The 144179-nt window shown below is 30.8% G+C and overlaps 5 protein-coding genes and 9 pseudogenes across 7 annotated transcripts in view; 4 read left to right on the top strand and 10 right to left on the bottom strand.

Annotated features, from left to right (window-relative positions):
- Positions 1-11185: 11185 nt before the first annotated feature.
- LOC114179829 (gamma-glutamyl peptidase 5-like) lies at positions 11186-13341 on the bottom strand. Its single transcript, XM_028066295.2, has 4 exons — positions 12903-13341; positions 11851-12006; positions 11619-11786; positions 11186-11534 (listed from the first exon to the last, which is right to left on the bottom strand). Exons 1-4 carry the CDS (start codon positions 13209-13211, stop codon positions 11436-11438), a joined length of 732 nt encoding a protein of 243 aa, XP_027922096.1. The 5' UTR covers positions 13212-13341; the 3' UTR covers positions 11186-11435.
- Positions 13342-26900: 13559 nt separating this feature from the next.
- LOC114176045 (anthocyanidin 3-O-glucosyltransferase 7 pseudogene) lies at positions 26901-28537 on the bottom strand (annotated as a pseudogene).
- A 10945-nt stretch (positions 28538-39482) lies between these two features.
- On the top strand, positions 39483-41129 carry LOC114179836 (anthocyanidin 3-O-glucosyltransferase 7 pseudogene; annotated as a pseudogene).
- A 4224-nt stretch (positions 41130-45353) lies between these two features.
- LOC114176990 (uncharacterized) lies at positions 45354-48019 on the top strand (annotated as a pseudogene). The gene is made up of 6 exons (XR_014993599.1): positions 45354-45548; positions 45769-45795; positions 45937-46059; positions 46928-47171; positions 47258-47344; positions 47437-48019. The product of XR_014993599.1 is annotated as an uncharacterized LOC114176990 (transcript).
- A 9011-nt stretch (positions 48020-57030) lies between these two features.
- On the bottom strand, positions 57031-64464 carry ALDH6B2 (aldehyde dehydrogenase 6B2). The gene is made up of 18 exons (XM_028063639.2): positions 64253-64464; positions 64029-64126; positions 63415-63486; positions 63147-63308; positions 62978-63056; positions 62720-62874; positions 62446-62509; positions 60007-60086; positions 59657-59722; positions 59360-59410; positions 59115-59266; positions 58567-58657; positions 58335-58415; positions 58172-58249; positions 58038-58073; positions 57689-57811; positions 57331-57421; positions 57031-57220 (listed from the first exon to the last, which is right to left on the bottom strand). The coding sequence occupies exons 1-18, from the start codon at positions 64275-64277 to the stop codon at positions 57111-57113; spliced, it is 1614 nt and encodes a 537-aa protein (XP_027919440.1). The 5' UTR covers positions 64278-64464; the 3' UTR covers positions 57031-57110.
- Positions 64465-70028: 5564 nt separating this feature from the next.
- On the bottom strand, positions 70029-71343 carry LOC114176741 (uncharacterized). The gene has a single exon (XM_028061874.2). The coding sequence runs from the start codon at positions 70997-70999 to the stop codon at positions 70157-70159; it is 843 nt and encodes a 280-aa protein (XP_027917675.1). The 5' UTR covers positions 71000-71343; the 3' UTR covers positions 70029-70156.
- Positions 71344-78750: 7407 nt separating this feature from the next.
- LOC146887470 (uncharacterized) lies at positions 78751-80278 on the top strand. The gene has a single exon (XM_085670241.1). The coding sequence runs from the start codon at positions 78879-78881 to the stop codon at positions 80043-80045; it is 1167 nt and encodes a 388-aa protein (XP_085526367.1). The 5' UTR covers positions 78751-78878; the 3' UTR covers positions 80046-80278.
- A 90-nt stretch (positions 80279-80368) lies between these two features.
- LOC114179803 (L-type lectin-domain containing receptor kinase IX.1 pseudogene) lies at positions 80369-82885 on the bottom strand (annotated as a pseudogene).
- A 6904-nt stretch (positions 82886-89789) lies between these two features.
- LOC114179422 (L-type lectin-domain containing receptor kinase IX.1 pseudogene) lies at positions 89790-92054 on the bottom strand (annotated as a pseudogene).
- Positions 92055-97895: 5841 nt separating this feature from the next.
- LOC114179134 (L-type lectin-domain containing receptor kinase IX.1 pseudogene) lies at positions 97896-99999 on the bottom strand (annotated as a pseudogene).
- Positions 100000-106520: 6521 nt separating this feature from the next.
- LOC114179130 (L-type lectin-domain containing receptor kinase IX.1 pseudogene) lies at positions 106521-108440 on the bottom strand (annotated as a pseudogene).
- Positions 108441-113717: 5277 nt separating this feature from the next.
- Positions 113718-115528, bottom strand: LOC114179120 (L-type lectin-domain containing receptor kinase IX.1-like; annotated as a pseudogene).
- A 6407-nt stretch (positions 115529-121935) lies between these two features.
- Positions 121936-123936, bottom strand: LOC114175692 (L-type lectin-domain containing receptor kinase IX.1 pseudogene; annotated as a pseudogene).
- A 20206-nt stretch (positions 123937-144142) lies between these two features.
- LOC114179317 (MADS-box transcription factor 23-like) overlaps positions 144143-144179 on the top strand; it is a 10589-nt gene continuing 10552 nt past the window's right edge. Inside the window, exon 1 of one of the 2 annotated variants that reach the window (XM_028065616.2) lies at positions 144143-144179. This exon is cut by the window's right edge and continues 118 nt beyond it. The gene's annotated coding sequence lies outside the window, so the exon portion shown is untranslated. The other variant, XM_028065613.2, reaches the window with a different exon arrangement.

Raw genomic sequence — 144179 nt, 5'->3', positions numbered from 1 at the left:
TTCAAAGAATAATAGGTAAAATGAAATTAATATACGTTAGTAAAATTATTTAATAAGATAAATTAAAAATTAAATAACTAAATTAAAGTTAATATACATTTCTTAAGTTACTTAATAAATTAAAACTATTTTAATGATTTAAAATAAAAATAAGTATACGATAATCTTTATATTTAATTTTAAAAAGTGAGTATTATTTATACATATATCAAGTTAATATAAAGACCTCTCATCAGACTAGAATGGTTCAGTAATATCAATATTCATTTAATATCCTTATTTTTTAATTCTAAAAAGAGAAAGATTATCTGCATATATTTTAAAGTTTTTTTTGTCAACTAAGATTTTTTTTTTTTAACATTTTCGTTGCCTAACTTTGACCTATTTATGGTTTTCTTTTAATCGATCTATCTTAGTTTATTTTGATATTTTTAGGATTACAAATTAATATTAATGAAATAATTACAAACATCTTTTACATAAAATAAAAAATGTATATATCTGTTACTAATATTTTATAATAATAAATATTATTATAGTTAAATAAAATTAAAAAAAATTGGTAAATTATATTAAATTAAAAGTGATTTCTTGAGCACTGTAAATAATATGTGAAATTTAAAATGCAATAATATTGGAGCATTTTAGTTTTGTAGTGATGTTTTGCAAGTTAAACTTTTATTGAAATAAAAGTGAAAGATTTAGCAGTTTCTCAAACAAATTAGTAGAGTTACTAAATCATATCGTAATGTGACACATGCAATATGTTTCGAAAATTTATTTTTTATTTCACTAACTAGGGATACATTATTATTATTATTATTATTATTATTATTATTATTATTATTATTATTATTTGCATTTGTTACAACTAATTTATTATAATTTTAGTTTCAGAAGTGAAATTACTTTTTATTTTACAAAAACATTTTTTATTTACTTCTAACAGATACACTATCTTTTATTTTAATTTTTCATGACATCGATAATATTGAGTTGATAATATATTAGTGAGTTATGTGAGAAGACTATTATAGCATGCTGTTATCATTAGGATTAACGAGAAGAACTAATTATAGGTTAAGAAGGAAAACAAAAAGTATAAAATAAAATAAAGCGGGAACATAAATAAAACATATATATATATATATATATATATATATATATATATATATATATATATATATAATCAATTGTAACATAAGTACAAATATCAATTAAGAAATATAAATATAAATTACAAAGATAATACGTGATAGGGATTACAGATACATATCATATGTTTAGATTTTATAAATAATGGATAATAAATAAAATAAAATAAAAGCAAACATAATAAATAAGTTATCCCAAAATGGTTCAAACATTTTATATGCTGAAAGAGATGTAATGAAACTAATGTTATTGATAAATTTACATCTCATGAAAATCATAATGATATAAAGTGTAAATCTCAAACTCCCACTAACTCAATACATCAAAAGACTTAACCACACTCATATGAGTTACATGATTTTGAAAAACTCCATTAACTAAGTCTTTAGTTAGTACATCTGCTAACATATTTACTATAGTAGTATACTCAATCTAAGTCTGAAAAACCAAAACTTTCTCTCTAACAAACAAAAAAATTATATCAAAAATACTTTGAGCAAGTAGAACTTATGTTGTTTTGAGAAAAATGTACAACATAGTATTGTCATAATATATTACAAGTGACTTAGAAATACTTTCAACAATTTGAAAGTTCGAAATCAAATTTTAAGCCACATAGCTTGACAAGTGCTTCATAACAAGCAACTTCCTCCATGGCAGGAGTACCAGTAAGAGTTTGTTTAACACTCTTCTAAGAAATAGCTTCTTCTGCCATCATAAAACCAAAGTTGGAAGTAGATTTGTGGTCGTCGGGATAACCAGCAAAATCAAAATCAAAATAACCAACGACATGAAATTAATCAGACTTCTTATAGGTCAACATGTGATCCTTAGTTCCCTGCAATTATCTAAATACTTTTTTAATGACTTTTCAATCACCCAAAATTGGCCGCTCAACTATCTCCCTACAACTTACAACAAAAACAATTAGGACGTCTACAAACTTAAACATACATTAAACTATCAATAGTGGAAGCATATGAAACTTTTTCCATTTCAATTATATCATTATCTATCATTTTGAGGAGATTGAGATTTAGAGATTTTGTCACCTTTTGAACAGGTGCAACACCCACGAGGAGCAAAGAGATGAGGTTAAATTTGTTTTTGGTCCCTTAACTTTGAGTGAAAATTGGAATTAGTTCATTTTTAAAACTTTGACCCAATTTAGTCCCCCAATTTTAGAACTGTATAGATTTAATCCTTTTAACTAAATTTTGCTAATTTAATTTAACGTTTTAAACGCGTTTTTCAATTAACATTTAACTGAAAATGTATCAAACATGGTAAACAACTCAAATGTTACCATGAAATGCATTTGAAACATCAAATAAACTTGAATATTGTTAAAAGGACCAAGTTTCTTTCTCATTCTCAAAATTTGTTCCATTCAAAGTTTTGACCTAAGTTAATAGCATAGGCAAAGAAACCGACATCAAAATTATAAAGAAACATTTAATATGCATAATTATTGTGCAATGCAATTTAATGTTTCTGAATACACATGACATAGTCAAACATGCATATCTATAATACTAAATTTCTGATCTACTGTGAACCCACCTAATGGTCCCGAATCATAATAAACAAGAAATGTAATTAAGAAATAAAATATAATGCACAACTCATGTCATGAAGAAATCAAATATCGATAGGGTACAAGACAAATAATTGACATAAGATAAAATTCAAAGTACATTATATCATTATATCAAGAAATAAAATACAAGCATGATTGACATTAATGTAATTTAAAATTAATTATTAAGATAATTAAATTATCTCATCCACACAGGATTTCATACAATTGTACCCACTATAGGTGAGTTCACAATCATATAAAATTAATGGGTCAAAAAATATAATAAAGTTATATTATGTATAAACAACCCCTTAAAGAAACATCTTCGTGGAACAAAATGCCCTCAAAAGGCAGCCTCTCTACCTAATAGTGAACACATCACCCTTATAGGACAAACTCCTCAACTATAGTGAAACCAATAGTAAACATACATTCACAAATAACAAAAACATGCTCACCTTCACAAAACTACATTTTGAACCATGCACCCAAATAATCATGGAATTTCATAACATCTCAATTTTTTAACTTTAAACAATTAATTGAAAATATCTATTAAACCCCAACTTTGAAATGCATACAGACAAATACTTTTCTCTTACCTGGATTTAGTAAATAAATCTTTAAAGTGTCTTCTTATATCACATACTTTCTTACTAAAGGTAACACTTACTCATTTAGTATGTATATTTATAGGTTTCACTTCCAACCCTACATACACTCATTTTACAATAATTCTATATTTTCTTAATTATTATAATTTATAGGATCTCACATATGCTAATATTAATATTTATTTAATAGAAAAGTTTAAAAATAATTTACGTTTTTTATATATATGATTAAGGATCAACATAGGATCCAACATTTTCAGCATGCTTCATTATCAAGTTACAAACACATTATAGTGGTTCATTCATGCTATGATGTTGATGTCATTCATCGAAATTAGACATTTCAAGTCTTTTTATTTTTAGTGGAAGACTATTAAAGTTGCACAATTGGCAGTATTATGAGAAAGAGAAAATGCACAACTAATGCTGAAGTATCATGGTTTTGATCAGTTTTAAATGATTATTTTGGTTATTAATGCTTTTGATAGTTAATAAAATTGCGTATAATATTTTGAAAAATCAATTAAAGATTTTGTTTAAATATGATATAATTATTTCAAGTTTTAAAATAGCTATTTAAAGAGATTAAACAGTTCGGTGATAATATAACATTAATAGTAATACGGGTGCACAATTTCGAAAGATCAAATTAAAGATTTTGTTTTCAAATAAAAGAAATTCGAAAACGGTGTTGTTCAAGTTCATTATAATCGTCGAGTGTTTTGTTAATTAAAATTACCAAGTTGTGGCATCATATATATGACTCTTAGTAGCATATATGTACGCTATTGTTTAAACATATGTTTTATAAAATTATTAGAAATTAATAAAATAGATATTATTTAATCCACCTTATATTGAATATTAAAAACTAAAATTAAAATTCATACATTTTGTAAGAGTTAAAACGAGTGATTTCAAGTTTTTTAGGAATAATTTTATTTTTCTAAACATAACCATAGACATACCTAATTTTCTAAAATACATAACAAAATCAATTACACCACGATCATTTAATTAAATACGTAATATTTGATAATTTGTTAACAGATCGTTTTTTAATTTAAATATAAGATAATTTAGTAATTCACTTTAAATATATAATTGATTATTTCAAAAAACAAATTAACTTTAGTGAAATTAAAAACAAAAAACTATAGAGTGAAATTCTAAAAAAAATTAGTACTACCTATTTATGAACATTAATTAAAACATTTCTAAAACGTTAAATAGCATTTCTAATTTATAAAATCTTAATGTAATATATTGATGTTGATAATATTATGTAAGTTAGATCCTATAATATTCATTGGTGTTAAGGAATCTATTCCATATTTTTCATATAATTGACCAAAAGTTGGTCAAGATGGATTACCTAGTTTGAATAGGTGGTCTTGTTCCTTACTTATCTTAGGCATTGATTTGGTAGGCAACAAATAATGTATGTTCAATTTGAAGGAAAGAGGTGGCAACTTTTGCCCTAAATTATTGACACCACCACTTTAGACATTTGCACTATTTAGAAGTAAGCCAATAACTTTTATTTGGGGATTCATTTTGGTGTTTAATTGTCTCATAAAAATTACGTGCAATTTATTGAGTGCTTGTTTAGTGGAAAGCACCCATAAAATTGAATCCTCACACCATTGTAGTCCATATACACGTCAATGATATGAAGTGAATAGGTTAATAAAGGTCCCAAAAAGATGTTATCATGCGTACTGATTTGGAACTCTTTCTTTTGTTTCCCTTTCAATTATTTTTTGTCCACTTCTTCTCCTCCTCAGTGACGTCTTCGTGCTTCTTAGGGCATTTTAATACAACCACTCAACATCTTTACTTTCACGTTAACGTTCTCATTCTCATCTCTACACGCATAAACGGTTAATCACTTTTTTCTTATTCTATCTTCATTGCCTTTTTTCTAATACTCTTAAGGTAAGGTTTGCATCCACTCATACTATAAATTTATTTTAACCTTAGTCGATATAGAATCTTTAACATACTTTTATGTCGAAACATATACATAATTAAAATATTAATAAGTGGTCTAATAATGGATGGTACGATAAGTTCAACAAATAATAAGTTTCTCAATAATAGATGACACAATAAATTCAATAAACAACAAATTTAAATAGCTCAACCATAAATTTAATATCATAGTAAAAAAGTGAATTTTATAATATAATTCAACCTTATAAAACAGATTTATTAAAATAAAATTTGTGCATATATATATATATATTATCGTAAATTAATTGCATTCACAGTATGATGTATTTGCAATATGATATAATGAGAGTCTCTTCACTTCACAAAGGTGGTTTAATACCATGAGCAATAAATAATTTGACTGCAATTTTAGTTCCTGGATTCTGATTAATGCTTATTAGATGGAGAACTGCGTGTGTGTGCACCATTTAAACTTTATCACAGAACAACTTCAATTATCAATGATTTTCTCACATTTAAAAGAATAAAAGAACGAGAACATAGAGTAAAACAGTTTAATGCAAAATCTAGTAGCAAACATGTCATTATGTACAATGGATATATTGACTTTTATAATAACTGTTTTCAAAAAATATGATTAAATAACATTTTGGTCTCTTGTAAACTTTGGAAAATTTTTAATGTGGTTCTCGGTATTTGTTTTTCTTTGTTCCTCCGTAAAGTTATCTTGGTTTTGCTTTCTACTGTCTGGTTACATCTGTTCAATAAAGTTGTTCATCAAGTAATAACTATCGCTAACACGTGTATTTTGGTTTTCTAATAAAACTTTTATGTTTTTGTCCTTTATCTTAATAATTTTTTTTATTTTTATTTTAATATTTGTTATTTACGTTTAATAGTCTCATATTGTTTAAAAATTAAGGTTAAACATAGTGTAAATATTCTTTTCTTTCTTTAAAGATAAAACTGTGATAGAGTCTCGGTCTTCAAAGTAAAAATACTTCGAATACGCGATAATATATATTTTTTAAATTTATTTCAAAAAATAATCAATTTTCATTTAGGATTTGTATTCCTACTTATTTAAGTCTTTTTTATATTTAATGTTAAAGTTTCTAAAAGATGGATATAGATCACTTTATGCAGTGGCGGATCTTAACCAAAAAAGTTGGAGGGGTCAAAGTAATATGATTTTGAAATCATTAGATTCAATCATTAGTATAATGCTTCAAAAAATGATTTCTCTAACTGAACATTTTTTATCATTAGTATAATGCTTCAAAATATGTGTGAAGATGTAGAATCTATCTTGTTTTAGTCAATAATTTCTTTTTCATCACTCTTAAATGATTAATTTATTCTTCCATCCTTTATCAATATATATCTTCTTTGTAAATAATACTAAAAAATAATTGATCATAATCTAATAAAAAATTAAGACACGTAATTATTAAAAGAAAAATATATTCAGTATTATTAATACATAATACATTATTATTTTTTCTATATTTATAAAGAAAATAAATATACTAAGACAAGAGAATGGAAAGGAAGAGGATAAATGAGAAATATAATGAGTTTATGCCTAACTTTTTTTTTCTTTAAAAACAAAAAGAAAACATATGAGAGTGAGAGATTATTACAATTTGTGAAAAACTAAAAAGACAATGAAAAGGAAAATAAAATTATGTTAATAAATATTTGGTTTAATTACTCCTTTGATTCATGCTTTCGTTTAAAAATGTTAAGTTGGTCCTCCAATTTTTTTTTAATCTCAATTTGGTCACGATTTTTGAAAAATTGATGTAATTTGGTCTTTTACGATAAATTTCGTTAAATTTCTCAAAACAGATCAATGATCTTTTCATTAAAATTGAGACTCTTAATATGGATGATTTGTTTTGTTAGTATAATTAATCTGATTCTAATGTCAATTTTTAAATAAAAGTAGGGATCAAAAGAAAAATTAAACCTGAATATTTTTATTTTTTATTATATTTAATTTTATATTTTATTATGTATTTACATTAAATGTTATGTTTAAATAAAAGAAATAAAAAATTTAATTTTTATTAATTTCTAATATATATTGTCTATAATTTAAAAAATTTTAAAACTTTAATAAATTTCAAATATATTTTTATAATATATATATATATATATATATATATATATATATATATATATATATATATATATATATATATATATATATATATATATATATATATATTTGGGGGCTAGGGCCCTCCCTGCCCCAAAGAGATCCGCCTCTGACTTTATGGTATTTGTGTAACATTTTATTTGGTTTCGCCTTCAAATGAGAAATATTGAAAGTTTATCGTATGGGCCGCTCTGTTGAGTTGATTATCGGTCGTGTAAGATTACTTCAAAGATTTTCAGAGAGGTGATCAAGAGCTCAGCCACCGATTATGTGAGATTACTTAAAAGACGTTCTTTAGATATGTGATCAAATGCTTAGCTACCAGTCGTGTTAGATTACTTCGAAAAAGATTTTAATATATGTGATCAAACTCTTAGTCACCGGTCATTTGAGATTACTTCGAAAAAAATTTCCAGAGATGTGATCAGGCGTCGCTCGAACATGCCGAGCGGTCTCGCCTAGTGTCCTCAGTTGGACTGCCCACAAAATTTCATCCTAGTTCTTTATACAAATAATGTGTCAAGTCGTCCGACATGCCTAGTTTATCGGCATTCGCGTTAATCACCTGATCATCTCATTAACGTAAATAGGTTAATAATTAGGAATGAAAGCAATTGGGCCATAATTAGGGTGACCCTAATCACAAGTCCATGGAAAAAATTATGAATACAAGTAAAAAGTATGATTGTTGAAACTTTTGTCTTGCATTAATTACAACATTTATTACTTTGACCGATTGATCCTTCGCTAATTTAGCATCAAAGTACCTTTAACAAGTACCACCCGATCGATTGACGAACATTTATACCAAACAAACAACATGAGAGAAGACGTGAAAAGCTTGGAAATTATTAAGTAAACGTTTCACCTCTATACCCTAAAAAAAATAAACAAAAGTTTCAAACCTTAACTAAAAGGAAATAGTATGATTTGTATAAAGTTGATTAAAATTTTCCTTCCAACAAAACAACTTAAAAGAAAAAAAAAATGTGTGAGCTCTACACACATCCTATCTTAATTTTAATGTTGAGAAATGAAAGTTGAAAGTAATAAAAGATGCAAACTCTAACATTTACGCCAGATTGATTAATCTTTTTTTTTTCCTTTCAATACCGTTTTTAAATGATGTTAATAAATGACATGAACAAAATAAAACAAAAATTTATGAAAGTTCAAAATGAAAAAATAAATCATTAAATACAAAAATGGAATGTAAATTTTTGAAAAAGTATTAGCCATTATTGGTAATGTGAAGTTTTTTTATGTATCAATTAAATTATATTATACTTTTATTTTACTTTTCCTACAATTAAAGTAGTACCATTTCATACTAAATTAATTATATTTTGTTTTTTCTACTAAAGTCGTCTTCAACATACGATTTCATCAATTTAATTATTTTCATTAAAATGTTAAATCATACAATTTCGATTTATATGAATTATTTAATATAATAACAATGTTGTTGGTAGCACTGATAATAAAATAAAATAATAATAAAATGAGATAATACTCATATTGAGACGCAATTTCTACTATTACTATTATTAACTATTAATTAAGTGCGATGTTAGTCTGAGAAGCAATAATTACAATGTTAATAAGTATTTTTTTTATAATAATAATTATAATATATCTTTAATGTCGTAAATAGTATTAATAATAATTTATATATTGAAAGTCTTAAACAAATTTTTGAGTCAATTGAGATAAGACTCTTGAACATTAATTAACTAATAAAAAAAGTTGGTACATAGTAACTGAAAGTCTTAAACATTTAAACATCTGACCCTAAGAGTATTGAACATTAACTAATAAAAAAAAGATGGCGAATTATAATGAGCTAAATGACAGATAAGTTTGGTGGGATATGAATACTATTTTCCAAAGCATCTCTCCTTCTCATTATAAAAGCACAAGCTGGCAAGATAATGTTTTTAATTTTTCATTTGTTTAGACAAGCTCTATTTATCATTTATCTACATTTTATTAATTTTTAAATTAACACGATGAATTTTCCAGAAACTTATTTGTTAGATTTAATAAGAAGCAAAATCTACTCATATAAATAATAATTAAGGTTAAATATATTTTTTATCCTTTATCTTATAGTAAAAATTAGGATTAGTTTCTCTTGAAAATTTTGGACCAATCTAATCACTCATCTTATCCTTCTAAATATGTGGATTTAGTCTTTTAAACTAATATTTTTAAAGTTTATTTAAAGTTTCAAACATGTTTCTCAACTATTGATGGAAGAATATGTCAAACAATGTAAACAAACTACAATACTATAATGAAATATATTTGAAACATCAAATAAACTTAATAAAATTTGATTAAAAGAACTAAATTCACGTATTTACATTGAGAGACTAAATTAATTTAAGATTTTCAAAAAAAACTAATTTTAATTTTCACTAAAAATTAAATGACAAAAAACATATTTAACCCTAATAATTATGGATATGATTGATTATAATTTTTGTATATTATGCGAATATAATTTTTTTTTTGTATAAAACTTCTTTTAACATAAATAATATATGTTCACAAATTTATGTTAATCTAAAAGGATTTATTTATATACAAATTGATATAATAACATGTAATATGTACAAAATAGTATGCGTAATAAATCAATAATAACATATAATACTCACATAACACACTCAAGTAACATCGCTCTCAACTAGAATATGTTTCGTCACTTGAGAGATAATATAATTTGAAGCTCCAATGTCATTAAATTTGCGTAAGTTTTAAAAAATAAAAATATTATTTTTCTCAACTAGATTATACTCAGATCAATATAAAGTTAATACTGGCGAAATATTAATAACAAAATGAAAAAAAAATAGAATAATAAAATGTTTCCCTAAAAAATATATCATTACATTCCTAATTAAAAATATATGAAAAATAAATTATTACTTAAAAAAAACAAAAAAAACAAAAACCATTACTTTTCTAAAAAAATTTAAATATTTATCTTATCAAATATATGTTAAAATTAAAATTAAAAACAAGAGTGAGTGGGACCAAGAATTCAAGAGACAGTATTTCAGTCCCAGCAGATATTGCATGTGACATGTGCACCTTTCCGTCCATGATTAGCCCGCAGATTAGACGTTAATATGCATTTTCACGGAAAAATGTTTTATAAAAGAAAAACATAATTTTTTTTTTCGTTTAGTTTTTAAACTAAGATCTGGGCAAAATTTACACAGTAAAATATTCCAATTATTTCACACACTTAAATCATGAAATGAAAAATACAGAAATGATTTAGATGCATTTGAGATTACGTACTATAAAAGCAGTTTAATATACCTTAACAAAAATGCGTGATTGCGACGGAAAAAAAGTTTATCTTAATAAGCAGTTAGGTGTTTGCAAGGGAGAAAACAATAAACGTGAAAGTTGCGTCTTTTAGAGTGCACCTAAAAGCCGATATTCGCAAATTAAAGTTATTTAACAAACGAAAATTGATCCTTTTAAAAGAAGCTTGCTCATCAAAAGCTTTCGGCCAAAAACCAAAACCCCCACATTCCATGCCACTATGAGAACAGCATGAATTGCGTTTAAAGCATTTTTCCATATGCTCACGCAAACTAAAACTTGGATTTAAACTTTAATTTAATCTCATAAAGTTTTTATTCAATAAATTTCAAACATATATTTTTAGAAAAGTCCAATTCAATAGAAAGGAGATAAAATTAGAACTTGAGTGAGTTTATTGCTATAATTTAAGACTTGAGTGATAGTCGAGTTAAATACAGAACACTAATGGCTGGAACCCATCAAAGCCAACTAAAATACACAACTCATTGCACCGACCCAGTGGTGCCAACAACTACTTAACTTGTTTTAATCTATAGGGACCATCTTCCATATAATGTCACTATTTTCAGTGTGCTCATAAAACCTCTGTTTTTTTTTTTTTATTTCAGTTCCAGCTACGTCACAATCGACCCTTCAAAAAGTTCACACACATTCTCTTCCAAGCCTCCTTATCTGGGTCCAGTGCAGCCCTCTCCCTTGCTTGAATACCATCACCATCCTATCATTCAAACCTTATGTATTAATTCATGATTATTAGCTCATACACAAAATTCATCTAACTTAAAAGGGAAAATCAACATACTGTGATGAAGTTTCCTCGAATGAGACGGTCGATCAGGTGCAAAAGAATGTCTTTTGAATACTCAGGGTGCCCTTGGATTCCCATTACGTGGTCTCCACACTTGAACATTTCAATTCCTGTCTTTTCCGACCAAGCAATCACCTCTGCCTTCTCAGGTAGCTCTCGGACCTAAACACAAATCATGGGTTAGTTCTGAGATTTTGATGATGTTCTGTTACTAAAATTTACACACCTCATCCCTGTGACATTTGATGATGGAAAGCCCCGGTGGAAGATCAAGGGAAGACAACGAGAATGCCCACGATGGTGAAAATGTTACGGTTCTCACACCAATGTCCCAACCAGTGGGAGAACGAGTCACCTTCCCTCCCAGTGCACGCCCAAGAATCTGATCAAATCAAACAAACAACTTTCTTATTTCATTCCTATGTTATCACACAGTCACATTTTTATACATACACAAACTACTTAATTAATTTATTATGTGATGCATTACACTTTTCAGAGACTTTGATGTGGCGTAAGGTGGTAAAACATTCTTCAAGAGAAGAAAATAATATTTATTTGGGGTTACAGGACAACGGTGATAAGAATGAAGATAAATAGAACCGACAACAATAGTAGAATCTTTATTTTTTATTGAACTTATTATTATTATTATTATCATTATCTCTTTCTTATTTGGGTCAAGTAAAAATCATTTTTTTATCAACTGGGTCAGCGTTATTCTACAAATCACACAGACATATCGCCGGGTGAGGACATGAAACGCTAGACGAAAGTGTAGTCAAGATCAGATCTTTTGACACTGTTTCAAGGCATCAAGTACACCCTACAAGAAAGACGCATGAAGAAAATCAAAATGTGAAGAAGATGATCAAACAGACAAAGCTACTGTAGCCGATTTAAAGGGACGATTTATTACGGAAAGTTTATTAAACGAATCTTTGAATCTGGGGCGTAGTAGGATATATCCAAGGATAAAGGCCAAAGGGTGAGGGAGACAGAGAACTGTGCAAAACCCACATGTTTAAACTCCTGTGTTTTAATGCTCCCATTAATTTTCGAAAGTGGACCACTTGCCCCAGCGCAATGTTCGCACATTTCGAAAAATCAAGATAAGGTTTTTTAAAATATCCACGAATTGCTTCCGATCAGTGATCACACGTTCATCCCAGTCATGATTCATGCACCGATCTTCGAAATCATTAATCTTTTTTCCAAAAAAAGCAGAAAAAAATAGTTGATATTTTTGGGTGTTAGATTGGATGAAGAAGAATGTACCTGATGGCCGAAACAAATGCCGAGGAGCTTTTTGTTCATGGAGTGGAGTTTGTTAAGCAAGTCGAGAAGGTCACGAACCCATTTGTCGTTTCCATGTGCGTCGCTACAGCTGCCGGTGATGACAAAGCCGTCGTAGAGAACCAAGTCATCATCCTCCGGAAACTCTCCACGCGCCACCTTGTACACGTCCCAAGTCTCTCCTTCCTCCGCCAGCATTTTCACGAACACCCCAGAATACCCTCCGTACACTTGCTTCACGTACTCCGAATCCTCCGCACACATCAACACCGCAAACCTCATCTTCTCCATTCTCCGAACCTCCCAAAGATTGCTTCTTGATCTTTCTCTCTCTAAAACGCTAGAGAGAGAAAGTGCTGGTGAGGGAGAGTGGCTCACAGGCAGGGGAGTCTGGTGTGGTAGTAGTGAGTTTCAGAGAACCACACCTTGGGGGATTTTATAAAGGTGAGAGAGGTTACCACAGTGGTCACGTTTTGTGTTATTACGAGGTTGTCCTCACTCTAATTTTCTAAATAATTACACTTTTGTTTCGGTCCAGAAAAGTGTTTTTGTTTTTTTATTTGTATTTTGTTACTCGTAATTAATTTGATCTATCAATTATTTTTTATTTTAATTTGATTTTTATTTTGGAAAATTTGATGTAATTAAGTTATTTTCGTTAATGATATAGTAATGACGTTAAATGAGGTGTCACGTGTCAGTTTCTGGATTTTAAAATTTTTCTTAAATTTTTTGAATTTTTTTTTGAATTTTTAAAAAAATTAAAAATTTGCAACGTGTCAAACTGAAATCGTGCCACATGGCAGCGATAGTGACACATGTCACTATTATGTCATGTGTCATTTCCTTATTATCAATTTAGTCCCAATTTTTGTAAAAATTGTGCAATTTTGTCGCTCTCCAAATTGAAACCAAATTTAATTTCTATATAAATGTGCATAAATATTTCTATCAAAATTGATATTTTAAGTAAATATTTTTAACAAGATTAAGTTTATTTTAATTTATATTTTACATTAAACTTTATTTAAAATTGTTTTAAAGTTATTAATAGAAAATAATGCTAATAACAAAAAAAAAATTCATAAATTATATTGATATTTTATTACATCATACTTTAATATTATTTTTTATTTGAATTTATATTTTAAATAATTGCATATTTTTAAAATGTGAAATTCAATAGTTTCTATACAAATATTTTAGTTGGTGTAAAAATAACAATTATATAATTTAAGAAAAATTAACTAGTTTATGTAACAATAAAAAATAAATAAATTTAAAATTTTAAAACAATTTTAAGTAAAATTGAATATGAAACAAATTTAAATAAACTTAGTTTTGTTGAAAATATATAATAAAAATATCAATTTGAATAAAAAATCAAATTTAATAAAGATATCTGTATAAAATTTATATAAAATTTAATTTTTGTTTCAATTTGGAGGAGGACGAAATTGCACAATTTTTACAAAATTTGGGATTAAATTGAGACAAAAATTAAAATACCGAGACCAAATTGAGAATGAAAAAATATACTTGGCATAATAGTGACACGTGACACTATCACTGCCACATGGCACACGATGTCAGCTTGATATATGACAATTTTTTTTTAAATTTTAAAAAGATAAAAAATAATAAAAAAAAAATCTAAAAGCTGACATGTGTCACCCCATTTAACACCATTACTACACCACTAACAAAAAACACTTGACTTAATTACATCAAATTTCCAAAAATAGAGAACAAATTAAGATAAAAAATAAATAAAAGGATCAAATTAATATTTTATTACGAAAATGAGGACCAAAGGTATAATTTAAACTTTTCTCTTTTCACCTTCTTTGCAAAATTAAGTTGGATTTGCTGAAATTAGGGGAAATTTTTTTTGCTTGCATGATTAACTGAAAACGTGAATGTGGCCGGAATGTTGGGTATGGGGTAAAATCTGCAGTGTATCTGTTCACGAAAGTGATATAAATTAATATAATGGCATCTTATTCCATAGTGTTCATATTTCATAATGTGAAAAGTTGTGTTAACAAGATACCCATCCATTTCAACTTCCTTTCAGTAGATTAAATCGTGTTATTTTTTTTTTTGTGAAATAATATTTTATTATTGAACTGAATCAAGTTAGCCTATCACTATGGTGGATAAATAACAAAGTTAATAAAAGAAATCAGTGGGTCATTCAATGGATGCATAACGAAGACTCACATGAATGGATGAGTCTTATATAAAAACATTTACAAGAAATTATAGAGCATTATCTCTGACCAAAACCTTTAAAAGAAGACTTATGAGTTTATTTAGTTGAATGTTATTCAACTTTATTTCTAACCAAAACCTTAAAAAAAAAAAAAACTCATGTCTTGAATGTTTCTAGTGGATAAATATTATTCAAGTGAAGAATTCAAACTCACTTATTATAGTGTAGAAAATATTTTCTAGAAATTATCAATATGTTTTGTTAATATCCCTTAAGTTGAAACATAGAGATTTGCCTAACTTTCAAAGAAATAAAGAAAATTGTGATATACCACGAGAGTTTTGATCAAAATATCTACCAAGTTCTACTCTAAAGACAAGACGTATAAATTGTTTTACTTTACAAGAAGTTACAAATAAAATATAATCCATTAGCTCTTTTGGTGGTTCAAATATATTTAGCTTTTATGAAGTTTTGTGAAATAATACTTTATTAGTAAATTCGGTGAAAACTATTATAGACAAAAAAAAGATCTTACTCACCATAAATAACAAAATTAATCTAAGAAAAAAAATAACTTACTACCTTTTTTTTATATGATTTATTCTAGAATTATATTCTCTTCGGGCATGTTGTGCATGGTATCAAAAGGAAGAATTTAGGCAACCTTGGCATAAAAGATAGTAGTATATTCACCTGTGAATATGCTTTTTTTTTTAATAAGCTTTATTAAACAAAGATTATGCTTTTCTTATTTTTTCAATTTTTGTATTAAAATAATTTTATTTATTAATTTATCATTACAAATAATTTTAATTATAGAAAAAAATTATTTTAATTGTTCTTTTTATATAATATAAGATTTTTATCATTATAAATTATTGATATTTTTTTTTAATTTTGTATTAATTAATTAAAATCTTTCGTAATTGACTCAATCAAATTAAAAAAAAACTAAGATGAATAATAAAAGACATAATCTCAAAAATATTATAACATTTATAGAAATACTATATTATAAAAACATTTATTTCAGATTTTCTTTATTTTTATAATATAAAAATTTTATCATTATTAATTATTAATATTTTATTATTATTTTGAATTTTTGTATTAATTCATTCATTCATTAAAATTTTATCCTTAAAAATAATTTTAGTTATAAGAAAATATTTATTTAATTTTTTTTTATTTAAATTCAATCTATACATAATAAAACACTAATGATTAAAATCTTAATTCAAACGTTACCCCAATTTAGCTGGCCCAAATCAAATTTATAAGAGCATAAAAATCCTTAATCCATCACACAGCAAACCCTAATGCAATGCACAATAGTTGCGTTTCTCTATGGCAGAGTTTTGGACGTGGCACTAATAATGTCACGTGTCACACTAGGGACCTAACATGTGATAACATATTTTTATAAAAAAAAATATAAAAAAAAAATCACAGATTGACACGTAACACGCCATTAATGCTGTAAAAAAGACCCAATCGAGACATCTTTTCAAAAGTTGAAACGTAATTTAAACTTTTTTAAAGGTGGTGACCAAATTGATCAACCCATACCTGTAAGGCCCACTAATTATTCTGCCTTAATTTTTAAGGGCTTGTCTTAAATCAGTTGGGCCTAGGCTGGCTCGTAAAGTGCCATGGCCCCTAAACCAGCCTAACCCTCTCACTCTCTACTCACTTTCAAAAAATCAGGTTCTCAAACACTCTCCTTTTCCCCTCAACAGTGCTCTACTAGGGTTTTGAGACCCATTCGCCTTCAAGTGAGTTCAACTCATTCTTCCACTCACGTAAGTTATTTTCAGTTCATACTCTTCTCCTTTGTTTTTTTTTGTGATTCTAGCTAGGGTTCACCATGGTAACCTATTTGGAATCTGTTTCTGCTATTTTCCAGCTCCCAAATTCGTTCTCCAAGCCGTGGTGCTTGTAGCTTAAGTGTTGGGGTTTTTCTACTAGCTTTTGCAAGATAAGGGAAGCTAGGGTTTTTGAGTTTTAAAGTACATTGCTGGTTTTATTCAACTCTATTTCGTGCCTATGATGATCAAATGATGTTTAACATGATATGAATGTGTGTTGTGCATTGCTATAGACGAAACTGTATGTTGGCTTGCGTGAACAGTGGAGGAAATATGATAATCTCACCCAAGCGAGTGGGTCTCGCCTAACCGAGAGTATCAAAAAACCCTTTCAGGTGTTGCGCAAGCTGTTGCTCAAGCAACAAGCTTCAGTCTTGAGCGAGCTGTCGCCTAAGCGAGAGAACGCGATAGCACCACTGTTCCCTTTTTTGAGTTCTCGCCTAGGCGAAGGGAACTCGCCTGAGCGAGAGACCCCTCTCGCCTGAGCGAGGCCTTTCAGCCTGAGCGAGGTCTGGGCGAGAATGTGCCAGGACCTGTTTTCTTCTCTGTTCTTGAATGTTTGCCACTGGTTTTGATTATATTGCTCTGTTAAAACATGAATTGGGTGGATATGTATGAGTGAAATGACTTATGGTCTATGATGGATAAGTTTAACATGATCTTGGCATGTGACAAGTATGGAATGGTTGGTTATGAAAGTGGCATGGAATTGGCATGAGAAATGATTCTATATTAATTGATGAAATATGATGTTAGTATGGTTAGGACGTAATTTCACAATAGTTTCGTGGTGTTGCCTCATTGGTCAGGGCGTAATTCTATGAATCTCTAGGTGAGATCTCATGGTGGTGCCTCATTTGGTCAGGACGTAATTCCATGACCCCTTTTAGTGGGAGTTCATGGTGGTGCTTCATTTATATAATTTAGTAAGGATTCAAGGTAAGGATTGCATCCTGACACTCTAAAGAGTCAGTTAATCTAACGTAGAGCGTACTGACTCAAGTGGTTAGAGTAGTAGGAGCCCTGAAACACTTTAAGGCTAACCTTGTGCGTGAGGGATGAAATACGGTAACAATTAGCTCGGTAGAGTAGTAAAGGCCACCACAAGTGCAATCATCCGCTGAATCCGACTAATTATATGTATCCGGATAAGTCGTGTCATGAGTCTTAGTGTATTGTGTGCGAGTCATCACATGCTTGGTTGATGTATGTATCTTGGACTATGAAAATGTATGCAATTGTATGATAAAATCATTTTCTACTCTAGCTTACCCTTTCTACTTGTTTGTGTTCCTGTGTGTGGTTTTCTCCTTTTACGATGATCATCAATTTATTGATGTGAGCAGATGCAAGAACTCCCCGTGGTCATCAAGATGATGGAGGTTCCACTGCATAGCCTATCTGGGCTGGATTCCGCTCATCTGAGTTTTCTTTTAGGGCTATGGCCCATGTATTATCTTTTCATTGGGCTTTATTTTGAAATATTGTTGATCCCTTATTATACTTTGTCACTGGCATCGTGGTGTACCCTAGTTCATTCTGGGATAACTATAGAGAGTAGCGTTTATACTCCAGGTCCTTGCTTACTATATTATTCTGTGTAATGTTTAATTTAATTATATTATTATTTAAATGGGACGTTACACTACCAAATTTTAAAACATTGATATCATTCCAGAGGTCCCCATTTTTGTAGCGAAATCTCAAGTAGGTCCCCCCATTTTTATTTGACTCAATTGAGTCCCTATTTTTGAAAATTCATTACAATCAGTTCTTTTCCGTTAGTTGTACAGTAACGGTGTTAATTATGTGTCATGTGTCAGCACGTGATTTTTTGATTTTTTTATTAATTTTTTTTAATTTTTTTTAAAAAGTTAAAATTGTCACATGTCAATTTGACATTGTGCTACGTGGCAAAGACACTGTGATGTGGTAGTGGCAGTGTCACGTGTCACTATTGGATATGAAAAATCTCAATGTAGTCCTTGTATTTGTTATTTTGTCTCAATTTGGTCCCAATTTTTTTAAAATTGAATCAATTTCATCCCTATATCAAATTTAATTTTTATATAAATTTTACAATGGTATTTTGATTGTAATCGATATTTTTAACAAAATTAAGTTTATTTAAATGCATATTTTGCATTGAACTTTATTTAAATATTGTTTCAAATATTTATATATCAATAATTTATAGACAAATGTTAGAGTTGCTTTAAAAATAAAAACTTTATAAATTCAAATATAAAATTAAAAAAAAACATTTATGTATAAATTATAGATATATAAATATTTCAAACAAAATATAAATAAATATCAGTGCAAAATATACATTTAAATAAACTTAAATTTGTTAAAAATATCAAATATAATAAAAGTACCATTGTAAAATTTATATAAAAATTAAATTTGATACAGGGATGAAATTGATTCAATTTAAAAAAAATTGGGACCAAATTGAGACAAAATAACAAATACATGGACTACATTGAGATTTTTCACATCCAATAGTGACACATGGCACTGTCACTGCCACATCACATTGTGTCTGCCATGTGGCATAATATCAGATTGACACGTGGCAGTTTTAAATTTTTTTAAAAAAATTATAAAAATAAATTAAAAATTAAATTAAAATTATTTTTTTTTAAAAAAAATTAAAAAAAAAATTAAAAAAACTACAGTATTTAATTTTTTTTAAAAAATTATAAAAATAAATTAAAATTAAATTAAAATTAATTTTTTAAAAAAAAAATTAAAAAAAAAATTAAAAAAACTACGTGTTGACATGTGACACATAATTAACACCGTTAATATACAAAATAAATAGTATTTCTATACATATTATGTATTAAATAACAAATTAAGAGAGAGAAAACAGAATAGTACAAAATCAGCACCAATGAATCCCAATTTTTCCATATACACAGATTAAACTTATCACTATCCTTGCAGAACGTTTATTAATTGCTCGGTAGGTCCAATAATTGCCAAAATTTATATGTATATTCACTAAAGAGAAATAGGAAAAAAGAAGGGAGAAGAAGTACATAACATGCAAACATGAGAGTCATTTTTTAGATTGTAAACTTAACTTTTTTGGTAGAAAATAGTTAATAAAATGACAAACAAAACTCTAGAATCTAATAAACGACAGATAGATCCGGTTGCAGCAAGTGGAAGTTCAGTATCTATGAAGCCATTTTTGACCCTCCATATAGCAAGGTAATCTACACAGAAATTCCCTTCACATAATAATGAGGGAATAAAGTTATGTATGGACCTCACCATTGTTTCTTTATCATGCTCTTCATGTCATAATGATAGCTGCATATCGGTGCATCACTGAAAAAAACACCTTCATATAAAAGTTTCATGTAATAGACCAATTTGAAGATTGATTCAATAAAGTTTTATAACACTCTAGATGCTCCAAATTGTCGACTAGAACGTTTGTGTCTTCTTGCATTGTCTCTTATTGTTTACAAAGATTAGTTTTTTGAATGACGTGTTAGGCCAATCGTGGAAATAATTGTTCATGTGTGTCCTCTCTCGTTTAAGCGTATTTTATGAAAGTTAACTAAAATAGTTATGTCATATAAATAAGAATATGCATTGACAAATTTTGTTGTTAATTAAGAGTTGTTCAACTGTAATAATAAGAATCTGAGAGTTGAACAAAAAAAAAATTATTGAGGGAAAAACTTCAAGTTATAATATTGGTTTTTTTATTTTTTTATTTCGGGGTCCATTTGAATTTAAATTTGTAAAAATAGGTTTGTTGATTTTTTTTTTTTTGTAAAATAGGGTCAAGTCGTTAGGGTGGAGAACGACATTAAAGGTGAAGTTGTCCTCCATCCTACCGGTTTCTTTTTCTTTTTTTTTTTTCAAAAAATGAAATCATACTCTAGAAAGTCGATTTCTGTCAAAAAGTAAAGTTGTCCTTTTACATGACGACTTCACTTTTCAATTTTTTTAATATATATTACTAAAACTTTCATCTGACATCAATAATGTATTTCGCTTGTGGAGACATCATCAGCGCAGGTGCACCCATAGGAAACCTGTCCCCTGCATTTAATTTTCACCAACATGCATCTTCCCGCATGCAATTATGTTAACTTTCTCAAACCACTGCTACTCCTGTCAAAATCCCCCACTCCAAAAGCAACTAGGTCAATCATAAATTGAATTGAATCAGTTTATTTAAATTTAAAATAAATGTATATTACTCGTTTATTAAAACACATTAAACCATAAAGATATCAAAAGCTTGTATTTTGGTAATATATAAACAAAGTGAAAAGTGAAGTTGTCGTATGCGAGGATTACTTCACTTTTTTGACAATAAACAGAAACCGGTCTTCTCCATCATGATTTTACTTTTGAAAAAAAAAAAAAACCAGTAGGGTAGAGGACGACTTCACTTATAATGTTGTCCTCCACCCTGACAAGTTAACCCTATTTTGCAAAAAAAAAAAATTAGCGAACCTATTTTTACAAATTTAAATTCAAATAAACCCCAAAATACAAAAATGCCTATAATATTTGATCATAGTAAATTTTTGTCTTGGACTTAGATTGAATTTCAATGACACCTCATTTGAGCCTCATTAATTTTATGTGTGATTCTTTGATTTTTCTTTTGTTTACCTTCTTCCTGTTTCAATTATGGATTCTCACTATTTTTGTCATTTGGTAGTGTTAGCATGATTTATTCATCGGCAAGTGCACCAATTGTACAATATCAACTAATAAATATTTATTATTTTCTTATTTTTATAAAGGACTTGTTCAATACACGATAATATTTGTAACAAATAACTAATTTAGACAAAGAATGGTGTCATAATTTGTACTGATGTTTAAGTAATTAAAACTATGAAAAAAAAACACTTTTGAAAGTTTATTAAACACTTAGGATGTGAAAAAGATTAGAAATGATATGAAAGATGAATAATGGAAGAAGATGAATATCCAAGGAGGATAAAAGTGATGTTACTAAAATCCCTAGCAACCACCCAAACTCTCCAAAATGTGTTTTTTGAAGAAAGAAGAAGACTGAACAAAAAATTGAACGATGGTGAACGAGTAAATGTGAAAGACGCTCTTCTCTATGAGTGTGAGCAAGTCTCATTTGAGGGAGGGAACACGAGAGTGTCATGAGCAGGAGAGAATGTAAACATATTTTGGGTTTTAATTTTTAATAATTAATTGTTTTTAGATCTGTATGTAAAATCAGTAAGTAAAACTTTTTATTTACCTACTAATTTTCTATCATTACCTACGAATAATATCTTTCACAAAAGCCCCCGACCTAACATGCCAAAATTACATACGAATGTTACATACGAAAAATCGATAAGAAATTTATTTCTCATTACCTACGGACAAATCCGTATGTAACTAGATTTTCCAGATTCGTAATGTAACAACTGAGTTATATAGGATCAAAATCCGTATGTAATTATTTGTATGTTGTTTGCATTTTTCTTGTACCAAAAACCACCAAAAGCTCCTTCTCTCTCGAAGAAGCAAGGGGAAATAACCCAAAATTGGCACATCAACAAAAACACCACCAAACACAATCCTTCTCATGTTGGGTATAGGTCCATAAAGGTAAGGGTTGAAGACTTGTCCTAGTGGCGCTCAACGCCAATCCAGGCCTGCCCAACGCAAGTGAGCACTAGAAGATGACGCTGAACATCGTATGAGTGGCGCCTAACGTTGGTTGCCATTAGGAGTTGGTGCTTAGCCTTATATAAATGGTGCTCAACCACAATGTAGAATTTCCAGCTTTGACCTTCTACACTTCCTTGAATTCCAATCTTATTTCGCCTAACCTAAGTACTTCCTATTCAATTATTAAACAAAAGATAATGGGGATTAATGGAATAATTAAATTAGAGTAACCAAATATCTAGCTACTTACAAAACAATATCAAAGTGAGGACTAATGTAAAATGACTAATAAAAATGGTGAAAATTAACATTATCAAATAGATGCTTTGTAGTGAGTTTACTAAGAGCTATTTCACAATAAATTGACGTAGTGAGCCTGGATTTAATCCTCATGACTTTTGTAAAGTATGAGGCTAAGAAATTCACTAGTTTGAATGATTTTGGATTCTAACAATCGAAGATTCATGCTATTTTGGTTCCACAAGGCCTCCTTGAAGCTTTGGAAGGTGAATATAGGCTTGATGTAAGTATGACAGAAAAAGACAATAAAATGTTATTGGAAAAAGTTCACAAAGTGGTTGTTCTTAGTCTCAATAACAAGGTGTTAAGACAAGTCTCGAAGAAAAAGACTACAACAATTAGTGACAAGGTGTAAGAGCTTATGCATCGCAAAGTCTCTAGTTAGTTTTCTATATATGAAGATACTATTGAACTGATACAAGATGAATAATGAAAATATAAAGTTGGATAGCATTAGCAAACTGATTCAATTGATGGGGTGAACTGATGTTGAGATTTTGTATCCATAGGGCTTAAGCCCTTAAAGTCCCAACATCACACGATATCAAGTTTTAAGAGAGTTATCAAGTTGTATGACCTATTGGCAAGTGCACCAAGTTAGTAGTAATATAGCTGAATGGGGGTTATTGTATCCACGTGTATTTAGCAATTATATTGGTAGTTAGTTTTTGGGTTTTTGTATTTAGAAATTGTTTACTTGTGAGACTATACCGCTCTCTTTCTGGTAGAGCGTATCTTATAAATGTATTTTTACGTCGTCTCTTAAAACTGACTAATGGGATATCAGTTTTATATCCTTACCAGAGACTAGGGACCTCTCAACAAGTTTTTGAATACTTAAGTCTATCATAGACCGTTCATTGAATAATCCAACTCATCATAGACGGTTCATCAGAAACCTAATATGTATTATCCATAGATTAATAACAATTGTGTAATATAATTGATATTTACAAATAATATAATTTATTAATTAATGTATAATCCACAACAATAATAAAATAGAGAATAATAATTTTATATAATAAAAATATATAAAATATAACATTACAAACATAGAATATGGTAATTTGGTACAATTCAAAATTTAGTACTAAAATAATCCGACCAACTTTACTCAAGAGATTGTATAAATTGTATTAATGATGAATTGAATATCAATCCTTGTCAATTTGTCTTTTAGTATCATGCTAAAAAGCTAAGTCTCCTTTGATCTAGGAACTGCAACAAAGAAGAACAATTTGTGTTTACTTTTACTAACCTTTAACCTACATGCTTTCACGAATAAGTTCAGAAGATTGGAGATGAGTTTCACTTGAGAGCTCTCAACAATAGCAAAAAGGAGAACATTATTAGAAGTAATAAACATGAGATATGAAAATGATCATTTTTGCGTGGTTTTGATGGTTAACTAACCCCTGACAAAGCTTAACCAATTCATTAATTGCAAGAGATAGGGTGGGCAAAAAATTTAAATTTCCATATCTAATTCATAATTATTCAAATCCATATTACTATAAATATATTTTAATGACCCAAATTTATATTTTTAGATTTTAAATTCAATCTACTTAGTTGAATTTTTATTGAATATTTTTTTAATTTTATAAATCCAAAATCAAAGTCTCAATTAGTTAAGTTATGAAACTTTAGGTCCAGTTAGGTTTAGAACTAGTCTAAGCCCAGCTCATACAGAATTGAAGAGGATTGGATTGAATAAATTATTTTTGTTCTCACGATAGAATGTGCTCATTTATTTTCATTTGGAGTTCATGAAGTAAAATTCTTGAAGTAATTAAACATTTTCGACACTTATCGTTTTCATTAAATATTTCAAAAATGTTTAATAGAAATATTAATTTTAATAAGAATATCATCATAAAATTTATAAAAAAGTAAATCGAGTGTCAATTTAAGGAGGGACAATATTGTTTCATTTTTACAAAATTTGAAACTAAATTGAAAGTAAAAAAAAAATATAGGGACTAAATTGAATCATTTTGACACGTGACACAACTGTAAAGTGATACAGGTAAAAAGTAAAATAAAAAATTCAAAAATTGACATGTGGCGTTGACTTTAACACCGTCTGGTCAAACTAACAGTAAAAACTAAATTGAATCATTTTTAAAAAAATAAGATCAAATTGAGATAAAAAAAACTTGAGGACCAAACTGATGTTAGTTGATAAATAGAAAAAAAAAAATCTAACCCAATTATAACTATATGCTAAAAACCCATATCAATTGATTCAAGGAAAGTTTACAGGATAATTTAATTTTCACCTATAAAAAGTGGAAAGTCTATTTCTAAAGAAAAAGTCACTGCCAAGGAGTTATTAAAAATGTCTTTTCAAATTTGATTTTTCTTTGAATCACTTACAACAAGCTTTCAAGAAACAAAAAGTAATAATCTTTTAGAAACAAGAAAGAATATGACAATCAACTGTTAATAACTGATTTTCCTCTACAACTATTATTCATATATTTTGGAGTATCTGAATGCTTCAAAATAATTTTAGTTTGCACAATGTTTCTTTGAATATTTCACATTATTAGGATTAAAGTTGATACCGCTTTACTTAGATCCTTGTTTTTGTGTATTATAATAACTTCAGAATTCTAAAATTCTTTAATATTGATGGTCATTATGATAAAACACAAAAAATTGTAAACGTTCTTCTTGTTAGTGTTTGGCATTTTTAGAGATTTTAGTGGGACTTTATTGGTGTCTTTACTTTTGGGATTTTATTTGATATGTACTGTTACCATGATTGTTATTCAGATTAAGCTTCTTTACAGGGTCAAAACTTTTTGATTGGAATGAGGCTCACAAAATGTGGTTCAAGTTTTTTATATGCTAAATCAATGTTCCCTTGGAGCATTAGAAGCACATGGAATAAATTTGATCTTTAAGTGGGTTCTTCATAGACACGATTGATTTTTATTTTTTTTTTGGAGTATTTGTTTGCTTAATTTGGTGGTATGGATTTTCCTTAGTCCACTCATGTTTGTATTTTTTTTTCTTTTCTTTTTAATAAAGTTACATATGGTAGATGATTGAACAATTTAGTTAGATATTAATGTGATTTTATCACAAATTATGTTTTTTAGGACAACAATCTTGGTATATTGGTTTACCCGCGGACTCCTAAGAAAAAGTTTGGAATATATTGATTATTTTTTAATTCTTGTTGACAACTTTAATTACTTGAAATTTATATCTTTTTCTTGTTTTAGTTATATATATTTGCTATGAAATTTCTAACACTTAAAAATTAAAAATTAAAAATTATAATATTGTAAATATTATTTATTTAAAAAATAGATTTATGAAATTTATAGTTTTACTAATTTAATTAAATAAAAAAAATTATTAAAATTCTACTATTTAACGTATTATCCTCGATACAAATGGGAAAATAATATTAAATAAATATAATTATTCTCATAAAAATTTTCAGTATATACATAATATAAGTATAATATGCTACGAATTTAATTAAAAATAATAATTAACACATATATGAAAATAATAAAAGCAATAAATCAAAACGTAGATATTTTATAAATTAACTTTATTTCACAATCAATTACTTACTTTTTATTAATAATACAATGCATTCTCAGGAAGTAGTAAATCGATGTCAAATACTCTTTTGTACTTAAAACTTAAATTATTGTGATCTTATTTACTTGAATGTGAGAAAATCATAGATCTTTGTCTCTGTATATTTTCTCGAAAGACCCACGATCTTTCGAACACAAGTTATAATTAATAAAAGATTATAAAATACACATTGTATACCATATGGACGGTAAACACGGGGGAACCAGAACCATCTTTGTTACTGTTATTATGTTGCCTTGGTTACGAGTACGAGACAGGGTGCACAAGATTCATGCCTAATAATCGATCAAAAGTGTAGTTTTTTGTTGTGGTTTGAAAAATCACAAATATGTTATATGGTAAACATTAGGCTAAGAAAGGTTGTGACATCTCAAACTTACAGGAACATAAACTAAGAGTCTACCAATCTTAACTGCAAGTACACATTAAAACTTTAGAAAAATAAAACAACAAAAACAGTGAATATGGGTACCTAGCTCCATTGGAGCATCCTTCACATTGCTCCAGTTTAAGATGTAGAAATTATTTCCACCAAAGTCTTGAAATCCTTTGCTGCTTGCCCTTCAGGCCTAACTGCATCTTCCACAATCTTCTTTGCCTTCAGAGCATTTTCCCTAATCTTCTTCCCCTCTTCCTGCACCAAAATTAGATTCAAGCTTTTCACCAGTGCATTTTTTGTGAACACCCTACCTTCTATTATCATCCCACTCTCCCAAATATCCTCTATAACTCTTCCAGCTATATCTTGATCTCCGAAGAATGGCCTACAAATCATAGGAACACCACTTGAAACACACTCCATCACAGAGTTAGCCCCACAGTGAGTCAGGAAAACTCCTATCGAATCGTGTGCCAAAACTTGCGTTTGTGGGGCCAAAGGCACCACTTTCCCACGCATCTTGGTCCTCTCAACAAACCCACTTGGCAAACCACCCATTAGAGCTTCCTTTAGAGACCACAGAAATGGAAACCCACTTTCTACCAATGCCTCTGCCACCGCTACAAGCTCATCGGGTGGCGGTGCCACCACGGTCCCAAAACAAACATAAACCACCGATCTGGCACTCTTGGTATCCAACCACGACAAGCACCCGCTTGAATCTTTGTCGGATAGTGGCAACAGCGGAGAGGGAAATGGAACAACATAGAGCAAAGACTGCAACTTGGATCTCATGTCCTGAACAAACAATGGTGGATCCAATTCCTCAAAGCAATTCATAACCACTGCCTTAGCTTGAGGTAGCACCTTACCCAATGAAACAAGCGTCCTTGTAAACACACTCTCTTTCTCTCCAACGACGACCAGATCCTGTGGTATATCTTCAACACGGATCTTAGACAACCCCGGAAGGAAATCCAAGGTTGTCTTTGCAGCATGGTTTGCACAGTGGTGGCGTATGAGGTCAGTGTAAAAATAGAGAGAAAGCGAGCATGAATTTGGAAGCCAAAGTGCAATCCAAGGAACATCGAGTGTCTGAGCCACAAGGAGAGAAGAGGTGACAAAAGCATCGGCAATGATGCATGTGACTCTCTTCTCTGTGTCGGCTTCAGCAAGTTGTATTCCCTTGTGCAAGTTGTGAGGACCAGTTTTGAGAAAAAGATCAATTTTTTCAGTTGGATTATTGCTTAGGACGTGACCCTCTGGGATTCCATCACTGATGGTATAAGGTTTGATGTTATTGGGGATGTGGGATCCTGGGAAAAGGATTGCGTTGGATTTGTGTGTGCCAATGAATGAAAATGAAGAGTGTGGAGCAGCCTGAGCTAGTTTGAGAACAAGGTTTAAAAGAGGCTTAAGGTGGCTGCCAAAAGGAAAGGCAATAACTGCTATGTGTTTGTTTTCCATTGAGTTAGATGAATGGAAACGGTGGAACACAAATGGTGATGGAATTCAGCCCACGGCTTTTTATTATTGTTTAACATTTATGAAGTCATTAAGTAAGTACTGTCTCGAGTTTCGATTTTACATCACTAACTAACTACCAACTTACTTTGCGTGATGGAACAGAGAAAGAAAGAAACGACAAGTTGCATACTTACCGTTACGTTTGAGATGAAACCAACCACCATTATTACGAGGAAAAGTCTTTAACAAAAATTAATTTTTAGAGTGATGTGGTGTCATTCTTACAAAATCCAAATTCTGCACCTACCTCTCTAAGATTCTCTAAACATTTTTCTATTATTTATTTGTGGATTAATATTTATAGATAATTTAAAATAAATTACATGTAATAACTAAAATTTTATTCCCCAACCAAGACCTATATCAATTATTATTATTATTATTATTCAATATAATAATATCAATTTGAATAGGAGATGGAAAATATGAAGGAGGTAACCACCATTCCAAGAGATGAATTGAAAACATAGATAGAGAGATACTTATGGCGATGTACGTACACTAATTAACCAACAACCATTCTCACATAAATCACGTTTGATTCCTAACTCCACCATACTTCCCATTTCCAACCACAGATTAGATAGAGAAAAAGAAAAACACTTTTTAATTTGTCATAAGTGTTTCCTTAAAACTGTCCACTATTGATACTTTAATTTTATATTAATTTAATGGATAACTTTTTGTAATGCAGAAATTAAATTATTAATAGGTAATTTTTTCATCATTTTGGTTAAAATTTTCAATTTGATCCTATTTTAGGATTTTTTTTCAATTTGATCCTAAATTTTAAAAATATCATTCAATTAAATTTTTTTACTTAACTTCGTTAAAATCGTTAAAAAAATAATGTATACGTGTAACTCTTCCACTGGTGTGGTGCATTGTAGAGTGACGTAATCATTTATTTACTACGACAGAATGACATGGTGTTTAATTGAAAGAGGAATTAGGTTAACGAAGTAGAGAAAATTGAGATTAGGGTTATAACGAAGTAGAGAAAATTGAGATTAGGGTTATGGTTCTCCAGAGAAAATTTGGATTGAAAGGCATTTGTATCACTGATGGGGACGAAGTTTGTGTGCATTAAACTTTCTTCAATCATGTTTATGGAAATATGTAGTATGCATAATCTTCTTTAGCGTTTAATAGATCTCCTAAAATTTCTTGTAATCCTTTTGCAATGTCTCCTGCACATGTTTGTCTGCTCAGATGCGTAGCTTTTCCATATACCTTTTGTAATGAAGAAGTTAAATTATAAATATTAGTACAATATTGTTTGAAATTTGACCTTAATTTGAAAATAGTCTCTAGTCGAAATTTGATCACTGTGTTTGATACTTGCACTTTCAAAATTATTATTTTTGGTCTCTATTTTTGGACGATATTAAAAATAATCTTTCATAACAAACAACATGACACATGTTATTTAATCTTTTGTATAAAACAAAATACTGGCGCCTAACCCACACTTTTAATGATTAAATAAAAAATAAAAAGTTAAAATATTAGCATCGCCTTAACCCACACTTTCTTTTAATTTAAGTTATAATATCTGATAATTTTAAAATAGATTTATAACATTTTAAAATGGTATAAAATGTTAAATAAACTTTTAAATAAATATATTTATTCCAAACTTTTATAAAACTGTTTTATAATTTTACATTTGAAGTTATAAAGTTTTTTCTATTTTTAATTTAAAGTAAAATAAGTATATTAATCACTATTAAGAAAATTCATATTTTCTGCCAATTTTGTTTGAATTTTTTCGTAGGAAATATTTACAAATTTTGTTATGAAAAAAGTTTGTAAGAAATGGTTACCAATTTTTTAGCAAAAGATTTTGTATAAGACACTTTTCGCAAAAGAAAAAGTTGTAGGAAATACTTGCGAATTTTAAAATTTTATAGGAAATAATTGTCCAAGAAGAAAATATTTGTCAATTGAAATTCTTAAAAAAAATAAGAAAAAAAAATTCTTGCTAAAATATTTTAACAAATTTGCTAGAAAAATTTCATGTAATATGTAAAATTCTAGACGTTAATGAAGAATAAAATAATACATTCATTTTTTTAAAGTGATTAAAGGGAAACTACCGTGAAGGTGAAAACAAGACAAATTCAACTCCCTTATATATTTCAAAGCAGATACTAATGAAATAACTGTTCAATTAGAGGAGTCTTTTCTAAAGTTTAAGGAAGTACATGTGATGGGTTTGTAATTCTTTGTAATGTGATTAGAAAAACATCCTCAAATATGAGAATATTCAATGAGTGGAAGAGATGAAATTAAAGGAGCTTATCTAAAATGAGACCCATATAAAATATAATTTCAAAACTATATATTTTTTGAATGTATTATTTTAGCTTCTCAACAAATATATATATATATATATATATATATATATATATATTTATATTTCACTTTTTACTTATAATTTCATTCATATATGTTAAACTCTTATGGCTAATTAATATTTATTAAAAATGCTTAATTATTTTGTTGTATTCAATTTTTGTATAGTTGTAATGATTTTTTTTTTTGTAAATTATGATTAAATAATTAAGGGTTAAATATGTTTTTGGTTACTTAACTTTTAGTGAAATTGGAATTAGTCTCCCTTTAAATTTTACTCTAATTTAGTTTCCCAACTTTAGAAATATGTAGATTTAGTCATTTTAATCAAAATTTGTGAAGTTTATCAGACGTTTCAAACGTATTTCATAATAGCATTTGAGTTGTTTACACAATTTGACGCATTTTGGTTTCAATGTTAGCTGAGAAACATGTTTGAAACATCAAATAAACTTCACAAAATTTTGTTAACAAAAGTAAATCCACGCATTTTTAACTATAGAGGACTAAATTGGTCTAAAGTTTCAAAGAAGAATTAATTCCAATTTTCACTAAAAATTAAAGGATAAAAAACATTTGAAATTCGTATGTAATGTATAAAATACATAGATAATTGGATATTACCTACAAATTACATATAGAAAAAAAATATCTTTCTATAAGCCAGGTGTAGGTAAATTTACTTACGAAAAAAAAAATTGTAGGTAATATTACATACGAAATAATGCATAAATAATGAAATTCATAGAAAATTACATACAAATTATTTCATATGCAATGTTAGATAAATTGCATACAAAATAATTCATAAATAAGTTACATATGGAATAATAATGATTTGTATATAATTTTGGATGAATTCATACATATAAATTACATACAGAATGGTTTATAGTAATACAAGGTGAATTACATATGGATTATTTTGTATGTAAATCTACGTGTAATGTATTTTTCAAATTAAAAAGTATATTTTTTTTTATTTCCATTTTTTCTTTATATTGATTATTATTTGTAAGTTCCATACATAATAATAATAATAATTTGTATGTAATTTTGGATGAATACATATATGTAAATTACATATGGAATGATTTATAGGTAATGTTGTGTGAGTTACATACAGAATAATTCGTAAATAATACTTGGTGAGTTACATATGGATTGTTTTGTATGTAAATCTATGTGTAATGTATATTTCAAATTAAAAAGTATATTTTTTTGTTTCCATTATTTCTTTATATTCATTGTCATTTGCAATGAAATTATTTTAAACAAAATAAAATTTTATCAACACATCATAGACACTAAAATTTGATACCAAATTTCACTGAATCCAAATTCAAGTTATCAACAGCATAAAATCCACATCAAAAAGTAAAAAAATCTAATCTAAAACAAACAAGTGCCAATCTCATAATCCAAATTGAATCTTTAAAAAGATATAATTTAAATCAAGTTCTAACAAAACATAATCTAAAAGTGCTAACATAATATAGAAGTGCAAAATTCTAAATACCTAATATCTAGAGTAGTAATGTCAATGGGTGTTGGTCTTGGTCTTGGTGACTTTGTTCTTGGTTATTTTGTTGTGGTTGCTCTTGGTCTTGTTGAGGTTGGCGTTGCTCAAATTAATGTTGTTGCTCTTTTTGTTGTTGTTGTTGTAATGTGGTTTGTGCATTTGGTAGAAGGAAAGGGAGGACAATAGTAACAAATGATTGTAATTTTCATTGTTGTTGTAGTTGTTGACTTAACCTCTCATTCTCCTCTCTATAATTCAAAACTTGTTGCTTTAGTTGGACAATCTCTTGTGAATCATAAGAGTGATTTGAACATCCATGATATGTGAGTTTCTCCCCATGTTTAGTATGAGTGACCTCTCTAATCCTATAGATCCAACCTTTATTCTTTTCACATATAGCAGGAATCCAATCATTAGTCCTTATTCTCTCTTCTTATGTAGGGCATATAGGGGATGATTCAGATTGTCCAACAGAGAATGGAGCCTTTGATATATGCTCTTAAATTCCTCCTATTATTCAAAAATATAAATGATATCATATATATAATACACAATATAATAAAATAAATAACATTAAAAAAATTAGACTTACATGAGTTTTTCTATATCTTCATCCACAAATTTACCACTGGTCGTTCGTATATGAATTTGCTTAAAAACTTCATCAATATGTCCTGGACGACTCAATTCCTTCTCCTATAAACAACATGTGTTACAAAGAAATAAAAACAAACTCTCTTTGATATACTTACCATGCGAATTGCATGCTTATATACTAATGGATTCACCTGTGTGTAAAATACCACCTATTTAAGATGCTTAGTTTTATTAGGCTTGTAAGCACTTTGCATGATATGAAAGAGAATTCCAAATCGTTAGTATTGAGTTCCAATTATCATTAAACATCTACTCTATTTTTTTTTTCGTTTTTTGGGCTATCATAAACATCTCAAATAGCCTTTGTGAGGCTTTTTGAGTGCAAATTCTTTTTTATGATTTCTTCATCTTCAAGTCTTCAACTAACCTTACTCTATGTAAATACATTTGCAAAGACAATTTCAAAATACAACAACAATGCAACAATTGCATGCTAGAGTATTAAATATGAGAAAATTTACTTTAAAATGTTGGAAAAATCTCTTCCTTGTCATCAATTAGTGACCTCATGTAGGCTATGACTTAGTATATTGTTTCCTAATGGTCATTATGATAACATTTGATGCAATCCTACATTGATGAAACATTAACAAAAGAAATTTATGAAAAAAAAATAGTACACAATAAATTCAACGAATAATGCAAATGACTTCTTATATTAATTGTTACCCATAACTATAAGGTGAAATCATAGGAAGATCAACTCGAATCATAGTAATGAGGTTAAAAAGGAATGAATGTAAAATGTGTAAGATTAATAAGTCTCATTTTTTGGTGGAATTTTTCCAGATCACTTAAATCTTTTTGGGTTTGTTTTAGTGCTTAATTTTTATTTTTTAATTCAAATTTAGTTTAGTGTAGTATAACTCTAGTTTACAAAATTGTTTTAATTTGCTTTTGTTAGATTATTTTTAGTTTAGTTTCTTAGTAAAATAGATTTTAGTAGATTATAATAGGTGTTAATCTAGTATGTTTAGTTTTATTTTAGTTTTGGTTTGTATATTAACCTTTAGGATAATGACTAATTGCACCTTAGGAGTTTCACCTTTTATTTTGGTAGCATTATTTTGAGATTACTCTTAGTTAGATTTTGTAAATAAATTCTGATGTGCAAGTTAATGGTTCTAATTTGATGCTTTTGTTAAGCTGTGTAGTTCACATGAAGGAGAATTTGGCTTAGACAAAGGTGAACATGAGCTAATCGAAAGGATTGGAAAAACTGGAAGTGAAATACAACTGTTGTGAAGTGTTTGTGCAGTTAACAAGAGGGAATGTTGTCAAGCCAATACTGAATATTAAAGTTGGTAGAATAATTTTAACGTAACCAGTCTTGCAAGTCATGTTCATAGCATTTTCATTGCACAATTACCATTAACAGTTCATTGAGGTATTTCATCAAACACATTCTACATTTTATGTTTTCTTGTAGGCATTTTCACAAACACGCTCGTATTTTGCATTTGTACGTTGTTTTACGTCATTCCAACACTCACAACACACCGTATATCATCCATTCATCCATAATATACTTTCATATCACATTTCTAAACACTTAAAATTCATTTTAACATATAAGACCTTAGTGTTTGTACTTTTACATTTCATTTTTGCATTTAGACTTAGGATTAGTTTCACTCATCATCTTAGTTGCATTTTAGGAGTATTTCCAAGTAGTTTAAAAGTAGTATTTTATTTTATTTTTCCCATCAAAGTCAGTTTACACATTTTCAATCATTCAAAATATTGTACTATTCTTGAATTGAAACCTTGGTTCATTTCTTATTCCATTAGGGAAAACTTGAGTTTTTGTTAAATTTCTAAGTGACAAGAGGTTTATCAAATATGTATTCTTTTGAGTCTCCTATGTGTATTAACCAAAGGTTGAGCCTAATGTTACTATTATTGCCATGAGTAAAAGGATCGAGTGTCTTCAACCTATTCAACACCATTATTATGAATCCTTAAGAAGGACTACAAGTGAATGACTAAAATCATGATTTTTATGTTGACATATATAAATGGGTGTTGCGCAGCTAGGAAGCCTCCTTTTATAGAATTGTTGTCTCATTTCAGGTTTCAAACCAAATAACTTGTTTGACTCCTTTTTTCCTCATCAATCTATTTAGAAGTACAAGGTAAATTCCCTTTATATGTTTCTTCCGCTAGCTATTTAATGTTTTTAAGGAAGTTCAAAAATAAACAATGAATAAGGTTAAATGAAATACATTTCATCATCTATGAAGTCCTACGAATACGAACACAATATAAAAATACAGTTAAATTGTAAACATATAGGACACATGACACGGTTATATATATAAAATATTAAAATGTGAAGAAGTGTAATATGAAATTAAAGTAGAATAAACTAGTCTAATAAAAAAGTGGTGGTGTAGGTTAGTAAAAGACGTATGTACAAACAGCAAGAAAAAACAAAATAAAAAATAAAGAAGGGCCTGCAATATAGTAAACAATACGGTGCATAAAGCAAAATGCCCAAAAGAATATCGTCTTACTGCATATTTGGTATCATATAACGTCTTGCGAATCAAACCTTCAACTTTCGTTCCAGACTTTGTAGTAGCAATTTGCTACTTTTTCTCGATTAATTGCTTCAAGAATGCTCTCCTAGTTAACATCCATGGTGAAGTTAAGGAAGAATTTAATTCTTTTTTATTGTTCCTCTGTTATACTTTATGCATATGTGGTAGATGATAGTATAAGTAGAATCTCTATTTTCTTAACATTTCAACAAATATAGTCTTAGACTATATTCCAATGTCTAAAGTACCCCCACATAAGTTACTCATAATAAATATAAATTATATATTAAAACTTGTAAGGGCACTTACTGAAAACTCAATTGATGTGAAATTATTTTCACATTAAAGTATGAGTTGAACGAAAGTTCATTGTCTGCAGTGGGGGACCTTAGAAGGTCAGGGGCATGGTCCCTCAAAGATTTTTTTTATTTTTTTAAATATTTTTTTTTTCAAATTAATTTTTTATTTTTTTATAAAATATAATATTTAATATTAATAAAATAAAAAATAAAAAAAATTAAACATAATAAAGTTTATTGAGATATTTTTTTCATTTTAAGTTTCTCACGTATTGTATTCAATAATTTCTTTTGCATCTCTTCTTTTGTTTTTTGTTTTAAAAAAAATAGAAAGTTAGATATAAATTCATTGTCTCGTTCTTAGTTCTCATCCGTTCTCTTTTAAGATAAAAAATATATATATAACTATCTCCCTTCTCTTGATAGAAAAATATTAGTTTGATATTTTTTTTTTCATCTTATGAGTTTTTTGTATATTTATTTTTTTATGAATATAAAAAGAAAAGTTATGTAGTATATGTTTTTTCATAACCATTTCTTAAATGTGACTTAATTATCATATTTTTATAGTAATTACGTCTCTCAATCTTTGAATAGATTTTGATAAATTATTTTTTAGTCTTATTTTTTTTAAATAGGTATGTTGATGAAAATAAAATAATTGATTCATTTTTTGTAAAGTGATAAAAGGAAAGATACAATTGAAGATAAAAATAATATAAATTTACTTCACCTCTTTTCAAGCATGATACTAGGAATTCAATTGTTGAATTAGAAAACTATTTTTTAAAATTTAAAATATCATAAGTGAAAATTTTCATATTAACTTTTGTGAATTATAGACATAATGTTTCATATTAATTCTTTAAAACTTATTATAAGAGAACGTGCTCAAATATTAGAATATTCAAGAAAAAAAATGAAACTAGAAAAACTAATTTAAAATGTCAAATACATTTTCAAAACTAAAATTTTTAAAAAAACATACAAAAATTTTAATATTAAATTATATAGACTTTCATTATATTAATAATAGGTTTAAATAGTCATTTGGTTTTAGTTTTGGTCGACTCTTTTCACTTTGGTCCTACTTTTGAAAATGTTTTCAATTTGGTCCTACCTTTCGTAATTTTTTTTCAATCAACTCCTTTTCGTTAATTCCGTCTAAATCGTTAATGGAACAGTGGCCAGCGTGGTGATTTTGTGTGACGTGGACACTGTTAAGTGACGTGTGTGTTATGTTACTGTGCTGACCATTTAATTGTAATTGCAGATTCATTTTAGGGTTTAAGTTGAATTAAATTGGGTTCAGGGTTGTTTATGTCGAATTGGGGATTTAGGGGTCGAATTGGGGATTTTTTCGTCGCTCTGTGAAATTTTGGAATTGCGCCTTTGAGATCAATTTCTAGCATCCAAGGTTTACGCTCATCTTTGTAGAATCGTTGCGGAGGGAAAAACGTGTTCATCGCGGAGATATGTCCTGCTTTAGGGTTTTATTTTTGCTCAGTATTGATTGGGTTTAATGTTAATGACTAGGGTTTAGTGTTAGTGATTAGGGTTTTGTTTATGCACTCCACCTGTAGCACCAATCACACCAGCAGCAGGACCACCACCCAACATTGCAGTACAACAGCCTAGCCAACCAACTTATGGAATTAGAAAGATGAGGCCAAAAATGCAAATAAGAAGGCCAACACGTCCATCATGAGATTACTGAATGTATTTTGGGGGAGGGGAATATTTTGTTATGTATTATGAATGTGATAATTGGGAAATCAGGATGTACTTTAAGAATTTCTGGAGTTTGATCACTGATATTTTGATGGAAGGCTTAAAAGCCTTAATTAGTAATGCATCAACTTTGCACTTTTCAGAATTTTATCTGCCTTCTTCATTTTCAAATTGTTCATTCTTCATTTCATTAAAATTACACAAAAATAACAAACAATTTTAAACAGTTGAGAATATGTAATTAACGATAAAGGAATATCATTCATTCATTCATTCATGTAATTATTCAAGATAGCCAATGACAATTACAACCCATAAAAATCACTACATTCATTACAATAAGAACACCTATCACAGCTTACATCCGATTCTTCCAAACACTCAATGAATTTTCAATATAAGCGATCTTCTACCTTTGCCTAGCGATAATGGCATCTCGCTCATCAGCACCCTCTTCGTAACACCACTTGAAAAAGTTGCATCCCAACACATCTTCACCACATCTCTGCAACATAAAAAAACCATGAAGATGAAAGTGAAACACTGAAAGTGAAAGAAACACTGGGAAACAAACCTTAAAGTTCGCACAACCCCAAAATTGTTTATCCAAGTTCTTTGTAGTTTTAGCTGTGTGCACCACTGCAATGTCTCCGCAATCACAAATTGGGGGTGAGCCTGAAACCCTAGAACCACCATGGCAAGAATTGCAAGTTCGGTGAACCCAGCTATTGCAAGAAGATGAAGATGCCCCACGAGACATTCCTTTTCAGCTGAACTTTAATGGAAGACAACCACAATGAACACAAACTCTAAATTTCAATTTAAAATCTGGGCTATGACAGTGCAAACGGACATGTCACTGAAGAATATCCATATCACACAAAATCACCATGCTGACCACTGTTCCGTTAACGATTTAGACGGAGTTAACGAAAATGAGTTGATTGAAAAAAAATTACGAAAGGTATGACCAAATTGAAAACATTTTCAAAAGTAGGACCAAAGTGAAAAAAATCGACTAAAACTAGGACTAAATGACTATTTAAGCCTTAATAATAATAATTAAATATATAAAATTTAAATACATTATTTTGATTCATTTAAAAATTTTAACCAAAACCTGACGTTCCAAATCGAATATGGATCCTTCTCCAAGTTCGTGGACTCCTTTCACCACCGAGAACGCCGATCGAACACTTTCGATTTTTGTGACAGGATAGAAAAAAGATGAATAAAAGATGGAAATTTTGATTGAGAGGTTAATAAGTTTACCATGCCTAGTTTTTATAATTGGATTACATTATAAAAATCATTTGTGTTATCAAAAAAAAAAAAATATATATATATATATATATATTATTTTCTCTTAAATTAATTTGTTATCAAAATCAAACTTAATCCATAATAATACCTCGTAAAATTTTCATAATTTTGCCTTATTACAATTGAAAATTAAAATATAATGTTGGTCCTAATCTAAATTTTAGTTCAATTTAACTCTATATTTCATGATTTACTTTGACATTTTTTAAACTGTCTTAACTAAATTGTTTTTATATTTTCAATTTATCTAATTTTTTTTTCAATTTAAAATAAATTTATTCCCTTGATTAGGCCATCTACGCCAAAGTTTTAAGTGCAAGTTAATGAGAAAAATATTTAAAATAATTAAAAATATAAAAACTTTACCACAACAAAAATTAATATTCTTACTTATATTGAAAATTAAATGAAAATATGATCATACACAATTTATCGTAGATCTATTTAATCTAAGTTAAAACTTTTAACAAGAAAAGAACATAGAATTCTTAACATCTACAAAAGAATACGATCCGAGTTGTTCGAAGAACGGTTACAGCGATTGAATGTGTGGTTGGCCACAATTCTCCCAATCCATTCCAAGTTCATAGTTCCCTTTGTTCATCTTTCCGAGCTTCTCCTTGCGGCTTCCAAATCATGTCATCAGACTCAACAAAAGACAAACATGTTGCAGTCTTTCCTTTCCCCTTCGGCACACACGTTGTACCTATCTTGAACCTCGTCCTCAGACTCTCTCAGGCCACTCCAAGCTGTACATTCTCGTTCATCAGCACACACAAATGCAATGCGTTGCATTTCGCAAAACCCCACAACCCCTCCAACATCAAGCCCTATAGCATAAACGATGGAATCCCTTACGAGGGTCACCCATTAGCCAACCACCCAATCGAAAAGCTCAATTTTTTTCTCAGCACCGGACCTGAGAATTTGCGCAAGGGTATACAGATGGCTGAAGAAGACACCAAGAAAAAGGTCACATGCATCATTTCCGATGCTTTTGTATCCTCTTCTCTCCTTGTGGCTCAGAGCCTCAATGTTCCTTGGATTGCATTTTGGCCACCCATGTCATGCACGCTTTCTCTATATTTCTACATTGACTTTATACGCCAGAAGTTTGAAGACTGCGATGAAGATGCTCGCTTTGATATATCCCCGGGGTTGCCCAAGATGTGTGTTAAAGATATTCCGCAGGATCTTCTTTTCACCGGAGAAAAGGAGATGGTGTTTTCAAGGACGCTGGTTTCACTGGGTGAGGTGCTACCTCAAGCCAAGGCAGTGGTTATGAATTTCTTTGAGGAATTAGACCCACCTTTGTTCGTCGAAGACATGAGATCCAAATTGCAGTGTATGCTTTATGTTGTGCCGGTTCGGTTCCCGATATTATTATCTGGGGCAGATCCGAGTGGATGCTTGTCGTGGTTGGATTCGAATCCTTCTATGTCAGTGGTGTATGTTTCGTTTGGGACGGTGGTGACGCCACCTCCACATGAGATTGTGGCGGTGGCGGAGGCATTGGAAGAAAGTGGATTTCCATTTGTGTGGTCTCTGAAGGAAAGTGTGAGGGGTCTTTTGCCAGATGGGTTTGAGAAGAGAACCTTGATGCGTGGGAAAGTGGTGCCTTGGGTTCCACAAACCCAACTCTTGGGACATGATTCGGTAGGAGTTTTTGTGACTCATTGTGGATCTAACTCAGTGACTGAGAGTGTTTCGAGTGGGGTTCCTATGATCTGCAGGCCATTCTATGGAGATCAAATGGTGGGTGCAAGAGTGATAGAGGATGTTTGGAAGGTTGGGGTGACGATAGAAGGTAGGGTGTTCAACAAAAACGGATTGATTAGAAGCTTAAATCTTATTCTGGTGCAGGAAGATGGGAAGAAGATTAGAGACAACGTTCTTGAGATGAAGAAAACTGTGGAAGATGCATCTACGCCTGAAGGGTTATCAGCAAGCAATTTTAAGACTTTGGTAGAAGTGATTTCTAGCTCTTCAAAGGGTGGGGAAAGTTTGTAGTAGCAAGCTTCGTAACAATTTGAGTTGCAGCCAAATGAAAAAAGAAAAGAATTAGTAGGAGGTTAGCACAGTGCAACATCATTTCTGTAATACAAGCTGTTTTTTAGTTTGTTTATAATTTTGTTGTTAATTATTATCAATAATGGAGAGGTCTTCTTAAAACCTGGATTTTATAACTTCTTTTCTAATTATAAGCATCTCATAGTTTACAAGGATCCCATAGTTTTATTCAGCTTTCTTACATAGGAGTAACTAACTTACTATAACACACTACAAAGGTTATATTACAAACCAATTTCCATATCAACTTCCATTTATTTTCACTGACTAAATATTTTCTCCTATGTGAACAAGAATATTTAGTAGAGTTTGGATAATCTCCTATTAATCCCTATTCAATACACCTAACCTAATAGTGAAATGTTTTCTCCCTTGAATGTCATTCCACATTCATCCCATCACAATCATATATTATCATCTCTCATTCGTAATTAAACCATCACACAAATACATATATCTCATATCATTTCAAATTCCATACAATTGATATATCATTTTAGTTAAATCTCCCTTTCTCGTTGGTGACATTATGGCTCACCCAGCTAGGGAATACTAGAAGAAAATCCTCCAATGTTCGCTACGATGCTCCTGCCCCTCTCGCTTTAACAAAAATGCACTCTCCCTTAGCAAAGGTGTTACTCGCCCAACGAAGGAACCTCCTCCCCTACTTTTTTGACTTTGCAAACTATGCTCTTGCTCATTGAGTAGAGTACTCACCTAGCAAGTCTGTAAATTCAAAAGTCATATTAGATTGATGAATTTGTTTCTTTGATTCCAAAGGGTATTTTTCTTCCTTCTCACAAGTCAAAACCAATGTTTCCTGTTAAAACAGATCTATCTAATATAACCCAACCAAGAAAGGGATCTGAACTGGTTATTGAGTCTTTCACTTAGTTAAATTGAATCTTGGAAGTATCTTTAACCCTTATGACCCAATTAACCAATTTTACAGTTCTGTGTTAATGGACTATGTAAACCAATCAAGAAAGGTGTAAGAGAAGAGAGAAACCAAGAACACAACAGTTTATACTGGTTTGATTCAAGATGAATCTACGTCCAGTCTTCTCCTAAGTAAACCCACTTAGGAGGATTCCACTAACTTAATAGAGATCCAAGAATTACAAGAGCATCTATATAATTCAAGACCCTAAAGACTAAGGAGCTTGATCTACAAATCAAGAACTCCCCCTAGAAGCAATGCATCCACACAATTGCACCTAGACCTTCACTTTACTCAGTGAATCAACTATGAACAGAAATACAATAAGAAAGAATCAAGAAACGAATACACCTATTATTGTGCAGATTTGTCAATTTGTTCTTAGATCCAAGCTTGACCCATCAAGGTTGAATCCACCATCAATCTCCTTGAATCTTTACTTGAATGATCTCTCAAGAATGCTTAGGAACTCTGTAAATCTCAGAGGACAATTTCTCATAATGTTTCTTAGGAATTCTGTAATTTTTCACACACCCAAAACTGATTTCAGAAACTGGTTTTATACAGAGTTCTATGCAGTCATTAATGGATTAGGAATTTACCTAATAGATTATCGTGAGTGTGTTTTCACTGCCTTAGTGCAGTACCCTCAGCTAATCTATTAGTTAAATAGCTAATCGATTTACGAATGCACAAGCAAGAGTTTGATGGCTAATACAACTCAATGCAAGCTTGTTTTACATATGATATTTTTGCTCTAACACCCTAATGTACAATCTAACAATACATGACTAATTCTAAACTAGTAATACACATGATGTATGGACATGGACATCATCAGAACCATCGAGTTGAAGTAGCTCCCCCTTTCAACATTTCCAAGTAAAATGTACCTTCTGAAACCAATTTAACCTGACTTATCGATCTTTGAAGCAAGCACATCATTAAACTACAATTTCACATATCCAAATTTACCACAAACTTCAATTCAATCTAAACACCAAATCACATCCTCAAACCAACCAATTCATATCATACAACAAAATTCAACCAGTTCAATTCAAAATTGAACTACAATTGCATACCAAAACACAATCAATTTTAAATAACTAACTTCTCTTATCTGAATAAGAGCACAACACAGTCTTCTCAGTTTTTAAACACCCCTACTCATAGAGAGAAGAAGTATTTGAATAAGAAAGACTCAGATCAATTACCTGATCATACCCTAACAACCGTAACTAAATTGATATTCATCAAGAGCTCTTAAACTAGGCATGCAAACCAAAGACCAACCACTCTAAAAAGAGGAAAAAGGAACTTACTTTATTCAGCAAAGTGATCAAAATAGAAAAGTAGGCTTCATCGTCATGAGTCCTATAGTATGCTTTGATCTTCAAATATACGGAAAAAAGTTTAAAAACTTTAGAGAGAAGGTAGAGAAATGAAAAGTTCTATGTTTTAGAAAGATAATAATTTTTTTTATAAAATGAACTTACTTTAATAGATTTCTATTTATACTAAAGTTTTTTAAAATTAAATAGTCGTGTGTACATTATAAAAGCTATATGTCACTTTAACTTAAAGTATTTGTTATTGTTTAGGAGAAGGGTAAGCGCTCTTCAAAATCTCATTTTACTACATGTGACCCAATGGATTGACAGGATGAACCAATTGAGCTATTGTGGATTGACGAGTTCAAAAGTATCTCTCAATCAATCTTTATTTAGTGGGATTGGTAAGCTGACATGTCAGACCCAACCCACTTTATTATCCTACTAATGATTAATTAATCTCTTTGAGAAATTAAGACATAAAATATCAAATACATATATAAAAAATATAAATTATGAAATCACACAATTTTTTCTCAAGTGATATCATAATAACTATTTCACTATTTCACTCTTTCACTATTTACTTTTTAAAAAATACACTAACCATTGGACCCATGCTCATATTCTAAGCAAGAGACATGAGGATACACCACCCAATATTTTTTTTTTTATGTCTTGGTTTTACTAGTCCTATTTATGGATAAATATTTTCTTAAGCTTAAAAATTATTTTCTCAAATTAAGAATTATTTTCTCAAAACTAAGGTTGGTATCCTTGATTTCTATTTTGAATTATAAAATTTGTTTAAGGTTGTTCAAAATCTTACTTATCAGTGCAATAATATTAGAAAAAAATTATATATAATTGTTTTATAAATTAAAATTAACTTATATAATTCTTTTAAAAAATTAAATAAGATAATTTCTACAAATTAAATTATGTTATGGACAATGAGAATTTTAACTTTTTCTTTCAATTCATTATTTTAAAAATTTGTTGTTCTTATTAATTGTTACATTTTTAATTCTCCATCAAGAGTTATAATTAAAGTTTTCTTTTGAATTTTTGTCAAAATCATTTTTTAATTCATTTAAAGTCTCTTAGTTGTATTTTTAGTTATAATGTAAACAATATTCTACTAAGTATAAAACATGTAGAATAAATGTATATAACCAAAAAGGGATGATAGAAAAAGTTTTACTAAAAATAAAAAGGGATGACAAAAGTTTTACTAAACCCAGAGTGACTCTAATATTTAATCAAGAGATATGATAATTCCTCTTATTAGAGCATTCAATATCTCTCTCTTGTTTTTACTAATCTTATCTATAAATAAATAATTTCGTAGACTTATATTTTTTTTTTCAAAAGTAAAGTTGTTGTGCCTGATTCTCTAGTTCATTTTATTAATTTATTATCTTAATTTAAAAATTATTTAATCTTGATAAAATCATAGAATATAAATATATTATAATTTATTATATGTATATCTTATTATTTTTTATTAGTTTTAAACGGTAAAATTTGTTTAAGGTAGATCAAAAATCTACTTATCACTACAATAATATTAACCAAAATTATATATAAATTTTTATAAATTAAAACTAACTTAAATATAAATTAGATTTTTAAAAAATTAAATAAGATAATCACTACAAATTAAATTATGTTAGGTATTCGGAGAATTTTAATTCATTTGTTTTATTACAGAAATGTGTTTGTGAGTTCTCAGTTTATTTTGGCATCATTTTAAAAAATGTGCAATAAATTAAAGAGAAGGATTGCTTTTATAAATTATTATTATTTTCAATTTTTTTTAATATCTAGGACTATTTTAATGTACCGGCTATACAAATTTTAACATACTCTTTTAATATATTTTCTTATTATTTTTTAAAAAAAATATTAAAAGCTAAAATATCATATTAAATCCTTAATGCTGATTAAATAACGTAAATGATTTTTAATCAAAAAAAAATCATATCATAACATTTTTTTAGGTGAGTTATTGTCCTTCTGTTTCCCACTTGAATACCACCAATAAAACTTAGACTTCTTCTGTAAGACTTCCTTCTCTCTTACTATTTCATGTTCTTTGAGCCAAACTTTCTCTTTCCTTTATCTTCCTCTTCCTTTTTTCTCTGCATTCAAACAACCTCACAATACCAATAATTTAGTCCCACAAGAGATGTCTTATTTCTGGTTTCTTAAACTCATCGTCAAGTGCCTTGATCATTGCGCATGGTATGCAATGCAAGTTCAAGTTTTCTCTTTGTTGCTTCGTATTCCTTACCTTGATCATCGCATGAAAAAATTAACTTACACTCTTATCTTAATATTACTTCTCCAATGTTGTACATGTTCTCTCTATGTGAAGTAAAGGGTTTTTTCTTTATCCCCTTGGACTCCATTAACGCTGCCTGATCAACAGTCTTTTTTTTTTTTTTCCTGGTTTCTTTTACAGGCCTGTTCTTGCTCTGGGGTACCCTTTGTAAGTTTCTAAAGCACCATTTATTTAATATTCATTGTGCTTCACTGGGTGCATGGCGTGTTAACAAAGGTTGACACTTTTTGCTTTGTCCACTCATTTTGATGTTTGGGATTACAGTTTTTTCTTTATTGTTTTTAACAGATGTGCTTCTGTACAAGCAATTGAGACCAATTCCTATAGAGAAACCAAGGATTTGATATCGTATTGGATACTCCTCTCGCTGATATACATACTTGAGTATGTTTTTTCTGGGCCTCTTGAATGGTAAGAACATTTTTTTTCTCCAATAACAGTACCGATTGTTTTTGTCTGTGACTGAGATCGGGATTGGATATCTTATTGGACTCTAAGATCAATGTGATAGCATCAAACTCTGCACTTTGCATGTGTGATTCCGGTTTCTGATTTTAAATTTAGAGATAGGACATGGAAGTCCTTCTAGGAGTCTCTGTGTTTTTTGTTTTTCTTTTGTTCATTCTTCAGCGTGTTCTAAGGATATTCCCAAATTGACAGCTAAAGATTTATTGCATTCAAGGCATAGTGACTACTAGAACCTTGATTCAGCAAATAGAAAACAATTTGAGATCTAAGTTGGTTGATCCTCAAGTGTAATCTATTTAACACTATTTTTTCTTTATTGCAATTAGCCATAACAAAACCAAGAAATATGCAGTTGATATGATTACAAAGAATACGCATGCTGCATGATTTAAGGTTTTTTCTCAACAAAAATGAACTGTACTGTAAAATCTAGCTTATTTTGTTGTGTACGACATATACATAACACATGCAGTTCATTCTATCAATATGATTAGCTTTGTTTTGAATGTTAAGAACTATTCTCGTTTCCAACAAATCCTTCGGATTAAAAATATTCTTCTGTTCTGAAGTTGGTATTTTTTTTTATTATTCAGTCATCTAGTGTTTGTTTGCATTTGGTTAAGCTTGATGGCCGTACAGATATCTAGTTAATCTGTCTTTTAAATTTTGTTGAAACTTAGAAAAGTAACAGAAATAAAATTGTAGACATAATTATTGTTATTAATTGAAGTTATGTTGGAGCAAATGGATTCTCTTCTTTAATCAACTCATAAACTTGTTTAACTTTTCATTCCCATGTCTAAAACATCAGGAACCCGTTCTGGCCTTACACGAAGCTAATGATCATCTTCTGGCTCGTTGTGCCAGACTTTGGACGGGCTTCTTATGCCTACAATAATATTATTCGAACATGCCTCTCAAATCCAGAAGCAATCATACGTAGTTTCAATAACTGGAGGAAGTCTTTTGTCAAGAAAGATAACTTTTTAGTGCATGCAGAGAGATATTTGGAAGAGTATGGAACAGAAGCCTTAATGAAACTCATTGCTAGCAAGGTAAACATCTACATTGCCGTAAGTTTGTGTACTCATCAAAAATGTGTTTCTATTGTAAGTTCTTAATGAAATAACATCTTGTGCAGACAAATGGAGAAGAGATCCAAACAGAGCACAAAGCCACTAAAGATTCGGAGGTGATCGTGAAAAAAGAAATTCCTACAGACATCCAAGTAAAGGTTTCGATAACGTTGTGATCATCTTGATAGTAATGTATAAAGTATTGTGACAATGTTATATATTATGGTAATCTTGAACATTGCAGTATGTTCCTGTGGTGCGTGAACTTGAGCAAAGTGAGAATGGTTCAGCAAGCATGTTGGAAACTGTAGGAACTGCTGCCATGAAAGAGGTTGGTGAGAGTTCTACACAGAAGGAAGTTAAAGTTCAGAAGGAGTGGACTTGCGCTCTATGCCATGTAACAACATCGAGCGAGAAAACCTTGAATTCACACCTGCAAGGAAGCAAACACTTGGCCATGTTGATTGGTCTGAAGACAAAGAATCAACCTGTTTCACAGAAGAATCTGCAAAAGAAACCTGCTGGGGTGAATATTAAAGAAGTAATATGTGAAATCTGTAATGTGAAATGCCCTTGCGAGATTACCTTCGCCTCTCACAGAAATGGGAAGAAGCATTTGGCTAAAGTTCAAAGTTTATTCTGAAGTGTCTGAATAACAGGTAAACAATAAGTTTCTTTTCAGTTGAAAGTCACAATGGTTGTTATTATTCCTAGTTGGAGACTTTGTTTTAGTATTATGTTTCGTCAACTTCAGAACATTCGATGTTTTTCTTTGTACTAGATGTACAACGTTTTATCTACTTAATAACGTATGAACCTTTAAACCACTTGTGGTAAAAAACATGAATTCATTTCATGTTTTTTTTTTTCCTAAGAATATTGAAGTATATTTATGAATTATTAATGCAGCCCATGTGGGCTTCTTTCAAAACCTGCTGCATTCGAGGTGCATGTCAAATACGACAATTTAGAATTAATATCACAACAAAAGAGGGGTGCATGTCAAAGAGCAGTGATAGGTTGACACCGCCGGAAAAGGACAAATCTCACCGTTTGACACTCTGAGTGATATTTTAATTATATTTATATTTTTTCTAATTTAAAATTATAATATACATTATTTTATTATTAAAAATAGACAATTTAGATTTAATATCACAGAAAGGATGCATGTCAAATACGACAATTTACTTTTTATACCACACACCTACCTTCTAACAAAATTTTTATTACCATCAATCTTCAATAGTTTTTAGTTAAACATAAAGTATTTTAAAAAATTGTTATACCAACATTTTTTCATACCATAGGCAACGGAGTTTTGTTAATTTTCATTTCTGGTAACCAAAATAGGCCAGGATTTCTCAAATAAACTATCAACTTTAAGTGGAGGACAATATGATTATGTATATGATAGAATTTTGGGTAAAATGCTTTTTTTAACGTTTGGTTCACCGATGAAACAAATGAAACGTTAAGTTGGAGAGTTAAAAATCAGTGTTGTTTTGGAAATGGGAGAGTAACATTCAACTAAGCTCATATTTTCTTAAAGTTAATTTTTCCATCATTACTAAAAGTATGTGAATATTTTCGAAGATGGAGATATAGATTAAAACCAATCTAGAAAGATATTTGGAATAGTCTTTATAGGAAATTATTGTTATTATTATTATAATTTATTATTGTTATTATAGTCCATTTATAGGAAATCATTATTATTCTCCTATCTAAGTGACATCATAATAAGTTAACCAATAAATAAATAAATAAATAAATATATATATATATATATATATATATTCTTTTCGATTTTTGTCTGTGTCTTTGGTGGAAAGAGTAAACATCAAAAACATTATCTCTCAAGTTAAATAAGATTTGGGTCAAATGAAGAAAATATAATATTGATGAAGTAAAGAGTCACACAAGTCAATGCTTTCTTTATATTAATATGGTGATGTTGGCTAAGTACAGTAAATAAAATATTTTTATAAATTCAAAATGTTTCAGTAATTTAAAATTGTATGAAAATGAGAATTAAATAAATACATACATACTTATCAAGACTTACAATTTAAAAGTGAAGTATTACAATTCTGGTACCCAATTAATTTAAGTGTTTTTCTTTTTGTAAAACATAAAATACCCATAAATGCAAATTTATGATGAAAAGAATACTAGGCATGCAAACCCAGCAGCACTTGGGTGATGAGCAGGACAAGACAGTGTGAAAGTCCACCAATGGAGAAAGTTGAAGTTGAAAAGTAGTATAATAGAAAGAGAGAAAGTGTGATCTTTTCAACAATATTTGCAGGTGCATGTGAAAAATAGAGAAATTTTGGTGGTGCAAATTCAAAATTCCTGTCTAATACCAGTACCTTTGCATGCCCAGTCATAGGGAACTGTTTATCTATTCAATTTACCGTTTCATGCCATTTTCGATGCAATCGATGTTTTTAATTTTTTTTAATATATTAGTGTCACATTACTAAAACTGTGTATTAATACAAAACAAGTGATTTTGGAAAAAGAAAAAAAGAAAGTATAAAAAAACGAAATTATTTTTGGGGCCATCGGATAGGTGAAAAAAAAAAAAGAATGAGGGTTTTTTTGTTCTTTTTTTCTTTGAGATGGAATGTACAATGACACATATGAAATGTAAAAGTGATGTATATGTATATCATCTTCCAAATATTTTAATAAATTGCCTTTTTTCTAAATTAAATATTTATTTATTTTTTAAATTAAATATATATATATATATATATATATATATATATATATATATATATTCATGTAAAAATTATAATATAATATTTAGGTTAAGTTTTTTGAAAGGATGTTTTATATAATTTTATAAAATATAATGACAAAATCATTATAGAATTTAATTTAAAAATGAAATACAATTTTTGAAAATAATTTGAAAATATTTAATCCTGATTATATTTTCATACAAACATTTTAGAAAAAAAAAAGTTTTTCTTGACAAAATCTGTCAGTGTAAATAAATAAATAAAAAATATAGAATGAAATATAATGAACATGTTAGAAAAAATTATTTTTCTATATTAATATTTATCATACAGAATAAGTATGATAAAATAAAAAATCATTTAAAAAATAACATTTAAAATTATAAGCCAATAGTAAAATAATATTGTAAGTTTAAAAACACAATATTATAAGAATATTAAGCAGCCTCCCTTATTTCAGTCCGCATAAGTTAATTATTTGTTATTATTTTTATCTGTAAAAGTCTTCATATTTATTATTAAGTCATAATGTTTCTTAATGTAAACTAATATGATTAATAAGTGGCACTTTTAGCACTTGTTTAAATATTTATAAACTTCCATAACTAATACGGCAGTCTACGATATTTAAATTAATATTTTTTTATTTAAATCCTTGAATGTCAATTTAATTAAATCCTTATACAATCAATATTTCTAAGCTTCGATCCCTCTTTCGGTATCTGCAATTTTTACAGACTTTACTATTTTGGTTCTTAAAAAAATGTTATTACTATTATATAAAATAAGTTATTATTTAATAAAACAAAAGAATTAATTTTTTTTCAATAATATTTTCGTTGTGAGAACTTTAATAATAACGTAATTATATATATATATATATATATATATATATTACAACAACTTAAATTTTGTACAATAAGTTGTACATAATACATAGAATAGAAGATTATCTGTATATCTAATATCTCTTAAGGATATTAATATAAATTATCTACGAGTCAATTTTTAAATAAATCTTTCAACAATTTTTTTTAAACAGTTCTTATTAAGCAAGTTTTTCTTCCACTTGTACAATAGGTGTATATGAAAGAAAAATACATTGAGGTCTTTATAACTGTTCTACCAAAAAGGTTCAGAGTCCAATCAGCTAGATCACTCAAACTGTCTTGTCCTCCTCTTCCTTCGATGTCCTTCTTTATGTTTATTCCCTAACCTCTTGGATTCTCCTCCTATTGAATGTTCATCAAATTTCTCCATTTAATTCACGTCTCTTGCCATGTCTTGAACAGTTACTTAGTTATGAGTTTTAATTTCCTAATTTACTATCTTACATTCTTGACCTAGTGATCTCCTAACATTGGATCTAATAGATAGATCAACCTCATATATAATACCTAAGCTAGTCTTGGGTCCCATTACTCGATCGGCCTTGTGCCTAACCACATATCAGCATTGGTTCTGCAACTAGATCGACCTTATGCTTAACCATTAGATTATCCTTGAGCCTTGTAACTAGATCGGCCGGCCTACATACAGTTGAAAACTAGATCGGCTTCTGGAAAGATTAGATCGACCATGAGCCTAACACTACAATAACCATAAAGTATCAATCTTAATAAGCTTAACCAACATTACACATACTCATATGCCTATAATTGGACCTACAACCACAAGATTCAATCTCATTTTATCAAGACAATGATTAGGTAGTTACATATTTCTCATAAAACATTTGTACAATTATAATCATTTGTTACTCAAAACTATTAGTCATTTATCAGCCCCAAAAGAAATACATACTCACTACCTAACCTTGGCAATGCTGAGCAAGTATTTGATAGTCTCAAATTTGGTCTATATGAATATCCTAGTTCAGGACGCTATTATGAACTATGAAGATATTCACCTACTTGGTAAAACTTTCTCAAACCTCACCATGATCCTTGTCTTTCATCTCACAGTGTACCAAATAGTGACTTCCCAAAAATAAACACTTTTACATGAATTTCATCTCAATTCATTGGAACCAACCTAAGACTCTTTTTGAATAGACATACCCTTGAACACTTTTACAAAACATGATGGCTATCAAAATATGTCACTCTTAATCAATAATATATAATCATCCAAACAAACACAAAATGTAAATAATAATAAAAAAAAAAAAAAAAACACACACACACACACACACACATATATATATATATATATATATATATATATATATATATATATATAATAGTAATGTTTAAAATAATACAAAATAAAATAAGAATAACAAAAATCAAATAAATAACTGTATATGAATTAAAATGTTACAAACAAATATAATAACACAAATATGAATTAATATAAACTAATGCATAACATAAATGGATATAATTGAAATGAAATAAATAAGAAAGATAAGTGTGTAAGTCGAGATAAATAAGTATGATCAGTGCTTAATTGAAGATAAATAAAACAAATAAATAAGATCAGTACGTAACTGGAGATAAATTAAATAAAATAGATAATCAGTATGTAAGTGGAGATAAATTATATAAAATAAATAAATAAATAAAAATAATAACAATTGAAAATAAGTTAAATGGAAGTAAATAAAATAATATATAATTTAAAATAAATAAAATATTAATATAACACACATGAGTTTATCAAGATTAACATAAAATTGAATTTCTTTTAACCAAAATTCACACTTTGACCATTTTCCATACAATTACTCTCTCTACCAGAATTTGTGATAGAATCCTCAAATATCTTTCATGCTCTTCATGATTTTTGAAATTAAAATGTCATTAATAAAAACAACAATTGAAGGTAATCCACACACAACCTGGTAGTGCCATCCTTTTTGTTGACTAACAACATTGGAGCACCTCAAGGAGAAACATTAGATCTAATGAATTGTTTGTCCAACAATTCCTCTATTTGTTTTTCATCTCTACTAATTGTCCCTCCTCTTGTGTTTTTGCACCAAAGATCTTACCATTTTTGAAGTAACTAGAGTTCTATATATTTTTCCATTTTAATTCATGAGTTCTTATGTGTTTCCATGCCCTTCGAGACCCTACAAAGACGGACAAAATGTTTTTTTTAGGAACTTACATATAAGTGACATGCTATAGGGGGTTACAAACACAAGTATTGATCCTAGTACCAAGTCTATGGTGAATTTTATTTATTTTTGTAGAGGTAACCCAAGAATTTCTTAGCAAAAACATCAAGATACTCACAAACAAAAAGAAACTTACTAATGTTTATAAATTCCTTGACTTTTTTTAAATAAGTTAGGATCATTCATACTTGAGATCTTTTTAGGATTTCATTCTGGTTGGTAGGAGAATATGGTTGGAAGATAACCAATTCATTCCAAGAACAATATCCAAATGAGACAAGGGTAAACATATACGATTTACATAAAAAGTTTCTATTGCCTATAGAAATATGACAATTTGTGCATGCAAGTGAAGTGATGACTGAGACATTGGTAGGAGTAGACACAGTTAAATCATATGGTAATAAAGAGATAAATAACTTTAAATGTTTGACACAATCATGTGATATGAAAGAATGAGTAGCACCTGAAACATACAATACATTAAGGAGACGACCATTTATGATGCATTTACCTTGGATTAGATCTTAAGATTGAAAAACTTCAATACCATTTACCGTGAAGACTCTTCCAGTTGTCTTTAGTCTCCCAACCTGATTCTTTCTTCTACTGCTACTTCCCCTATTACCTTGTTTCTTATTTAACTATTTGCATTCATTATGATAATGACTTAACTTCCCACACATGGAGCAAGTTATAGTCCTTGTGGTGTAGTTCCTTGATAGATGAGGTCCTCCATAGTGAAAGCGTTTGATAGGGTTGGTTATGCCTAAAGTATTGCCAAAAGAGGAGTGTTTTTGTCTTGAAGAATTCTAAGAAACATGAGATGGAAGTTGATAGGTTTTCTTATTATTGAACTCATTTCTTTTGTGCCTCAAAGGCCCTCCTTGCCTCCATTGAGTTTATTTTGCCTTAGTATCAAATTCATACACCATGTAACAATTTACAAAAGTTAAGAATGAGGAGATCTCTAAATAACCAATTGGTTGTTTAATATCAGGTCTCAGTCCACTTTCAAATTTAGAACAATGAGAATGTTCATTAACTTTATCGTTAAAGTAAGGACAAAATTTGTATAAGTCAACAAATTTTGTTGTATATTTTCCTACATACATTGTTCTTTGACGAAGATTAATGAATTCAACTCCCTTTATCCTTCGAAGATCCTTTTGAAAATATTTTTCCAAAAAGTTGTGTTTAAAGACTTCTCAAGTAATTTGTCTCCCTTCATCTTTCAATTGTTGTTTTGTAAATCTCCACCAGTTTTCAACTTCTTCAGCAAGCACAAGGGCAACATATGTGACTTTATTTGCATCAGCATACGTCATTCCAATAAAAAAAAATTCAATTTCTGGTATCGATGATTAAACACCATCAACATTAAATCCTTAAATTTTTTTGTGAATTGTTCCTTGGAAAGGTTTCTAATCCTTCATTTTCCATGGGTTCAACATTTTGTTTTCGATTCATATTTTCCAAGACAAATTATCATTCTTTTCAACAATTCATTTGTAATGTTTGGTCTGTTATCCATCTTTTACTAGAAGAATGAACAATTACCTTAGTTTTTTCTATAATAATTTATTTTTTAAGTTTGAAAGTAATGCTTAAAACTTCTCCTTACTACAAGAACTAATTGTTCTGACTTATTCTTACTAGTCTACTTATCGTACACTTCTATTATTTAAGAAAAATGTAAGAACAAAGAACTTGTACCTCTACTTATTAGTAGAGACTACAAACATGGAAAAGACCATACCCAAGGTTTTGATAGGAAGAGAGGCTCTGATACCATTAAATGTAATACCCCAGTTATTATACAAAAAATAAAGTTATTATTTGATAAAAAAATAGAATTAATTCTTTTTATACAATAAGATTTTCCTAGAGAGAACATTAATATTGGTACAATTATAATAATTTATTTCTTGAGAATATCAACCATTTATCGATCCATAAAAGAGATATATACTGACTATCTAACCTTAGTGATTTTAAACAAGTATCAAATAGTCCCAAGTTTGGCCTATGAATATCCTAGTTTAGGATATTATTCTAAACTATGCAAATATTCACCTACTTGATAAAACTTCCTTAAACCTCATTATGATCCTTGTCTTTCATCTTGTGTACCAAACTGTAACTTCTAAAAAATAAACACTCTTACATGGGTTTGATCTCAATTCATTAGAATGAAAACTAAGACTCTTTTTGAACAGACATAACCTTAGACATTTTTACAATATGTGATGACTCTCAAGATATGTCACTCTTAGCCAATAATATATAACCATCCAAACAAACACAAAAGGTGTACAGTAACAATAAAACATATAAGTAAATTTCTTTTATCAAAGTTTATAAAATAATATTTATTTTTAATATTTATATATATATATATATATATATATATTCAAATTATAAATTAATAATGTTTTAAAAGATATAAAATGAAATAAAATATGAATCAAAGCAAAAACTTAAAATAAATAACTATATATGAAATAAAATATTACAAAATAAATATAATAACACAAATATAAATTAATATAAAGGATAGGTACATAATTGAAGATAAATGAAATAAAATAAATAAACACGATCACGATGTAAAATGAGATAAATTAAATGAAATAAAGATAGGAATAGTGTGTAATTGGAGATAAATAAAATAAAATAAATAATTAGATTTCATGTATAAGTGAAAATAAATTAAATCAAATAAATAACCAATACCATTTCATAATTAAAAATAAATGAAATGAAATAAATAGAACTAATGGGTAATAAAAATAAATAAAATAAAATAAATAAATACAATTAGTATAGTAGTAGAAATAAATTATATAAAATAAATAAATAAATAAAATAATAATTAAAAATAAGTTATGTGAAAGTAAATAAAATAATATATATATATATATATATATATATATATATATATATATATATGAGTTTGTCTATATTAACATCCAATATTTCTTTTCTTTTAATATCTTGTTCCAAATCTTCTCTTTCTCTCTCTCTTTCTCTCTTACTCTGTGTCTCCCTCTCTTTTTTTCTGTCTTTTTTTTCTCTTTCTCTCTTGCTCAGACCAACACACCTTTGCCTTCACTCCTTATCCAATTCATCTATTTATAAGCTAATTTTTCCAAGTAATCATCACATGTGTATTTATTTTAGTCTTATATAATCTTTTCTCATCTTATCTCCTTTCATTTTCTTAAGTTCTCTTCTTTCTTTTGCATCTTCTTATTACATTCATACATATTTATAAGTAAAAGTAAAAGTTTGATCTTCCTATTACATATATATATATATATATATATATATATATATATATATATATATATATATATATATATTTATAAATAAAAGTTTGACCTAAGTATTAAATGTGATCTTATGTCCTCTTATTCCCTTATCTTTTTTTGTTCTTATCTCTTTCTTTTTCTTTTTCTATTTTCTTTATTCTTTCTTCTTATCATTTCTTATCTTTTAGATTTAAAATTAAAAGGTTCATTTAATTATTTTTTTTTCAATAATACACATATTCTTTTTTCTATCACTTATTTTCACTATTATTTTAATTTAACTTAGTTGCAATATTCTTTAAAAACTATTTGACTTACTTTTTAATATTCAAATTATATATATAGATAATAACATTCAAAACATTAGTAAAATGTAAGATTTTTTAAATCTTATTTTTAAAGCAAGGATAAATTAAATGATATAGTTATTTAAAATGTAGGATGTTACCGTTGTACTGGACTAAGTTTCTCTATTTTTAAATTATGGAATGTTAATTCTTCTGTTTGTTATTCAATTAAGTTCCTTCGTTAACACCATTTCATGTGAATGCATAGGTACATATACAGCAGTATTAATGGATTCAGTTCCACGTAAACATTCATTTAATAAAATATGCAAAAGAAAAGAAACATAAAGATCAGAAAAGGGAAAGAACAAAGCATAACATTTTATTGAAGGGAACAAATGTTTCAGAAGCATTATATTGCACACTCAGGCTAATCAACATTATTTTTGAGAGGTTGGCATTGCCATGTTAATCTTGCTACCATCAGTTGAATCCTTCCATTGCTGTGTTATTGTCTTGATCTGTGTATAGAAGTTAACCCCAGCCTTGCCTGTAATTCAATAAAGCATAGCAAATTCAAAACAAACATTATTTGCCTAAGCAAATTCTCCAAAACAATGTATTTAATATAAATAACTTTGGGAGAAATCATTATCGTACCATAGAAGTTGAGATCACCGGCAAACGATGCCTTGTTGCCAGTGAATGAGAAGAAGGGCAAAGGAACTGGGATTGGAACATTGATGCCGACCTGGTTCAGATGCAGTAACAAGTCATTATCAATGAATAAAATAACACTGTCAAAATATATTTGTTTGTTTATTATATAATCAACAAATACTCAACTTGGAAACTTGAGCAAGATCTTACAAGATATTTTGTAGATGGAGAAAACATGATTGATACTAAGCTTAATATGAGCAATATGAAATTAAGCTTAATGAGCAAGGGTATTAGAAAGAAAGAGTTACAGAATGTGTTGTTATCTGCTAATACTCCTCACTTAGGTAAACATTACCTGGCCTGCCTCTATCTCAGTCTGAAATTTCCTTGCAGCAACACCAGAAGTGGTGAATATAGAAGCACCATTTCCGTATTTGTTACTGTTGATAATGCTTATGGCCTCTTCCAAGCTATCAGCCTGATGAAGTTCAAAGACCAAAAAAGAACACTTTATCAGCATGTGTCAATTGAGTCAATGAAAAATTCAATATAATTGGTCTAAGACATGGAAATGTTTTCTAGTTACAAATAATTTAACACTGGTTAGTTGTTCCTAAATGGGAAACCTTTTACCGAAAATTATACTTTTGTGATTCTTTTAATTGAAAATAATGCAATTCTAAGGATGAAACAAACAGACACACCTCCATGAAAAGGAGAACTGGGCCAAAAATTTCCTCCTGCATGTGCAATGTCAAAGACAGTCAAGTACAATAAACATCTAAACTTCAAGTTAAAGGGAATTCTTTTAGAATACACTTAAAAGTTATTCAGTAACCTTGTAGCACTCCATGTTGGTTGTGATATCTGATAAGATGGTTGGGCCAATAAAATTGCCAGATTCATATCCTGGAACCTACTTGTCATGCATGTATGAATTCGTTACTACAAGAGAAATTGGTTGTTACATTACTTTCAATCAGAATGTTTATAAAAGCTACCACAATATTTCTTCCGTCCAGCAGTAATTTGGCACCACTTTCAACCCCAGATTTAACTAGTTTGTGTATTCTCTCCTTTGCCTGTGCAGCCAATAAAATTATCCGAGAAACATAAATACAAATAGCTAAAATATGTTTCACAATTGGCAATGACAGTAATGCCTGAATGATACACAAGATCTTTGCTTTCAAATCCAATGTGGAAAAAGTAGATTTCCAATCATAAACAAACCTGCTTGCTGATCACTGGACCAAGGTCTGTATCAGGTTCAGTTCCCGCATTTACCTTGAGAGCTTTCGCACGCTCTACGAGTTTAGCTTTCCTGCACAAATATTGCAAATGTTGCAATTCTTAAAAATTGCCGAGTACAACATTGAAATAAATTTTCTAAGGACAAAAAATATTGAAGTAAACTTCCCTTCACATACGTTTCACAAGGAAATTCACCAACTCAGAATAGTATTTCCTTAGAACAATGTTCTCAGAATTATTAAAAATGATGAATATAATTAATTGGTCATACTAACATTGGCATTACAATAACCATATAAACAAGCTCTGATTATACGGTCATTGCACAGAACTTTCTCTATGGAGAAGTTAGATTGTATCTTTGTAGTGCAAGGGTGATGATTCCACTTGGCACATGATAAAATACATTGAGAATTCCAGATCATTTTGAACAACCAAATAAAGGAACTTAAACTTGCTCCAAGTGTAATATGTTACTATAAAAGTCGCAATAAATACGAATTAACTCAAAACAGAATAGATGATACCATGATTTTGCGTCCCCAACGAAAACAACTGTGCTGAGAGCCATACATCTTTGACCAGCAGCACCAAAACCAGCTGCAACTAAAGCATTTAGAGTAGCATCAACATTTGCATCTGGCATGACAATGGCATGATTTTTTGCTCCCATGTTAGACTGCAAACAATAGTGCAGTTGCCCAACTTCATATTATTGCGTTGCTAAACACCATCAATTTTACGAAAGGGAGAAATAAACTACCACACCTACCTGAACACGTTTCCCTTTAGCTGCTGCTCTTGAATATATGTGCATTCCAGCCTTTGACACAAAATTAGAACATCGTATAAGCACACACAGTAATAAAAAGTGGTCTATTATCTGAAAAATCTAAGCATTTAATCACGTGATTTTGCTCATCCATCTTTACATTTAAGACAGTCAAGCCTCAAAAAACATTAACTTTTCTGACAAATAAGGATTGCCTTTGGGTAGTTTAAGGTCACCGAAAGAAGAATGACATAAAATCATGAAATGGAGAAAACAAACAAGTATCAAATGACTTACAACATTTGAACCAACAAATGATATGGCTTTGATGTCATCATTGTCGCAAATAGCATTCACAATATCCTGCACCAGTTGAATGATTAAGAAGATCAATCAGTAAGAAAAACAAAGAACAACTACTGCTTGAGACATTGACACCTTCTCAACTTGGAACAACTGTTTTAAGAGTAAAATCAAATTTATGATGGTATCAACAGTATAAGTACAATGTTATAAGCAATTAGTAGATTTAATTTAAAACTTGAATACATGATGAAATCACCAAATGCCAACGATTCCTTCACTACCTTCATCTCAAGAAATAAGTGACAAACAAAAGTTCAATAAAAAAACCAGGTGATGCATACATGGGTTCCATGAACTATATTTAAGACACCCTCTGGCAAACCAGCCTCCAATGCTAATTCTGCAAGCATTACAGAAGCACCTGGAAAAATACACCATATTTCAGATAATAGCCAAGTGATATCTTATTAGGGGGTCTGAAGCAGAGATAACACATCTGACGTTACATTGAAATTTATTTCTTCCCATTTCATATGAGAGCAAGAAAGATGAACGATAAAAGTGGGCTGGTGAAGCAAATTTTGTGTCCTAGGACTTAAGAGTACCTGTTGACTTCAAGTATTGAAGACCTTCTCTTTATATTTTGGATTATCATTTTACATGCCAAACATAAAACGAATGTGGCATCTTGTTTTGTGTGTTTTATATTTAAGGATGCGTGTTTTAGTTTTAGCTAAGATCACGCTTAAGGTAATAATTTTCTTTATATAGCCATAGAATTAAAATAAATCATTTAAATTTAACTTGTTTGCTAAAAAACATAACATGGTAACAGATTTCACTTGGTTCAAGTTGTTTAGTTTTTCAAAAGACACATATTGGTTGATTGCAGCCAAATGATAATCGATTACAACATGTATTGTGGTTCTGTCTGAATCTGGGTGCTCTGTTTTAATAGATTACAAAAACTCAATCAACTACATAACAATGAGCAGCTCAAATAAAGCACAAAACTTCGATTTAATCAATTACCGTACCATCTGATCAATAACACAAACTCGGTAATCAACTTCTGGGACAATAAAAAATGATTTAATTGATGAACATCATTGGAAAAAAAATTGAATTAATTTCGGCTCAACTCCAGGCGCTTCTATAGTTGTTTTAATGGATTGCCAAGGCTTGTAACAAATTAAAACAAGTTTTGAAGTGAGAAAGCGACTTCTAACTTCATGTAACAGATTAAATTTTGAAATCTTATTTTTCTATATAATAGATTAATTTTCTTCTTTAGAACGCAAGAAGCTACATTTGCAAGAAAATTTTTCTTAAAGAAAAATTTTAGAAAGATTTGAATAGTGTAAATCAGTTTCCACGTGATTTCTTTCCTTAACCTTGTTAATTTTAGTAGGTTTCAGTTCTTGCGATATGTTTCTCGAGTTGTTTGAAGAAGGCTTCTGTGAGTGTTAAGACAGTCTTCTTGTAGGGCTCAATTGAGGGAGTCTTTTAAGATTCTTGTGTAAAGAGTGTTTTTATACTTTGAAACTTAATAGTTGAAGGATTTGACTAATGTTGTCAAAATCCAACTGGATGTAAGTCTGAAATAACTGAACTAGCATAAAACATTTGTGTCCAATCTTTCTTACTCTTCTCTTGTATTTGAGGAATTGTACTGTTGAGTTAATCTTCATTGAAAATAATCTCTATTCTTGTAAAAGCATAAGATTTTTCCTGTTTGTTTTTCATTTAAAGCACTAGGAACTTGGATTTCTAGGTTGATTTCATGAAGAGGGGATAAATTAGTTTCAAACAACTTAATATTTCCAAAAAGATTTCATAAAGATATGTTCAACCCCTCTAGAGCAATTACCTTGTAATACGACAGCTCATTAAGGGTAGGAAGGAAAAAAACTAACAGATGGTGATAATACTCACTGACTAGGTGGACAAGGGAGACCATAGCTATCATGAAAATTAATTAAGAATTTTCCAAAAAAACGTAACATCTGACAACGTTCTCTTAACCAGCACAATCACAAACAAATTACAGTAAGATGACCAACATTAAGCAAAATCCTTGCCTGTCAAAAGACACCAATGTTAAGTTAATTGGGTGTTGACTTATTTCCTTTTCATGCTAGATTAACATCGTCTTCCTCATTTACATAAATCATAGCCAAAAAATACGTTTATTTAAACGTAAAGGTTAATAAGAGAAAAGGGTGTTAAAAAATTGTCAATAATTCTATTTCCTGGAAATTGCAACTTGGTGTCTTAGTTATCATTTCAAAGATATGCAATTTTCAGACCTTAACATAAATCAGATAAATGGCCGAGTGACTAAGATAGGTACAAGTTCATTGTTACTAACCTTAGTTCGTTGCAAATTTGTAATTAGGGGGCTGGATGATAAGAAATAAGGCAATATGCCTTATTTCATAAGAGGGGGATATCTTTTACTTTGAGAGGATTGGGAGGCAACCGGAGGTGCAAATCCTCGAAAGTTCTGCAATCATAGTCTAATCAGGGGAATTTCCCCCATTTTCTCTATTAATTTGAACCAGTTTCTATCAGAGCGCAAAATCCTTTACACCTACTGAGGAGGTTACAAATTAGAGGCAATTATATTATTCAGAAAGTTTCCAACTCAAGGTGTACACAGAATAGTTCAGGCTGACACCATAAGCTTGCTTTGAACGACTAACATAATAAGACTATATTTTTCCAGTATTGATAGACAGGGGTATTCATAGATAACCAAAATTAATAAAAAAGGTCACCTGGGTCTTTCTCTGATGGTTTTAGAACAAAGGTGTTACCACAAGTAACAGCCACAGGGAACATCTGCAGATGATATACATTCAGAATCTGTTATGCTGTCCATATTATGTACATTTCATTACTTTGAGAACTAAAAACATATTCAGGCCAAAGATTTTGGTTCATTCTATAGAGACATTTTCTATCTCATGCATGCTGATATGCATAACATGCCAAGCAAAAAGTAAAGGTGAATATGAAATATATTCACCCAAAAGATAGAAGACTGCTTACCCACAAGGGAATCATTGCAGGAAAGTTGAAAGGACAAATACCAGCGCAAACACCAAGTGGTTCCCTAATACTGTAAGTATCAATTCCATGTGATACATTTGAAACATATTCCCCCATTTGTAGAGTTGCCATCCCACAAGCATGTTCCACCACCTCTAAATGACAAATATATATTCAGAAGTTGCATTATCAAAATCTATGAGCATAATTATTATCACACAACAAAATCTTCTCAAGCAGCATATTAGAAAAACCAACCTAAACCACGAAATACATCTCCTTGTGCATCCTTCAACGTCTTTCCTTGTTCAGTGGTCACATTCAGGGCAAGTTTGTCCTAAAACAATTACAAATATTGTGCTCCAGTATGGGTGTTTCTTTGATTTAGAATGAACGTGAGAGTCATAGAATGTTCTAAGATGCTTACCATATCTCTGCGTATAAGCTCCTGAAACTTCAACATAACACGTTGGCGTGTTGTAATTGGAGTGTTACGCCATAATGGATATGCCTTCTTTGCCGCAGATACAGCTGCCTTAAACTCTTCATCCGTAGACAAAGGAACTTGTGAAACAACTTCTTGGGTTGCCTGCGATAAGATTAAAGATATATAATAATTCTGCATTTTACAGAGCCACAAAAAAAAACACACAACTATAAATGCAGTATAAATCAAACGAAAGAAAAACACTTACTGGGTTTATAACATCAATGACAGATGATGATTTTGAGTCAACAAAACTGCCCCCAATAAGATTTGGAACCCTCTAATGGAATCCAACAAAAAAGAAGGGCAATCAGATGTTAAAAGAATTAATTAACAGAAAAGGTATGTAAGTCAACGAGGATACCATATATTGAATTATGTAAAAACCAATTTAACCATTTACGACCAAAGAACAAGAAGAGAATCCAATCCAACAGATTGGTCCATAAAGTGTGAGTCTCATGGCTTAAGCACTAGTAGTTTATTCTACTAAGGACTCTTAACAGACTTCTTTTCAAATCCTATTCTGAAATTTCTTATGACCTGGTAATGAAATTACATGCAGGACCTAAAGCTTGAAAATCACTTCAAGACTTCAATTTTGGACCACTGTAGAGTAATTAAGCCAAAAAGATAACCCTTTATGCTCCACTTGACCAGATAATCCTAAACTCCACAAACTTTAAGCAAATATTATATATGTATATAATTTTTTACACTTTTATAAAATGAAAAAATCAGCAGTAATGCTTCGATTCTTTTTCAAAAACTGGTGTACTTAAAAGATACCCATGAAAGCAAATATTCCAAGAAAAAACTTACCGGTGGATTGCTCTTACTCGAAGATGGTTCGACAGCAGTTGAGAAATGGGACCTTCCCGATGCAGAGATCTGAGGCCCCAGAAAGTTTAACATTCTCGCTGCAACAACAAAAAAAGGGGGGGGGGGGGGAAATTAATCATTTCTTCAATCAATTCCAATTCTAAAACTTCAACAGCGCCTGTGCATGTGGGCATCTCAACAAAAGAGTACGTGCAACCACTTACCTCGTCGAATCGAAAGTCGCAACATCCTCGTTTGGATGTTCTATGAAGCTTGTTTGAAGAGATTATGATTGATAATTAAGACCACAAACCTTATTTTTCACAACGACGCCTCAGCCTTGAAAGTGCAAACACTGACCTGTCAGTGATGGAGGTGGAGGCTGTGAAATATATAAAATAGAGGAAGAACTAAAGGACAATTCAACCGATAGAGATGCCAAATCAGATTCAGTTTTCTGCTATCAAACGTATCATTTAATTCCCTATTTTTTTAATAAAATTTATAAAACTCATACACTTAATTTATGAAAAGGTATAATTAGTCATTTGATATTTTAATTATTTAATTTAGTTTAATTTGGTCTCCTATATTAGTTGGTTGAATTTAATACTTAAATTATTTAAAATAATTTAATTTGTTCATTTTCATCATGTTGGAATTAATATTATTTATGTACATGTATCAAGTCATAAAATTTTTAAATTTGTATTTTTTTTTAATTTTTAATTTTTAAATTTTTTCTAAAAATTTGTAAATTGTCACGTATTATATTATTATCGTACCACGTAATAATTTACATTCATAACACGTGAAAATGGTAATAGTTTTTTTCAATTTAGTCTATTTATTTATTTTTTGTTTAATTTAGTGCCTAATATTCTTTAAAACGATCTAATTTTATTCATTCAAATGTGAGACCAAATTAGTAATTAAACTTAATTATAACTTTTATATATATATATATATATATATATATATATATATATATATATATATTAAAATATTTTTTTGAATTTATATATCAAATCACTACACCTAAGTATTCAAATTATCTTATTTTTTACAAGTGTAAAAAATTACAAAGATAAAAATGTAAAAAATAAATAATTTAAGTATTTAGGTGAAGTGATTTGATGTATATATTAAAAAAAATTATTGTAACATGTATATATAAATTGTAATTAAACTTATTTACTAATTTAGTCTCAAATTAGAGAGGACAAAATTGGATCGTTTTAAAAAAATAAGGTACTAAATTGAACCAAAAATTTAAATTGAAAACTAAATTGAAAACAAATATTACCACTACCACGTGTCATGACGGTAAACTGACACATGGCACGACAATAACCTGACACGTAACAGATTATAAATTTTTAGAATAAAAAAAAATTAAAAAAAATCAAAAAATTTCACGGCTTAACACGTGACATGTACGGACATTATGTTAACTTCAACTTAACGATAGAACCAAATTGAACCCTTTTAAACAATTTAGATACTAAATTGAAACCAACTAATAATTATGATACCAAATTGAATTAAACAAAAAAGTAAAGTACCAAATAAATAATTATACCTTTATGGAAACTAAAATACGGGCATGGTAAAATATTGATATTGAAATATGCTACTTTTACACAAATAAATAAGTTAAAAAATATTAAATAACACTTGATTAGAATAAAAAAAAAATAAATGTTAATAAAAATATTTATAAGATTATTGTATTAAACTAAATATTAAATAAATGCCTTAAAAGCGACCTGATATTATAGAATCCATAAAAAAATAAAATTCACCTTATAAAATAATTTATGTGATGAAGATGTTCTTAAAAAATTGGTTTTTTAAGTCTTAGAAAATTGATTTAAGAGTAAAAATAGTTTTAAAAATGATACTTCTATATTTTATTATTTAAAAGTTAACTTGTGAAAGTTTCTTTAAAAGAGTTTTATTTTATAACAAGATTCATTTATCTATAAATTTATTATCTAAAAATTACTCTATCCTTTCTCTAAAGTCTTTAACTCCTTTCTCATCTTTTTCTTTAAAGATATGAGCACATCATAGAACTTTTGGTGAAGAGAGTTTTAAGACTGTCTTATTAGAATTTCAATACAGTATTTTGTTCCTTTTTTTTACCTAAGTGGTATTTGGTTTGTATGTCCCATAGAACTGGGGTGCATGTGCTATTAAATGGCTCTCGGTATTTCTATATTTTCTAACGGTCAAAAAAAAAAAAAGCAAAACAAAGCATACATTGATTACAAGTGTTAACTATTTAACGTGTTAAAAAAAATCAAAATTGACTAAAATTAATAAAAATTAGGATCTAATTAAATATAAAAACTAAATAAAAACCAAATTAAACAAATATGACAGAAAAAAAAAAGAGTATTTAAACTTTTATTATATCAATAACAACTCTTCCAAAACTATATAATAACAATTACACTATAAAGAGACTTTTAGGCTGTGTTTGCTTTAGAAGATGAATTTGGAGAAGAGTGTGAAGATTGATTTGTGTAGATTTGAATGGATGAATATGTATGTTTTTTTGAGAGGATTTAGAAGGTAAAATGAGTGGATTTAGAGATGAATTTTGTGAAAGTTAGTGAATGATTTGAGTTATTGATAGATTAAATAAAAAATTATAATAAATCAATTTTGAAAATTACTAAACTACCCTTTATAATAAAATTATATAAAATAATTCTTAAAGTAATTAAAAATATTATATTTTAAAAACTATTATTTAATAAATTTTAATAAAAATAAATTATATTAAATTATTATTATTATTTTTTAATAATTACTATCACTTAAAATAATTATTAATATTATTACTATTAATTATTATTATTATATATATATATATATATATTATTTAATATATCAATTTTATATATATATATATATATATTATATATATATATATATATATTATATGAATATTATTATTAATTATTATTATTATTAATAATTGATAATAATTAAGAATTATATATATATATATATATATAGGTAAGAATTATATGTTTGACTTTGAATATAATAAGGTTATATGGGTAAATTTTTCATTAATCCTCTCAAATCTTCTTTGCAGTAGAGGAATGAATTTTTACCCTATTTCGTAAATCTATCTACAATCATCTTTCAAGACGAACATAAATTACTTTTGTAATCCATCTTACAATTCGGTGCATTGGAAGGATCCACTTATGCGAACACACCCTTAAGCTACTAGTTCTTATACTTTTTATGTTTTTGCATTATTTTTTTTATAGATTTGTGTAAAACAAAGAATAACTAAAACCATAATCAAGGGTGAATTAGTTGAAAAATTATCTTTACAAATTTTAAAGAAAATGTTGCTTAAACTATTGATTATTGGAGGAATTCAATGTAGTAGCAAATGAATACAAAGAACAACCAAAATTTACGATATCAAAACCGGAAAACTCAAAAACCACACAAGAAATTTTTTACCAGTTTAATTCTTCTTAAATTAACATCTAGTTAATAAAACCTGAACTAGATTTTTTTTAGTGAAAATTTTGAATCATCCAATTACAAAAAACACCTATGTAACTATAATCAAATATACAAATCACTCCAATTTTCAAGAAAATTTATAAAGATAATGAAAACACTCGATGACCGGTTACACATCAAACAACAATGCACAAATATACAAACTCAAATTTCAAAAAAATAAAATAATAAAGATATCACTTGATATGACAAATTATACAATAAGAATCCAATAGCGCCCATTTTTGATTAATCTTGAACACCTATTTTTTAAACAAGAAATAAAGTGTAATGCTCTAAGAAAATTCTTCTTTAAAAAGTCACTAAACTCTTAAGAATATTGAAAAGTGTTCTCATATAAAACTTGAAGACTTCTTTTCTTAGAACAGATCGAAAATATTTGAGCTTTGACTAATATAATCAATTATAATCGATTATTATATTCTTCATGTAATCCATAGACTATTTTATTTTAGTCCGATAAAGAAATTTGTTATAAGAAAGTTTAAGTGAAACGAATAAATCTCAAGGGATTGGACAAAAAACCAAGTTAGAAATTTAATTTTAACTTTAACTTTTTATATTAAAGTTAGATCGTAAACTCAATCAATAATATTCTCCTTCATTTGTCTCTTTAACACCACCACCTTAAGTTTAGTAGTGTAGTCATTTATATTTTCCTTTTTGTTATTTCTCGCCCATAGACATTTTTGCTTTCAATTTCATTAACAAATTATATTTTAAACATTCATTTAAGTTTGTATTTTAATCTTGAGAGTTTGATGCAAATTTAATTAGGATGCAGACTTATGAAATTTGAAGAGTCATATTAAGGCGTCATATAATTACACTATGAAATATTATGAGGGTTAAAAATTTATAAAATTTGTAAAAAATGAGAGATATAAGATATATGATAAATATAAGAAATATGTTGCAAGAAAAATTTATTATTTTATTTTATTCATATATTTTCTCTCTTTATATATATATATATATATATATATATATAAACAAACAAAATGTAACAGAATATAAAGTCAAATAATTTTACATGATTTGTTTTAAAATAAAATTACAAAATTATTAATTCGATTTTTTTTTCTTTTCAAATACGGATTCAAATGAGTGTGAACTCAAGTGAAATAAATAAAAAACATAATATACCCATCTCACGTTAAGATATTTCTCTACCAACTCTTTCAGGAGCTACCCATATTTTTTTTTTTCAGGAATTGATGATATTTTGTTATTGATAACTTCTTTCTAACAAAAAGTAAAACATGGGAGTTCCATTCTTATTTTCATAAGAGATGGAAATATAGACAAGATTCTCAATATCCTTCTCCATAAATTAGAAAGAATAGTTTATACATAAATTAATCTATAAAAAGTTTCTTATATAATCTCTTCAAATTCTACTTTTTAATTTATATATAAATTAATTTTGACTTGTAAAAAAAACCATTCCAATTTTTTCTTATTTTTCTCCCACGTCTATGTTAACTTGTACTTTGTTTTGTAGCTTTAAGAAGTGCTACCCCCTCTTCCCTGACCGAGAGACGGAGGGAATACGATACGTTTACACATGCAATTAATTCCATCTTAGGAAGTTATTTATGCTTGCAAGGAGGTGAGCTTCTTCCCCAAACCAACAGAGCAAAACACAAACGCCAGAAAAGGTATTTTGCATTGCACATACAATACTGGATATCATGTAATTGCAATCTTGAGTTGAGACTACAATGACCTTTGTTTTCTCAAACAACTAAAAGAATGAATATTATTTTAAACAAAACACCACCAGAAAACCACAAAGATGTGAACGTTTCAGTTAAGTTGTACCTCTTTCAAGAATTCTTAAACGCATATAATGATCAAGCTTATTGATATGAACCTCTCCACTATAAGCATAATTGTAATACAAATATACAGATATCACTTGTGCAGAAATATATTCGAAACACCAAAGAATATATAATGTGTAATCGTACTCACTACCAGTGAAGTGGCTAAAACTGTACCACAAAACATGATCACACCGACTCTGGCACCCAACCGCATGCACATAATCACCAACCATTAAGTGTTTCATTAAATTTATTCACACAGTCACAAGTAATTCTGAAAGTTGAGGCTAACTTAATACGTCCACTACAAAGAATCCTTGCAGTTTATGTAAGTAAAGCTAAACTTTCAGATTATGTGGCTTAGATACATTATTGTCAACAGCATCAGAACAAATTCTTGCACGCAAGTACTTCAATCCAATTCTCAACAAAGTTACAACAATAAACCCGAAAGTTAAGAGTGTAATCCATCATTTATACTCAAGTGCATTCAGGATACATAACTAGCATCCTACAAGGTTGACTCCTAGCAAACAATGTATGCTTTATTGAATTTATTCACACTTATAACATTGAACCTAAAATTTGAGTATAATTCACGAGCAAAAAATAAAAAATATATATAGGCCTTCGATATTATTAATAATTAAATTATGGTTAAATACAATTTACAATTGGAAACCAAAACAGGTCTATGTAAAGGCAATTGATTTGTATATAACAAACAAGCTTCAGAACTTACAAGGTCTGTGATTCGGTTTCGGGAGAGCTAACTACAGAATTATCATCACGATCCCCATCCTCCTCCTCATCATCATACATGAAATCTCTACTCACTTCAACTTCAAGTTGTTGTATATCCTCGTCCCTCATAAACTGCCTCAAATCGTCCCTACAAATCTCCATCTGATCCTCCAATTCACATTTCTGAACCTCGTGTTGCGTGATGGTCCACTGCAATGACTCAATAACCTCCTGGTCATAGTCTAGCTTTTGCTCCGCCATTCGCCGGAACTGCGTGGCTTGAATCTCTGCCGCGCTCTTCTCATTCTGCAGCCGCAGAATCATCGCCATTGCCTCCTCCGCCGACGAGGCAGCCGCTGTCCTCTCCTTCTCGAGGTCCGCACACGCCGCATTGGCCTTTAGTCTCTCCATCTTGACGAGACTTTTCAGCGTCATTAAGTCGAACACCTCATCCTCATTGCCACCCTCCTTCTGGTTTTCGCCCTTCCCCTCCGACCCATCTTCGGAACCCACATTGGCTCTGCCTCGGGGGCCATTGGTGCGCCTCCTCATGGAGGAACTGGACCTGGTCCGGCGCGTTTTTCTCAAAGGCGCGGTCTTTGGCTTAGAAACGCCCCACGCAACTCTGTCGAGGCAGAAACGGATTTGTGGTACGCCTCCGGAAGTGCAAAGGAATCGAATGGCGCTCTTGGAGTTCCAGCTGAAACGCCAAACCTTGAACCAAAAGGTGATCATCAAAAGGAGGCCTATAAAGTTGAAAACGCGGGAGAGGGAGCGGAGAAGGACGAAACCGCATCCGAATTGGGTGAGAAGATTGAGGGCAGGATGGAAATCCATGGGCAGCAGAAGGAACCTCTGATGCAAGAGAAGGGAGGGAGAGTCTGCATCTGAGGCGGGAGGAGGCGGAAGGAATCGATCAGAAGTGGCCCCAAATGGAAGAAAGAAGGTTGTGATGATGTGATCGAGGGCGTTGTTGCGGTGTTGGATGGAGGAGGAGGAGGAGGGAGGATGGTGGTGATGGAGGAAGTGGTGGCGGACAAATAGAGGTGTTTTGTGTGGTCATTTGGACCATTTCAGAGATTCTTTTCCATTACAATCCAACATTCGTGTCATTGTTCCTCTTCTTAAATTTCTTTCCAAAATCAACTTCCTCACAAAATATTGACCCTCCATGTTCAAATACAATCTTCCATTGTTGCTTGTTTTATATATAGTAAGTGGCATTAAATTATGCACAGTGCTTATTAGGATCAAAGGATTCGTGTCAATCACCCTAAAGCTACATTCAATATATATATATATATATATATATATATATATATATATATATATATATATATATATATATATATATTTATTTATTTATTTATTTTCATTTTATCTCAGTCTCCACACCAAACATGATTCATTTAAAATAAATTGATAATACTATGATATTAAATGTTATAGATAATTAATGTTTTTTAATATTTAATGTTGAAGATTTGTTTCTTGATGTTATTCACTTTCAATTATTGAAATGATAAGAAGAAGGGGTTTTATTGTATTATTAAAACAAAATTTGTTTTTATTTATATTTTTCATTAAAAGAGGTATTTTGCTTCCTATTTTTCTTTTTTATCCTTTTTATTTTATTTATCTCCTTTCTTCTAAGGTGTACTCCATTTATTAATTTTTCATAAAACAGTTGAAGTTTATTTTTGCATACTTTTTTAAAATTATGCAATAGGATTAAAAAGAAATTTTAGAAAGGAAAAATAATTCTACTATCATAGAAAAACAATATTAGATTTTAGATCTTCGTTTCAATATCAATTTTTATATCCACATCTTATTTCTGTGATCACTTTTAAATTTTTAAACGATGATGGAGAATGATCAATCGCGAGACTTATGCAACTATGAAAGGTTTTACTTTTATGTCTCTCTTGCTATTTATGATTTTGCTTTCTATTAATTTGTGTTATATTCATTTACATTGTTTGAGTAGAATTTTATTTGGGAAAAAAGAAATTATGAATAACATGCTCTATGTATGATTATTATGTTTTCGTCTTATATTTGTTCATATATTGTCACCATGAGAAAGCATGACAAAAATAATCACATAAAATGAAACATGGAATATGCAATTACTAACTTTTCACATGTATCTTATGTGTATTGTTGATTATTAAACAAAGACAAATTTCGATTGTAATTAAAATATCATTATTATTTATAGATTCTATATTAGTCTAATGAAATTATCCAAATTCATAAAAAAAAAATAAAGGATAAAATTTGGTATTTAGATTATCTAAGCAGTACATACAGTAGGATTGAGCATGGATTGGATTTTTAATGATCGAATCTACATCCGTTTTAGATCCAAATAATTGGATTAGATTTTCAACCCAAATACGTTTTTTTGCAAAACCAGTTTGGATTTTTTTAAAATCCAAATCCAAATATTTGGATCAAGATTTAAATCTAGTCCAAATATTTGGATTAAGTTCAAAATCCATAATCCATTTTTTATAAAATAAATTTAAATTGAATTTTCTAAAACTTATGTCCGTAAGGCCAACATGACTTAGTCTGTACAGGTCGTTGAGCACGACTCGTCTGAGTCGTCAGGCCAACCCATCTTAGTCCATTTGAGTCTTCGAGCCCGCCGTACCCATTTGGGTTATCGGGCCCGCCGTGCCCATGCGGGTCATCAGGCCCACCTAGCCTGTTTGGTTCTTGGACCCGCTTGGCCCATTCAGTTCTTTGGGCCCATTTGGCCCGTTCAGGTCTTTGGGCCCGCCTGACCTATTTTGGTCATCGGCCTGCCTGACCCGTTTGGGTCTTCGAGCTCGCTTGGCTTGTTCGGGTCTTCGGGTCTACGAGTTCGCTTGGCCCGTTCGGGTCTTCGGACCCGCCTGACCCATTCGGGTCTTCGGACCCACCTGGCCTGTTCGGGTCTTCAGGCTCGCCTGACCCCTTCGAGTCTTCGGGTCTTCGGGCCCGCCTGACCTATTCGCATCGTCGGGTACGCCTGACCGTTCGGGTCTTCGGACTTGCCTGGCCCGTTCGGGTCTTCGGGCTCGCCTGACCCGTTTGGATCTTTGGGCTCGTCTAGCCTGTTTGGATCTTCGGATCTGCTTGGCCCGTTCGGGTCATGAGGTCTGCTTGACCTGTTTGCATCATCGGGTCCACCTGGCCCGTTCGAGTCATCGGACTCTCCCGAATTTTTCGAGTCGTTGGGCCCGATTTACTCGTCCGGTTTGTCAGGCCCTCCTATCTCGTTCATATCTTTAGGCCCGCTTGGTCTGTACAGGTCATCGACCAAGGTCCATCCAAGTCTAAATTTAGTCTAGTCAATCTCAACCTTTAGTCTAACCCAACTAAAAATTTAAACTGAAAATTTAGATTGGACTTTTTGGATTATCCATATTTGAAAATCTTGATTTATAGAATGGATATCCAATCCATAAAATATATAAGATGTAGATTAGATTGAAATTCAGATCCATTAAATGGATTTTAAATTGATTGGATTTTTAATAAAATGGATTTTAAATGGATTGAATTTTTAATAAAATGGATTTTAAATGGATTGGATCAAAGCAAAAGTGGATTGAATCAAAAAAATTAGATTTTTTGTGCACCTCTAGAGCATAAAAAGAAATGGTGGAATGATGATTTACGTTGTACTCTTTGAAAAAAACATGTATGTGAGATTGGTCAATGGTTTGTTTTCACCAATTTGTGAAGAAAGATATACGAGTTTGTAGGCTAGACAATCCTTTCTCATCCATGCCAAGTTAGTGAGAAATGCTAAGCACACAGACATTGGAAAATTGGTTGCTTTGTTTTTTATTGGACTAACCATCACTATAAAAAATTATAATATTACTAACGATTAATATTTATCAATAACGAGTTAAATCCATTGATAACATGTATGTTTCGACATAATACCGACGATATAAATTTATCAGTAATTAGCTCATATATAAAAATTATCGACAAATTTAAAAAAATTATTGATAAATATTGATGACTAATGTGAGGGATATTCAAATTACTACGGATTAATATGTTAGTAACTCTATTATATACAAGTGTAGAATTATTTATTTTTGTTTCCAAACAAAACCTGTCAATATAATAAACACAACCCAACAAAAAATATATTAAAAATTATTAAACTAATAATATTATATAATGAAAACTCATAATAATGAAATTATTGATCATCTTAATATCTTAAACCCAATAAAAATGAAATTTTAAGTTCATAGTATATGTACTTGACTAAATATTTCCCCCTATTTCCAAATAAATGCAATTGGTTCTGGTTGAGCTCCAATAAGTTCAATAACACTATCTTCAAATGAAATATGAATATGTAACTTATAATTTAAATCCTTTAACTTTTGGTAGTTGATAATGTACTTAAACTATAAATTACTCATTAAATCAAGTTTGATTTTTCTCAATTAATAACAAATTATTCATTAACGAAATTGTGATTCCATACATAATAAAGACATATATGGGTGTATACAAACTCATGCATAGAATCTTGCAATACAAAAACTAGCAAACATAGTAAGAAAAAAAATATAAAAAATACTAAGGACAAGAAGAGAATAAATCTAATATAAAAATACTAAGAAAAAAGAAAAGAAAACTAATCTAACATGTTCACGGAAGAAAGAAGATAGATCACAACAACTAAAGAATAACAAGGAGTAGGTATAAAAAGGAAAAATAAAACAACAGAGAAAAAGACAGAAATGTGGGTGAGTGATATCAGTAATGTATTGAGAGAAGAAAAATAACATGAAAGTTAGGAAAAAGGGAATAAGGAAATTAAATTTAAAATGTTAAAACTATTGCAATTATGACCTCTCACTCAACAACACACTTGCTCACCAAAATCTAACCATATACATTCCCAACAGTTTTCACTAGGTGACCTTTATGTATCACTCAATGATAGTTCTCAAGGGTAGCGAGGTTAACAACTCCTCAAATACCCTCCGACACCAATATATTTTTTTAGAGAAATTGAAGTGACATTACGTCGGACACGTCAATTAGTGAGAAGGATTTTTGAACCATTTCAAGATTTTTTTTGTTTTTATGTTACAATCCAATATCTGTGTATTTTTAGTGTGTGTTTGGTTTCTGCGTTAAATTGTCGTAAAATTAATTTTCTAAAACAGAACCTATATATGTTTGGTTTTCAGAATTAATTAAAGGGTAAAAATTTATGTTGAATGAGAAGCAATTAATGCGTTGGAGAATTATTCAGCTAGAATCAATTCTTTAATATTGAACCAAACATACCCTTATTCTTTTCAGATTTATTTCTATAGTCAACCTTGAAATTTGAATCAAAATTGAAAATAATATCAAGAAAAATATAGCTTATATTCTGAGAAAATAGACCATGAACATATTTGATATGGTTATTTACACTTGTCTTACTTTCCTTTTATTCTTTGACTTTGTTTTGACTTCTATGCTCATTCGGCCAAGATGATATGATATCCATCATCGGTAATGGACAACCTTTCTGTAGTCAAACTTGTAAATATGTAATTAGTTAATAAAGAAAATAAGTGCTTTGAATTAATAAAGAACTTTACGTGCACAAAATGAGAACAATAAATATGTCTGATACAAATTAATCGATGTTGACTTTGCGTACTAGGTGGAAATGTATGAAGTGGAAATATCGTCAAATTCTGAACCGACAACAAACAAACTAGGATTACATTATATCGATTAGGAATCACATACCCCATGTCAGGTATAGTCATCCGCTTGTCCCGATTAGCTTGTTTGTAATTAATCAAACTATAATCAAACAAAATCATAATTTTTTTTTATTAAATAAGTTTCAACATTAGTGTATAGAAGTCATACCCCTGATGATGAATGGACTAGCAAAGACTTTCTTAGTTCTTCTAGACGATTATGGCCTCTAACTAATGTTGCATATTCATCTCGCCACTAAGTTCTTTGTACAAATCATGTCTGATTAGGAGCCATGACTCCTCACCCATCCCCAACAATGCAGCAATGCATCTATACTCACAATGACCATCAACCACTACATCTACAACATCCACTATGTAAGATTGACAAATAGGATAGAATTGTTCTAGCATGGGTATTATCTTTTCTTGCATTACACCTTTGGCCTTCAATTTGTTTTCTTCATTTGCAACATATGTGTCTTGTCTTGAATTCTCAATGAAGGCGCCAACATGCTCAAAATATAAGGGATCACGCTTGGTTGACTTCTTAGATCAATGACTTTTAGGTGCACCTTTCGTTTTAATTTTACTTATTGACGACAACATCGATGTCATCGAAGGACAAACTATGTCAAGTAATTTTTGTTTGATGGTCACTTTTCCTGCAATGTCAACATCTTTGAAATGATTGAGCACCAGATCAAGTTCCCTTTGAATAGATAATTGCCCTTCTGGTTGTGAAGAGGACACATTTGAGAAGGTCAACCTAGTCCACATTATATGAATTTCTTGTAGAGGAATCATCCCAGGGTTATATCGTGCTAATTCATAAGCACATGGAAGACCATAAGTTTGTCTCAGAATGCAACTACAAAGACTAGTATCAAATTCTATTTTCTTAACTCTTTCTAACTCTGGAGCAAGGATTCCTAAGGCAAATCTAGAAACATATCCCATTAATCTTTTATAACTCAATGCCTTGTAAGAATCACTTATCAGATTAAGACTTCTTCGAAAGACGCCTTTATTTCGTTATGTTTTAAGATAATCATGTTGTGAATTTCATCCCAACACGAGCATAAGTCTCCCATACTACTTCCAAGAAATTTCTTGAGGCTCTAGTAAGCAGACTCAACTCTGATACAATTTTTACATGGCATCACATAAAACCATAAATAAATAAAAATTGAATAAATAAGATGCAAACATACATGTTTGATGTTGTATTCCCTAAATGCAAAACTTTGTTCGTCCAAGCCTTGACAAAGTATTTCTTATAAGGAATGATTCACGAGTCATTAACATATTCAAAGAATAGATGCCATGACTAGCAAACAAGCTAAAAGCGATTAACACAATCGTTAAACTTAAACTCATCTTCAGAGTCCATAACATTCACTACTCAACCTTGTCTCAGTAGCGCTCAACACCAGATTTTGCAAACTGAATAGCGCTCAACCCCACTTTCCACCGCTTAGCTTTGTGGCACTCAGCCCTAGTTCGCCATCGCTCAGCCTTGAGCAGTTTGATAACATTATGTATTTGAAGCACTAGGCGTGATTCTAGTGATGCCCGACATGGGTATTTGCTTCAAAATCAATCTTTTCTTGTCCAATCATGCTCCCTTGAGTTCTTGCTTGTTTTCTTCCACCACAAATGTTTCCTATTAACTTATTTAACACACTTAGAAGAGAGATTAGAGGCAAAACAAGCATAAAACAAATAAAACACAAAACAATACAAAACACACTAAACTTGAGGATAACAAGATAAAAGTTAGGAAAAAGTTGATTTATTCATGACAATAAACATACAAAAAGAGGTAAAAACGGACATTATCACCACCCTCGGACGTTATAAAGAGACCTCTTAGCCTTTCAAGAGCGAAATGAAATTATTTTGTCCTTCACTTGATAAAATTGCAAACACGGATGAAAAAGTTAATCTTGTTGATGTCACACCAACAATCTCAAGCAATGGCAACCGATGTTTGTTGGTTTTGTAAGTACTATCCATTAATAACACAATATTAAATGAATTTAACAACTTGACGACATCAGGATGTGTCCAGAACATGTCGCTCACCACCTTACATTCATCAACACATATACTAAAATAGATATATTTATCACATTCCAACGTCACCATCAACAATTGTTGTAACTCGGTGAACCTCTTAGTGATCGTTTATACCTATATCTTGCATTGTATGTTTGTTTCATAAAACTGCATTAATAATTATTGAGGTAAGAATTCATTTAGTGTTTAACTATGAATTTTGTAAAATTAAATGTTTATTAATTATTCTTAATTATATATATATATATATATATATATATATATATATATTCCTAATAAATTATAATTATTAGTAATATAATTAATTTAATAACTAGATACATCATTTACATTTTTATTTGAAATTATTACATCAAAAATTAATATTTATATATGTATTTAAATTGCTAAAATTATTATTAACATTAATAATATTCTAGTTTTCTTAAAAATATATTTTTTTCACTAGGTTAATATTTTATGTTGCAAATAATTTATATTGACATTAATGATTCATATTATTTTATAATTTGAAAAAAAATTATTAATTGAGTATACACATTTAATTTTCAAAATTCTTATTTTAAATTATTAAATATTTTTTTAATACATTTCAGAAGTAAAAATTAAAAGCCTGCATAGAAATGGAGTCTTGAAAAAATCGATTTTCACCAGTGAAAAAAATAAAACGATATTGTGGTAATGAAATATAAGAGGATCTATATTAAGGTAAAAAATAACAAATAAATATTGATTTATGGGTTGGCTATAGCGTGATGCCCACGCCCATTAATTTCTTGGCAGCCACGTCCGCGTAGTACTTGTTATTAAGGATCTTGATCTTGTCCTCGTCATTGTCCACGTCCTGGTTCAATCTTAATCTCAACTGAACCATCTTGTCCTTTTCATTTCCAAAAATGCCTCTGAAGGCAAAGAACAAGAAAAATCAGCAGCAGAACCAGCAAAACCCAGGCAACAAACAAGATCAGAAATCAAAATCTTGGCTTGACCTTCCGAAGAATTTGCATGAAATCATAGAAGAGAACCCAAATCTCCACAAGAACATCAATGTTGGTGGCATAATCAAGTCATGGAGAACACCACCAAAGCAATGCAATCCACATTCCAAACTCCCTTGGATTCAACTCTCCAACCCTGATGCCACAAACACTGAGAAGTACCGTAGACACGTTGCTCGAAGTGGCTCCATCGAAACTTCATATGCATACATGCCCTTTGGGTGCTGGCGTAGACCCTTCTTCAGAACACTGCCAAGGTGCCCTTGGAAAAATTATGTGGGGTGCTCCAATGGCATCCTCATAGCTGAAGCTGAACCACTTTACATGTACAATCTGTGGAATCCAACTCAGAGAGAAACGTTTCGTCTTCCTTTGTGGGATCCCAAGGTACCAATTAAACTCGCTGTGCTTTCTTCACCACCTGAAGATCATAATTGCGCAGTTATGATCCTAACAGGAATTAGTCAACCAGCTTTTGCATTTTGCAAACTAAAAGTAAGGTCTAACGGTTCATGGATAACACCAGAGTCTCAATGGACCATGCAAGATTGTACCCTCACCGAGCCATTAGGGAGCCAACAAAAGGTTGTGCAATTCACTAATGCAATCGGATTTCAAGGAAAGTTCTATGCTTTAAGTGTTCAGGGGAGTCTTGTGGTTATTGAAGCCGTTGATTCTGTTGCTAGAGTCACTGATTTAAGTGGCACAAGGATAGTTCCTTCGGTTTCTTCAAACCATTTCAGAGAATATTTGGTGGAGTCTGAGGGAGAAATTTTGCTGGTTTTTATTTTATCAAGAAAATCGAGGGTGCATGGTGTGGACGGTGTCGAGGTTTATCAACTGAATACGGGTAGACTCTCTTGGTTTAAGGTGGAGAGTGTTGGGGAAAGAGCAGTGTTTGTGGGAAGTAATTGTGGTGTATCTGTGTTGGCCAGTGAAGTAGGATGTAGGAGGAACTGCATCTATTTTAGACACCCTGTGGCTGATGAATGGACCGTCTATGACATGGAATCAGGTAGCGTTTTGTGGGGCAAATCCAACAAAATCATCTGCAATTTGGATTAAACAAAGTGAAGAATAAATTTTTCAAGGAGGATAAAACATTGATATGGTTGCTAGATCTTTTAATGGTTTTGTTAGGTTCATTTTTGTGTAAATTTTAAATCTCATGTTGACTAAGGAAGAAGAATTTTATTGTTTTAAAGTGTTTGATTGGAGATGTCAGCTTCTTACTAATTGCAAGAGTTGTCTCACAACTCTTCCAAATAAGTCAAGTTTACATTAATTTCTGCTTTTTCTTGGACGCTTTCTACTCCCTCTTCTTATTCTCCTTTCTGTGACAATGAGTTATAAACTAGTCGTGGCAGGAAAAAAAATAGAGAACGATATTAGATCTGTTGAAGAATCTTTTATAACATTACACAATGGCAGGGCCAGATTTAGGCTTGAAATTGTAGGAAGAACATACATATGATATGACAGAATTTCACTAAGAAAAGAAAAAAAAAAAAAGATGAATAGAAAACGTATCAAACTCAGTAGGTATGCAAATGTGCAGCTGTTGGAGTAATGATTTCAAGAGTTGTGGTGGATTGTGAGGATCCTGTGAATACACTACTGCTTGAAGTTGAAGACAGAGGTTGGTTATTCGCAAAAGCATGAGTCCTAGAAGCCATAGAACTGAAAGATGCATTATAGACTGATCCTCTTTGTGTGAGAATGGGCAATGGAGCTTCAAAATTAAGCATCTGAACAACTTGCCTAATGGTAGGTCTCTGGAGGTACTCTGTGTGAGTGCACCAAAGCCCAACTATCATCAACGTCTCCATTTCCTTCTCATCAAAGTGTCCATATAAGCTTGGATCAGAGGCTTTAAGGACTTCACCAATGCTATGGAGTTCCAAAACCCAATCCACCAAATATATCTGTTCTTCCTTCATATTAGATTCAATTGCTTTTCTACCACATGCTATCTCCAAAGCCACTACTCCAAAGCTGAATACATCAGATTCCCTACTAGCCTTGCCTCTTGTGGTAGCTTCAGGAGGCAAATACCCGATTGTTCCTGCTAAACCAGTTGTTTTGGATCCTGTCCCATGATCCATTAGTCTGGCTAACCCAAAATCTCCAAGCTTTGTGTTAAAATTAGAATCCAACATAACATTGCTGGATTTTATGTCTCTGTGAAGCACACATTCTTCCCACTCTTCATGCAGGTATAACAATGCTGATGCCAACCCTCTGGCAATATTATATCTCACCTTCCATGTCAGCAGGCCTTTTCCCTTGAACAGATAAGAATCCAAGCTTCCATTTTCCATGAACTCATAAATCAGCAGCAGGTCCTCATGCTGATGGCACCACCCAAAGAGTTGAACCAAATTCTTATGCCTCAGTTGACCAAAGATCTTTACTTCAGACATATACTCTTTCACCCCTTGTCTAGATCCACGAGACACCTTCTTGATGGCAACATAGGTGTTCAACTCTCTTATAAATCCCCTGTAGACGGCCCCAAAACCTCCCTGTCCTATTTTGTTTTCTGTTGCGAAGTTATTAGTTGCTCTGGCCAGTTCTTCATGGGAAAACTTCTTGGGTACAGAGACTTTTTCGAAATCATTGTCCATAGCATGGTCGAAAAGGGAGACATCTTCTCTTCCTCTAGTCCTCAGCATCCATCTCACAAGAAAAGCTACCCCCAAAAGAGCAATTAAAACACCTACTCCAAGTCCAACGCTCAGCCCTATCACCAGCCCTCTTTTGCTTCCACCCTTGTCTTGTTCAATCTCCAAACTAGAGTTGAAGGACCATGAACTAAGAGTATGTTCCTCATAAGTGTATCCTGTTGCCGAAGAGAAACCAAATTCAACCCATTCAGGTAAGATATCACTCAAATTGACCACTGCGAACAAGGTCTGTTCAAATTTGGAATTATTCTTATATCCAGTGAAGGTGGCACTTAATCTGTTTGACGCAGATTCAAAAGTAATTTCAGCATCATACCCTCTTTCATCCATGCTAGTGTACCACTCTGTAGTGTGAGTAGTGTTAATAGCATTGACATCGATACCCACATGATCATATTTCGGATCCCAGTCATTAGCCATGGTATCAAATTCCACTGCTACAAAAGGATAATCCTTTGCGTAATTTTTAGTCCTCAGTTGCGTACGGCTAGCGAGACCAATACCACTTCCATCTATTTCAGAGTCTGGAAACTTTGGATCTGCGAGAAAGAAGGTGATTCCATCTCCCGGCTTGGTTTCATTTCCGGCGTTGATGGTAAAATAGAATTGGGTAGTGAAATCTGCAACCTTTCCTGAGCTCTTGTCCCAAAGATGCAATAATTTGTTATATACCACTCTACCATAACTATCTGGCTTAGGAATGGTGAGTTGGAGGATTCCTTCCTGAGCTTTAACATCTCCCGAGAAAATGAAGTCGTTTACAGTGTAACCAACTTGCTGATAGTTGAATTCTAATGAAGCTGCATGAGGTGTTACGAGAAGCAAGAGTGTTAATGTTACATGAAAAAAAGCATGTACATAACTTTTCTTACAGTAGCAAGATGCTGCCATGACTGGAGAAATGATGTTGGGTGCAATGGAAAATGGAATACCACAAATATGGTTTTGGTTGGGGTAGGTGCTTCTGGAGTTGTAGTTAATGATACTTGTTTTGTTGTTTAACATTATTGTTCACTCTTTTACGATTGAATGAGTCAAACACGGGGGAATGAACCCTCTACGAAAAGAAGGATGAAAAATGGAAGTTTAATAGCTATTTGAACCACCTTGTGTATTCCATGTGAAACCCTCTAAATAGCAATTCCACCGAAATTTCTCAAGTTAGAAACATGATTTCTAGAAAGAAATTGCAGGTCATTTGTTGTTTGGAAGTGTTGTGTTCACTCTTTCGTCCTTGGTCTAATAAATTAAAAATATACTTCGATACATATTGCATTGACTTGAGAACATATTTTATAAACAAAATAAGGGTCAGGTACGTTTTAATTCAAAACCTAAATTAAAATTTGAGAATCTTCAAATTTAAAAAATGAATAGTAATATTTCTTTTAATCTAGTAATGTTACTTTTTTTTTTCTTGTTAAACCGTGTTTCAACATGACATTTAAACTAAAAAGTCAAGATTCAATCTCATTTTAAAATGCAGTTAACATGCCAAACAAAAAAAAAGAAATAATATAATTAGATTAAGAAAATATATCTATTCATTAAGTTGGATGATCAAAATATACCAAAGTTTAAAACATAAATCAATTCTAATTTTACGTCAAAGTTAAAAATTAAAAATATATTTAATCAATAATATAATTTTAAAAATTTAAACTTTTATATTTATAAAGAGATATTTATAAGGAAAAAAAAACAAATAATAGTGATAGATGATATCCTTTTCTAAAAAAGGATGATGTGATAGGTAGAAAGTACTAAATTTTAAGTTTGAGGTGGTCAATGCTTCGATTAATTAATTAATTGAAGTTGTCAAATTACACGTAAAGAAGTCTATAAAAGTTGTTGGGGACCGCTGAGTTTAATTGAAGTTATCTTCCACAACTACAACAAACAAATAAATAAATTAATTAAGAAATTTCCAACAAAAAAAATGGCATTTACAATATCCCACGGTTCCTCTTACCTTGTCAACGGCTGAATTCCATGCCATTTCTTCAAGCATTTGTAACCAAATCTAGGTATCATCTATCACATATTTGTCACTTTTTATAAGGAAAAAACCAAACAGTAATGTAAAATATGCTTATATGCTTTTAAGATTAATATAATAACTACAAAATATGTTTTTTAATTGTAAAAAAATAATGAATATTAATAGCTGATGTAAATTTGTTGGGGTGTAGAGATATCATTATCTGTTTTAAATTAAAAAAAATAAACAACAATATTTTTAAAAAGACTAAATTGAAATTAACATATTTTAGATACATTGAAAATATTTTTTTTATTAAGTAATATAAAACACTTTAGCTTGATATTTTGTTCGTGCAAACAATTCATACCATCAATTAGAAGTTATTGTAAAAATATTATATAATATAATTAATTACAATAAAAATTAGCAAAATTTTCATGACAGACTATAATTAAAAGACTATACGATCATATTACCAAAACAACAAGTTAAAATAACATATTTTTATATATATATATATATATATATATATATATATATATATATATATATATATATATATATATATATATATTTAAAAAGGACATCTAAAGCAATTGATTTTACTCTCCGAACTTTAATTTTCTGTTTGGCTTTAACGAGAAAAATAAAGAAAATAAAAATACTAAAGAAATAAGTTGAACAAAAGAGTAAATAGTAAAATTGAATATTTAGTAATTTGGTAGAGTAAAATAGATAGGAAATAATAAGAAAAATCATTAAAATTGCGGATTTTATTTAATTTAGTAAAAGGCAAAAATATAATGGAAAAGATAAAGAATAGTAAATCTCACAATTTTTAAGATTGTTGTTTTTACTCCTATACATATTTTATTTTCATTTTTACCCATTTCATCTTTCTTGAAACAAGTCATAACTATTTGTTACTTCTAAAATGTATTATACACCATTATTGCACCCTAAAAAAGTCAGGGATTAAACATTAAAATATTCTGGCATCTAGGCCTCAACAATAAATCTCAATCCCTGTAGTATCCAGAGAAAAAATTGGACGTTTTCAATTAGGTTGAGTAGGGTCAACGGGTAACAGATAAAATGATAATGATTTTAGGGAATTTTAAATATCTACAAAATTGTAGATATATTTTAAATTTTAGTTTTGATATTATATGTTTTTATTAAAATATAATAATAAATTATATAAGTTTATAGTGTATTACAAACATAAATTATTAAGATCATTTGATGTGATTTTTCTTTACTACAAATTTAGTTAATTTATTTCTTTTATTTAAAACTAAACTACAAGTATAACCTTTTGAAAAGAAATCTGATTCAATATCAAATAAATTTGAATAATTTGTTCAAGTTAACCCACAATCTGTATTTGATTAATCCATTAAATTAAATATAATTTTGAAAATATTAAATTTGAATTGTACTGAATTAATAAAATTGAAACTAAATCCAATCTAATTCATCAGGATGTCGACCCCTATTAATAATGTTGTTTGATTTTAAAGTATATATTATATGGATTATAGGTGAAATGAAAATTGAATCCAATCCAACTCTGATGTTGTTGGAACCTTTGTTTTTAAGTTTATTTAACTTTGTCTTGCTACTTAAATTGTTCTTTCTTAATTTATATTTAAATTTTTTTGTTTCTTTATTATAGTAGTATCTTTTATTAAGATTACGAGTGTAATATATTTTTTTCCAAATTGAAGGATTTACATATATAATATAAAATAAGAGTAATAATATAATATTTTGAAACAAAATGTTTATATAAATTAAAAAAAAAATCAGCATAACTTGCAAAAACTTAATGAGATGTGATTGAAATTTATTTCATTGGTTATAGTTTATTAACATTCTATAGAATGTACAATAAACATTCGCTTAAGTCTATATTTTGATCTTGATAGTTTGATATAAATTTAATTGGAATGCGAACTTAATTGTGATGCTGACTTAGTAAAATTTTAAGAGTCATAGTATAATATAAAATATGAGTCATGTTACAATATGAAATATTATTGTATATGAGTGTTAACAATTCTTTAAGATTATACGCATATAAGATATTTACAAGAGAAACTTATTTTATTTTATTCATATATTTTCTTTCTCTATCTATCTATCTCTCTCTACACACACACACACACACATATATATATATATATATATATATATATATATATATATATATATATATATATATATAATGTAACATCAAATAACTTTACGTGTCAAAAAATTATTGATTCTATAATTTTTATTTTTCAAATGTGAATTTAGACAAAGTACAGATTTAAATGAATGCAAACTTAGGCGAGTATTCCTTGTATTGCAAATTCCGATATAAAATCAGTTTTAATATAATGATCGAAACATTACAAACTTTATCTTCTTTTCCCTTACCTATTTTAATTGTGCAAGGAGCAATTTCTTCTCTTAATTATTGTTTTGGCGTGCATCTCTGAGTGGATTTTGTTCCATTTTATCGGTTGGTATAATAATAATTTGAGACTTATAGTGAATAAAAACTATAAGATTATTCTTAGTGTGTAAATAAAAACAATAAATAACTTATTATATATATATATATATATATATATATATATATATATATATATATATATATATATATATATATATATATATATATATATATATATATAGAAATGAATATTTGTTACAATATTGTATGATGTTGTCGAAATGGTTTTTTAATATTGAAAACCTTTGGTAATGTTTACCGGTAAGAATTAGCACAAGTACAGATGATAATGTTAAGAGAAAATATTAATTGGAATTCTCGCTGATTTCTTTTATATTAAATTGATTTTAGTGTTGTGGTAGCTTTAATAATTTTAGATTTAAATACTGATTTAATTTTTTTAATAACGTTCCTTAAATTAAACAAATTCAACAAAATAAATAATTAGTATTTAAATCATTTTCTTTATAATAGATAAATTTGAATTGAGTTTTTGCTTTACCTTATTTAAGTGAATTTTAAAAAATAATTTTAGTTTATTACTTGGATTCTTCTCGTTGTTTTTTTGTTTAATTGTATCCTTGTCTTTGTTAACTTTGCTTTTAATATCATTTTTAATACCATCCAGTCTACCTACCATGATCTTCCTTGAGTACGAACCTTGGCTACCAAGATCTCGAGTTAATGAATTCAAAGTTGAATCCATAAATCATTAATTGACCCGTTAACTCAATATATAATAAATTAAATTTTTGTATCACATATATTGTATATAAATTTGATTGATTACATGTAAATTCAAAAGGCTACAATGAAGAATATGATAAACAATACATCATGAGGTAGATAGATCTTGTGATATATTATAACAATTGTGAATACTTTTTTAGATTAATTCAGATATAGGAAAAATGAGAGATGGTGAAATATATTAACGTGTGTTAACCATTTACTATATATATATATATATATATAAATATATAAAAATTAAACAGTTTGTGTATTTTTTTTTTGTCTCTAAAACTTAACTCTAAAAAACATGTTATAAGGTTTGTACCTATCAAAGTAAGCTTTAATGGCCGTTTAATTGCAGTTGTTTATCTCGTTTTTTTTTTAAAACAAAACCAGAGAATTGTTGTGGTAAAGACACCTTATATAAAGTGTAAGAATATAAATGGGTAACAATTTGTTATTATACATTGATTTGTATTGATCAAGTAAGAAACAAACTTAAATGATATAGATATCTGAGTTGAATCTAACCATTGTAGTAAGAGATACTCAAACACTTTCTAAATTGCGGTAAGATATAATGGTTAATTCTAAATTATTTTTTTGTTTTGTTTTTGTAGGTCAATGGTGGAAGAATTATGGACATGCAATCCCAACTTACAAAAACTAGTAACCAAAATTTAAGTTTGACATATAATTCATTGAGATGTGAGCAAAATTAGAGTGTTTTTAAGCAAGTAATAAGACATGACTCATTTCATTGTTATCTTATTTGTAAAGTGTAGAAAGAAATTAATTCACATATTACTTATTCATAATGCAGATTCATTCAAAGAAAAAGACTAGGCTAAATCACAAAAGGTTACGCGATTTGGTTTATATAAAGTATAATCAACATCTTGCTCAAAGATACAATATTAGGGATGAAATATACTGTATTCTATTGAATGGTATCGATGAATGTAATGAGTGGTTAGTGAAAAAAGTTGATGAAGATAACGACAATGAAAAGGGAGGGTAAGGAGTTTGATTTTTATATGATGATCCCACTTATGAAAAGTATTGGAGAACTAATAGTTCATAGAAGGAGACAAGCAACTAATAAAAGAAAGCAATTATCATGTAGTGGTATTCTTATTAGATCTTCCCATGCTTCTAAGAAAGGTCAACGTGCAACTCCAACTCCTACACAAGCAAGGAAGGGTAAATAGAATACTCAAATTAGGGTTCAAAATGAATTGAATGATATCTTTGATTCCAAATTTAAAAGATTATTTAACTTTGAGGTTTCTAAGAAGGAGAAGTGAAGGAGGAATATGCCCATTTGGATGATGACATTAAAGACAATTATGTTGGGATTGAAAAAGAATTTGATTATTAGAAACTTAATACAATTTATTTTATGATTTGTTTTTATTTTATGTTTTGAACTTTAAATTTATGGTATTTTGAAATGATGTTATTATTAATTGAATTTTTAAACATAATATCGTTACTTTTGTATTAAAATCATATGCGGCAGTATTACATAATTTTTAGTGTAATATTTCTACCATAATCCGTTATAGTTTTCATTAGGTTAAAATACTCCGTTGGTCCTCGTTTTTGTAGCAAAATCTCAATTTGGTCCTCGTATTTTTATTAGTCTCAATTAGGTCCTCATTTTTGTAAATTAGTATCAATTAGGTCCTTTCCGTTAGTAGAGAACTAACACCGTTAAGTAGGTGCCACGTGTCAACTTCTCGTTTTTTTGAATTTTTATTTTATTTTTTTTGAATTTTTTTGAATTTTTTTTAAATTTTTTAAATTTTTTTTTAAAAAATATTTATGCCACGTGTCACGTTTGTAGTGTGTCACGTGTCAATCTAATATGGTGACACGTGTCAAGTTATTGTATGAATCTAATTTGATCTTTATATTTGTTAATTTGATTTGATTTTAGTCCCAAATTTTTTTAAAATAATTTTAATTTCATGTGCTCCAAATTTAGAACAAATTTAATTTTTTTTATAAATGTAATGATGATACTTTTATTACAAGTGATATTTCTATTACATATTTTTAACAACATTTAATTTATTTAAATTTATATTTTACATTAAAATTTATTTAAATTTTATTTTAAAATTATAAATATATAGATTAATAAATTTATATTCGAAATATTTGTATAATATTCAATATCAACAATATTTTAGAGTTGGCTTAAAAATAACAATTTTATAATTTCAAATGTAAAATTTTAAAACAATTTTATAAAAAATTAAAATAAATATATTTAAAATTTTAATATTAAATATAATTAATATTATTAAAATATTTAATATAAATATAAATTTTAATAAAAATAATCATAACATTATATAAAAGTAAAATTTGGTCTAAATTTGGAGTGTCTGAAATTGAAAATTAAAAAAAAAAATTGGGACTCAAATCAAATCAATTTAACAAATATGAGAACCAAATTGAGATTCATACATTAATTTGACACGTGTTATCATATTAGATTGACACGTGGCACACTACAGAAGTGAGAAGTGACACATGACATAAATATTTTTTTAAAAAAAATTAAAAAAAATTAAAAAAAAAATTAAAAATTCAAAAAAAATAAATAAAAAAATCCAAACAAACGAGGAGCTGACACGTAACACATACTTAACTGTGTTAGTTCTCTACTAACGGAAAGGACCTAATTGATACTAATTTACAAAAATGAGGATCTAATTGAGACTAATAAAAATACGATGAACAAATTGAGATTCTACGACAAAAACGAAGACCAACGGAATATTTTAGCCTTTTCATTATAACTTTACAAAGATTGTTTTGATCATCGATATTTTTCATTATTGGATATCAATAACCCTGTGTAAAACAACACTTCAAGCATCCTTTGTGATACTACGAATTGGCAAAGCGAGTTTTTAACTTGAAATTGTATGAAGAAAACAAATTGACGAGAAAATATTGAAAAGCTAAAGATAGAATGTGACACATGCAGAAAAAAAGGCAATAGAAATAAATATGAAACTTAGTAAGTATGCAAATGTGCAGCTCCGGGAGAACCGAGTTCAAGAGTTGTGGCGGACTGTGAAGAGAGAGGTTGGTTATTTGCAAAAGCAGGAGTGATAGAGTCCATAGAGCTGAATGATGTGTTATTGGCAAAGAATGGCACCCGTGGCGTCAGTGTAGGCACTGCCACTTCAAAACTAAGCACTTGAACTGCTTGCCTCATGGTAGGCCTCAGAAGGTAATCTGTGTGAGTGCACCAAAGCCCAACTTTCACTAAAATCTCCATTTCCTTCTCATCAAAGTGTCCATATAAGCTTGGATCAGAAGCTTTAAGCACATCACCCATGCCATGGAGTTTCCAAACCCAATCCACCAAATATATCTCTTCTTCCTTCATATTAGATTCAATTGCTTTTCTACCACATGCTATCTCCAAAGCCACTACTCCAAAACTGAATACATCAGATTCCCTACTAGCCTTGCCTCTTGTGGTTGCTTCAGGAGGCAAATACCCGATTGTTCCTGCTAAACCAGTTGTTTTAGATTCTGTCCCATGATCCATTAGTCTGGCTAACCCAAAATCTCCAAGCTTTGTGTTAAAATTAGAATCCAACATAACATTGCTGGATTTTATGTCTCTGTGAAGCACACATTCTTCCCACTCTTCATGCAGGTATAACAATGCTGATGCCAACCCTCTCGCAATATTATATCTCACCTTCCATGTCAGCAGGCCTTTTCCCTTGAACAGATAAGAATCCAAGCTTCCATTTTCCATGAACTCATAAATCAGCAGCAGGTCCTCATGCTGATGGCACCACCCAAAGAGTTGAACCAAATTCTTATGCCTCAGTTGACCAAAGATCTTTACTTCAGACATATACTCTTTCACCCCTTGTCTAGATCCTCGAGATACCTTCTTGATAGCAACATAGGTATTCAACTCTCTCATAAATCCCATGTAGACGGCTCCAAAACCTCCCTGTCCTATTTTGTTTTCTGTTGCGAAGTTATTAGTTGCTGTGGCTAGTTCTTCATAGGAAAACCTCTTGGGTAGAGAGACTTTTTCGAAATCATGGTCCATGGCATGGTCAAAAAGTGAGGTATCTTCCATACCTGTAGTCCTCAGCATCCATCTCACAAGAAAAGTTACCCCCACAATAACAATTAAAATAGCTGCACCAAGTCCAAGGCTCAGCCCTATGACCAGCCTTCTTTTGCTTCCACCCTTTTGTGGTTCCGTGTCTAAACTAGAGTTGAAGGACCACGAGCTAAGAGCATATTCGTTGAAATAAATCCCTGTTGCTGCAGAAAACCCAAATTCAACCCATTCAGGTAAGACATCTTTCAGATTGACCACAGAGGATAGGTTCCCTTTAACTACGACGCCATCTTTATACCCACTGAAGGTGACGCTCAATTTGTTTGAACTGGAATCGAAACTAATATCAGCATCATATCCTCTCTCATCCAAGCCGGTGAACCACTGTGCAGTGTCAGAACTGGCGATTAAATTAACATCGATACCCACATGGGGATAATTAGGATCCCATCCATTAACATAGGTATCAAATTCCACTGCTACAAAAGGAAAGTCCTTTGGGTAGTTTAGAGTACTCAGTTGATCACGGCTGGCAAGACCAAAACCAGCTCCATCTCTTTGGGACTCTGGAAGGTTTGGGTGTGCCAGAAAGAAGGCGATGCCATCTGCTAGGGTTTGATTTGCGGCGTTGATTCTAAAGGAGAAACGGGTAGTGAAATCCGTGACTTTCCCTGAGTTTTTGTCCCAAAGATTCAATAGTTTGTGATATATGACTCTACCATAACTGAATGTTTCATTGTTGGTGAGTTTGAGCACTCCTTCTTGAGGTTTAACATCTCCCGAAGTATTGAAGAAGTCTCCATGGTCACCAAGTTGCTGATAGTTGAACTCTAATGAAGCTGCATGGTGTATTACAAAAAGCAAGAGTGTTAATGTTACATGAAAAGAAACACGTACATAAATGTTCTTGCAGTACTGAGATGCTGCCATGGCTGGAGAATTCATTCTGGCCTCCATGGAAATGGTATGGTCAAATATGCTTGTCTTGTTTCTTCTTTAGCAGTCTTGTTCTCTGATTTATGCTTAGTTTAATCACCACGTTTTAAGTTTGAATAGTTTCCTTGTTTTTAGTCTTCTTTGAAACTACGGGTATATTTCCTAAATGAATATTTCAGGAGATAATACCGACAAAATTTTGCATGAGTATTACATTTAGTTGCATATTCAGAATTCACATTCAACACTGTGTTTACTGTAACAATGTCATGTCAGTTGATTCACGATTGAAATTGTTTACGAGTATATTCATATTATAAATAAACATAGACTCTAGTATTTAAGTCCAGATAAATTTATTATTATTTTTAACACAAAAAAGTAATCTCGTTCTGTCTGTTTACGCAATTATGATTTGATCTTACACGGTGATGCATAAACAAAAATGATGATTAAGTCTTTATCAAATCTTTCTCTTTCCTTTTCAAATCATAATAAATTATTTTAAAAAAGAATATTGATCCAATTAAGGGGTAACATGTAGACATTGTTAAGACTTTCTCAGAAAAGTTTTGTCGAAAAATCTTTTTATTATAATGGTCTCTGTCTGGTGTTCTTTGACATTGAATGAATGAAAGGTGTGGTGGTGAGGCCAACTTGGTTTGATTCTTGAATGTTTTGTAACAGAAGACTTGAATAGAAAGTCAGACGCTTGATAGGCAATTTTATCTTATTTTTGTTTGGGTCATGTGCCCAATAACACTGATTTAAACGATGAACGAAGACAATTCTCAACTTGAATAGCATACAAAATAAAAATAGTAAACCAAATTAACCACATCTTCTCGACGCTAATATTGCAGGATTAGAAAGTAAATTCAATAGACCGTAAAAGGAAGAAATAAATAAATAGTAAAAGCTGAGATCGTTTAAATTAAAAAAATATTAAAAAGATCAAAGTCATTTGATTGTTATGATAATTTTTTTTAAAAAGAAGTATATATATATATATATATATATATATATATATATAAATTGACTAAATTATTTTTATATAAATTAATTTTAATTAAATATTAAATTATGATTTTTTTATGTTTATTTTTGCGATTTTATGGTATTATTATTACTATTATTTTAATTTAATTATTATTTTTATTATTTATGTAATTTTCTGTTAATTAATAATATTTGTTATTAATACTATATTTTTAATTGTATTATTATTTTAATTGTTATTCATAAATTTAATATTCTTATCATTTTAAAATTCTATTACTATTACGATGTTATAAATATATTATTTTTGTTAGTTATACTTTTATTATAATTATTTATAATTTTATTTTTTCTTATTTTATTATATAGTTAATTTGTTACGTTATATATAAAACATATTACTGGCAAAACAGGTCAGTCTGGTCCATTTTAGTCTAACCAGATATGGGGGCTTCTCCCTGCACCCCCAAAGATTCTTCAGTACCTCCAAAAATGACATAATTGACCCTAATTAATTTTTTACCTGTCTCGGTGATTGAGATAATTAAACTAAATTTACTTCGGCTGATTGGTATTTACGGCGTGCTGCACCTCCAATTCATGTATTTCTCATTCCTCCGTTCTCTTTCTTCTTCCTCTGTTCTTTCTTCTCCTTCCTCCGGTCTCATTATTATTCTCAGAGCAGTGGTCCCAACTTTCTCTCTTTCATTTTCATTTGAAAGTTCTTTTGCAGTGTAGTGGTCCCTGGTTTCATTCTGTGTAAACTGGGTCCTGCTTCAGGTGCTCCAAACTCTCCAAGGTCATCCACACGTGGTTCAAATTTTTTAAAGCTTTCCTCGTTCTTTGCACGTTCCAGATTAGTATTCGTTTTTTATTAATGGTCTTTTGGAATCTTTCTCTGTTGTATGGAGTTATATTTCATTTTGTGATGATGACTGATGTTCAATACAATGCGAAACAGATTTAGTCATTTTCTGGGTTTTTCACTGAAACGGATGTTGAAATCCGTTTTAGAGAAGTATGAAACGGATTTCAAAATCCGTTTCATTAAATTTTTTAATGAAACAGATTTTGAGATCCGTTTCATACTTCTCTAAAACAGATTTCAGCATCCGTTTCTGTTTTATATGGCTTTTTTTACCAAACGGATGTCCAAATCCGTTTCAGAGAAGTGTGAAACGGATTTCGACATCCGTTTCACTAAATATTTTTGAAAATTTAATGAAACGAATTTTAAGATTCGTTTCACACTTCTCTGAAGCGGATTTCAACATCCGTTTCAGTGAAAACACACACTCATTAAAAACAAAAAAACAACAAAACGGAAATTGAAATCCGTTTTTGGTTTTTGTGAAACGGATTTGCAAAATCCGTTTAAAGAAAAAACTAAAAAAATAAAGAAGCTAAAACGGATCTTGAGATCCGTTTCTCAATTTTGTGAAACTGAGGTTGAGCCATAGGTGCAATTCCTTCACCGCCACTTATCACTCTTAGTGGTGTTAGCTTCTGCCCCTCCTTTCTTCACGTCGTGGCAACGCTGCTCGCCTCCCCCTCCTTTCTTCACGTCGCGGTTACCCGGAGCAGCACCAACCACTTCTCGCCGTCAAAGTGGAGCTCGACGAGTATAGTGCTTTTGTGCTATTCTCAAATGGCTATTCCCTCATTTTTTCTGACAGTTTTGGCTCTTTCACTTTCAGTTATTCTAGCAGCTGCTACCAGTACATTCCAAGATTTCTGTGTGGCAGACCCACAAGAGAAAGGTATATATAGCAGATACAAAAGTTATTTTTTTATGATTATTTTCTTTTATGATAGTTACATGTAATAATATTACTTTAAAGTTTATGTTCACCATGGTTTTTGATGAATATTATGGCAGTGTTGGTGAACGGGTTGGCATGCAAAGATCCAAAACTCGTTGAGGCCAATGACATCTTCAGCGGTCTTCACATAGCATGAAACACCACGAACCCTGTTGGGTCTAAAGTGACACCAGTTTTTACTTCTCTGTCAATTTTACTATGACTCTCTGTATTTAAGTTGCACTTGTTTGAGATGTACAGAACAAAAGTATGCATATTTTTCATGTAAAAGTGATATCATAATTTTTCTGGTATTATCTGCAGAGAGGCTATGAGCATTCTCTTCAACGGAAATAGTTGAAAAATTTCAGCTAAATGGGTCAAGAACTATTATCCTTGTTTCAGCTGGAAACAAAGGGATTGCTATGGCTTATTGGCATCATCAGCAGAAGCACCAAGTTAAACAAATCAAGGTGATAAGGGTAGTTAAAATGGCATAAGGAAAAGCCATATCAAGAAAGAAGTGAAATTTATTCTCAATGTTGTTCTCTAGTTTCATATTTTCTCATGAAACACCAAATAGCTCTCCAATTTTCTCGCAAGATCCATCACAATTAAGATATGGAAGAAGAAAAAGTTCTGACATGTTACCCGAACAAAAGAAAAGAACGTTTGATCACACTACAAAAAGACACTGAGCTAGTGAATGAGCCATAATAACATGCTAAATTATTCGGTTTTGTTTGTCTTAAAATGATTCCTTTGTTCTAAGACTTTGCCTGCGTGCCTAGGATACTCACCAATCCCACTGTCACTCACACACAGAACCATAATCATAGTTTTTTTTTCTTCTTTTTAGCTTGAAGGGTTAACTTTTCTCTTTGGGTCTTATCCCTCTTTTGGGACCTCAAAAGTCAATATTTTAGTGGTCCTTTCTTCCAATCCTAAAGCATGCATTTGATCAGGGTAGGTGCAGGAGGTGGACTGCTGGAAAGTATAAAGAAAAAAAATTTACGGTTTAATATTTACTTTTTACTGTAAGGATAAAATTGGAATTAAAAAGAATTTTGGGGGTACAGGATAAATTATTGGAGGTGGAGGGAGAAGCCCCCACCAGATATTGACCCATAGAAAACCAGTATGACTGGCTTGCCAATTAGAAACCGGTTGGAACTCATAATCTAACCTGTAAGAAGGTTAATCCGCTAGTTTTGATTTTAGTTTTTTTACTTCACGGTCGAGTTTTAAGGAAGGTTGGCCTGGCTTAGCCGGTTGGCTGGCCATCGGTTTAACGTGATGGGTTGGATCAGTTTCGCTGGCTGAAAATTCTATCATAGCCTGACTTTTTTGGACAGCCGATGAATTGACCCATTGAACCTAGCCTATTTTGCCACCACTTTATTTTTATTGAAAATATTTTTTTTATGTAAGTTGAAAAATAAATCTACAAATTTATGATTTTTTACGCTGATAAATTATGTGTATTCGTATCGAAGACGTGATTGACACGAATATATCTAGTTCGTTAAATTTGTCTTTGACTTTGGATCTATGCTTCACCAATTCAAGTTCGCTGATATTAATTGTTTCATACATGACATGCACTTTATTTTAGGTTAAAATCTTATTTTAGTCTTCTAATTTTTATGAAAAATTGAATTATATCTCTCATCTTTATTTGATTCAATTTAATTCTCTAAATTTTTTAAAATTAAGTTCTTTTCGTATTAACATTAAATTTTTTTATAATTCATGCATCACATCACTCTATTTATAAAATAAAATAAATTATAATATTCAGACTTTTTAAATAAAGTAATTTGATATATTAATTTTAATGAAGATATACGAGCAATCTCACATAAAAAGAAATCAAATTAAATCATTTTATAAAATGAAGATATTTTAGTATTATGTATATTATTGTTTCGTGTGAGTTGCTATTTAATTTATAAATATTAAGTATTTTATTAATATTACGTGTCAGCCGAAATTTAATATAGTAATTTATAACTTATTTTATTAAAACGTTTAAAAGTATAGTTTATCATTTTTAATTCATATAATGTATTTAATATATTTTATTTAGATAATATTTATTAATAGTTTTTCGGTTGTGGTATGATTTAAAAAAATTATAATAACATCGTATATTTTTTAATATAAAATGAATTGTCATATAAAATTTGTTAAGATAAAATGAATTCTCGTATATGATACTCGTATGATATTTATGCATTACTTTCCTATGAATAAGCTTGATTTGTGGGAAGGTAATGGTATAAACAAATAGATATTAACACAAAAATGTATTAAAGGTATAAACAACTTAAATATTAGCATGAAACTTGACATTTCAAGCAAAATTTAACATAACTGCGTTAAAAAAATTATATCTATTTATTTTTTAAATTTGACGACAAAGATGGATTTATGATAAAAAGAAATTTCAATTTTATATTAAATCATAAATTAAAAACATACTTATACTATAAGAAAATATCTCATAAGTAACCAATTTTAGTGACAAAAAGTTGTTAGTTTGACTAATTTAGATACCAATTTAAAAAGTAAAAAAATTATTAGCTACTAAAATAGTCATTATTATGAATAAAAAATTATAATTGGTCACTAAATTGATTTTTAAAATTAGCTACCATGATTTTAGCTACTAAAGAAAATTGATTACCATCACTAAAGATTAGCTATCTAGATTTTGCCTACCAAAATGACTTAGTTACTAAATTGGTCTCTAATTAATTACTGACTAATTTTATTTATTTATTTATAATAATAACTATTTTAATTACGAATAATTTTTAATTTTATAAATTTGTATCTAAATAGTTAACGACTTTCGGTTACAAACAATTATTCATCAGATATATATATATATATATATATATATATATATATATATATATATATATATATATATATATATATATATATATATATATATATATAAATACATTTTAAGCGAAATCATAAATGAGTTTAAATAAGTTGTATAATTGTATAACGTAAATTGAATTATTAGAATGTTACATAATGCCATTTACAAATGAATTAAAATCTGCCAGGTCAAAACGGGATAAGAAAAAACATGAGGACTATGTTCGGTTCATCTCTAAGTACCTAACTAGTAGCCTTTAAGGAAGATCATAATGTGAAAAACAACTCATCTGTTGTTGTTGGTGATGAAGGACAGGAAAAGGAGCTTCAAAGTTAAGCACCTTAATCACTTGCCTTATAGAGGGCCTTCTCCTGCTATCTGAATTTGCACACCAAAGACCAACAACAACCAAGCATTCCATTTGCTGCACATCAAATTCACCATTCAGCTTTGGATCTGCTGCTGCAAGGACATTTCTAAGTCCATATAGCTTCCACACCCACTCAACTAGTGACACTTGACCCTCTTTCTCTTCTTGCTCAATGGCTTTTCTTCCACTTGCTACCTCCAACAAAACAACCCCAAAACTGAACATGTCAGATTCCTTTCTAGCCTTGCCTGAGATAACATATTCAGGGTCAAGGTAACCCGTTGTTCCAGCCATAACTGTTGTCTTTGACACTTTCTTACGATCCACCAGCCTTGCCAGGCCAAAATTCCCAAGCTTAGCATTGAAATTGCAGTCCAACAATATGTTGCTTGATTTGATGTCCCTATGAAGCACACATTTTCCCCACTCTTCTTGTAGGTAATACAATGCTGAGGCCAAGCCAAGAGCTATGTTGTACCTCACATGCCACGACAAGATACTCTCTCCACCAAAAAGATGAGAATACAAGCTGCCGTTTGGCATGTAATCATATATCAGAAAGAGATCATTCTTCTTGTGGCACCAACCCACGAGTTTCATCAAATTCCTGTGCCTCAATTGGCTAATGATCCTTGCTTCCGCTGCATATTCCTCCACACCATGTGATGAACCTGCTGATATCCTCTGGATTGCACCGTAAGACTTTATGTCTTTGAAATAACCTTTGTAAACACAATGCCTCAGCTTGTGTCTCTCTTTAAAGTTGTTTGTCGCAGATACCAATACCTCGTATCTGATCTCCTTTGGTCCAGTACTCATTTTGAACTCATAATCCATTTTCAAATCAGAAGAGGTTTCTGAAGTGACTTCTTCCTTTTGTCTCTTGCCCCTCTTCCACAGTACAACGAGGAGCAACACAAAGAAACTCACAGCCCCACCTAAACCAACTCCTATTCCCTCCAACAACATTCTCCTGTCCAACTTGTCTTTCTTATCATTATTACTTGTTTTTTTACTAAATGACCATCCCAGCAAGGTGTGGTGATCAAATCCATCTCCTGTTGCAGCTGATATACCTACAACAACCCTCTCTTCCAAGTAGTTTCTCAAATCAATTGGGTAAAGAAGGTGCTGTGATACTCGATTTCCATTGGGCTTGAATCCAGTGAAAGAAATGTTCAGATAATGATCCTTGGAGTTGTACTTAATGGTACACTTATAAGGGCCTTTTGAAGTAGTATCTGTTCTCCAATACTCAACTACGTCAGATCGCATAGAGTTTACATTCACACCCACATGTGTGCCCTGAGGGTCCCAATCGTTTGAGAAAGTGTCAAACTCCACTGCCACATATTGATAATCGTTTGAGAGAGGAACTGTGCCATTCACCACACCAATGCCAAGGCCTCCACGCTTTATTTCATCCGTTGCCTTCACATTTGGGAGGTTAGGGCTTGCTATAAAGAAAGCAAAACCGTCTCCACGAGAACTCTTTTTTGGGATGATCATAAAGGAAAAGTGGGTAACGAAGCTTTCTTCTTCTTTCGAGGTCTTGTCCCATAGTTTAACAAGGTGGGGAATTGTGACTCGCCCAACACTCCCAGTTCCACCATGGTTTGGGTCCACTGCGAGGTTGATGCCAGAATTTGAGACAGAAACATTTCCTTCCAGGTTTAGCTGTTCTACGTCCGCACCGTTTCTGAAGTTGTAATGAAAAGAAAATGGTTGTGAAAGAGCCTTTTCAAGAGGGATTATCAAGAGGAACACCAAGGTTCCTCTTGCATAACAAAACCCCAGAGTGATTGCATTAAGATCAAAACGCCAATCACAACCTGCCATTATTCTGAACTTCGAAGACTATCAGCTGAGTATTTATCTTTTGTTATTTTTAATTTTCCCTTTATCTCACGATTTCTTCTCCTCGTACTTTGTTTTATGTAATTACGTTATAGTTTTGTAGCTGCAATTAAATTTAAGAAGGAAAACTAAGTTTTTTGCCTGCTGTTTCCTGAATATTTCCGTTAACAACGAAGTTACTTTCGTCTCTCACTATTATTTGTTTAGTATACGAATAAGGTTTACTTTGTCTTTATCCAAGTAGTGACGAATGTTCCCACGTACACAACTCACCAATCGATAAAAAAGATGAGCAGACATGTCTAGCTGGTTAAAATGCCCAAATTCGGATGAACCATGACTGTCTCCCACCCGGGATGTAGGATGATAGAGATTTTTTTCTCTTATTTTATGTAAGATACAATTGAAAACATGCTAGGTTGATTTCCATTTTGTAGGTCTACTTGTTTAACTTTGTATATAAAATGCTTTTGAGTTAGATTATAGAATTTATGGAAACTATACTAAAAAAAACTTCTTAAAATTGTTTGGATAAAAAGTTATGTGTGTTGCTTAAAGTAATAAAGATGCTATAATATTACAATTATAAAAAAACACAACATACTGTGTGCACGAACCTCTCACGAATATTGTAATGAAAAAATAAGAAAATGCGGTGGAAATTGGAAAGGTTAAGAAAAAAAGTAAGTTTACAAAGAACATTTTCCTATTTGGATCTTTTACGTGTTATGATCAAATAACAAACAAACTTTGCTGTGCTTGTTCACTCTCAACAAAGCTCTGACACCATTGTGTACAACCTTTACCTTCAACGTGAATAGCTGGTACAAAACTATACCTTTTTAATCTCAAGTAATATTAGCTCCTGTTGTTGTTTATGCTCTTGGAAGAATAATCATAGAAAGCGGTGAATACGACGATGGGGTTGGAGAGGCCAAAGTTAGTCACCTGTTAAGATATTAGAGGTGTTAAATGAGTCAAACTCGGTTCAATTTCTGGTGACTAGATATTTTATAATCCGGTTCAATTAATTATATGTCAGTGGATTAAGTGAGTTGACTCATTAACTAATATAAAAATAAAAAATATTTTTTATTCAAATTTATAAGATAGAAACAATTTTGTCCTTTTTTCATATTGAAACTTGCATAATTCCAAAAATATCAAAAAATAGATAAATATAATGAAATCAGATTTTTTTTTTCTAGGTCAAAGATGAAAAATAAATAGGTTGCGGGTTAAGTTAGCCTAATCCCTACTCAAACCCGTATAACCTGTAGGTTAAGTAAGTCCAATCTGTTTTTGGCACCATAATTGGAAAAAAATTTAACTTATCAACCCGACTTGGCTCGAACCCATGGTGAGTCGGGTTGGCTCACATATTCTAATCTGTTTTTGACATGTCTAGTAAATATAAAAGTGAAATAAAAAAACTTTAAAAAAAATTAAGCTCAAAGTATAATATGAAAAGATCTTGGTTCGGTGAGAGATATTTGGGATGGACATTAAGGGTGTGTTCTTTTGTGTAAATGGATTTGAGGAAGAGTGTGAAGATGGATTTGTGTGGATTTAAATGAATGGATATATATGGTTTTTTGAGTGGATTTAGAGGATAAAATGAGTGGATTTGGAGATAAGTTTTATGAAAATTAGTGAGAGATTTGATTGATGTGATAGATAAAATAAATTGTAAAAATAGATAGAATTATAAAGTTACCAAAATACCCTTGATGAAAAAAAGAGAATGGTTTTGTAATTTGATGTTATAAAAATGATTACAAATAATTAATATGAATTAAAACAAATATTAAAATTATATGAATTTTTAATATAAAAAAGTTTAAATTTGTATGAATGTAAAAAAATTTATACAATTAAATTTCAAAAAAAGTTATACAAAAATTAATAATAGTAATTATTATATATATTATTATTTTTTAATAATTTTAATTAATATTAATTATTCTACATATTTATATATAATTTTTATTTTTATTAATTATTATATACTTAAAAATAATAATTATTTTATATATTAATTGTGATATATTAATATATTAATTATTATATATATACATATATTATTATTTATTATATATAAAATTATAATAATAAATAATAATATATTATATATAATAATTAATAATATGTATATATATAATTAATTAATAATATATATAATAATTATTTAAAAAAATATATGATAGTTCACATAAATAATTTAGTGGTTTTATTATATATAGGGATATATTTGTAAAACAGTAATATATTCACTCAAATCTCTGTTGTTTAGAGAGGATGAAGTGAAACTGTTATTTTCTGAATCCGCTCCTTCATTCTCTTTCAAATTAGTGGATGTGAACATGATTTCACTCACAAATCCATCGCAGCAAAACTATGGTAACAGTACCATCGACGGAAGCGAACAGAGCGTAATAGAGATTAGATGGTTGGAGTGTTGCGTTTATCACTAAGAAAATAGTCAATGCTAACAACTAAAATCAACGTTAATCACTCAAAATTGAATTTGCATATCACATATAATAAGGACTAAATTCATTATTGTTAATTCATTAGTATCAACTTTTGAAGGACATCTCTAAGTAGTATCGTTTAAGGATGATAATGTCGGGTGGACCATGCGGACTGGCCCACGAGTTCACAATAAAAAAGTGTGGGATGAGTTGAGTATTTTAGCCCACTAACCTACTTAGACTCACCTTGTATAATTTGCAGCTCGCGTAGACCAACATAGACTGATCCGTACTTGGCTCGCATCACCCGCATTAATTTAAATTCATAATATCCAGTATCACTAACACAACACGTCATCATGTGTGTTTTTTCTAATTAACTTGCTCATTGGTGTTTCTTTTCTAATCCATTGAAAAGTAGCTTGCTCATTTCTATTTTCAATGGATTTGTACTTAAAAATTATAAAATATAAAATTATGAATATTACTTATTTTAAGAAATGAACTTATTGAAACTATTATTTCTACTAATTTAATTAATAAAAACAAAGTTATTAAAATTTTGCATCCTAATATTTTACAAGAAAAAAAATACAAAACAAAAAAGTTTTATGTGACCTGCATACTTATTGTAAACTCATATGTCAAATGTTATGTAGGACAAGTCAAAGAAATTAACCTACATTTCTATAAGAGAGGTGTAGTGGCCAAATTTGGGGCCAACCAAAATAAGGTAACCCACACTGTCATCCATAGTATCCAAAAAAATAATATTATTTCATTACTAATTTTTCAATTCTTAATTAAAGAAATTTAGTGTTGGCTAAACTCCCAGTAATGCATTTTTGTTTTAAAATTTATTTAATTTAGAGTTGGGTTAACTAACCATAAGTGAAATATATTTTAATATTATTTTAATTTAATTTGTGTATTACGTACTCTAATGATATTAATTTTAAAAAAATATGTATTATAAAACACATCTATCTTCAACAAAAAAATAAAACACAAAAAAATAGAGAAAAAAAAATTGATTTAAAAGAGATGGTGTGGTGTAGATGAAGGAAATGTGTGTGATGAAGGAAATGAGTTTGAACAAAGTGTATGAGTGTGAATGAAGTATATGCATGTTGATGAAGAGGATGAATGGATGAAAGAGATAAGTGTTACATGAACCGAGAGAGAAAAATTATAAGTGGGACAAAAGCTATCTTTAAATCTAAGCATTTGATTAAGAATGATATATGGTTCCTATTCATTATAACAATAACCTATTAAGGAATGATAAAAATACATGTGTCCGCGATTATCTATGGATAAAATCCGTAATTGGTATCCGCATGTATTTATTATCTCTGGATAACAAGTATTTTAATATTCGTTTATAAATGAATCTGGTGCCGGTATCATATTATTCATATGCGCAGGTACCCGTTATTTGCAAAAAGTTAAAGTTAAAATTAAAATTTAATTTATATTTTATTAAGTTAAATTTAATTAAAATTAAAATTTATTTTATATTTTATTAGTTTAAATTTAATTAAAAATAAAATTTAATTTGTATTTTATTAGTTTAAATTTAATTAAAATTAAAATTAAAATTTAATTTATATATTTTGTATTTTTTTTGTATTTTTATTTAAATTTTACTTTAAAAATTTATAAAGTATCATTTTTTAAATATCTGTGGGAATCTATGGATGCCTACGGATTTAAAACATCCACGTATATTTTGTAAACTGGTATCGACGAGTAACAGAACAGGTAATGAATCTTTTTGTTGCGGATAGACATTGTTCGTGTCCGACCCAACTCGTTGTTAAACACATCCAGATTCATATAAACTAGACACTAACTTACATATATATATATATATATATATATATATATATATATATATATATATATATTAATGGTATATTATATTAGAATTGACCTAACTCTAACTTATATAAATAATAAAATAAATAAAATTATTGTGAATCGAGTCAACATTAACTTCAATAAATGCAAATATTAAAAATAAAAAAGATTAGTATTAACTAGAGTGACATTAATCTTATTTATTTTAGCTAGTATCAATTAATTTGATACTAATATAAATATTTTATTTAAAAAAATAGTGTCATTCTAACTAATACTAATACAAATATTCTTACTCATTAAAAGTTTGTGTTATTTTAGAATTGACTAAGTTAACTCTATTCTTGTAATCAACGTCAACTCATAAAATATATGTTTTGCCTAATATAAACATTAATTTTAAAAAATAACCTTACCTTTTAACTTTAAAAAATAAATTGAACTTTTTGTATCGTGCTAGAGTAGGCTTAGCTGACTCGAATAATATCGCTTGAAGAAGGTTGTTAAGAGGTTTAGGATGCATAAATCTATACCATTGGGCATACGTTTGGGTCATCACATGAGGCTTTTGATTACCCAAGTTCCCAATTCTAAGAAAAGTAAGAGGGAAATAAAAATTATTCCATATGCTACCGGAGTACGGAGCATGGAACAATGTGTAGCAGACCAATGTGAACCGAATCATGTGGATCGGTGTCTAGACGATTTATCTTCTTTGATAAAATAACATGTCCCGAAAAATTTCATATCGAAGTGACTATATAATAAATTTTAAGTTCACGATAAATCTAGTCCCAAATAAAAGACACTTTGAACTAGTGTTTAACTTTTGTTACATTCTTATAATTAGATTCTTGTTCTGGAGGGTATGTGTGTACTTGGAGTTAAAGGGTTAAAAGTATGGTCTGTGTGTTGTAAAAATTTATATATAGTACAAATTTACACATATATAATGATTATTCTCTACAGTTGTGTTTTTTTTTTTGCATTTGGAGTTTCTAAGTTATATTTTTATTTTCTTTGTATTAATCTTATTTCTTTGTTAATATAATGATTCTTAGGAATAAAGACAGTAATATTTTTTATTGATAATACATTTTTTCCAACATACCCATATTGCAAAAGCTATAAAAGTGTTTGTAAACTATGTAAGCATGTTGATACAACAAAGTCAATTTTCTAAGTAGTTGAAAAGAACCCTATATTAAATAAAGACATTATAGGTATGACAAAACCTTCCAAAGTTGTATTAACTCTTTATCAATGGAGTGAGACGTTGATCTTCGTTGTGCTGCCGACCATAAATTCACCGCAATTAGATCCTCACAAGTAAACAACGAAAGGAGACTTCCAACTTAATGTTGCCAAGAAGGAAAGAAAAGATAACTATTCTCAAATCCTCAATCCCGAGTATTTTGGGTATTTGGGGAAGTTGCACCTATATCCTTTCAAGTATACCTGTAAGAAGATTACTGAGAAATTTATTTTATTAGAGACTTGTTTTGCATACCTAATTGTCTCATATTATTTAAAAATTTAAGACCAAAAATTTAAAAACAGCTTTATCCTTCTCTACCATTTAATAACAAAATTATAACGAAATTTGTTCCCAAACGAGTAATACGTTAAATTGAGTGATGGACACCTTTACCATGTTTTCAACGGATCTAAAGTCAGAACATGTCTATATTTTAACATTATGAATAATTTTTATAAATGATGAAAAAACACATATAAGTATACTTTATTTGATAAATAAAAGGAGGTTTGTTTGTTTAGCACAAATTTTGATCTCGTCTCCTTATACGCTACTTTGTATTTATTTTATTTCAGTTTATACAATTTTGCCATATGCCAGTTTTCGTAAAGGAAATTCTTCAATCAAATAATATCTTTATAATAAATTATAAGCATAACTATGATACAACAATACAACAATTTGTATTTGTGTCAATTCTTGAATTAGAGCAAATAGCCAAATGCATCAATGAAAACCCTATTTTTTCACATTTACCATACACAGCCTAATATGTACAAAACAAAAAAATAAATACCCATATATGCTTAAATTTGGTATCTAATTTTTCATTAAAATAGTATTGGAAGGTTCCAGCACAAACACCCTTTTTTTTTATCGGCAAAGAACTGCCTTGCATTAAACGCAGTATTTGGAATGCTCCAAATTCATGTACAACAAAATATACATTGAACATTAAGAAAGAAACCACATTCCGTGCCCAGCACCCTTAAAGCTTCAATTGCATCAGCTTTATAAGACACAACATTAAAGAGAATCATAGAAAGTGCAAACAAGGCTTCATGAACAACCTTGTACTGGGATCTGCTGTGGAAGAATTGGTAAAGAAGATTCAGAGTTAAGAACGTTAATCACTTGTCTTATTACAGGCCTGGATGCTGAATCTGGATTAGCACACCAAAGACCAACTACCAGTAAGCATTCCATTTGCTGAACATCAAATTCCCCACCTAGGTTTTCATCTGCTGCTGCAATCACATTTCTCAATTCGTAGAGCTTCCACACCCATTCAACCACTGATACCTCACCCTCCATGTGTTTGTGGTGAATGGCTTTTTTTCCAGTGGCTATCTCCAGCAAAACAACCCCAAAACTGAATATATCAGACTCCTTTCGAGCCTGGCCTGTGTTCATGTATTCAGGAGCCAAGTAACCCATGGTCCCAGCCACGTCTGTGGTTTCTGACCCTTTATCATGATCCACCAACCTAGCCAGGCCAAAGTCACCAAGCTTGGGATTGAAGTTGGAGTCCAACATTACGTTGCTTGATTTTATGTCCCTATGAAGCACACATTTCTCCCATTCTTCTTGTAGGTAAAGCAATGCTGAGGCTAATCCCAAGGCTATGTTGTACCTCACTTGCCACGCCAATATACTCTCTCCCCGAAAAAGATGAGAGTCTAAGCTCCCGTTTTCCATGTACTCGTATATCAAGAGAAAATCATTCTTCTTGTGGCACCAACTAGTGAGTTTCACCAAATTCTTATGCCTCAGTTGGCTAATGATCGTCACTTCTGCAATGTATTGTTTTACACCCTGCTTAGAATCTGCTGATATCCTCTTTATAGCAGCATAGGTGTTGGAGTCTTTGAAATAGCCTTTATAAACACCACCAAACCCTCCTTGCCCAAGCTTATTCGTCTCATCAAAGTTGTTGGTTGCAGTTGCCAATTCATGATATCTAATCTTCTTAGGTCCAGTGCTCATTTCTAATTCATCACCCCTCTTTGGATCTGAAGTGTGACCTACTTCCTTTCTCTTGGCCATCATCCTCAATGAAATCATAACCATTCCGAACAAGCTCAAAAACAAGACAGCACCAATTCCTATTCCCTCCAATGTTATGATGACAGCCTTGATTTCCTTCTCTTCATCATCACTTGGTGGGGTTGTGCTAAACGACCATGAGAGCAACTTATGCTGCTCAGAAAATACTCCAGTTGCAGCTGATATGCCAACAACAACCGAGTCTGGTAATTCCTGCCTTATATCAACAGAGTATGAAAGATACTGTGTAGTCTTTTTCACTTTCCCATCCCTGATTTTGTATCCAGTGTAAGAGACATTCAAAATACTGTTCCTAGAATCGTATACAATACTACAGTTACAAACTTTGCCCTGTGCAATATGTATCCGCCATCTCTCATTTATTCTAGACTTCATGTTAATGATATTTATGGCTACTTCAGCATCAGGTTGGTGAAATGGGTTTCTGAAAGTGACAAACTCCACTCCCAGGAATCGATAACCTAACTGGAAAAGCTCAAGATAACCATCCGTAAGGCCAACGCCAAAACTTCCTCCTACCCTATCTGTGGATGGAAGATTTCGGCTTGCAAGGAAGAATACCAAACCACCTCCATAAATACTCTGATTTGATGAGGAAACAACAAAGGAAAAGTTGGTAATGAAGTCTCTTTGTTCATTTGAATTCTTGTCCCTAAGGTTTATTCGTTCAGCATACGTGACTCGCCCTGCGCTCCCAAACGACGTGCTTAGGTCCATTGCGTTATCTTCTGTGAGTTGGATAGCAGAACCTGTGGTAGAAGCACTCCCTTCTAGTTTAAGGTGTTTTATACAAGTTGAACTGAATCTGGGACACTCGAAAGACTGAGTTTGAGCCTTTGTTATTGCAATGGGGATGATGATTAGGATGATGACCAAAATGATGATCCTAAATAGTAATCCAGAAGCAGCCATTGAATTTGATCTTTTTTGAAGTCTCACACACATTGTAAGTTGTGTGATAAATTATATGTATTTTTTTTCTGGATACGGTTAATGGTATTTGTCTCAACCCTCAACATTGTGATGAATGTTCCTAAGAGAACATAGGATTCACGAAGCATAAAAAAGGAGCAGGGGTCACAACCATTGTTCTGTGCCAGTGCAACTGCAAACGGCAATATTCGAAGTGATTGAAAATGGTAATTAATTACGTACAAACTTGGTTGTGCTAGTTAGCGGAACTATTCATGGAACAATCATGTGTTTCTTGTTTTATTTATGCATAGAATGGTTTAAAATATAATGGAAATGATTAAGTTTGATAGAGACCATCCACTATTTAAGTGAGTTTTTTCTATCACGGTATCTTATTTTGGAAAACAATTTGTTTTTATGTACCGTGGTTAACGATCCTTTCGTCACAATATTTTAATTAATCACTTATGTCTTTATAAATAATTAAATAACCAGTTATCAAATGATAATATTAATTATGAATATATCATGCATATTTTTTTAACCAAAGGAAATAAATGTTGTAAAGAATATAATATACCATTATTGAGGATAGATGACACAATTATTTTGTACGCTTTTCAATTTGGACTTTTAGTATTTTTTAAATTCCGATTTTTTCTTTTTCTTTATGTTAGACCATGGATGTCAACGGGGTGGATATGGTACGAGTAGTAGCTTCCCCTATCCTACTCGCTGATAAATATTTGTCCTATACCCGTATTTATATTCGTGCGGATATCCGTTATGCGGGTATCCGTATATTTTTTTAATATCCATAGATATTCACGGGTATCCGCGAGTATTTACAAAAGAAATATTTACTATTTAATAAAAAAGTCTAACCATAAATTCAAATAAAAATACAATACATAACCTTTATAAATCTCAAACAAAGTGAAAATAACTCATTTAAATAGTGTTGAATGACAATTTACAAATAAATGGATATTTTTTTTAAAACAATGGTTAAAAAATAGTTAATTCAAAATCAATGTATTAATATTTTAATAATTTGTTTTTTTGTTTTTAATTTAAATTAGTATAACGGGTACGAGTATCCACGGGTATAGATATTATGATACCTGTACCGCGCCAGTTAACATGCGGGTATAAAAAATACCCGTACCCGTTACCCACGGATATCTACTTTTAGTATTCATTTCCTACCGGTTGCGAGTTTTACCTACGAATAGCCACATGTATGGATTTTTTTGACAACTCTATGTTACACCTTACTACTAGAAATTCTCATACTATATGAAATTTTTCTTGCAAATTTGTTAAAATAATTTGCAAGAAAAGACTTTTTTCTGCCATTTTTTTTCCTAAGAATCTTAATTGGCAGGTAATTTCTTTGTGGGTAATTATTTCCTACAAAATTATAAGATTTGGAAGTATTTTTTACAAAATTTGTTGCGAAAAGTATTTCATACAAAACATTTTGCAAAAAAATAAAAGGTAGCAATTTCTTGCAATTTTTTTCAGAACAAAAATTGTAAGTATTTTCTACGAAAAAACTTTCAAAACAAAATTCACAATAAATATAAGTTTTTTTTATAGTGTTAAATGTTAGTACGACATTTCAAATGTCTTTTTTATTGATTTCCTTTTTATTACGTATAAGAAAATTATTATTTTACATTAATACTATTTGAGAAAATCCTGAATACCCTCGGTGATATTCTCTCTATCACTTGTTGCATTAGCAATTATGCAATATCATCATGAATATTTGTTTTGTCCCCAATAGACCATAATTGTTCTATTTGACATTTTCTGTGCCAAAATTACTCAATAAAGATTTTTCCAATACAAATTAAAATAGCCATGTTATTAACTAAAATACTTTAAATAATATTTTTTTCTTGATAGCATATCGACTAAGACGATTCAAAGATTTAGAAGGCTTAAAACAAATTTAAGACCTTTTTATCACAATTTTATTTAAAATTTATTGAGTTTTTTGAGTTCTATTTTCTTAAAGACTTAAAATAATTAGTGTAAGATGTAAAAGAAGTGTTTAATCAAGAAGAGGGATTGAGTTGGCTATTTCTAAAACTTAGGTTCGGTTTTATACTTGAAAAACTCTTTAATTTAAATCTATTAGACCAAGTTTTTAGCAATCTATCACTTCTGGAATATACATTTTAACCAATTAAAAATAATATTAGCACATTGAAATCACTAACAGAGAGTCGCACACACATATCATAATAATTCAACAAATTGAGAAACAATATTAACAGGTTGAAATATTGAGAAAAATTATGCAGAAACTCAATTAATGCAAGACTTCAAATCTGATCAAATTACCAATCAAGATTAATTCATATTCATAGTAAAAACACTATTTGAACACCAGATTACATTAAAGCACCAGAATACACAAAAAGATTAAAATGGTGTTCTTGAAAATTTTATCAAAGAACAATTAAGAATATAATAATCAAACCAATGCACATAGATTTTTATGGTTCACTCATAACTGAACTACATCTAGTTTATCAAGACAACCTTAACTTGACTTTCCACTATTTCAAAAGTTTTACAAAATCGGTACAAGATTACACTTTTGAAAAACACACACACACACACACACACACACACAGACACCAAGACACTTGAATCTCACAAGAATCTAATATAGCACAACAAGACTTCCACTTGCAGATATGAACTCACACCAGAGAAACAACAGATGCCTAAGAAAGATTAGACATCAGTGGTGGCTATCCTTAGCCAACCAAAAGCTTTCTTCAAAGCACCCACACCAAGCCAACAAGGCTTCAAGACTTCAAGAATCACTCACGAACTGTTGCAACATTGAGAGAACGGGTTATCCATAATGATCACACTGATTTTGCACTAGAAAAATGAATCTCTCACATTCTCTCAGAAAAGCCCAGGCTTTATAGTCTACTTGCTGACATGTTGAATAGGTTGAAATTTTTGTTCAATCTGTTGATTTCCCTTTACTATTTCAGCCGATCAAATATGTTATTTGAAAAATTATAACAGCCAGTCAATTAACATGTTAAAATCCATTTCAATGGACTAAAAGATTGCAACCAGACATAATACATAAATTATATGTCAAATAGTCTTCAAGTTAAGCTCCAATCTTCAAGCTTCAAGATCTTCACATGCAGCTAGATTAAGCACACTTCAAGCTTGATCAACATAACCAATCATTCACGTCCTCATCACTTTATCAAGTTTTCATCATGTCTTTATTAATCCTTCATATCTTAATCAAATCTTTATGCAATGTCTTCATTAAATCTTTATGCATCATAGTCATCTACGCTACCAATTAGTATTAGACTATTTTCTCTTGCACCCTAATTTTTCTTCATGCACCCATTTAATTTTTAAATTTCCCTTTTGCCCTTATGAAACTATATTATGTACACTAGAAGTGCACTAAAGGATGTTAGAGCTGCATTGTAAGTCACTAGTGCAGGAAGGGAATTTGGCAGCGGTTATTTTTGCCATTCTGCCCAGGTTTCAGAATCGAAGTATATTAGAACGAGGCCAAATGGGTTTAGCTTTTGGCCTCGAGTGTGAACTGAAGCAGAAACCCCACATTCTGCCTCGGTTCTTATAAGAACTGAAGTCATATGGTGCGATAGAAAATCAACCCTATGTTCTTCCACCACTTTCGAACCACCATGGAAGTTGTTGTCCATCTTTGATTCACCGAAAACCACCACGCCACCTAGGAACCTCCGTCACTTGCACCTTCACACATCAACGAGTACACTATCTCGTCTTGCAAAAGTCACCAAAGATAGAACCACCACGTTCACCACAAATCTACACCATGAACAACAGCACCATGGATTGTAGCATTGTTTATGGAGAAGGAGACCAAACGGTGCGACATGGCAGTGTGAGGTAGACAGAGCAGCAAACATGTGGTGGAATGAGTGGCTGGAGCGCAACAGCAATAACAGGCGTGAGGATTGAGGCGCGATGAGAAAAATTGCAGGCGCGAGGAAGAAGAAGAAGAAAAGGGATTCGTGTTTTTGAACCCTAAAAAAACTTATGGCCTCGGTTGAATTTTTAACTGAGGCTGAAAACATTTTTTGGCACCAGTTCAATTTCACCTGAGGCTAAACATCACCCTAGTGGCATTTTTTAAATATTGGCCAACATTTTGGCCTCGGTTCAACTTTTAACGAAGGTAGAAAACCCTTTTTGGCATCGATTCAATTTCACCTGAGGCCAAATATCACCCTAGTGACATTTTTGAAATACTGGCTCACTTTTTGGCATCGGTTTTCTTAGAACTAAAGCATAAAGGCCTTTTCTGCTTTGGGTATATTCTGAACCGAGGCATAAAACTTGGAAAAAATTGCAAAATTGTCACTGTGCCATTTTATGCTTCGGTTAAGTGACAATCGAGACCTATAATGCGAGTTAAAATGCCAAAACTGCACCAATGAATGTAAGGTGAGAAGTGACGTCTTGAAATGGATGAGGAGACAGGTGTGGCTACTAATATAACAAGGAACACAAAGAGTAACAAGTCGACCAAAGATAAGAACAATGGGCAAAGAGAGGAACAAGTCATGCAAAAAGAAGATCAAGTCAACTATTGAGAGAGTAAAGAACAAAAAGACCATAGTGAAAACGGAGTTGGCCATGAAAAAAGTGAAGAACCCAAGTATTCATGAAAGGAGTAAAAGAATTATTGCATGTGGGAAGCCATGATGAAGAATAGAGGAACTGAGACGAAGGATAAGAGAAACATTTATGTTTATGTTGGAGTCTTATAAATAGTTAATGAATTAGTCATTAAAGTGTTACAGGTGGTTAATGAATTAATTATTGCAGTCTTAAGAGTAGTTAATGTATTTGTCATTAGAATTTTATAGGTAGTTAATGAATTAACTATTGGAGTCTTAAGAGTAGTTAATGTATTAGTCATTGAAATCTTATAGGTAACTAATGTGTTGGTCGTTTATAATCGTATTTTGTTTGTTTTGAGTATAACGGTCAGAATACGTGAGTCTATGAATTGTATTTGTAATTGCATGAATAGAACAACGATACATGAAGGGAATAAGTTTATGTTTTTTTTTTGCTAACACTAACATACATTTATATTTGTATATTTTCATAAATGCATACAGTTATATAAATGAAAGCACAAATGACAATAAAAGGACACCATTTCATTATTTTAGGTGAAAAGCATTATAAAAGAAAAATGATATATCTGACAAGTTATTGGACAGAAAGAGGCTTGCATGGGATCTGCTGTGAGAGAATGGGCAAATAAGCTTCAAACTTAAGCACCTTCATCACTTTCCTTATGGGTGGTCTGGATGCAACATCTGGATTAGCACACCAAAGACCAACGACCAGTAAGCATTCCATTTGCTGCACATCAAATTCCCCATCCAGCTTTGGATCCACTGCTGCAAGGACATTCCTCAATCCATATAGCCCCCATACCCACTCAACCACTGATACTTCACCTTCCATGTCTTCATGCTGAATGCCTTTTCTTTCGGTGGCTATCTCCAACATAACAATCCCAAAACTGAATATATCAGATTCCTTTCGAGCCTGGCCTGTGTTCATGCATTCAGGAGCTATGTAACCCATGGTTTCTGAGCCTTTATCATGATCTACCAGCATTGCCTGGCCAAAGTCCCCAAGCTTAGGATTGAAGTTGGAGTCTAGCATTATGTTGCTTGATTTGATGTCGCCATGAACCACACATTTCTCCCATTCTTCCTGAAGGTAAAGCAATGCTGATGCCAAGCCCAGAGCTACATTGTACCTCATTTTCCATGACAGGAACTTCCCTCCACCAAAAAGACAAGAATCCAAGCTTCCATTAGACATGTACTCGTATATTAAGAAGAGGTCATTCTTCTTCTGGCACCAACCCGTGAGTTTCATCAAATTCCTGTGCCTCAATTGGCTAACTATCGTCACTTCTGCTGCATATTCCTTCAAACCCTGTGGTGAACCTGCTGATATCTTCTTTATAGCAACATTGGTGGCAGCGGGCAATTCATGAAAGTTAATCTCTTTAGTTCTCTTGTTGAAGTCATCATCAATCCTCAGATGACAAGTGCGCTTTTCTTTTCCTTTGTTCATCTTTCTTAACAAAATATACACCAACCCTAATAAAATTAAAAACAAAACTGTACCAATCACAATTCCCTCCAACATTATTGAACTGATTAACTTGCTTTTCGTTGTGGAACTAACCACACTTGGTGATGGGCTTGTACTTGTGCTAAATGACCATGAGAGCAAGGTATGTTCCTCAGCATATCCTCTTGTCGCGCTGATATGCCAACGATAACTGACTTTGTTAATTGATCTCTGATATTAAAGTGGTATGAAAGTTGCTGAGTAGTTTCATTCCCACCACCTAACTTGGATCCCGTGAAAGAAACATTCAAAATATTCTGTCTAGAATTGTATGCAATACTACAATTGCATACTTCCCCTTGCGTGATATTTGGCCACCATGTCTCGTATATTTGAGACTTCATAGCATTGATATTTACACCAACATGAGCGCCATCTGGGTCTCAGTTGTCTGAATAGGTGTCGAACTCCACTACCACAAATTGATAATCAGTTTCAATGAGATTTTCTGAGCCAGCAACAAGCCCTATACCAAGGCCTCCCCCTCTTAGGTTTTCGTTGTCTGTGGATGGAAGATTTGGGCTTGCAAGGAAGAATGCTAAACCATCTGCATAAATACTATGATTGGAGGAAACAACAAAGGAAAAGTTGGTGGTGAAGTCTTTTTGTTCATTTGAAGTTTTGTCCCAAAGAGTTATCTTCTCTGGGTATGTCACTCTTCCTACTGTTCCAGACCCGTTGTTCTTTGGATCCTTTGCGTTCACTGTGAGTTGGATTACAGAACCTGAGGTGGAAGCATTACCTTCCAACTTTAGTTGCTTTGCATAAGTTGAACTGAAGTTTGGGTAATCGAAAGAGTGAGGTTGAACGTTTGCAGTGTTGATTATTAGCATAAACAAAATGGTTCTCCATCCACTCGCAGCCATAGCTAAGTGAGAGTTTAGTTTGATGCTTGAAGCCTAACACACTTTGGTTTCACGTATTTATTTGCCTCTTGTGTTATATTTTTATGTGTCGTTCATAACTTTTGTGATTTGTGATGTGTCAGTGATGAACATTGGGATGAATGTTCCAACGAACACACGCAATCACGTTCAGGTGAAAACGGCAAAATTCGGAGTTATGGAATGTTGTAACTAGTTACATACAAAACTAGCTGTGATTTGTAGCGAAAATATTCATAAAACCACAATATGCCTTGTTTTATTCATGTATAAAATGATTTAACGTTCAATGGAGATAAAGAAGAGAAGTTTGAACTATCAAGAGAAAGAAAAACAAAAACAAAAGAGATGTTTATTGAGGCTTTGGACTACACAAAGACCGGTGATATTTTGACGCTACCAAAAAATAAACATTTAATCACTACAAAAAAAATTGAAATTACCGACGGAATTTTACCGACGGATATACCTCTGTCGGTAAATTTGAATTACCGACGGATTTTACCGACGGATTCTCAAATTTTAATTACCGACGGATTTTTCCGTCGGTAAAAAAAATTTCATTTACCGACAGAAAAATCTGTCGGTAAAATCCGTCGATAATTCAAATTTTTTTTACCGACAAATTTACCGACGGATTTTTCCGTCGGTAAAAGAAGCGAAAAATTTCCCGCCCAAATTTGAATTACCGACGGATTTACCGACGGAAAAATCCGTCGGTAAAAAAAGCGGGAAATTTTTTGTCCTAATTTAAATTACCGACGGATTTATCCGTCGGTAAAAAGAAGCGAGAATTAACGACGGATTTTTGGTAATTAAAAAGAAGCGAGAATTAACGAAAAAAAAAATTGAAAGAGGGAGGAGGAAGAAGATGAATAGTGTAATTAATTTACCGACGGATTTTTGGTAATTACCGACGGATATTTAGGTCGGTAATTACCTACGGATATTTTCCGTCGGTAATTACCGACGGAATTTATCGACGGATTTTTCCGTCGGTAATTACCGACAGAACATGATTTCTGTCGGTAAAATTTTACAGACAAGCATTTTAGTGACGAATTTTTGACCGTCGATGATCCGTCGGTAATGTTGATTTAGCAACGGATTTTGACTATTACCGACGAATTTTGACCGTCGATAATAATGATTTTTCTTGTAGTGAATAATTTAATTAAAAGAAATTTATTATTATAAATTATTAAATTAAGTAATTGAATTGGTGTATTTTTATAATGTAATTTTTTTTCTTATTTAAATTGTGGATTGGTACTTGTTTTTTAACAACATGGTAAGGGGTGGTGGAGAAAGTTTTTTCCTATTATCACCGATTTTTATTTTTAGACACTTTAATTTTTATTCATTAATAAAATTATACCTTTACTTTACAATATTAAATAATTTAACATAAATCAATTTTAAGAATAAAAAGATTATTTTTTATTAATTATGAAATAAGGATAAAAAATTAAGAGTTGTACATAAAAATTTTCTTTTACTCTTTTTGTAATTTAAAAAAGTAACATGAAAATCGGTCTAGTTTAAAACACTTCAGGACAGCGATAATATGTAAAACACTGCTTCTAATAAAAACAAATTATCTTTTAAAGCTCGCCTTTTTCATTATCTAAAATATTATAAAAATTAGAGTTGTCAAAAGGGGTAATCCGACCTGACCCGGCTCAACCCACCATGGGTTGATGATTTAGTGAGTCAACCCAACCCGACTCACTTTTTAGCGTGTCAAAAAAATTTGAATCCGGCCCGACCCACACTAGTGCAGAATTTCCTTTTTACCTCGCCTTATATGCCTTGGTTGGTCAGGAACCGAAGCATATAATGGCGCGGTGACATTTTTGCAATTCCAGCCAAGTTTTATGCCTCGGTTCAGCTAACACCCGAAGCCAAAGAGAGCTATAGGCCTCGGTTCGCCCAAAATCGGTGCCAAAGAGAATTATATGCCTCGGTCCAAGAAGACCCAAAGCCAAAAAGGGGTATATGGCTTCGATTGTTAAAGGAACCGAAGCCATAGGGTTTATTTAGGGTTTCAATTTCGCGAACCCCCTTCTTCTTCTCCGCGCCTCTGCAACTCTTTCCTCTCTCTCTCTGCTGCTGCCAACCCAAATTTTTCTCCTCTGCTTCACGTGTGGGTGCTCTTTCTCTTCCTCGAGAACATTGTTTTCCACAGTGAGGACGCAACTGATGCGGTGGCGTGTCATGTCCACGCACCACCGGCGTGGAAACATTACCGAGGTGTGAGGCGCTGGCCATGGGGGAAGTTCGCGGCGGAGATAAGGGATCCGAAGAAGAATGGAGCTAGGGTTTGGCTTGGAACTTTTGACACGGAGGAGAAAGCGGCGAGGAAGGAAAAGAAGGATGCGTCGCTGTCGGTTCCCCTCCGTACTCTCCAAATGCTACGGCACTCTCTCATCCGACGAAGCCTCCGCCGCCGCTCACCAGATCGAGGGTGAAGCCTTCTCAGCCGCGGGTGCCTCTACCGCGACCTCCGCCGATGGCATTGAGACCTTCCATGGTGGACTGCGCGCCGGTGATGTTGTTGTTCTATGCGTTGTTGCAGGTTGGTGGCACGGTGGTTGGTGGCGCGGTGGCTTGTGGCGTAGTTGGTGCGTGAAGATGGCTTCGGTTCTCATATACCCAAAGCAAAAAAGTCCCTCTATGGCTCCGGTTCTTTGCAACCGAGACCAAAGGTTCCTTCTTTTGGTCTCATCTCAATATGCCTCGGGTCTAAAACCGAGGCAAAATGACGAAAATAACCGAGGTCAAAAGCCCTTCCTGCACTGGTGCCACTACGGGTTGGCGGGTTAAACGGGTTGGCTCATGAGTTCACTTAATTAAAAAAAATACAAATTTTTTATTTATTTTTCAGTCAAAACTAATTTATAATTCTAATTAAAATCTAAATAAACTTTAATACAATCCAAATACAAACCAAAATAAAAAAAATACAAATTATTTATGTGTTGACTAAAAAAATAACCTAAGATGACCCAAATGTAAAGTTCAACCTAATAAAAAAACTTGTGTGACCCTTTTATCTGCGGGTTGGCTCACCAACCCGGCTCACCACAGGTTCAACCCGGATCAGTCGGGTTCTAAATGAGTCGAGTCAAAAATCAACTCGTATTGAAATTTGTAAAAAAAATTTAACCCAACCCAACCCGAACTCATGATGAGCTGGTTGGCTCGCGGATTTCAACACATTTTGACAGCTCTAATAAAAATCTAATTTTAAAACATAACTTTACTTTAAACAAATTAACGAAGTCTCATTTATTTATAATTTTTTGTTGAATTTGTTAAGTCATCTTTTGAAACCTAATTTACTTTTTCTAAATCTCATTTTAAAAAGAAGACTTCAACTGAATTTTTTTTTCTTGATTCGTATTTTGAAACGAGATTTCTTAAAGTTTTATAAAGCTAAATTTTAAAATACAATGTTTTTTTTTTGCGTTTCAATACCGCTTACTTTTATAATTTTTTAAAATTTATTTATTTTTATAAATATTTCAAAATAAAAAATATTTATATTAATAAAACCTTCCAACCTCTTAGATAATTAGATATATAACCATAATGATCTAAAATTACCATGTCTCAAACTTAAGTACCGGGTAACCTAAGATGATCTTCTCATTGAGTCGGGTGACATGGGTGACTTGGACGAATTTGATTAAATTTTGATTGAAGTTAACTTTTTTAAATTTGTCTAAGACTAATAAGGTCCAATTTTACTAAATTTCAAACAGGGCGGATTCGGGTGAATTGGGTAAAAATTTTGGTCCCGACTGAATTCGTCCTAGTCAATCCTGGTCAAAATTTGACCGAGGTAACCTCGATCAAAATTTGGATGAGACAATTTCAATTGAAATTCAGATGAATTTAGTTGATTCAAACCTAGCCAAAATCAGTCTGTCGAAATATGGCCAAGTCGAGCAGGGCCAAAAATATACTAAATTTGGCCGCATCATCCTAGCCAAAATTTACCTGAATTTGTCGACTAGGCCCAGTCCGAATTTCGCAAGTCGACCCTAGCCAACATTCAATCGAGTAAGGTCAGTCCAAAATTATGTTGAATTCAGCCAAGTAGGCAACGTCCAAATATTGGTCGAATTTAGTCAAGTTTGCCTGTCTCGACAATCACCAATGACCAACTTGTCTCGACAATCGACCCAGGTCGACCCTTCTCGACCTTTGGTTCATGCTAGCACGTCTCGTCCTTTTATCTAGGTCTACCCATCTCGATTTTTAGGTTGGGCCCACTCGTCTCGATCTTTCACCAAGGTCGACTCGTCTCGACCTTTGGCTCTAGCTTGTTAATCTCGAGTTTCGATAGGCCTTCTTAACCTTCGGCCCGGGCCGATCCGTTTTGGTCTTCAAATTGGGTCGTCCTATCTCGACTTTTGGTTCGGCTCAACCAGACTCAAGTTTCGGCTTGAGTCCATCTATCTTGACCATCAACAAGGGTCAACCTATGTTGACCTTCGGCCTAGTCCAACCTATCTCGGCCTTCGGCCTAGGCTGGTCCGTCTTAACCTTCAGTCCTTCTCGACCCTTAGCTCGGGCCGACCAATCTCGACCTTTGATCTGGGACGACTCGTCTCAACCTTCGGTACAAGCCATTTTGTGGGTCAGCTTGAGCCAACCCATCTTGACCTTCAACCCTAACCAACACGTTTCAACTTTCGGTTTGGGTCAACATGTATCGACCTTTGATTTGGGTTGGCCCATCTTGATCTCCAGTTTGATCGACATTTCTTGACATTTCTCCCGAGTTGACTCGTCACAACCTTCAACCCGACCCAGCCCATCTCGACCTATATTCAGGTTCAACCCGTCTCAACCTTTACCCCGTGCTAACCAGTCTTGACCTTTGGCATGGGTTGGTCAGTCTCGACCTTCAGCCTAAGCCGACTTGTCTCGATAATCGGCTTGAGCCGACTCATTTTGACCTTCCTAGGCTAGCCAGTCTCGATCTGCGACTTTGACCGACACGTCTCTACTTTTGACCTGGGTCGACCCGTCTTGACCTTCAACTCGTATCAAGCAGTCTCGACCTTCGGTCCAGGCCAGCTCGTCTTAACCTTTGGCCTGGACCAGTTCGTCTCAAAAATTGTCGTGGACCAGACCGTCTTGATTTTCGGCTCAGTCTGGCCTGAGACGACTCAACTCAATTTTTGACTCAGACTTAAAGTGTTATTTTTAAAGTCTTTTAGTGGAGCCAAGGCTACCTTAACTATGACACTAACCTACTTGAGAGGAGGCTTTCGGGGTTGGAGCTTTTTTTTTCCCTCATTTTGAGTTTCTTAAAAGAAGGACTTAATGAAAGGTAGAGTAGGACTCACTCATGGATCATTGCCCAAATTGACATCACTAATCTCAAATTCTTTTCTGGACGTCGAGCAACTTTAATTTAGAGAAACCATCTTCTTGTGTTTGATCATGCAAGAACATGGAGTTGCATTAAATACATTCCAGGTATGCTTTCAATGTTTCTTCGTTTTAATCAACATCTTAAAAATTGACATGACTTATTAGATCCAAGTTAAAGAGCTTTCACTCAAAAAGTGAGTAAAGCAAAGGACCATAAAAGGTTGAAAATCGTATGTCAGGTGTTAAAGATATAGCAACTTTAGCTTCAAAGACTTAAGATGGAAAACATCCTTTGAAATACAAAATAAAAATGTGGAATAACTTTTGTGAGGAGCAACATTAACTTAAGATTGTATGCTTCTTGTTTAAGTAAGGCTTCACTTATCAGTCGAAGCAAGAACTACAAAATATTGTATTAGATAGACTTAATTATGTCTTACACAATATTGTGCATAAAAGTCTTTCATCTTATATACGAAATATATTCCTGCTTTATATTTTGTTATTTTATAACACTCGATCAAAACAATCAGGGTCTGAAAAATTTTACTTTAACATATATTAATTTTTGTTATCATAATTAGAACACTTATTACAATATGTAGTATTAACTTCTTATGTATGTTGTTGGGAACATAGACTTTTGAAATTCTATCTTCTTGTTTGTCTTGGTGAAGTGGAGGTAGACAGAAAAAAAAAAAAAAAACTTATAATGGTCTTCTTCTTCTAAAATTATTTAACAAAGTTTTTGTTTTATCCTTGTTTTATACTACTAATTCCTTTTTCTAAAAGGATAGTACAAAACATGGTGCTAGGACAAAGGGGAATATATAGATGTCAAGGTGCAAGGTGCACAAGTCTGATGCATTTGTCAGATGATCACTTCAAATTGATGATCACGGTGAGCTATATTAATATACAGGGCATAAAGTTCATTACTGAAACGTTACATCAAAACTTTCTGATGATTATTACATTAATTGAGTCCATCTCTATGACTAACTTGTTTCCCAAAAGAAAGAAGAAACTGAAGAAAAAAGTGCTTTTATTGTTGGAGGAAGATATGTTGGCACAGGCATCATTTCTGGGAGAAGAGGTAAAGGAGAATCAAATTTAAGGACCTGAATCACTTGCCTTATAGAAGGCCTGAATGAGAAATCTGGATGAACACACCAAAGGCCAACAACCACTAAACGTATCATTTGCTTCTCATCAAATTCTCCACATAACTTTGGATCAACTGCTTCATGTGACCTCCCCAATCCATAGAGCTTCCAAACCCACTCAACTAGAGTTATTTCACCCTCCTCAGCTTTTAGTTCAACACATTTTCTTCCACTAGCTATCTCCAACAACACAACCCCAAAGCTGTATATATCAGATTCCTTAGTAGCCTTTCCTGAACTGAAATATTCTGGTGCAATATAGCCCCTAGTCCCTGCTATATGTGTCGTTTGTGACCCTTTCTCATGGTCCACCAGCCTAGCCAAACCAAAATCACCAAGCTTAGCATTGAAACTTGAATCCAACATAATGTTGCTTGATTTAATGTCTCTGTGAATCACACACTGCTCCCACTCTTCTTGTAGGTAAAGCAATGCTGAAGCCAAGCCCAAAGCTATATTATACCTCACTCTCCATGTTAAGAAGCTTTTCACTCCATAAAGGTGAGAGTCTAAGCTTCCATTTGGCATGAACTCATATACAAGGACAAACTCATTCTTCTCATGACACCAACCAATGAGTTGTACCAAATTCCTATGTCTCAGTTGACTTATTACCTTCACTTCTGTCACATACTCCTTCATTCCCTGTTTGGAATCTCTTGATATTCTCTTGATAGCAACATAGGACTTTGTGTCTTTCAAATAACCTTTATAGACAGCACCAAAACCACCTTGCCCCAACTTCTCAGACTCAGCAAACTTGTTTGTAGCACTTGCTAGCTCATTATAGGAGAAGCTCTTAGGTCCGGTGCCCTTTGGGAATTCATCACCCATACTGAGATCAAAAACTAACTCTTCTTTTCTACCTCTACTCCTCTTCCACAACATAGTAAAAGACAAACTCAAAACCAAGCCAAGACCAATTCCAAGCCCTACCCACAATCCTATTTTCTTTCCTTTTTCTGAACTGATAAGATTGGAATCTGGTGGGACTGCTTCTGGTTTTACCTCATCTGTTTTTTCATCGCTTTGAAGACTTGAACTAAATGACCATGATCTCAATGTATGCACCTCATACAATTTCCCTGTTGCGGCAGAAAAACCAAGAATAACCCTCCCTGGTAAGTGATCTCTCAAATCAACCTTGTACGAAATGTATTCTTCAACTGGTTTACTATCATTGTACATTGTGAATGAAACGCTCAGATTTAGAGTACTTGAATTGTACTTAATGCTGCAATTATAAACATTCCAAATTTGAATATCTGTCAACCATGACCTAGTTATGTTGGACTTCATAGAGTTGAAATTCAGACCTACATGAGTGCTACCTGAAGGGTCCCATAATTTGTTGTGGAAGGTGTCAAACTCCACTGCTACAAATGGGTGCTGAGTTGAATTCAAAACTTGTTCACCATCCACAAGTCCAAGACCACCTCCTTGTTTAATGTCCTTCAGAAGTGGGAGATTAGGATCAGCAAGGAAAAAGGCCATTCCATCTCCATAGTATCTCTTTTCTGAAAAGATAACAAAGGAAAATTTAGTAGTGAAATCAGAAAGCTTTCTAGACTTCATATCCCAGAGAAGCATCTGTTCAAAACTTGTGACTCTCCCAACACTGAAATTGTTGTTTTGGTCTATGGTGTTGGAAGTGACTTGGATCGCTCCTTTCAGAATAGAAGCATCCCCTTCCCATTTTACATCACCATTCTTGAAGTTGGGGTAATCAAATGATAATGAGTTTGCAAGAGGGAGTATTTGGAGGATGAAAATTGTTCTCATTGCATGACAGAAAAGAATTGGATTATGAACAGTGTTATGCCACCAAGCCATGTATAAGTGAGGAATGCTAGTTCAATATTTTGTGTTGGAACACTTTCATGTATGGAAGATTTAACATATATATTGAGTTTTATGTTTTCATGTACATGATTGTATTTTTGATTATTTAATTGAATTCGAAAGTCCTATTCTAGATTTTATATAGATTGAATGATAACTACAATGTTTTTGTCGATGGTGATAGACGTGAGTTGTGACTTAGTCTAAAAATTCCATACAGGATCATGAAAGCCGAAATTTCTGCATCTTATAATGTCTATCCTTTGTTTTGTGTTGATTCTTGAAACTTAGTGTACGAATCGAATTTGGCCGGCATTGTTGGAATTTGTGAAGTACAAAACTTTGAGCCTGCATAACTTATCAAAGGAAGAACACTTCATTTTAACTTTTTCAATTATTAGGATCGATGGATGGAAAGTTCTCCACAGAAAAATGATAGTAAAATATGAAAAGAAAATGAAATCAACATATCCATGAGATAATGTTTATTTGCATTGGTGAGCCTTAGGATTTTTTACGACAAAGTACTTGCTTATTCAAAGTTCTAGACTTCTACTTCATGACCCGTGAAATCTGTCATTGGGCTATGATTAGGTGACTAATGACGTAAACCAATCATTTAATGGGCTGAAGGAAAGTGATATAAGGCTGTTACTTTATGCACCCATCAAATTTATTTATGCATCCCATTATTTCGGATTTTATTTTTCAGAACGCTTAAATCACTTCCGGAAAGACTTTGCTGAAAAACACACACTCATCTTTTCTGAAAGCACTCACCTACTCCTATTCTGGAAAAAAAAAATTCAAAAACAATGATGGGGTGTAGGAAGAAAATTGAGAGGCTGCAGGAAGTAACACCCATGGTATAATCTTTACGGTGGAAGGGTATGAATGGACACTTAATTCATCTTCACTTAACATTGCCCAACACATACAATCATTGCAAGTCATTATTAGTATCAGAATAATAATAATAATAATAATAATTATTATTATTATAATTATTATAATAATAATAATAATAATTATTATTATTATTATCAGCACTATTATTATTATAGTTAGTAATTATAAAAACAGTAGTTATAATTATTAATAGTATTCTTATTAACTATTAATATTAGGGTATTTTTAATTCTATAAAATAAGCTTGTTTTGAAATTGGTTTGGCAAGATTCTTTTCTTTGTTTTTTGGTTCACTAAATTTGATGTTTACAATAATGTTTGTTCCCTATTATTTATATTATACTACTTAATAACTTACGTGTTGAATAAAATGTTATGCTATAGTTTTTTTAATAAAATAGTATAGATAATAACTCTAATGCTTAGTCATTGATTTTGTTGGACAATCTTAGCCTAACTCTTTTCTATGTGAAATTTTAATACACGACTCTCAGTTATTCATTACTAACATTTGTCAATTCAAGACTTAGCATATGTAACTTTGAGAGTTTAAGTTCTAGCTCTTATATAGATCCAATACCTATTTCGCATTGTTCTAAAATTTTCTTCTCAATTTATGTTATAAATATATTTTGTTTTAGACATAAAGAGTTGAATATTGTTGTTTATTTGAATTGAGTGAGTTAAATATTGAAAGTGAGACTCCGTTTAACTTGTAAGTCTGAAATTGGTTATATATTTATGCTATATGATAATTGATATCACTTATAGTATATATTTTTTCTATAGTCGTCTCATTGAAATTGATCCCGTGATTGATACTAATAATTTAGCCAAAAATTATAAATGATAGTTAGATTACAACTTTTTCTACGTAAAAATATATTAACTTAAATATTATGATTTAATTGTAAGTTGACCAAGGGATAATTAATTTCACCTATAACAATATTAAATTTTAAACTAACTTCTATTTTTTTTCTTCCTTATGGAATGATGTTAACATTTCATTTTACTTTTATTTTCAACACCACTGATAACGCTACACCAAACACTCTTCCAATTCTTGCTACAACTTAACTCTCATTTCCACTGTAGTGTCACCTTAAGATTAAGATTGTACCATGGATCTTTCATAAAGTAATTATAATCATTATTTACTAATTTTTATTTATAATTTTGAAATTAATAGAAAGTTGATTTTATTGTTGTGTAGTAAACAATAAGACATTAAATGTGACTATTTTTTAAGACATTCTAACTCAAATGTCCAAATTTATACTAAACTCTACAAAAAGATCATTAAATAGCAAGTAATTTTAAAAACTAAAAATAATTATTCACTATATTGACAAACTTAAGAAACTATTTTATAAACTAAATGTTATTGGTATCTAAAACATTTCCTATTATGAATACAAAATTATAATTAATTTGTGAATTAAATCTAAATTGATCTCTAACATTATCAAGCAATACTAGAAAAATTTATGTTTTTTGTCAATTTTATTTTGAAATTTTTTTGTAAGAAATACTTATAAATTTTGTTAGAAAAAAAATTTACAGGAAATTGCTGCCAATTTTTTACAAAATTTAAAACACTTTTCACAATAAATTTTGTAAGAAATAATTATCTACAAAAAAATTACCTGCCAATTAAGATTCTTAGAAAAAAAAAGTAAAAAAAAGTCTTTTCCTACAAATCTTTTTAACAAATTTACAAGAAAGATTCATGTAATATAAGAATTTTTAGTACTGAAAGTTTTATCTACCAAAAAATTAGTGTTTAAATTATTCTCTAATTTAAAATTAGAGACTAATTTAGAATCAATAATAATAAGTAACTAAAATATTGGTAACTAATGTTAAAAATCAATTCAGACTGTAATTCACAAATCAATTATAATTTTTTATTCAAGTAAAAACTATTTTATATACTAGTAATTGTTAGTTTACAAAATGGTATCTACCTTAGTTAATATAGTAATACTTTGGTGCCTAATATTAATTACTATATAATGATTTTCTTGTTGTGTAAAAAGTCACACTCATCCAGAGATGGAGAATTAGTATTGACTCTCATCACTTAAGTAGTTTGAGCGACAAAAGATTTAGAAAGAAAAGATAGAATATCAAGTGACTCTATCTCCCTCAAACTTGTATTTCATGGCGTAAGTATTGGACATTATTGCTTGAATGACATATGTTACAAATATATGTTAAGTCGAAGAGGGGAATGAATTTATCAAGATATCTCACCAACTTTTGAATAGAAAAATGTACAAAATTCTTTGAAAATCAATTGCATTTTGGGAATTTAAAACAATAATTTCACTATTTTATATTTAATTAATATTATTTAATTTCAAAACAACATAAATATAAATATGCAGAATAAAAAACTAATGATGATAACAAGAGAAAATTTTGAAAAATTATATTAGTTTGTCCTCATCGGAAGGTTACATCTAATTACTTAATCATCCTGAATAATTAGGTCAATTCATTATTTTTTTCAAATTTTACAAGAATTCCTCAAGAAAACAAGAAAAAAAATCTTGAAGCCTAAAAAATCTCTTATACCCTAATCACCACTTGTGAAACTTTATCACAAAAAAGGAAAAACCGAGATCTTAAACCCTACAACCAGAATACTAGTTCACTCTCATAAGAAGGTTACGTTCTGTTGTTTAATTACTATGATTAGGCTAATACATTATTTTGAAGTTTAACAATTTCCTCAAGAAAACAAGGAAAACATCTCAAGAACACACACAAAATGAAAAAGTATATGGAACAAGAGTACAGTCTATGATCTTGATTCAATGATCCTTGATAATTAGCTCCAAGAATATGCTTAACTCTTAAGAAAAATTAAAAAAATTCAGTGTTCTTTAATAATATTAAGAATATTAGTTCAATTTTTATTTTAACTAGAATGTGTAACACCCCATCCTTTATAATTAGCTCCAAGAATATGCTTCTCAATGTGTAAAACTCTTAAGAAAAATTAAAAAAAATTCGGTGTTCTTTAATAATATTAAGAATATTGGTTCAATTTTTATTTTAACTAGAATGTGTAACACCCCATTTAAATAATAACATAATTAAATAAAATTTTACACCGCATAATATAAAGAGCCAAGTTACGGAGTATAAAATCTTCTTACAAATATCTAAGGTACTTAAAAGAAAATGCTAAGGCACACTACGATACCTATAACCAAAAGGAGTAAAAGATAGACAATATTCAAAATAAAGCCCAAGGGCAATACAATACACGGGCCTTAGCCCTAAAAGAAAAGCCCATTTAAACAGAATCCAGTCCAGGCAGGCTATGCAGCAGAGTCACCATTTTCCTATTGATCACGAGGATTTCTCGCATATGCTCACATCAATGAATTGATGATCACCGCACTAGTGCAGTACCCCCCTTTTTGGCCCCGGTTATTTTCAAGATTCTGCCTCGATTTAAGAACCGAGGCATATTAAAGCGAGGCCAAAAGGCACACCCTTTTGGCCTCGGTCATTACTCAAAGTCATAGATCTCTTTTCTGCCTCGGTTGCAGAGAGACCGAAGCCATAGATTCAATATTTTTTAAAAAAATAAAATAAAATTCGCAGCCTCCGCGAAGCTTCCTCGCGCACCAACCTTGGCAGTTCACGTTCCACCATTGTCGGCAGCCACCGCTTCTCCATGTTCTCTGCAACACGTAGCCATCGCAACACCATACCCCATCGAACCACCATGAGCAAGCTGCCTACAGTTCAAATTTACAACAGCTGAACCATCACCACCGCGCTTGCAGCTGAACCATCACCAACGCGCTTTCACGCTGCCATCACAATGTCATGGTAGTCGTCGCTGCCCGCGGCAACGTAAGCGATGAGAGCGACCTGGACAGGGCCGAGGCTGGGATTAAAAGCGACGGATTCCAAGTAAGAGCCTTTGTAAATATTCCGTCGCGGTTGAGGAGGGCGACGCTAGATGGGGAGGCGGTGTAGGGTGCATGGGATTTGTTGGCAGCTTCGAGAGCTGCATTCTTGAGCTTGTGGTTGTGGAGGTGGTAGTCGTCATCGACGGTGTGGTTTGGGAGAAAAGTTAAGGCGTTATGGTGGGTTTCCAAGAGAAGGGGAGTGGAAGACGAGAGGAGGTCGTGGGGGCCGAATTGGTGAAGGAGGAAGTGAGAGAGAGGGGTGAATTGCGGCGCTGGTGAAATTTATAAATTAGAATTTCTGGGCAGGGTTATAGGCTTCGGTTCTATTTCAACCGAGGCCTAAAACTGCCCAATATTGCCTCGGTCGAAAAGCAATCGAAGCCAAATGTGTTCTCGCTGGTGCCAATTTTAAAATTTTCATTTCTGGGCTGCCTAATAGGCTTCGGTTCTTAAGGAACCGAGGCCTAAAACTGCTTACGGCACCGGTTATTTGTAGAACCGAAGCAATATAGGTTGCTGAAATTGCAAAATTGTCATCGCCTCCTTATAGGCTTCGGTTCCGCCATAACCGAGGCCTATAAGGTGAGGTAAATTATCAAATCTGCACTAGTGCCGCAAAGAGAGAAAACCACACACGAAACATACAAACAAGCAGAAGGGTAAGCTAGAGCGAAAAATGGTTTAACATACAGTTACATACGATTTCATAGTCCAAGATGCTTATGTCAACCAATCATGTTATGACTTGCAAACAATACACTAAGACTCGAGACACGACTCATCCAGATACATATAATTAGTCAGATTCAGCGGATGTTTGCAATTATGGTGGCCTTTTCTGCTCTACTGAGCTAATTGTTACAGTGTTTCTTTCCCCCACATACAAGGTTAGCCCTTACAGTGTTTTAGGCCTCCTACTACTCTTACCACTCGAGTCAGTACGCTCTATGTGAGACTAACTGACTCTTTAGAGTGTCAGGATGCAATCCTTACCTTGAATCCTTATTAAATTATATAAATGGGGCACTAACATGAACTTCCACTAACAGGGGTCATGGAGTTACTTCCCGACCAACTGAGGCACCACCATGAGGTCTCACCTAGAGGCTCATGGAATTACGCCCTAACTAATGAGGCACCACCACGAAACTATCGTGGAATTACACCCTAACCACATACAAATCATGTTTCACCATCCAAGTATGTACTTGTTATGCATACAATTCTCATGCCAACATTTATAACCAACCTTCATTCATATTCCATAGCAAAACCATACCAAACTCATCATTTTTAGCCCATGAATCATTCCATACATGCAACATGCCCAAATCATGTTAAACTTATCCGTCACAAACCATAAATCATCTCACTCATACATAATCATCCAATTCATGCTTTAAAAGTATAATCAATCCAAACATATGGCCAACATCCAAGAACAAAGAAACAATAGAACAAGCACACTTCTCGCCCAGTCCCTTGCTCAGGCAGAAAGGTCTCGCTCAGGCGAGAGGGTTCTCTCGCTTAGGCGAGCTCCTTTCGCCTAGGCGAGAACTCGAAAAGAGAAACAGGGAGCTTTCACGTTCTCTCGCTTAGGCGAGACCTCCTCGCCTGAGCTAGATGGCTCTCGCTCAAGAAGGAGCTCGTCGTCTAAACGATAGCTCGCATAAGCTCCAGGGATGAACCTCTGATGCTCTCGCTTAGGCGAGACTGGCCCGCCTGGGCGAAAATATCAGAGTTCTCCATTGTTCTCGCGTATACAGTCAAGCATTCACAACCAAACAGAGTTTTCAGCATTTTCCAAGCACTCATAACATCAAATAAACTATCATCATGCAGAAACCATACTAGAGCAAGCATAAAATAAAAGGACGGGTAAAACCCTAGCTTCCCTTACCTGGGAGGAGCTAGCCAAAAGACTCGTATTTCCGAACAGTGAGCACCATTGCTCTGAGATATCTTAATGAGGTGGAGCGGAAAAGCTTGAGCTTGCTTGACCAAGAGTTGGGACCAAACCCTAGCATAGCACGACTGTTGTTCTAAGAGAGGGTGAGAGTTGTTTTTCTGAAAAATGAAGTGAATGAGAAGGTTATGACAGTTTAGGGTCTTGGACACCCTATGGACCAGCCCTTAGACCCAACAAATGGGGATAGACCCTTTAAATTTTTAGGGCAAAAAAGAGAGTTTTACATAATGAACTTTTGTTTTACATTGTTATAGTTCTAACCAGACAAAACACACTTTAGTGAGATAAAACACAGTGAATAAAGTTTCACGGTTTTTTTAATTTGCTAAAACGACATTTAGTTGGCTAAAATCACTTTAAATGGATTTTCAGTTTATTAATTAAAAGTGTGTTTTAATTGTCTACAACAAAACAAAATTTATTTCTTAAAAAGTCTAAGTTATTTTAATTAACTAAAATAAATTTTTAATTGACTAAACCTTCTAGCTCGCAAACACAAGAAGATTAATAACATTTTAGCTTCAACTAAAAACAACTTATCTTTTAAAATTTAAAAGAAAGCTCCAAACAGTTCTTAAATTATCAAAACTAACACGTGCACAAGTTCATAAAAACGTAGACAGTGGGCACAATCACGCCCTAAAAGTAGCTCCTCAAATTTATGATAGACCTTTATCATGATTTCAGCCACGTATATATGAAACTCTTCACAACTTTCGTGGAAAAAAAACTAATTGAAACCGCTGGGTGTATATTTTTTCATATATGGGTTAGAGTTATAGTCATCGTGAGATTGTGGTTTTATATGATTATATGATATTAGTCCCTTGTCTATTCTATCCAATGGTTCTCTAGTATTTAATTTTATCTATTCAGTGGTATTAGAGCCGATGGTTCGAGTGACAGATTGCATAACCATAATAAAAAGGGGTCACTGAAATATTAAAGTAATGTTATTATGGGTCTTTAGTCTTATATAGTGTTTAACTTTGTCTATTCTATCCAATATGAAACTTTGACTCACTTTTATTCCCAAAATAAACTGGATCTGTTGATTTTCTGGGCTAAGAAAATTGCCACGCTTGAAAATCTTAAAATTTACGCGTATCTTTGAAGATCCTAGATTAGCATGCTTTTAAGGTTACAGAAAAGTGAGTTTGAGTTTTGGTTATAGTGACGAAATTTTTATTTGACAAAACTATGAAGAGTGAACAATCTTTGTGAATCTACTTGCATATTGAAGTGGAATGCAAGAAAGCAATCTAAATCACCAACTCCAATGCAAATAGGTTTCTTCATTTGGTTTGGGAATGTGAAAACTTTTAGGCTTATATGATTTCTTTGCTTTTACTCAAAGAATTAAGCTTGACAAGCTATTTCAAGAATTTCTGTTCACTTACATTTCTCAAATATCTTTCATAAAGACTTCTCCACCATTTTTAGGAGGAAAAACTAAAAATATAATTAAAAAATTAAATCATAATTATTAAATAAAAAATAATTAGGAATATATTATATTGAAAACTTATTAAAAATGTTTATAAATAATTATTGTAATATTTTTAAAACACATAATATAAACAGTTATAATTTTCTATCAAGACACTGCTCTCAGTGATTATAAAATTATCAACTTGGTTGTTTTTTATAAAGATAAAAAATATGTAGAAGAAAAATAGTTTAAAAAGATCACATTATTAATTGTTATATATAAAATGATCAGATTTTTTTTTGTACTTTACCGTTGTGGTTTATGCTTCATATTATTTATAGGTTTTAGTTTTCATAAAATATAAAACATCTCAAAATAATTTTATCATTATGTAGATATCCATGTCATGTAAATATCTGTTTTATAGGTTTATAGCAAAAAAATTGAGTTAAAATAGGAATAAAAATGTTATTTAAAATTTGTAAAGATTACATATAATATAAAAAAAAATCATCTTTATTTATATAAAATATTTTATCTTCTAAAATATAAAATCTCTTATTTATTTCTATATTTATGAAGTTCTTTCTAGTTTTTTAGAAAATAACAAAGTATACGACAATTTGACTCGGTTTTGACTAAAATTTTATTTTATTTTTTCTGAAAGTTTTTCATTTGTATTGCATGAATGTATAGAATTGGTACCGGTAGATTGAGCCAAATAGGTTAATTTTTATTAGTGTATATTTATAGTGATATATGTTTGGTTTTTGAATCAGGAATTTAAATAGCAGGGACTTCCATAATTTTTCTGAGTCTTGGAACAAATCTTTGAACAACACGAGAAATAATGTAAGAGGAGCTAACATAGGAAATTACTAATAATGTAATGAAAATTTTGAAGTTGAATTAGAGAAAGTTGACGAGAATCTGAAGAAAGTCGACGAGAATATAGGAAAGACGATGAACCAGATAATCAGTGGCGGAACTTGGACTAAAATTGTAGGGGGACCAAATTAGATTTGTTATATATAATTTTTTTTAGAAGAAAAACTATTCATTTTTTTCTCTTCATTTCCTCTTCTTATAACAAACACATATAATAGTAGAATTCAAAAAAATATTACTATCATTCGCTATTATATCATGATACCAATTCATGAATACCATTTTAGATCAAGCATTCGTATCTCATCAATTTGATTTGGTGGTATTGTCAAATTTGATGTCGTTTTTTTCCAGATCACGTTCTATTGAATTGTTAAATTCATTATATGTAACTCTGATAACTTTAGAGATTTGTTTTATATTGTCTTAAATTCTTGGTTCTTATTAAATTTCTCAAGCTTAGTTAACGTAAATGCATTTCTTTTTCATCTTCATCACAAACCTTCCTCTTTGAACAAAAGGAATCAATTTTTTTACTTTTTATCATAATCTTTCTAATATAAATTTATCACCTCTTACCTATTTAGAATAAATAAAATTTATATTCACAAATCACAATTATCACAATGCAAAACATAATAAAACTCATACTACTTTAATTAAATAAGCAATACTGTATAAATTCAAAACTTAAAAAAAAAATACCACAGGTAGCGAAAAACAAAAAATCCCTAAATTTCATAATTAAGGATTATAATAATTTAGGAAAAATTATAATTAGGGTTCATACCAATTTCATAAAAGAATCCCTAAAATCATAATTAGGGGTTATATTAATTTAGGATAAACTTAATTTGGAAGAAACATCCTAAAAAGAATCATAAACTAACATACATAAATCATAATAAGATACTAACCTTGATTTGTGATAGATCATGCAAGAATGTATACATGAATCTCAATCTATGTGTTTCCAACCTCTATTTCCCAACCTTTGTATTTATCTCTCTTCACAGACTTTCATGATAATTTACATGATGGAAAGATCTTATAGTCAGAAAAAAACCTTAATCTCTTTTATAAATTAATGTCTCTATTAAAATTTTTTATTTTATCTTTTATTATAATTTTCCATAATATAATTTTAATATAAATAATATATAATATAATTTTAAAAAATATATAAATATATATAAAAAAAAATTCAAAAAAAAAAAATGGGGGAGCCGTGGCTCCCCCTGTCACATCCTAGGTCCGCCAGTGCAGATAATGAAATAGGATTTACCATGATAGCAAATAAAAAAAAAGGAGTAAATGCGAAAAGTTTTTTTTTTTTTTTTTTGTTTTCATCTGATATCATTTAAATATGTATAAGTATATAAGTCATGAGAAAGAAAAAGGAAAAAATATGTATAAGAGGTGTTTGATGAAAAGTAACTCAGACAACTTTTTTACTCTTCATATTGATGTGTTAGAAACTTATTTAATATATAGAGTATAATATCTCATAATATAAAAAAAAATAAAACCTAAAATATCATCATAATACATAATATTTAATAATAATAAAAAATATATATATTATATCTCCATCGATAAAATTAAAAAAAAATATATGTAATATCTCTTAGACAATTTTTTTAAATTCTTCAATAATGAAAAACTTTATATCACATCATAAGCTATTTATTTTGTACCTGGCTTAAAGCAAGAAGTATATGTTTGGCTTTGGTAGTTTGCAATTATTTTCTAGTTTTGTTGGGTCAATAATCCCGATTATTCAAACACACAATTCCAGATTATGCATTCTCACTTATGCCAAAACGATACATGGAACCTCAACATTCTCACTACTTTCTCCCACAACATAAGAGGCCTAAAACTACATCTTCAACTTTTTACTGTTAACAACAAAAAAAAGGTAAGTGTTTGTCATACATAATACATATCTATTATGACTATTGTAAGGCCCTATTCTTTTATAACCCTTAATAAAAAGGGCTGCCCCAAAATCTGATGGGCCAAAGAGCTGGTCCAAAGGATAAAGTTGGTCCGCAGTTACCCTAACGTTCCCATTCTCACACTCTCACAGATTCAGCCGTCACATCTCCCTCCCTCTCACAGAAAGCTCTGCTAGGGTTTAGGATTCTGCCATCTTCAAGCTAGCTCGAAGCTGATTTCTACTCCATGTAAGTACTGTTGCTAACCCGTACTAGTCTTCATTGTTTCTTTTCGCGTTTTCCAGTTAGGGTTTCCTAGTAACTCATCTTGTGTTCATGCTTCTTTGTTCTTTCAGCTCCTTCGTTCGTTCCTGGAGCTGCTGCATTTTCCACGCTTGGTTGCCAAAGCCCTTTTAACCCCTTTTCCAGGTAAGAGAAGCTAGAACCCACTCGTGTACTTCGTTTTTACTGCTGTTTTACTTTTGTGCTGAGAGTCTTTGGCTGATTTGATGTTCTGAATGCTTGCATGTTTTGGTGTGTGGTTTTGGATTGGTGGGTGCGACTGTTACAGGAGAACAGTGGTGAGACCTGTTAATCTCGCCCAAGCGAGCCAATCTCGCCTAGGCGAGATAAACAGGGACTCGCCCAGAACCTTTTGCGCGAAAGGTCGCCCAGGCGACCAACTTGGCTTTTTGAGCGAGCGAGCGCCTCGCCCAGGCGAGAGGGGTCTCGCCTAAGCGAGATCCTGCGTGTGCTCCTGCTTTCTTTTTCGAGCCCTCGCCTAGGCGAACGGGGCTCGCCTGGGTGAGAACGTCTCGCCTGTGCGAGACCCTTTAGCCTGAGCGAGGGGCTGGGCGAGAAGGTACGTTGTTGGATTGCTTTGTTGCTCTTGGATGGTGGGTATTTATTTAAGTATGATTGCTATGATGAGAAATATATAATGGAGTGTTATGTATGCGTGGCATGATTCATGGATTGTAGATGATGGGTTTGGTATGAACTTAGCATGTGAACTAAATGAGGTGGTTATCATTAAAGTGGCATGATAACGAGATAAGTTGAATTCTATGTGCATGGATGGGTTATGATGAGTTGGAATGAGTTGGATCTGGAAACATGAAAGGTATTGGCTTTAAAGGTTGACATAATGAATATATCCTTGCATGGCGAATACTATTTGAATGTGTGATCATGTTTTGTCTGTGTCAGTGAATAATTCCTTGAGGTCTCTAGGTGAGACTTTCAGGGTCGCGCTTCAGTGGTCGGGACGTAATTCTATGGCCAATGTTAGTGGGTGTCCATGGTGGTGCCCCATATGTATAACTAGGTAAGGATTCAAGTAAGGTTGCATCCTGACACTCTAAGGAGTCAGTTAGTTTCACCTAGAGCGGACTGACTCCTGTGGTGAGAGTAGCAGGAGGCCTAAAATTCTCTAAGGGCTAACCTTGTGGTGAGGGAAATTGATTTATTGTAACACTGTAACACATAGCTCGGGGGTGAGCAGAGGTATCCACCACAAGTGCAAGCATCCGCGGAATCCGACCAGGTTATACGTATCCGGATGAGTCGAGTCGAGTCTTAGTGTATTGATTGAAGAGTCACAACATGCTTGGATGATGTATGTAAATTGGATGGTGAAAGCATGTTTGATTGTATGTTAAAAACATTGTTGGCTCTAGCTTACCCTTTTCTTGTTGGTTGCTTTGTATGTTGTGTTTCTATCTTTGCGATGATCATCAATTTATTGATGGGAGCAGATGCGAGGGATAATCGTGGTCATCGGGGAAGAAACGACTCTGCAACTTAGTTTTCTTGGATATCTTTAGGGCTACGGCCTATGTATTCGTCAGTCTTTACATATCTTTGTGGTTCCAGCAGACTGTTTATCATGTTCTTTTATTTTTGGTGGCACCGTGGTGTGCCTTAGTTGTAAGGTGTTATGTTTAAATTTCAGGACTGCGCTGCTATATTATAATTGTATGACGTTTTATTTTTAATTACGTTCATTAATTAATTGGGACATTATAACTATTAGTTGTGAGATGATGATCAAATAGACAATAATTTTGTGTTTAATGTTGACAATAAATAATAAAAAAAAGGTTCTCTAATTTATCATATTAAAAATTAAATCAAGATAAAAAATCCATTATCTTTTCTATTATACTAATAAGTTATATTGCATTTTTCTTTCTGTAATTTTTTTCCCGTCACACTTCTCTAATTATCTTTCCTCTTTTCTATGCACTTTCTTCAGCAGTGTATATATATATATATATATATATATATTATATATATATATATATATATATATATATATATATATATATATATATATAAAGCCAGCTAATCTCTGAATGATCACGTGCATACTCTGATAAATAAACCACACATGACAGGATCCTCGTACTAAACAAATTAAGTCATTAAAAATCTCATACTAGTTGATCAATTATATAAACACCAACAACCCTAACCTTCCCTTTTTTTATGGTATAAATAATATATAAAAAAATTTGGCGTGTATATATTAAAGTCTAAGAAAAATTCAGAGAGCATGATGAGACGATACACACCTTTCTATTTATATATTGTTTCACTTGTTCATTTTTATTGAGATATAGAAATCATTCTCTTTAAGTATACATATTTTTACATCATGCTTATTCTTTGAGCGAAATAAATTTTAACCATGACTATTTCAATAATAATTTTTATTTGGATTGTCCTTCATCTCAGTATGACATATGGCTTAAACTTTTATTAGAAGAACTTATGATACAAGATGGTTTATTGATTTATCATACCATAGTACTTGTTTTAATCAATCATTAAAAAAAAAAATTGCCTTAATATCATTTATCGGTAGATTCAATAAGAGAAACATATATTTATCAATGATTATGATTCATCGCACAACATAATAACCTACTATCTTCAATTCAAAATTTTAGAATAATAAATTTAGGTTAAAAGTCTCAAATTATTCAATTAGGTTTCTAATTTTTATTTGATTTAATTAAATTTTTATATTTGTATATAAATGATCAATTTAGATCACATCCGTTAGATTCGTGTTAATGTTGTATTCGTAAATACATGTCACTTCGTAATATTTTTTTCTTTCGGTATTTTTTTGTTCAAATATTTTGTCACGTACCATGTCATTGTTCAAATAACAGATTCTCTTGACAGTGTCAGTGCCACGTGACGCCTCCGTTCATGTGTCAGTGTGTCACATGACAATGTCTAATGGAATATATACCTAAAGTTATTTAATATATATAAATTTCAAAAAGTTATTTTAACATATATATATATATATATATATATATATATATATATATATATATATATAAAAGTTTGAATTAAGCTTAATTACTAATTTGGTCTTATTTTGAAAAGGGACAACATTGTTCCATTTTAAAAAATATTAGGACTCAATTGAATTAAAATTTCAAATATATGGACAAAATTGAATACAAAACATTAATATTGACATGTGACACTAAATCGTCATGTGTCAATTTCAATGCCATAGTGTCACATGACATGACAATGATAAGATACATAAAAAAAATTAACACAATAAACAAAATACTACAAAATGACATGTGGTATGTATATGAACGATGTTAACGTCAATCTAAAAAAAAATTAATTAGATCATTTTTACAAATACGAGAACTTAATTTATCCAAATAAAAATTAGAGACCTAATTGAATATTTCAAACGAATAAGAGGACAAAAAAAATTAGCCATAAATTTATGATTTTTCTCACTTGTATATTGTGCAAGTCAATTAATGTGAAACTTCAACTCAAATTTTAATGGTGTATATGACTTTCTCGTCATAAGACTTTTTACATAGGAAAGATACTTCAAGTTCAATATTATATGTCTCCAGTCATGTAATTCTCTTTTGGATACGTCTCGAGTGATATAATCTTAAGAATGAGTTGACACTATGTACACTTAACCTAAAATCTTGAAGAATTGTGAATATATATCCTTGACACTTATATGAACTTGTTTATTCATTTCTCTATCTTTTTACAAATATACACACACATGTACACACACAAACAACATGCATGTACACACATAAAAACGTGGGTACACACATACATGTGCAGACACACACTTACACATGACACACACATCCACACACAATCACACACACATAATATGAAAAATCATTAAATTCAAAAGAAAATGGAAGGAAAGGAGAAAAATAAATATAATGCAATTCTCTCCTTCTTCTCTATAGTACATACAATGATATCCATGTGATAGTAAAAATTGTGTAATTATTCTTAATATTAAAAGCATTTCATTGTAATTTTAAAATATAATAAAGAGTAAAATATGAATATAAATTGTATAATAAAATCTCTATTACATATTATTTAAATAAGTTATAATTTAACATTTATTTTTATGTTAATAATTCATTATTATTTTTTACAAAACATGTGTTTGCTTAACATTTATAGAATATCGGGATAACACCTTACTTTGTGTTTAGCTCTTCTTTGATTAAAAAATAAAGTAAAAAATATTATTTGTAGGAAAATTTAAGATAGTAAGAGTGTGATCTTATTTACAGTTATATGAGGAATATATTCTCTTACCTGAAAAAAAAAAGTCATAGCAGATAGTAATTAAAAAAAAAAGAAATGTGTAAGTGAAATTAAACTAATTCCCTTTGTTATTGTTATAATAAGAACAGTTTTACATATATATATATATATATATATATATATATATATATATATATATATATATATATATATATATATATATATATATATTAAAAAGATTATCATATGGCAACAGCAAATGCAGAGTTGATATTGTTTTGATGAGAATTTCAATTCCAAGGAGTAGAATGAAAGGAATAAATTAGAGGATGGTGGTAGTAGTTGACTAATTGTACCCATCATTTGTTGATGATTGACACTTGGCTAGTGTACACATAAAATAAAGCCCAACCCTTTTGTTTGGTCGCATTACTTAAGTACATATATTCGTTAGTCGTTTAATTTAAGGAAACAAACCTATCTTTATTGGACAAAAAAATCTTTTTCACGTGGGTATCACCAACCACAAGTCTGTAAGTTCCGCTCATCTCCTTCTCAAATTACTCACTCCAATATAATATAAACACATATGGCCAATTTAGCATTCGTGTATCATCGTGCTTTAAAAGTATTTACTTTATTTTTATCTATTTCTATTCATATTTTTTATTTTTATTCATCATATTTTTCATACAGCCAGGGGCGGACCTTATATCTCCATAGGAGGGTCATGGCCCCCTACCCCTCCCCCAATTTTTTTACGAAGATTATCTATCTATCTGTCTCTATATATATATATATATTTTCTTTTTTTCTTTTTTCAATTTTAATGTATTTAATACTTTTAAAAATTTTATATATTTTTTGTGTTGAATATGTTTTTAATTTTTGAGTTTTGATGTAAAATTAAAATTCGTTTCTAGCATTTGAGTTCTTTACGGTACCTGACACGTTCTGTTGATAAATGTGTTTGACACATAACAAAAATTAGTTTAATTGGGTTAAAAGTACTATATTCATTCATTTAAAGTTTTGAGGACTAAAATGTATTAAAGTTTCAGACACTAACGAATTTTAATTTTGCAGCAAAGTTCATAGACTAAAAACATATTGGTTTAATTAGTCGAATGGTACCCACCTTTCGTTCGGATGTGTCAGTTTGGTATCTGTTTTTAAAATGTGTCAATTGAGTCTTAACTTTTAAAAAAATGTTTCAGTTAGATTACTTTCAGAAAAAAAAAATATTAACGCGGTTAACAGTATTAATATTTAAAATGACTTACAAAATTAAGTATTGATATTTATATTAAAATTTAGTGGTAAAAGTCATGAATAAAGTTAATGGTGTTAATAATTTTGTTAATAAAGGGACCTAATTTAGACACTTTTTCAAAAGTTAAGACTCGATTGACACTTTTTTAAAAACAGATATCAAACTAATACTTCTGAACGAAAATAAATACCATCCGACTAATCAAACCAAACATATTTAATATTTTATCTTGACACCGCCTAAATTTTGTCCGAAAGATATGTGCAATTTTCAAGTGTATTTAGTCATTTGTAATTTTTTTTTTAGTACATGATAAAAGTAAAAAAAAATACATATAGTAGACTGTTATTACGGGAATATTTAACCTTATACCACATCATTTATGGTCGTTAAAAATGATTTAGAATAAACAAAATTTGTTAATAATATATTTTTTTATGTAACATTACTTTATGTCGTATCTTTTTTTTTTTTTGCTCTCTTGTGACTAGAGCACGTAATAAAAAAGTCATGAGTTGTTGGTGGTGGATGAATGAATTTGAAATGGTTGAGGTAGTATTTCAAGTTCCAATACTTAATTATGGGATTGAAAGGAGGCACGAAATAGTGTTAGTGTTACATTTATATAATAGCAGTCATTAACTATTTCCAATTTGGGAAACCTTATTGAATCCGAAACAAGTGATTCCTATTTTAGATACGACAAGTTGTCTTTGTGGCAGCGAGTGAAACAAAAAGTTGGCCTCTCTAATGGCATGTGAGTGTGTTGTGTTCTCTTAACATTATGAGTTATTGGGAGATTCTGTGAGTTGCAGCTGAATCTACCACACCCACCTTGATTTGTGTTGCATCTGGAATTAGATCGATTGGTGAGCCAACTGAGATGAAGGAAATAGAAATTAAAATTCTTAATTAGGTTTTTGTCGTTAATTGCAGGGACTTAACTAAAAAATGCAACTTAAAAATAGTTTTAAACTAAAACTATCCAAATATAGTTGTACCCCACTACTAGGTTTTACTACAATCAAATATAAAGCTGGGCGCACATGTGACTAATTATGAAGCTTTCCAAAGAAAACCATAACTACACCTAATAATGGCTTATAATGTCGCACACATTTTTTTCAGTCAAGATCAATATAACAATATTGCTAATTACCCTAAAACTGCAGACAGACAGCTTGCAAATCATGTAAAAAAATTGATAATAAGAAAAGAATGCCATATATAAAATATATAAAATGGGTAATGGTAGATCAACTAACTATTAATGATTTATGATCATTTATAGTTAAGTTAAAAACTAATCTTAAAATCCTGATTATATGTATTATTTGATGTATAATGCAATGTGTCTAATTGTTATGTTAATCCATGAAATGAAAGAAAAATTGAAAATAAAGACATTAAATTTGTATAAAAATGCATGAAGAAGATAATTTATAAACACTCTTGAATAGCCTAAAACGATGGTGCATGTGGAAGAATAATTACATGAAGTTGTGTGTTGAGTCCACATGGTAGATTCTGCAGTGTTCTCCCGAAAATGAAGGGGAGAATGAGTGAAGTAAGTGAGAAGATGAAGTTGTGTTGTAGGAGCTCTAAATCATCTTTTTAATTCCACTTTTCCTACCACTGTGCTTCTATATCATCACTTTCACTTGCCTCTAATGTAACCACCAAACTCAACGCCTCTAATGAAAAAACAATTGAATTTTTCCACTCACCAAGTTAGAAAAAAAAAGTTATGGTGTTGGATTTCACTTCGTAATATTTATTATCAATGTTTTGAAAACTAAAACATAGAATCAATAAAATAATTTTAATAATTAAAACATATAAAATAATATTAACAAGGTATAACAAAAATTTATAGGTTCTTAACATGCAGAACCCACAAAAGGTTAAAACAAATTAGATTTATTAATTTCAGTAATATACATATCCATATTTAACAACAATAATAACAAGTTTATATGTAGAATAAAAAAATTTAAGTTGATTTCTATTTTTGTAGATAGCTAAAATTAAAATTGACTTTTAAATAACTAATTTGTTTGCTAATTTGAGCAGTTTTTAGGTCATATTTATCACTTGAAGTCTGATTTGAGTTTGTTAGATATTAATTTTTGTGTATTACCACCAAATCGAATAAGGACCAATTCCTAATAATCAAATAGGTTAATGAAATAAAGTGGTAATATAAAAAATGTTTAAAGAGTAAGTGGATTCTAACTAATATATAATTTATAGTATTTGTCAGGATTCCAAGACGAAAATAATAAATAATCTGAGTTCTCCAATACAACACCAAAACAATAAATCAATTTCAGATACCATTCACTTACTGCCACGTCATTCATTTGAAAACGGCCAATCACTTTTCGAAACGTGGTCAATTAGATCTGTACCCTCCTTATTCTTCATCCCTCATTTTCAACTTAATTTAAGATTAATGATAGAACACATAAGATATAATTAAACAATAATATTAGATAATTTAAAAAATAAAAAAACATATAAAACATCTCATCTATACTGCCGATGTATGACAATTATTCATGAATTTTCTTAATACTTGTGGATGCTTGAACATCGACACATACTTTAATATTTTATTTTTCTAAAATTTGAAATTAAATTATTTAAAAGTAAACTTTTAAATATAAATTTAGATAAAAATAATAATTTTGAAATATAATTTAAGTCAAATTATTCATTAAAATAATATAATAAAATTTACGAAATTAAATTTTAAATAATTTTTCAATAATTAAATTTTTTTAGTAATTTTATTTTGACATTTGTTTAAAAAATATTCAAATAAAATTTATTTATGATTATTAACAGATAGTCAACATTTCTAAATACCATACTCATGATTCGTATGTATCTATTAATAATATTTATTTGATATTCATTAGGAGTTATTTATCCTCCCTAATTTTAACACAGAATTTTGACATTTTGTTACATTCAGATGTTTAGTTTGGTATCAAAATCCCAAGATTTTGGATGAAACGTGAAATTCAAAAGCTGTATAGATCAGCTTCTATCTGTGTTTTAGTATTGACTATGTGCATAATATCTTATTATTAACAACAAATTTTTATAGTATGCGACATGAAAAATAGTTCTTTCTTTTCTTTATTTTCCCCTTTTTTTTTAGCTATTTTGTGAGAAAATTGTATAAATTGAAATTACAAATTTCTGAGCAAACCCAGATTAAGATATAATTTTTGTTCTGTGAATTGCACTGGTTGAGTTGGCCCCACAGTCTGAAACCTGAGCACACCGAAAC

This window comes from Vigna unguiculata, chromosome 3 (assembly GCF_037176805.1).
Source record: "Vigna unguiculata cultivar grain cowpea cultivar isolate G323 ecotype 2 chromosome 3, ASM3717680v1, whole genome shotgun sequence".
NCBI lineage: Eukaryota > Viridiplantae > Streptophyta > Magnoliopsida > Fabales > Fabaceae > Vigna > Vigna unguiculata.
The sequence above is the reverse complement of the archived record's forward strand: the minus strand, read 5'-3'. Positions and strand labels throughout refer to the sequence as shown.

Bases quoted from the DNA above. Each gene is read 5' to 3' on its own strand.
- LOC146887470 (XM_085670241.1), top strand. From the start codon at position 78,879: ATGCCTCTGAAGGCAAAGAACAAGAAAAATCAGCAGCAGAACCAGCAA.
- LOC114179829 (XM_028066295.2), bottom strand. From the start codon at position 13,211: ATGGAGAAGATGAGGTTTGCGGTGTTGATGTGTGCGGAGGATTCGGAG. The intron at 12,007-12,902 runs GTACATTCTTCT...TGATTTGATCAG, and splicing joins GCATTTGTTTCGGCCATCAG to ATTCTTGGGCGTGCACTGGG. The intron at 11,787-11,850 runs GTGTGTAAATTT...ATTTGTGTTTAG, and splicing joins TCAAATGTCACAGGGATGAG to GTCCGAGAGCTACCTGAGAA.
- LOC114176741 (XM_028061874.2), bottom strand. From the start codon at position 70,999: ATGGATTTCCATCCTGCCCTCAATCTTCTCACCCAATTCGGATGCGGT.
- ALDH6B2 (XM_028063639.2), bottom strand. From the start codon at position 64,277: ATGTTGCGACTTTCGATTCGACGAG. The intron at 60,087-62,445 runs GTGACCTTTTTT...GTATTTTTCCAG, and splicing joins ACCATCAGAGAAAGACCCAG to GTGCTTCTGTAATGCTTGCA. The intron at 57,221-57,330 runs GTACGATAATGA...ATTGAATTACAG, and splicing joins CGGTGATCTCAACTTCTATG to GCAAGGCTGGGGTTAACTTC.